This window comes from Carettochelys insculpta, chromosome 5 (genome assembly GCF_033958435.1).
Source record: "Carettochelys insculpta isolate YL-2023 chromosome 5, ASM3395843v1, whole genome shotgun sequence".
NCBI lineage: Eukaryota > Metazoa > Chordata > Testudines > Carettochelyidae > Carettochelys > Carettochelys insculpta.
In genome coordinates this window covers 91,693,620-91,837,798 of record NC_134141.1, presented here as the reverse complement: position 1 = coordinate 91,837,798, position 144,179 = coordinate 91,693,620, and the positions used below count along the sequence as shown (strand labels likewise).

The 144,179-nt window shown below is 43.0% G+C and overlaps 1 long non-coding RNA gene across 1 annotated transcript; it reads left to right on the top strand.

Moving 5' to 3' along the window:
* Nucleotides 1-51,284: 51,284 nt before the first annotated feature.
* Nucleotides 51,285-134,430, top strand: LOC142013186 (uncharacterized). Its single transcript, XR_012645577.1, has 4 exons — nucleotides 51,285-51,341; nucleotides 54,262-54,317; nucleotides 132,003-132,146; nucleotides 134,293-134,430. It is a non-coding gene; the product is annotated as an uncharacterized LOC142013186 (long non-coding RNA).
* Nucleotides 134,431-144,179: the final 9,749 nt, after the last annotated feature.

Here is a 144,179-nt window from a genome sequence, read left to right as displayed (position 1 = left end):
CATGTGTAGACGTAGCCTCTGCCTTTCATGTGAGAACAGGAGGATACCTAGCACTTGTATCTCTGGCTGCCGTGGAGTTTGAGAGTCTGTTTTGATCTCTATGGGTCTCTTGTCAACCTGCATTTCTTCCATGTCCTGCTGAGGAAGTCTCAGCAGAGGGCATACTTCATTGTCCTCTTCGTCCATGTTTGCCCATGTTCATAGTGGGTAAATGTATTTGCAGGTTTTATGATGGTAAGATCTTTTTGGTTCTTTGTTTATTGAGTGTGGGTCTATGCAAATGTGTTGATTGTCCAGCTTCTGAATAACCACCCATCATTAGTTATCCAATTTATGAGCTCTGACTTAAATAGTAATGTTGTTTTTTCCCAATTGCTTTATTGCAGACATTTTTTTAATCAAAGAATCAAAGCAAAGTAGGCCTGAAAGAGACCTTGAAAATACATCAAGTCCAGCCCCATGCTGGACTAAGTAAAATTCAACCATAAGTACTCTTGTAGTTTTTCTTAATATCTAACCTAAACCTCCCTGGCTGCTGATGAAGTCCATTATTTTTTGTCCTGTCTTCAGTGGATATGGAGAACATTTAATCATTATCCTCCATCTTAGTAAATTGTGTGTTTTGAGTGCTTGGCTGCACTTTGGTTAGTTATGAAATATATTAAAAAGACCAAAGAACCTATATCCATCATGTTCTCTTACAAAAAGCCAATAATAATAGAGTAAAGGGAAGATGGCCCAGTATGATACCAGTTTCTGGAAAGTTGCACCAGGCAGAGGTGTTGAATTTACTTTTGAAAGAAGACTTGCTTCTAAAATTGTATGCCTAATACTGTCCTCTTTATACCCACCCTGTCTACAAATAAAAGATACTGTGCATTTAATCTGAGGCTAGATTTTATCTATCATCGTTCTAATTTGTTTCCATTCTCTTTTGTTCTGTATACATACATTCTGGGCACCAAAGGTCGTGAAGGCTAGGTTTAGGGCAGAACTCTCATAGATATTTAATCTTTGGGACATTCCAGTACTAGTCTGTAAGAGTAACTCCCTTACCGTTATTATAGTAAAACACCCATATGCCCTGATCCAGACAAGTTTACTGCATTCTCAGGCCAAAGCTTATTTCAGCCAATACAAGGTACTTATCCATTACTTAACATGAGTGAACAGGATCATAGGGAAAACCATAGGCTGTTACTTTTAATATTGTGTCCTCCATGCATATTAATATATATAGTGTAAGCAATACATATAGATAATGTAACTATAAGCCCAGCGTATATTGGTCAACCACCCTTAACATATTTGAAGACTTACCAGGTCTGCCCTTAGTCATCTTTTCTCAAGGTCAAAGAAGCCCATTTTTTAAGCTTTCCTCAAATCAGGTCAGGTTTTTTAAACTTTTATTGGTTTTTTGCTGTACTTTGAACTCTCTCTAATTTGTCCACATATATGCTAATGTTCCTAAAGTGTGGCACCCAGTACTTGGGACAGTCATTATCCATATCTTATATTTGACAGTCCTTTGAATACATCCCAAAAAGATATTAGGTTTTTTTTGTTTGTGTTGCACCTGCATTACACTGTTGACACATAGTCAATCTATAATTCACTATGTCACTTGGCTCCTTTCAGCCACACTATCACCTATCCTGTTATTCTCTGTCTTGTATTTGAATTTTCCTTCCAAAGAGTAGCACTGTGCACTTGCCTTTATGGAATTTAATCTTGTTGATTTCAAACCCACTCTCTCATTTGTCAAGGTAGCTTTGAATTCTAAAGCTATCTTCCACAGCACTTGCAACCCCTTCACACTTGATGTCATCAGCAGATTTTATAAGCATATTTACCACTATAAAAACAACAAGAAGTCCCATGGCAGTTTATAGACTAACAGATTTATTGGAGCATAAGCTTTCATGGGCAAAGTCCCACTTTGTCAGTTACAGACTAACACGGCTATCCCTCTGATACTTACCACTGTGTTATCCAACACGTTAATTAAATTCTGCTTAATATTAGATCTGGGATAGACCGTGAGGTGCCCATTAGATATTTCCTCCAAGTCTGACAACAAGCCACTGCTAACTTTGCTTTGAGTGCAGTCTTTTAACCAATTATTCACTTGCTTTAGAGTAACTCCATACAGGCCACACTTCCCTAGTTTGCTTGTGAAACTGCCATATGAGAGTGTATCAGAAGCCTTATTAAAATCAAGCTATATCACATCTATTGCTTCTTCTTCAAGTAGTCCCTGTGAGTGGTCCCCGAGTGGTCCCCCATGGTGGTTGAGAGGAACTGGCGTAGACCGGATCGTGCATGTGACCAAAAGTGTGCAAAGGACGAGTGTGCTTCTATGCATGTGTGATCCGACAAGATACAGCTTGGAAATGTCTGATCTGCGGTGCCGGGGCGAGCCCAACACCTACTGTGGAGCACCCACAGGCACACATCTTGCAGAACCATCATTACCACACAAGTGAGTAACTTCTCTTTCCTATCTACACACTGGGCCAGCAGCCCTGTCAAAGAAGGAAAATGGGTTGGTTTAGCATTATTTCTTCTTGACATAGCCATGCTGGCTTTTCCCTATAGCCCGATTATCCTCTCAGTACTTACAACCTGAATGTTTAATAATTTTTTCCTGAGTATCCTTCCAGGTGTTAAAGTTATGCAGACTGCACTATAATTCCCTGAGTTCTCTTTGTCCTCTTCATTGAATAATGGGTATTCTGTGAGACAGATGCTCTACTGGCTAAATTGGTTCTTTTTCTAGGTGTAACATGCCTAAAAGACATCCAGTCCTTCAGAAATATCTGAGTAATCTTTTATGAGCGTTGCTGGAGGGATACCACTATACATTGTCTGCACAAGGTATGATTTTTGTTTTGCATTTATGTCTACTGTATGAACAGTTTGTTTCATGTTTAGTGTCACTAGGTTCTTGCACTCATTTGTTTTAACTGAAAGCAGTGGCTTCTGTGTTTGAACTACCTTAAATTTCTACCTGCATACTTTCCCTTGGCCTTCTGGTTGTAATGTCCATTGCCTTCCTGGTATTGTTCCATTGTAATTTTTCATTGCTTGCTTACAGTTGGTTACAATGCTGGGGAGGTCTTCATAGTATAGCATATTCGTTGGTGCTCGGTTGTCTGTTCGGCATTACTGTGCCTGTTTGTGTTGGTTGCTAGTCTGAGCTTTACAAGCCATTCATATATGCTGCTTTGTACTGCATTCATGTCATATACATACAAAATGTCATCCTTTGAGCCATTGTTTGCTTCCTCAATATAGTGCAGGTCTGACATAATGATTTCGTCCCTCCACAGTTATTGCATATGACCACATATGGGGAATATTTCCCATTAACATATTTTTCTCCTAAAATCTTCCTGTACATTATGTCTACAACTTTGTATTTTTGCATTTGTTTTCACACAAATGTTGGTGTATTTCCTTATATTTTTGTGTTTTATTGTGTTACTTGGTAGATTGTGTCTCTTCTGCATTTATGCAATGTGTTTGGATAGGTGCTTGCAAACTAGCTTTGTGCATGTCTAGAGGTCTTGGTAAAATTAATGCAGGCTCCTCTGACCATTCTCTTTTTAGATCCTGTAATTTTTGTCCCTGTTACTAAATTGCTAGCTAATCTTTTAAGACTTGGTAGCTATGTGAGTCAGCCATTTTAGTTTTGCAGTACACTGATCTGTTGTTTCTCCAGACCCTTGATTGCACTTGTGAAAAGATACCTTTTGCGTTTGGAGCTTTTGTTTTTGAGAGTTGAAAATGCATTTGGTGCACTTCTAGGATTTTATACGAGTCCTCCTGGTATGCTGCCAACATCTCCAGATGTTCTTGGAACTTGTGGCAGCCTTAGCCAAATACAGCTAATAGTGTGGCTGCTCTTATTTTGTTTTCTTTTTTACCCAGCATTGTTGTATTTTAATATTTTTTCCACTATAATCTAAAAATATTCCTTTGCTAAACACGTTCCCTTTCATGTCCATCGGCTTGGGAACAGGAATCTGGTATGCTGACATATTTATTCCTTTTTCTTTGGTGTCTGTTTTGTATGGTTTGATTTTGGTTTTGCTACATTCTTCTTTTCTGATTTCATGTATTTGCAGGAGCTACCTCATTTCTGGCCTCAAATTCAGTGCACAAACATAGAGGGAAACCTGTCATGGCAATACTGAGATTTTATTCATTCTTCCATGTATACTGTCCTTTCTCATTCAACAATTTCATAAAGTAGAGTTACTTAAGTTCCTAGATACTGCCCTATACATAAGCGTACTATCATACTAGACTGCTCCCTGTAGGGAACCTGTCTGAGGTGACTAGCCAGCTGCCCGTGGCTGCAAAAAGTTACGCCTAGTGCTGAGGGTTGCTAGAGCTTCTCTTCACTCTCCAAATTGCACCCTTTTTCTAGTCATTCCCTATACTGAGGTTTGGGTGGGTATTTAACCTGGAGTCATTGTGTTGAGCAGTTCACAGACTGGCAGTGAAAGGGCTCCCTTTCTGCTCCCTTTCACTGCCAGTCTCTGAACTGTTCTGAGGAGAAAGTACTGCGCAAGGTAGGCCTGGCACCTCACAGTACAAATTGTGCAAACCCACAAGGGAGAAGCAGAGGGCAGTCTGTTTGGTAAGAGGTTTTACTTTGGGAAGCTGAATGAAACCAGGTTAGGAAGAGGTCCAAGAGGGCAGAGGCTTAATCCCAAGGTGGTGGGCCCTGGATTGGTTCCCAGTGGTGAGATGAGCCTTGCCTCCTGACCCATTCCAAGAAGACAATATAACAAGATCTTTCTCCTCTGGAAAGAGGCCTGGTGGAAAAGATGGTGACTGTTCAATGGCCCAACTTCAAAGCCCCCATGCAAAAGGGAGGGACTGCAAACCACTGATGGGGAGAGTATGGGGAGTTAAAAATATGCTTCAGTGGGGAGACATCCTGCTAACCACTACCTGACCATGAGGCAGCACTGCTGGTGTTGGTGCAACTTCTACCTGTGCTTTTACACCTTTTGTGGATCTGGGCCTGAATGTACCCAAAAGTGGATGTAAACTGTAAAAGTGTACCTACTTAAAAATCCAGACCCCCATCCCCCCAGAAAATTGCATCAGCTACTGAGACTATGGAATGCTGCAAAGGCTGGCTATAATGAGGTTCTTCTAAGTAAAACAAGTTATGAAACTGACATTTGGAAATGAGAGAGTCAGTTCCTTATATCCCTCCTTGACATTATTAATATCAGGATGTATAAACTCTTCAGGACAGGAAAGTGTGTGGCAAAACAAGGGTGGAAAGAAACTAGTTTCCTTATCATCCTTGTTAGAGAAAATAGGAATAGGGTAGAGGTGACCCTTTTAATTAGCAGAGGAGAATTTTTTGAAAATGTCAAAAGCAGAACATTTAATGAAAGGCCAGTAAATGTTTATTCCCATAAGGGAGGTCTAAGAATGCATGATTACTGATGGTTTTAAAGCATCTGAACCTAACTGAAGTAATAAGTGTAACACCAACAGACCCAGGTTGTTGGCACCAGGGATAGAACCTGAGAGCATAGAGTCTGAAGCCCTGTGTTCTACCGTGTGAGCTAAAGGCCAGGTGCCTCTTAGCTTCATTCACCCCAGATGAGGTCTCAGTGCCTCTGGGTACTACATGCTTCCCTGGACTGAGGAAGTGCATCCCAAGCTTCTGAGACCTTCCAGCAGCTCTTCCCGGCCAATGCAGTAGTTGTAACACTGACAGACCCAGGTTGCTGGCACCAGGGATAGAACCTGCAATCTCAGTGCCTCTGGGTACTACATAAGGAACAAGGAATAGTAAGGAAATGGTGAAGGCTGAAGCTACGGTTACGCTGGGGTTTCTACTTCAGGGGTACATTTGTATCCCAAAATAGAAACCCTGCCACTAAACACCATGGATGTGTCTACACTAGCTGGCTACTTCGAAGTAGCTGGCACAACATCAAAATAGCATGCATCGCGTCTACACATGCCGTGCGCTATTTTGACATTGAAATTGACATTAGGTGGCATGACGTGGAAATCGCTATTCCTATCCGAAGATGGGAATAGCATCCTACTTAGACGTTCAGCATCGAAGTAGGGCGTATGTAGACGATCTGCCTCCCGCTACATCGAAATAGGGGGGTCCTCGATGGCGGCCATCAGCTGAGGGGTTGAGAGACGCTCTGTTGAGCCCCTGCGGAGCTCTATGGTTGCTGCATGCAGCAGCCCCTAGCCCAGGGCTTCTGGCTGCTGCTGCTGCTGCTGCAGCTCGGGGTTCACGCTGTGTGCATGGGGTCTGCAACTGGTTGCCAGCTCTGCAGACCTTGTGCTGTGCAGGCCAAGTGTGTCTGGGAGGGGCCCTTTGAGGGAGAGGCTTGCTGTTGCCCCAGAAGGGCTAGTCCAGCCTGTGGCTTTGCTGGCCCCTTATTTCGATGGGGAGCACTTGTGTGTGTGGACACTCTGCATTTCCTTCCAGAGTGGCTCCTTTCATCGTTCCCTGTCACTACTTCGATGTTGAAAGTCGATGGCACCAGCCTTGGAGGACGTGTAGACAATACGCATCGAAGTAGCTTATTTTGATGTTCTTACTTTGAAATAGGCTACTTTGACATAGTGTGCTAATGTAGATGTAGCCCATGTGTTATTTCATTCATGCTATCCTTTTTCAAGAGAGGGGTAGTGGGAAGTTTGAAATAGGAGCCTATTTTGAAACAACTTATGCAATTTGTGTTGCACAAATTACATAAGTTATTTCAGGTTACAGCTACAGGGTAGCCCTAGCCCACATGAATAGCTATACATTTAAGATTTGAAGCCAGCAACATCAGAGGTAGCCAGGACTTGGACCTTTAAAATAGACTGACGCGTGACTTAAAAATATTACATCATAATCTGATTGGAAGTTTTCAGTGAAGTAAGATATAGGAATGACACTATTGCTGAGTAAATTCTCCCCAATTTAGTTTTGGGAAACGTGCCTTTCCTTCTGGGTTTTCCAGTGTTTATAGCTGGGCTTCATGTTGATTTGGCTGTTCCATTTACAGCCTGGCTTTTCAATGTTTGTTATATAAGATTGCAAACAGGAGCAAGCTAAAGTCTGGCAGGCAACTTGTAAACTGGCAACAAGTTCTTGATGTTGATTAGAATGTGTTGGTGATTTGAAATGAAGTATGAAAGGTAGCTATTGATTATGCACAGCAAATATTTTCCTGAAATATTTTTGTAAAATTAATAATTCACCCTTCTCCTGAATGCAGTTTATCCTTGAGGTAATAAACTCGTGTAATGCTAATATAAGTCTTCAAGGACCATGCAGTCATGATATATTATTGAGAAATACCCAAATAACCATTATTCACTAGCTGTCTCCAGTAGTAGATGTGTCATTTGAAATATTTCACAACTATACACATATCAGAATAAATTAGAGACCTGGAGGCCAATGTTGTAAGTTTGACTCACTGAACTCTGGCCCAAATCCTCCTACTCAAGAACAAATCCCAATGGGAGAGTTGTCAGAGATTCTTTCTGATTAAAGGTTGTGGGATTGGGAGCCAGGTAATGATAGTAGTAAGAGGGATGGAAGGAAGCAGGGTAGAGTTTTCAGCATTGATTGTGATGATACATAAATCAGAAGTTATGCACCTAGGTGTGTTTATACTGCAAAAAATTGTGTCCTGAAAAATTTCATTGGGTAGTAATATGCTTAAAGTCTAGGAGGTGTGAGTTAAGGACAAGGCCACAGAGGGTTTATCAAAGTATGGGCACCTGTGGGGTTTTGTTCAGAATAAGAGCCAGACTCTGCATGGCCCCTGTGCAGCTGTAGGGAATGAATAAATGAGCAAGAAATCCCTCTGCTTCACACAGCCAGCAAGAGCCACCACAACAGAGTTGTTGCACTCCCTGTATTCTGGGAAACACAGGAGCTGCCTTCTTCTGTTGTTGCCTCATCATCCTTGTAGCTTGTCACTGGAAAACACTTAACTCCTCCCCCTCCCTGGAATTATCTGCCAAGGAACTGTTTGAGATAAGTGCCATTGTTGGCACAAGAACAAATGGATATAAACTGTCCATAAACAAACTCAGGATTGAAATTAGATGGTGGAGGAGTGGAGTTCTGGAACAACCTTCTGACCAGAGTAGTCAGCACAAAACCCTCACCGGCTTCGAGACTGAGCTTGAGAAGATAATGGAGGGAATGATATTAAGAGACTGCTTAATAATGGCATGTAGTCAATCTGCAACTGTAGCAAACATCTCCAGCCAGAGCCACTGACTTCCCCTCTAGCTGAGGGATGCTTGATTCACGCCCCCACTGACTGCCTTCCACCCCAACCCTGCCCCCAAACCTCTGCCTACACCCAGCCTCTTCCTGCCCCTGCTCTGCCTCCACCCTACTGCCCATTCCATTCCTTCCCGCAGTCCCCTTCTCCCTTCAGTATGCAGCATCTCTGTGGTTCCTCCTCCCTCCTGGAGTATATCAAATGCTGTTGTGGGGCAGGTGAGAGGCAAGGGGAGTGAAAGGGAAGAGCTGGCCCATCCATGGAGGTGCGGGGGAGAGGGCAACTCTCCCAGGACTCCCGGCTGCTACTGCTGCAGTGGCAGGGAGCACTGGCCCATTAAATCACTGCCTGAACCCTATGCAGTGTGCTTCAGCAGTGCTGAGGGTTGGGGTGCAGTGTGGTTTGGAGGACTGGCTGCCCTCAGCCCCGCCCCTTCCACCCAAGGCCCAACCCTTCTGAGAGCACAGAGCTGTCCCCTGCCTTGGGCCCAGCATGTCTGTCAGCTCCTTTGGGGAAGGGTTGGTCAGTGGAGCCAACAGAGGACGAGAGGGAGGTAGACAAGGAGGTTGGCTGCCAGTGGGCACTGAGCACCTGTTCTTTTTTTCCCATTGTGCTCCAGCATGTATGTCTCCAACAGCTGGTGATGAGACACCAGATGGGGAGGGCTCTAGGAATTTTTTTCCTGGTATCTGGCTGATTGGTCTTGCCCACTGCCATATTTGGAGTCAGGAAATATTTTCTCCCAGAGGTCAGATTGGTAAAGCATCTGGGTGGGTTGGCTATTTTTTATTCCTCTGCAGAAAGGGGCTTGGATCACTAGCAGTATAAAACTAGTGTAAATGGTGGACTTTATGTAACTGGAAGTCTTTAAATTGTGAGTTGAGAACTTCAGTAACTCAGAGGTTAGGGGTCTGTTATAAGCATAGCTAAGTGAGCTGCTGTAGACTGCAATGTGCAGGAAGTTGGACTAAATTATCATAATTGTTCCTTCTGACCTTAAAATCTGAGTTGGTGCTCTCCAAGCATGACCGGCTGGCTGACCTGAACAAAGAGCGCGTTGCTGGGGTAGAGAGAGCAAACCCTAAAGCTGAGTGTAAGAATGGTCTTGGAGGGGATCCTGAAAGAAATGACTAACAGCCCAAAAGGCACTGTGTGATGAGGACACTGGAGGAAGGGTGAGTGCAAGCAGGTTTTGGTTTTGCATGGTCTGCAAGTCTCTGTGCTTTCTCTATGGACAGAGAGAGATAGTGAGAGAGAGAGAGAGGACTCTGCGATGCCTCTGAGTTCCTTGCTGTATCACATGTTCCTGAAGGGTAATACTGTAGACCAGAGAACTGACACAGAGGAGGCTCTGGGAAATGGTGTGCTTAAGCTACTGGGAAGACTTTGTGGGTGGGGAGAAGTTCCATACTGCCCTGGGGCAGTTGGACTTGTGAGAAGGGGGTGCCAGAAAGGAAGGCTGCATGCTGGGAGTGCGCCTGACAGGATGTAGTAAACTCTGGATACAGTAAACCTTCAATTTAACGGACCCCGATATAATGGACTTCAGAAGTAAGAGAAGCTGTCTGCCAGCTCCCGTCCCCCCAACAAATAAATGCCAGAGATTCACCACAGCCACTGCCAGGGCTGGGGGAGCTGCCGGAGTGGCTGGAGCTGGAGGGGCAACTGCAGAGGCTGGGGCCACTGGAGCCAGAGGAATCGGAGGTGGGGGGGGCTCCCCCAGTCCCATGTGTGTGGAGCATGTCAGCCCATGGTCACTGCTGACTGCAGTGGCACTGAACAGCAGCCATGGTGTCGGGGGGTGGCCACGCTCTACCTTTGCGCACATGGCTCAGAGACGAGAGCTGGAGGAGCCACAGTGCTGAGAGCTGGAAGGCAGGGAAGGAGACAGGCCTGCATTCAGCTCCTCTCGTGGTAATTGGAAGAGGGGGATGAAGGTGTGAGGGGGAAGGGAAGGGAGCAGGCAGAGGACAGGAGTGAGTGATGGGCTGAGGAGGTGAGTGCATCATGATACACTATAACCATTCGGATATAACAGACTTTAATGCACAACCCCTTTCCCCTTATTAGCCTGTTAAATCAAGGGTTTACTGTACTTCTCAGACTTGGTTGGCCTAAACTGTAATGGATCATGGAAAGGCACTTTGAAGAGAATCCTTGAGTACGGCTAGACCTCCTCCAACTGAAATTCGGGGGTTTATTACTGACTTCCTTGGGAGTAGGAGTGGGACTTTAATGAGCATGTGTGCGGATAAGCCAAGTTAAAAATTGACCTCAAAATTGACCTAAAGCTGCTAGTGGAGAGCATAAAAGTGGTTCGGAAGGTGCCAGAGGACTGATGAAGAATAATTACATGACTAAATTACATGTTCTTCAAAGGGTTAAAAGGCAATGTTGGATATACTTATTGATCTTATTAAAGTGAAAATGTAGTATACTGTAAATTATATTTTAATATAAAAATTTCAGTAAGATGCATTGACTGAGAACTGTAAGTCTTTATTTTATAAACTCACTTCAATTTGATTAAAATATTAGACAGTAATAAATAGGCAGAACCCCAGTTTCCCCCTCACTCAAAGCAGTGAAAATGACAAGATAGGTTGTAGGTTTCTTTCCAGCTGTGGAACAACAGAGGTGATAGGCAATAAATTGGAAATGCAAAGAAGGTGCATGCAGCAGTTTCTTATAGAACAGAAAAATTAAGAGGAGGGTGTTTCAACAACAACAATTCAGATATGAAAAAGAAGCTTATTCTCTGCTCCATGAGTGTTAGCTTGTATCTCCTTACTTAACACTGATGATTTATTGCAAAGAGCTATCACCTAATTAGGAAACCCATTCCTTTCCTACAAACTGATAATGAAGATTTTAATCTTCCAATGGTCATCTGTTGTGTTGTTTTGTGGGTTTTCTAATCTGCAGGACTAGTATTCAACTAAGGCTCATCTTGACTTAAGCATGTGGGAAGTTGTTTTTTGGTTGTTTTAACTGTTTTTAATTTAATTTAGATTAATATAGTTCATTATACTATGTTATGAGACATGGATTATTCTAAAGTAGCAATACGTTAGACTTACACAAGGAGAAACAGAATGTAACAACTTGGCATTTGGCTGTGCTGGATGTACTGTGTGGTGCACATTGCATGCTGACAGGTAAATCTTTGCTAGTGTCATGAACACATGGGATTCTTGCTTTGACTGTTCGCCTGAGCTAAGGCTAGTTTCACTAATTACTGGTTAGTTCATGCTTTCATTTTGGATGAAGACAGATGAAGTTGCATATTTTGCATTAACTGCGTTATTGAAACCATTGTGCTTTGAAGATAATTGACATGACACTGATTGTTGTGCCCAGAACCGGAGGTGTTTGGACATACTTCATAGGTTGTGCATTTGGACCGTGTCAAATACCTTGTAGATTCACCATTGCACTTTGTGCTTCTTAGAAACAGTTGCCTTTTTCAAAGTAACTCTTTCTGCTTGACGGACGTAGGGCTTGCTGTAGAACAGATGTGGAGAAGAATAACCCTACTGCCAAGTTACAATCAGCTGACATATTCAATGTATCTGCTGGTGGAAGAAAATTCTTTGAGGACCCACAACTTTTGAACCTGCTAGCTTGTTAAGACCATTGTAGCCCCAGTGTAAGTTTTAGGGCATAGTACAAGATTTATTTATTTCAAGGCAGCTCATTGTGCTGCTTGCTGCTGCTACAGGGACAAAGGCAGCTGCAGCTCGGGCTGGGTGTGGGGAGTAGAGTTTGAGCAGGAGTTGTTGGCTGCAGCTGCCACCCACAGCATAATGAGCTGCAAATGGCTCTTAAAGAGCCACGTGCAGCTCAGACAGCACTGCCCAGCCTGCTAACTGTGACCCCTGAGGTGACCCTGCCTTGGCTGCAGCTGCTGCCCTCCTGCAATCTTGCCTGCTTGGGAACTTGCCAGCTGGGTTTGTGAGGGTGTCAGGGCACTTCCAAGTGAGGGGGGCTTGGGGGAGGAGCTGGGTTTGTAGGGGTGCTGGGGGGCTGCAGGGTGAGTGGAGTTCAGAGGAAAGCTGGGTTTGGAGGTGCTGAGGGGTTGCTGGGTGAGCGAGGCTCTGGGGAGAAGCCGGGTTTGGGGGCTGGGCTGGACATAGAGGGGGAGCAGGAGGCTGGGGTCATTCTGTCCCCTGCCATTCCCTCCTCTTTCTACCTGTTTTCCTGGCTACTTCTCCCTGCCCTTATCCATGGAGGGTGCAGCCTGTTCAGCCAGCCCTCCTGGCTGCAGCCCAGCTGCCTGGGTGCCAGTCTGCGCAGCAGTGTGAGCGGGAAGCAGGCATCAGTGTCACCTGAACTGCCTCCTGCTGGGTGTGGCTGATGCCTCTTCCTATGACTCGCTTTACCTCCCTGCCTCTTTCCTTGCCAGTACGACAGATCAGCTGGGACTCCTGCCTGTGAAAGAACAGCACTGGCACAGTGGAGTTCAAATAACTGCTTGCTTACTGTGTATCGCATGTAAAGCCTAGTCACACCCCCCCGCTGCTCTGGCTGGCTGTTAAACAGAGAGCACACTGAGCACCATTGGCATGCGAATGTACTATTTACAGAGCTACTACCTAATTTTTACATCTCAGGGCCTAATACTTATTGTCTGGGGCTGTGTCTACCCATGCCCCTTCTTCTGGAAGGGGCGTGGTATTGAGCAGCCTGAAAGATGCTAATGAGGCACGGATGTAAATTTCCTGTGCCTCATTAGCATATGGCCATGTGATTTGGAGTCCAGAAAAAGCTCTTCTGAGCTCCAAAATAGCTGTGTAGACGCGTGGCCCCTGGAGATCTCCCGGAAGGGAAACCGCCTCCTCCTTAAAGTTACTCATCAGACAAGGAGCCAAACACCCAGCCAGATTTATTGTAAATGAGGCGCAGTAATAGCTTCCCTCAATGAGGTAGGCTAAGAATTTATGCCCATGACAATGTGTGTGATTCGGTGACATAGGATCCATCAGTGCCCCCAGGTCCCAAGACAACTCTTTGGGGTACGCTTTTATACACAGGTACAAACAAGTTACAAATCACTCCTGATGTATCAGGTTGCCAGCCGCTGTTGCTTAGTTACCACCCCTTACCTTGTATATGTGGGTTTAATTACTATCTATCATGCTGTCAGTTTAGACCCTCTCCTGATCCTGGGTTGGTGTGTCTATGATTGGTGGGGAGTGTGTTGGTAGCCAAGATGTTTCTTCATGAGGTGCTCTGTTACGACCCTTTTGAATGTACTTTCCGCCGATGTCTAGCCTCAGTTAGGTGTTGGTGTTTCTGCAATATCAGTCTTGTTTGTGTCAAGTGCCTGTGAGCAGGGCCTTCCTCTTGCTCACAACTTCACTTTGATTTATATTAAAGTCCCTGGTGTCACAGTAGTCTGTTCTAATTCACACACAGTACTCCACATCCCTTTCCCCAGGCCACATCTCTTGTGGTGGCAGTGAGAATCCCTCCAGCATAGATTTTATCATATTGGATGCTTGGATCAGTCAGCGTAGAAGCCAACACCTATCCCTCTATTTCTGTCACGTGTTCTACATTTGTCACTGGAGTAGAAAGCTGATTAAGCACAGAATTGTTATGGCCATTACAAGCGGGGAGAAATCTGAAAGTACCAGAGAGAGGGAGAAACCCTCAGAGGTGTTTGCTTGTAACTGTTGCTAAGAAACACCTTTGGTACTTGTGTGGAGAGGTGAAAGTAAGCCGGTGCACCCTGGTGTGCCACTCAAACAAGAAGGAGCTGGCTGGCTGGGGTGCTGGGCTGCAGGAGGTGGTACTCTCCCAGCCTGGCCCATGAGGCTTTCTGCAGGCTGCTGCACAAAGCAACAGGCAGCCAGGCAGGTGCAAAGGACTGTCTGGGGGTGCACCACCCAACCAGACTGAGACTTCTCCAGACCCTCCCCCCAGTGCCATTTAGGGATGCAGGGGGGCTGCAGACTAAAGTGCCTGTAGCTCTGCTACTCTTCTTCCCCTTCCCCGATGGTCAGAGTGTAATGGAAAAGTACAAAGCTTGTGTGCATTCCTCTCCTTCCTGGCTGCCAAAGGGGGCAGAGGAGGCGTTCTTATAATGTGTGCACTTCTTGCTCCCTGGTAGTCAGGGAAAGGGAAGAAAAGCAGCAGCACGCACCCAACCCCTGCCCTCCTGAAATGGCATCCCTCCTACACTCATGCTACATGTATCCCAGTCCACTGCTGTGAGCCACCATACCCTCAGGCCCTTGCCCTGACTCTTAAATGCCCCATGCCTCCCAACCCTGAGTTCTGTACACCCACCGACACCCTGCAGCCTTCCCAGCAACCCTCTGCTGTGAGCCCTTCCTCACCCCCCAACCTTAACTCCTGCACACCTCTGCACATCCTCAGCTCCTGCCCCTACATTGCTAGCCTCATGCCCTTAGCCCCCCATGCTTAAATTTCTTACGGGTGTGTCACATTGCACCCTCCTGAGCATATCTTCCCCCTCCCCGAGTGTGATATGACATTACCTGTAAGAAACATTAGGTTAGTTTCACCCTTGACTGTGTGTGTGTGTCATCATTTCATTGTCCTGTCAGGAAGACAGATTCTGCTGTCACAAGAAAAAGATTAAAATGTAGTTTGTTGGTTTGTTGTATTTTCTACATCTTTCTTACAGGAAGTTGGAATTCCTTTCTTCTGACAGGTTTCCTCATCATTGGAGCTACAATAAGCAAGCTAGGTACCAGGGGAAGTCAGTGAAATAGAATACGTGATGCAGTCAATTCTCTTCCTATTCTCTCTAACCCCACCACACAATATCCAGATGTGACAATAAAGGCCTTAGCTGACAAATTATGGGGGGCGGGGTTTGGCATTGTTGTTAATCCTTCCTGTAAGCTGTAGCAAAACTGACCATTTTCACAGTAAAATGTATTTTTGCACATAAGCGTCTATTATTGCGAAAGCAAATATACTTTTACCTTGGAAACTATTATCTGTATATTATCTCATATAATACCTCAGATGCTGTTATAAAATTAGCAGTACTTTATTTTCCAGACCAAATACAAGGGAAAAAAAATCTTGTATTCCTGCATTGTTAGGGATGAGCATTCACCCACTAAAATTCCAATGAAGGTTTCTGAAACAACATGCATTTAGCCACACTGCATATTGCACCAGTACTACAGACAGGCATACAAATATTTTCCAACCATCACAAGATGTCCCTTGTGGTTGCTCCATCTCTGGGTATACAGGAGTTTTAAGAATATAAGAACGGCCATATTGGGTCACAGCAAAGGTCCATTTAGCCCAGTATCCTGTCTTCCAACTGCGGCCAGTATGAGATGCCCAGAGGGAGTGAACAAAACAGGTAATCTTTGAATTGATCCCTCTCCTATCATCCATTTCCTGCCTCGGACAGAGGCTAGGGACACCATTCCTACCCATCCTATGTAGTATGTATTGATGGACATAACTTCCATGAATTTATCTAGTTATTTTTTGAATCCTGATAAAGTCCTTATCTTCACAACGTCCTCTGGCAAGGAGTTCCTCAGATTGACTGTACGCCATGTGAAGAAAAAACTCCTTTTATTTTTAAACCTGCTATGTATTAATTTCATTTGGTGGCCCCTAGTTCTTATGTTATAGGAACGAGTAGATAACTTTTCCTTATTCACTTTCTCCTTACCTGTCAAGATTTTATAGACCTCTGTCATATCCCCCTTATTCTCCTCTGTTTTAAGCTGAAAATAACATCTTTTTAATCTTTCTTCATATGGTACCCACTCCAAATCCCTCATTGTTATTGTTGACCTTTTCTGCACCCTTTCAAATGCCAATATATCTTTTTTGAGATGAGGCAACCACACCTGTGTTCAGTATTCAAGATGAGGGCACACCATGGATTTATGTAGAGGCAATAAGATATTCTCTGTCTTATTCACTATCCATTTTATTTTATTCCTAACATTGTGGGTTTTTGTTTTGTTTTGTTTTGTTTTGTTTTTGACTGCTGCAGTACATTGAGTGGATGTTTTCGGAGAACTACACATGGCACTTCCCTCATCCAGCACCCTCAGGATTTAATTAGTCCCAAACAAGGGGATTTTCTGGATGAGGGAAAGTCCCTGGCCTCTGCCCCCCGACCCCCATCTGCTATCCCTCCCTGCTGCCAGCTTGGCTTCTCCTCACTGACCCTTCCTATCTCCAGTGCCAGGGCCTTTTTACCTCCTGCCTAGCCATAGTTCCTGCTGGGCAAACACTGGCCCCAGCCACGCCTGAGCTGCTGGACGTGGCCCTCTGGAGGCTGACTACAGCCCCAGCCTGGCAGCCAGATGGCCCTACAGGCATTGGCTCCAGTCCCTAGGGGGGCTGTCACCGCCAACGAGGGACTCAAGGCCACTGGTTCACCTTTCCCAGGGCCACCAGCCTCTCTATTACCAGGCTGCGCCTCATCCGCCCCTACTAGTCTCCCAACCCAGGCTGTCTGGTTCAGTAACATCCCTGGTCCTACTGGACCATGGATATTGCCAGACCAACAAATCCTGGTTTTGGGCGGTATAATCTGTATTCACAGTGACTCCAAGATCCTTCTTGAGCGCTTATGGCTAAATTAGTCCCCATCATTTATAGTCACCTGCTGATAGGAGCAGCTCCTTTTTAACCCTGCTTTTCATGTGGTGTAAAATAAGGAGGTGGGGCTACCTGAAGGGGCTCTACACTGCCCAGCAGGGGCTACTGGAGGTAATGTTCCTAAGCACAGCACATGCAGGGAGAGTGTGGTCACCCCATTATCCTTTGACAGCCAAGCTTTGCTGCCTGCGTAAACGGCAGGCTTATGAGGTGTCTAGCAGAAGCTATGGTGTTAGTCAGGTAGAAGGAGGTTTCAAAGGGACAGATGGGAATGAGTTGCCCAATGGGAGCTGATTGTCAAACTGCCCTTTGTGCCTCTGAAAATCTGTCATCCTGACACTTTGTCATGCAGTTCTGTCAGGCATAATAAATATGCTGCCCAAAATGTTGTCCCCCACCCCCAATACACAGGCACAGATGGGCACACATGCTATAACACTTATAAAACAATGCCCTTAGCAAGGAATAAAAAACCCCCACTTGTTTGTGTTTTACATCTCATCTTTTGTATCATCCCAATAGTGCCCTCTCTGCGTTCTTTTCTCCTTGTTTTTGTCCTTCCACTAGACTATTTTTAAACCACTACTCCATATAATGTAAGAAAAACAACCATTTTTAGTATCAATACAAAAAAGCAGTCAAGTTGCACTTTAAAGACTAACAAAATAATTTATTTGTTCATCTTTAAAGTGCTACTTGACTGCTTTTTTGTTTTGATAAAATATAGACTAGCATGGCTTTCTTTCTGTAACCATTTTTAGTATTCACTTTTTACCCCTTTGCCATAGATCTCACTTCTTCTTGCCTTTCTTTCTACTGGTAATCTTCGTTCCTGTTTTCCCTCCTCTCCAAATGTACAGTTTCAACATCCATTTCAAAATTTCCCCATTCTCATGGGTAGGAAACCTCAGCTCTTCTTTCCTAAGCTCTTTATTTTGTCTTTTATGTTCTCTGTTTAGTTTAAGCTATACACTTCTGGGAGCAGGGATCATTTCTTAGATCTCCACAAACATTCTAAAGAAGGGTGCAATATAAATGTGTATTATGCTAATATTGACTTGCCATACACCAGGCTTGCCATGCAAAGGCAAATATTCTTGGCGTCCTATCACCATATTTATTAACTAGAAGATAGGAGAAGAGGTTGCCTTTGATCTGCTGGCATGTACTAGGGGAGAAGATATCCATACTGAACCTTGTTAATCCCTTTCTAGTGGACAATTGCTCTACTGCTTCTGTATATTGGGTCACTGACCAAAGTAAAGTGTGATGTAAGCTAAAAAAAATCCTATTGTGTCTTCCTAAGAGATCCCAGATTGTTTGGGTTTAGATCCTTGTCCTCCATTTTGCCTGCTTTGTATCACTTGGCAGGGTAAGGTAGGTAGACAGCTGGCTCAGCTGTTTAACTGGGAAATTCCCCCAGGGCCTATACAAACCTCTAGGTGATTCAGAGCTAGTATAGCTGACACTAGGCCATTCCTCTTCCTGTCTTGAGCAAAGGCGCATGCTGAAGGAAAGGAGTGAGGCTGAAGAAAATCTCTTCTCTGGTGATTCGCAGTTGGTATAATGGCCCCTTTGGGGCTGCAAATAGCCTGTGTGGTTTGGAGATGCTCTGAAGCACTATGGGAGGTTCTTTTAGCTAATACTTCTGTGCTGCTCTGTCTCATCCTGCCCAAAGAAGTTGAGCATTAGTATTATGTAGAAAAGTGAGACAAGTGGGGGAGTTAGGAAATAAATTTCATTTCAGCCACAAGCTGGATTTGCTGTTCAGTCAATGCAACTAATATATTTAAGTACAGCTCTGATCAAGAGAGCAATAGATATACAGCACAATTCATTTCTGATAAGATTTCCAACTTGGCATACCTTAAAACAGAGGAAAACTATGTATTTTGAATCTGCTTATGGTTAAATAAATGTATACAAACATGAGCCTGAAAGTGAAGTGGTTTCCTATAGCTGACGTAGTCTAGTCCTGCTGTCAACATTTCTGTGACAACAATTGCTGATAGAAACAATGGCAGCAGCATATGAATACATGGACAAATTTATCTATGTTTATGCAACCACAGTTAAGGCATTAGGATTTTACAAGTATCTTGCTTGTGTCTTGCTGCTATCCTAAAGTTATACTAGCTGCACACAAGTTCCACTGTTCCACATCTCTGGTGTAACAACACCACACAACACAACACAGAAAATAGCAAGACACAGTAAGGGGCTGCCAGGATCCAAGATTTATGGTATCTATTTGTACATTGTCACCATTAGGTTTTTAGCGTAATAAACATCTTTACATAAAGTGCTGATCATAGCGTTAAAAGTGCTGTCACTGCAGGGTGCAGGATCTGGCAAATCTATGATTTTTGGGGTAGGATTCATGACATCTAGTTGTTGAGCAGGAGTCCTTTGGGAAAACATTCTCAATTGTTTTCAAGGGTTTTGCCCTGTGTCTCCAATATTAGGTTTTTCTTAAACTCCTTTCGCAGTAAGGAACATTAAACTTAATAATTGAAACTTATATTAGGCTTGAACTGTATTTTGTAGTGGAATCCCCATGAATTTTGTAAATGAAATTAGTGAAATGTGTTGCTCCCCTTCCTGCTCAAATCGATACAAGTTCTACACTTTCTCACAGATTCCAGATTCTGCCTTAGGTATATTCCCTACCACTGTGTGAATAACCCCCTTCTCACCAATATACTGTACAGGAGGTGCATCTCTTCTTTCTATACTTATTTATAAGCCAAAATACTACTATAACTGAGTAGCTGGGACTGCCAGACAACTCCCTGTTGCTTAGATTAGTATGTGCATCATTAACATGAGATTGTTCAAAAGATCTACTGGTGTAATTTAGGCAAAGGATATTCTGGACAAATGTTGGTGCCTAGATACTATGTTGATTAGATTCTTTATAATTGCCTATATAGGTAATTTCCTTTTAACATGGTAATTGCATTTTTTCAGTCCCAATGAATATCAAAAATTGAAATGTTCTTGGACTCTTGCTACTTCTACTGAGTATGTAGCTGGTCCTAAAAATCCACAGTTCTAAATATTATGCCAAACTGTACTGATTTTTGTTACACCAAGACATCTTGCACAATATCATATAAACAGCTGATAATAAAATGAACAGATACAGGTGCAAATAATGAAAGGAGGAGAAGAAATGGCATTCCTTTAATGGCAGAGTGTATTGCATCAAGACAAAGCCTTGAGCATATTTTTTTACTGTAAATTATGTTTCTTTCCAATCCATGTTGCTTGACTGGATTATTTAGCATTTACATTATGTTTTGAATCACAGATTTAGAGTATTCCATATCTCTGCTGTGCATGCTGCATTAGAACAACAGAAGACCACATGACAAGACTTCCCTTTCATAAAGGGGATTAAAAGATGAGACTAGCATTAAAAAAATACACCAAGCTCCTCAGAGAACCTTAAAAAAACTACTGAAGACCATAGAAATGAAATCCTTGCCAGGTGAAGCATATTTTGCGAGCATTTACTTCAGAAGTTAAATACTAAAAGAAGAAATAAACAATACATAAGTCACTCATATTAAATATTAAAAGGAGGATGAAGTGCACACATCACTTCACACATGATAAAGCTGGACAGTAAGGGGTAATACAGAAAATTCTTCAATGTATTACTAGCAAAAATGTCACAAATGTCGTCAACTTTTCTGAAGTCTTCTAAAATGTGTTATAGTTTACCAACTTTGTCATCTTATTTCACTGACACGACATTCATCTGCTTTCTGACTTAAAAGGCTTGTATTTTTGTCCGTTCTGGTATTCACAGATTGAGAACCATTGGAAAGTAGCAGGGTCTCCTGGGGCTAGAAGACATGGGTATCTCTCGAGTGTCCCATTGACATCCATATCAGTGGGTGTGTCACATACCACATATCTTCACTTTGGAACAGTGCTCACTATTACATATAAATAACTTCCACTTTTTATTCATAGCGTGTGTACAAGCAAAATCAAAAGACATATTCTATTTACTCCTTGCTTTTTTAAGTTGCTCTATCTGGCACACACTTCCATTTCCTAAGGATAAACATCCAAATGTTTGATGGCATAAAAACCTTTTCTAGGTCTATCCATGACTTCCCAGTTTTCCATTGAATCATTGGACTGGAAGGGACCTTGAGAAGTCATCTAGTCCAGTGTCCTGCACCCATGGGAGGACTAAGTATTATCTAACCATTCCTGTCAGGTATTTGTCTAACCTGCTCAAAAATCTTCATTTTTGCCAATTCTACAACCTCCCTAGGCAATTTATTCCACTGGTTAACCACATTAACTTTTAGGAACTTTTTTTCTAATGTCTGTCCAAGCAGCTGAAAATGAATAGACTGATACAGAGAATATGCATTTTACTAAGTCAAATAAGAAAGCTCTACACTTTTAATCCTGAACAATGTTCATTATCTTGTCCAGTTATAGGAAATTGCTAAAAATGATAGCAAAAATTAGAAGAATTCCATCAAATCTTTTCTTTACTGTAGATGTGCAGGTATTCAATAGTCAGTTTGGTCCAGATTCTCAAAGGTATTAAGGTGCCCAATTCACATGGGTTTATTCTCTACTTACTACGAAAAAGGAGCATCCAAAACTCCTGGTAGATGGCTGCTGATCCTGATTATCGTGGGATGGAAGATAACAGCCTCTAATGGCTGCATAAGTGTTAGACAAGAAAGCTCTTTCCTGGAGATGAAGCTGAAAATTCCTTTTAGTTTATTCCAATTGTGTGACCATGGAATATAAGAAAATGGTATGGGGATTCTAAAGTTCCATTGTAGCCTTAGGTTCTTGCTTGCCTACCTCACCATCAACCATGTAAGAGAGAATTTTAATACTGGAGTGTTATTCCTAATAAACATATAATTGTTTTCTACCTTAACCTTTAAACTATACCATATAGTATTGATAGGTGCAGAGGGAGGAATAGAAGACAGCTGATTTTCTATGAAGTAAATCTTAGATCTAACAGTTTTGCGCTAATCGTAGGGCTTTGACTGCGGGAAGTTGTTTTGTTGCAAGTGAGGTTTCTAGTAGGACTTGTACTACTTTCTCTTGGAGTGTGTATTCCTAGTGTCCTAGTGTGTGCAGAGTTTTCCTTGATCAAAGGATAAATCCTCCACTTTGAACTGCAGGTCATTAGAGATGCCAGATGAAGAAATCCACAAAGCCCTATATATCACCACTAAAGTGGCTATGGTACATGCTGCCACGTCAGCCATATCCAGGGGTACTTGTTGTCCCTCTGTGAGGACCTATTTGAAATCTGCTCTTCTGTCCTGAGGAATGGCAGAGGTAAATTCAAATAGTTTGTTATAATTATCATGGCAGTCAGGTATCATGTCCTCACTTCCTCTTACTCATAAGAAACAAACTTGAGTCTTGACAAAAAATATATCATGAATGTTCTGTGTCAACAGACAAGGGGGAGTACAATTGCACTGCCTATGCACAGAAACTATCAAACTGTGGAACTGTAACATACACCACCATGCAGGTGTCATGGTTTCCTATCTACCTGGTTCTCAGAGCACTACTACCAACACGTTCATCAGAGACTTCTCACAAGAACATGAGTGTGAGCTAAACCCTATAATCCTCCGACAACTCTTCTCCTGAGGGGGTTCCCCATCAATAGAGTTATTTGTCACAGTAAAGAGCTCCAAAAGCATTTTATTCTGCTCTAGGGTGGGACTTTGACCACAGCTGTAGGAAATGCATTGCAATCCCATAGGTCAAGAAACATGTATGCATTCTCACTGATTCCATTGATTGAGTCCTCCACAAGATTAGGGATGATAATGACAGGGTCATGGTCATACTTATTGCTCCAGCATGGCCCTGACAGACTTGGTATCCTTACCTGCTATGCATGATGATCCCCCCTCCAAGAATTCTCCCAACAGAGCCAGATCTCCTCTTATAGAATGATGGTTGCACCTTCCATTCAGGACTGGAGAAGCTCCACCTTAAAGTATGATTCCTCCCTGGTTCCAAGTACATGAGCTAACCTGTTTGGAGGAAATCAAAAACACCTTGTTACACAGTAGACAAGACTCTGCTCTCAATACTTACCTATACAAAGGGAAATGATTCTCTATGTTGTTCTTGCAGAAAAGCCTCGCCCCCTGCACCTCACTTTTTCCCTGTATCATAGACTACATTTTAGAACTAAAAATAATGAGGGATTATTGTTCAATCCCATAAGAGTACACCTTGCGTAAATCATCGCTCTCCATGACAAACTAGATGGTTTCTCAGTTTTTCTCTCACACTACAACAAAATGCTTCCTGACAAAAATCCAAAACCCCTACCAGGAGGTACAACACCCACATACCCACCTAGAATTTGAACTTAGTCCTCTGAGGAGTCATGAGACATCTCTTCAAACTGCTATCTCTCTCCTCCCTACTACACGTGAAGTTAGTATTTTTTTATTGCTATCACATCAGCAAAAAGGTTTGGGAAAATAAGTACACTAATGCCAACCCTCCTTATACCATTTTCGTTAAGGACAAGGTCAGGATGTGACCCCACCCTAAATTTCTTCCAAATGTGGCATTCATCTTCCATATCAACTGTGACAGGGTAAGGCTGGTGGGGGGTGAGTACAAGAGGGAAAAGCAGGGCTGGCAAATAAGCAGAGTGGGAGCAGCTGGGGAGGAAACTGCCCTGGGTCATTTGGGGCCAGATCAGATAAAGATACAAATCAACCAGCCAGATTTATTGTAAATGAAGCACAGTGACACCTTCCCTCGGATGAGGTAGGCTAAGAATTTGTGCCCAGGGCAATGGACGTCATTCAATGACATAGGATCCGTCAGTGCCTCCTTGGTCCTAAGACAACTTTTTGGGGTACACTTTTATACACAGGTACAAACAAGTTACAAATCACTCCTGATGTATCAGGTTGCCAGGCTCTGTTGTTTAGTTACCACACCTTACCTTGTATATGGGGGTTTAACTACTATATATCATGCTATCAGTTTAGACCCTCTCCTGATCCTGGGTTGCTGTGTCTGTTATTGCTGGGGAGGGTGTTGGCACTAAGATGTTTCTTCATGAGGTGTTCTGTTACAACCCCTTTTGAATGTACTTTCCACCAATGTTTAAGCCCCAGTTAGGCATTGGTGTTTCAGTCCCGTTCATGTCAGGTGCTGTGAGTAGGGCCTTCCTCTTGCTCACAACTTCACTCTGGTTTACATTAAAGTCCTGACTATTGCTGCCTAGGCCTCAGGCCTCACACCCCACATGGGCTTATATCTCAGACCTCATCTTATTACACTTTACGTTCACCTGGAGTGGAGCACCCACAGGGACAACACTCAAAGAAGGTTACTCACCTTGTGCAGTAACAAGTTCTTTGAGAGGTGTTCCCCTGTGGGGGTTCCACTAGCTAGTCTTCTTCCTTCTACTTTGGAGTTCTATTCAGAGGACTCTACTATAGAAAAAGATCTGAGGTAGCTGGGATGTGTGCACACAAAACGGATACCAACGATGCCGTGAGATGGCAACTACGCATGTGCATTCTAACTAGACACTGATACTGAAGATCTCTGATCAGTGGCACCATCACCTGAATTGGAGCACCCACAGGGACACACATTTTGAAGACCGTTATTTGCTGCACAAGGTAAGTTACCTTCTCCTTGGCTGCTTAACTGTTTTGCTCTGGAGAAGAACAAATTAGAATGGAGACAAAACTGTCACCATAAGATAGGAATCATGAGCACAACCACTATCCCCAGCACAATGTTTTGTTTTGTTTTGTTTTTAATTCTTGGCATATGGAGTAGATTGAGAGAATTTCTCATCCACATATAAGCCGGGGTAACTCAGCCCATAGCTCTTGTGCATTGGGTAACCCCTGGAGATATGGACAGATTGAAATTAGAAAGCAGAGAGCTCGTTTATGAGCTTTGCTGACCTGAGCAGATGCACAGCTCCCTGCTGCAGAGCTATTAAGAATATATGGAAAGCTGACCTTTCTTCTGGATAAGACAGCCCAGTGTGGAGCAAAAATCCATGACCTTCTGTGGCTCGAGCAGCTCAGACCATCCAACACATGCTGATCTACCTGACTAAGCATACTGTGATAAAAATGCCAAACCAATACTGGAAAACCAACTACCCGAGACAACCAGTTCCTTGCTGCTGGCCAGCATAGTGATCTGTAGGAAAATCATTAAAGCTAGGGTACTTTGAAGATGAAGTTTAAGATATCTTCAGTTTGCTCTTATTCATCTACTTTTCAAGAAGGCACAATTTGCTAGCTTTTTTCCCCCCTGTTTCACTAAAAGAACAAGTTAGTACGTGTCATCATGCAGTATGATATTTCAAAATGTAATTATTTCATGACACAATGTTATGATAATATCTTATCTGTCAAATTATTTTTCAAGAAAAACAGATCAGCCTGCATACAGATTCTGCAACATGGGTAACAGGTTGCAGTGTTAACACTGTTTTTTCAATCTCTGTTATGTCAGTTTCTTCTATTGCAAAAACATCTCCCTCAGCATGTGACATTTAAAATTTCATCATTCATTCAGATCATTATATGTTCAAAGGAAGAAAATGGTGCATGGTTCTCTTCTGTGTCTGTTTGCACTTTTTCTTACAGAAGGGGACAGCCTATGAAACTGAAAGGGAATACATTTAAAACTAATAAAAGCAAATGCTGTAAAGTCACATTTAATTTATATGTGGAACTCACTGCCATAAAATCTCATGAGACGAACAGTTGAGCAGGATTTATAAAGGAATTAAACCGTTATATAGGTCATGAAAACATGCACTGTCAATTATGATAGGATAAAAAGAATAAGGCATATAAACTCATCCATTTCCATCCCTGGCTAATGGACAAGAGTAGAGAGAAATTTCTCTTATTGGCATCACAAATAACAAGCAGTCATGTAGCACCTTAGATACTAACAAATGTATTAGCTTTTAAAATGATCCTTTAAAGGGATTCTTGCCCTTTCCTGTCAAATATCTAACTGACCACTTTTGGAAATGATACTGGATTGCCTTGATCAGTTGTTGCAGTTCCCATGATTCTGTCTTTAAACTGTACTGTATTTCCATAAGGACAAAAACAATATATTTATATTTACAGTTACAGTTATATTTAGTCTACAGAGTTTTTATATTTAGTTTATTAGAGTTTTTCATATTTCATATTTATATTTATATATATTTATATTTAGTCTACTGAGTTTTTATACTTAGTCTATTAGAGTTTTTCATGTTCTTGTACATTGATTGCATTGTACAGAATCTAGATTGTGTTTCTAATGACTAACTGGGGGCCTGGCTGTGGTTTAAAGCTAGAGTAAATGCTTTCATATCTGGCATTCTATCATCTGGAACTCTCAAATAACTGACATTTTAACCATAAGCCAATTTTAGGTATGTTTGTCCATAAGTACAGTATAGTGGAAGTACATACAAATAAGCACAACAAATACAATATAAGTTTACAGCATACAATGCTGTTGGTGGTGGTAAACAAAGTACTCTGTATGCATTTTGTTTTTGTTTAGTGTTATGCATTGCTAGATGCACCTCTCTATTATCCAGAATATTTGAATACCTGGTAACCTCCTGGTCCTGGGGCTGCCAGCTACGAAAGAGTTTACTGTACTACACATTAGGGTTAGACATGAGTTTAAAGCGTAATGGTTCTTCCTAAATAACCTCCACCTATAGACACTTGCTCTGGAATAAAAGCAGCTTGTTTGGCTTTAGTTTCATTGACGAGTTCTGACAGGGTGTCACTTGTAGACCAGACCTCAATGTGGTTAAGAAGATTCTTTGGTGTGCTATGTTGTGTCAGAGCTGTAGAAGATGAGTGACAAAACCTTGTATATTCTTTCATGGAAGAAATGGAAAAGATGAATCTACCAAAAGTGCAGAAACTTCTCCATGAGAATGTTCACAAGCTCTCATAACATTCCTTAAGCTGTACATCAGTGGTTTTCAACAGGTGTGCCGTGAGAACTGTTCAAGTTTGCCTGAAATTTTGCCAATTTCCCCTCACCACAGCTCTTTGCAGAGCCACCATATGTGTGGTGGGGAGGGGATGAGCAGGCAGGAGTGACAACCCCGCGCCAGCTGGGGCTCAAGCAGAAGGCTGCCTGGGTCCCCGCTGTCATGGGGTTTGTCTTTGCAGAGCTGCTGCAAGGGGAAATGTCAACCCCCAAAGGAGCCTATTTGCCCAGGGAGGCAGCTGAAATGCTGCTGCTTCCTGGACCAAATGGGCTGGCAGGGAGCTCGCCCTCTTCATCCCTGCTGTGACAAGGGGTGAGGAAGGGAAAGTGGGAGCTTATTGGAGCTGGGACAGGGTTTAAATGCTCATGCCTCCTCTCTCCTCTCGCCTCCCCCCCACGAGTAAAAAGTGGGCGTGCTGTGGATTTGTTGTCTCACTGAAGTGTGCAGTGTTGCAGAAAAGGCTGCAAACCAGTGGTGTGTGTGGATCATTGACAGCCAAGGATATAAGCTTTTGCTCATAGGATGCACATTTGTGTTGGCATTTTTAGAACAAAAAGGATCATCTCAGAAGCTTACACCGTTAACTTTTTCTGTTTGAATATGCATTTGCTTTAAAAGTGTTCAGAGTTAAAAATAACAATGGAAACCCATTGATTAAATGTGTGACAAGCGCATGATTGTTATGACTAGCATGGGGACTATAGCCGCGTCTACACGAGCCGGCTACTTCAAAGTAGCCGTGCCAACTTTGAAATAGACGTAAGGCGGCGAGACGTCGAAGTCACTATCCCCAACAGGAGATGGGAATAGCACCCTACTTCGACGTTGAACATCGAAGTAGGGTATGTGTAGACGATCTGCGTCCCGCAACATCGAAAGAGCAGGGTCCGCCATGGCGGCCATCAGCTGAGGGGTTGAGAGATGCTCTCTCCAGCCCCTGAGCTCTATGGTCGCTGCGTGCAGCAGCCCCTTAAAGCTCCCCGCCCCCTGCGTTCCTGTGCAGGAAGCTGAGAGCGTGTGCAGGCGGCAGCACTGCCACGCAGCCAGCCTGCACGCCCGCAGCAGCTGCAGCCCAACACCCCCGCACTGATGGCAGCCAGCCAGCCAGCCCCCCAGGCGCCCCCAGGGCAGCCCCCTAAGGGGAGCCAGGGCTCCCAGGCTGGCAGCCAGCCGGGGAAGAGGCAGCGGGGCCCCTCCTGGATGGAGGCCAAGATCCAGGACCTGCTGGGGCTCTGGGGCGAGGAGGAGGTGCTCCAGGTAACGAGGAGCAAGAGGCGGAACGCGGATGCGTTCGCTTGGCTGGCCGAGGGCCTGGCTGCCCAGGGTCACCCTGCCCACACTCCTGACCACATCAGGAGTAAGGTTAAGGAGCTGCAGCAGGGTTACGCCCGGGCCCGGGATGCGCCCAGCCGATCTGGGGCCGCCCCCACCACTTGTCTCTTTTACAGGGAGCTCAGGGCCATCCTGGGCCCCCGGTACACCTCCTCCCCCCCGGCCACCCTTGACACCTCGGCTGACAAGCCCCAGCAGGCCCTGGAGACGGAATCCGCCTCAGATGCAAACCCTGCACACGAGGGGCCCCCCCAGGAGCCCACCCTTGGGATGCTGGAGGAGGAGGAGGGGGACTCCTCCAGCGACAGGGGGCTCTGCCTCACCCTCCCGTCCCAGAGCTCCAGCAGGGCGTCCACCCAGTGGGTGTCCCCTGACTGTGGGAGTGGACCGTCAGGTATGTACCCCCCCGGTGCACACCCCCGGGGTTAAGGGGCGGGGACAAGAGACATGACCAGGGCCCTCTACATGCCCAGATGACCATGGCCCCAAGGACAGCAGTGGCATGTCCCTCAGAAGAGTGCATCAGCCCCTGCCCCCCAGCAGGACAGCTCCATGCCCCATCCCTGGGGATGGGGGGAGCGGAACCTAGGGTCACCCGGGGGGGGCGGGGGGACACCCATCATCAGCAGCAGCATCACCCGGGGATGGGGAACCAGCAGCAGAGGGGTGGGGGGACAAGGGCCCCGGGTCAGGGCCCACACTAACGGCTGTCTCTACTCTTCTTCCCTCCCTGTGTTCCGCAGCTGCACCATCGGAGGGCCCGGAGAGCGCCAGTGAGGTGTCCGTCGTCCCGGAGAGCCCACCGGGACCATCCCAGCAGGCCAGCCCCTCAGCAGAGCACCGGCCAGCCCCAGGACGAGGCCAACAGCAGAGCCACCCAAGGACGGCCACGGACCCCCAGCTGCTCACGACCCTCTGGCGTCAGCTGGAGGTGTCAGAGTGGCGCCTGCAGGTGGAGGAGCGGCAGCTGGAGCTCCAAGAGCGAGCGCTGGCCTGGCGCCAGGAGGCTTGGGGGGCCTTCATGCACACCTTTGAGTGCATAGCGCAACACCTGGCCCCCCGTGCAACCGAGGGGGACCAGGGACCTGGGGACACTGCCGCCTGGCCATATTTGCCGGTTCTCCCAGCCCCCACCCAGCCTCGCCCAGGGCTCCGGCCGAGGCGAGGGTCGCACCCTCCCACACCGGGCACTGGCCAATAGGGTGTGGGGCTGAGGACGTGACCCCCCCTTTGTATATATCCCCCATTTGTATATAGTTTTTGTTGGACCCCTGTTTTGTTAGCTGCCCCCCCTTGTAAATAGTTCCCCCCTTTTTTTCTAAGTTATTAATAAGAGGTTGCACTGTTTGGTTTGAAACAACATTTCCATTTATTTCAAAGAAAAGTGTGGGGCGGTGCTCTCGGGTGCTCTGTGGTGTGGGCGTGGGGGCAGGGAGTGTTGTGGAGGATGGCGGAGTGCAGTGGGTGGCTCACCCACCGCTGGCCCTGCCAGCATTCACCCCGCGGCCTCGTTGAAATGGGCCCGCAGGGCCTCCCGGACCCGGATCCCCTCAGGGTCGACGTGGCGACTGGGGCAGTGGGTGGCTGGACATTGGCCCTGCCAGCCTCCACAGCCCAGCCCTGGAAGAAGGCCTCTCCCTTGCTCTCCACCAGGTTGTGGAGCACGCTGCACGTGCCCACAACCTGGGGGATGTTGGTGAGGCCTGCATCCAATCGGGTGAGGAGACGCCTCCAGCACCCTTTGAGGTGGCCGAAAGTGTGCTCGACCACCTGGCGCGCATGGTTCAAGCGGGTGTTGAACTGCTCCTAGCTGGCTGTGACATGGCCCGTGTAAGGTTGCATGAGCCAGGCCCAGAGGGGGTACGCCGCGTCTGCGATGACGCAGAGGGGCATGGTGGTGCCCCCCACAGGGATCTCCCACTGGGGGATGTAGGTCCCAGCCTCCAGCTGGCAGCACAGGCCTGAATTTCTGAACACCCAGGCGTCGTGCATGCTGCCAGGCCAGCCGACATAAATGTCCAGGAAGTGGCCCCGGCTGTCCACCAAGGCCTGGAGGACCACGGAGTGGTATCCCTTCCTACTGAGGAGGCATTCTCCGCTGTGCTCCTGGGCACGGATGGGGATATGGGTCCCATCCAGAGCCCCAAAGCAATTTGGGAAGCCCAGGCTGGCAAACCCCGCGATGGCAGGATCCAGGTCCCCAAGCCTCACGAGCCTGTGGAGGAGCAGGGCATTGATTGCGTGGACGACCTGCAGGGGAAGGACATGAGAGAGCACCAGTGAGGGGTGTGCAGGGTGTGTCTGGCCCTCCACCCCAGGGCTCCCCACCCCCAGGGTTCCCCCCCCGGGTCCTCTTACCTCCATGAGGACAGCCCCGACAGTGGCCTTGCCCATGCCGAACTGCTGTCCAACGGATCGGTAGCTGTCTGGAGTGGCCAGCTTCCAGACAGCGATGCCGACCCGTTTCTCGACAGTGAGAGCACGTCGCATGGGGGTGTCCTCGTGCCGTAAGGCAGGGGTGAGCCACTGGCAGAGCTCCAGGAATGTCTGCTGGCTCATGTGGAAATTCTGGAGCCAGCGGTCATCGTCCCACTCACCGAGCACCAGCCGCTCCCACCAGTCCGTGCTCATGGGGTAGCTCCACAGCCGGTGGCATGTGCGGCAGGGCGGGGGGGGGGGTCGGAGGGCAGCAAGGTCTGGGGCTGCTTCCTCATCACCTGGGGGCAGCTCCTCTTCCACAAATAAAAGATGATCAGCTGCCTCCTGCATGGCACTGAGCAGGGCAAGCACTGCTCCTGCAGGGGCAGGTGTGTGGACCTCTGGCTGCTGCTGCTGCTGCTGCTGGGGGTCCATACTGCTTCCATGGGGTGTGCGTGCTTGTGGCTCTGCAGACCGCGTGCTGTGCAGGGTGAGTGTGTCTGGGAGGGGCCCTTTAAGGGAGCGGCTAGCTGTTGCCCCGGAACTGCTAATCCACCCCATGACCCTGTCTGCAGCTGTTCCTGGCACCCTTTTTTCGATGTGGGCCGCTGTGGTGTGTAGATGCTTGCCCGCAGCACCTACTTCGATGTAGTGCTGCCCAACGTCGACGTTGAACGTCGACTGCACCAGCCCTGGAGGACGTGTGGACGCTATTTATTGAAATAGCTTATTTCGATTTCACTACTTCAATGTAGAATACCCGTGTAGACATAGCTTATTTGACTCCTCTGCTGGAGTGCAGCCCCACAAGCAGGAAAGGGTCCCAGAACTCTTCCAGAAACCATCTCAAGTCTTTGACCTGGCATTCTGGACCTGGCAACTCCAAAGAATCCATGTGCTGGTTTTAGTCCCATGACTCTTCCAGCATGGATCCATGTTTTCTTGTTTAAGACATGGCTGTAAATAGCATCGTCTCCATGGCAGCTAATTAGGGAGTCAGGTTTTTGAAAAGTCCAGGATTGACTTCAGTAGGTAATGAGTGTATGGGAGGAGAGGGAAGGTGATACGCATCAGCTGATCAGATGGCCCCATCCCTCTTTGCAGAAGCCAAGCAGAAAAGAAAATGGTGGAAATTACGGGGGAGGGGGGAATGCTCTACTGTCCCTTGGCCCACCACAATACATATTGCTCCTCTCACATTCCTTGTATCCAGTGAAAGATTTTCCCCTACTGAAGCAGGTGAGAGGGTATTTTCATGGCTAATTTCCAGAACTGGCTCTGCTTTGCCAACTGTGGAAGCAGGAGTCTAGGCTGCAGTCATGCCAATGGGCTGCAGGCTATGTAATTAAAAACACCAAAACAGAAACGTGCTCACTTCAGAAGAAAAGAGGCCCAGGCTTTACTTGCCAAGATACCAGACTAGAGAGACAACTGTTACTGCCTACTGTGGAAATTTCTAATGCTGTTTGTTAGGGAAAAAAAATACATTGTAGGGTCAGACCTCATGTAGTGAAAAAAGAATCCTCTAAAGGGGTTATAAAGGAATAATTTGTGTGTGTCTTAATTTTTACTGTGTGGTGTGTACCTAAGGTTCTATGTCTATACTGTAATTCCATGCAAAAAATTATGTTAAAAGTATGTTATTTAGAAGGCAAAGTCAAGCACTTGAAAATTACAAAATCTCAAATTTACAGTTGTTCATGAGGCCTTAATTTGTTCTCCTTATTCATCCAGCTCATGCCATCAGAGAGCTCCTGTGGTAAAACGAGTATTTGGTCATGGAATTAAATACTTTATCATGAAGCATTTTGTACAGGGGGTAAATTACAATTTCACATACTATGAATAGCTGAAACAATCCTGTTTCATTTTGATATGTTGTCCTGTGAGATTTTTTGCACAAGATAAGTATTGTCTTAATGTCAGTTTTAATGTTAGGGTAGATTTGATTATATGCATACTTTGTTACTGATGTACCAATATTCATATCTTCTTTGAAATTTGATTAGATTGAGCTTCCCAGCACTCTGGCAGACAGGAACATGAACCCAGACTGTTAAAAAAAATATTGTGGTAGGTAAGATGGTCATGAGAGAAAATATTATTTGCCTGGAAAGAGGGGAGACTTCTAAAGATAAAGGAATACTTAATTTAAAAAAAAATCCCAAATCTAAAACCAGGTTAGGCTCCTATATCCTACACAGACATGGCCTGATCTCTAGAAGTGCTGAATACTGCTGCTCCAATTGAAAACATTATATTAAATACCTAAGTGTGGATTTAGAAACTTAATTGGGCTCCCAGTATTGACTTTTTTCTCCTGAATGCTTAATTATGATATTTCAGCCTCTGAGAGTCTTTTGAGTCCTTTGTTTAAAGTTATCTGAAAGCAAATTTATTGAAGGAAAGGACAAGCCATAAAAGAGCAGAATTACTACTTTTTTGCTCAAAAATTTTCAAGCTTTTTTTTTTTTAACATAAAAGTCTTAGCATGATATTAAATAATGTATAGGAGTGTGGTTTTGACTTCCTTTAACAGTATTCACCTGAAACAAAACAATGGCAAGAATTTATTATGTGATATTCTATTAAATAGTAGGCAGAGAAGGGAAATACTGTGCTACCTGGCACCAGACTAGATAGAGAAAATGAGACTTGTATTGGTTATATATGCAATAGTGATGGGTAGGTTGCCCTGTAATGGCAGGTCCGATTTCATAGAATCATAGAATTCTAGAGATGGAAGGGACCTCAGGAGGTCATCTAGTCCAGCCCCCGGTGCAAAGCAGGATCAACCCCCAACTAAATCATCCCAGCCAGGACCATGTCAAGATGGGACTTAAAAACCTCTATGGATGGACATTCTACCATCTCTCTTGATAACACGTTCCAGTGCTTCACCACCCTCCTGGTGAAATAGTTTTTCCTAATATCCAGCCTTCACCTCTTCCTCTGTAACTTCAGACTTGCTCCTTGTTCTGCCATCTGTCACCACTGTGAATAGTCTCTCTCCATCCTCTTTAGAGCCCCCTTTCAGGATGTTGAAAACTGCTATCAAATCATCCCTCAGTCTTCTCATCTGCAAACTAAATAAGCCCAAATCCCTCAACCTCTCCTCGCAGGTCATGTACTCCAGCATATGAATCATTTTTGTTGCCCTCCACTGAGCCCGCTCCAATGCATCCACATCCTTTCTATACTGGGGGGCCTAGAACTGGATGCAACACTCTAGATTTGGCTTCACCAGTGCCAAGTAGAGGGGAATAATAACTTCTCTAGATCTGCTGGAAATGCTTTTTTTAATGCACCCCAATATGCCATTAGCCTTCTTGGCTACAAGGCACACAGTTGACTCATATACAGTCTCTCATCCACTGTAATCCACAGGTCCTTTACGGCTGCACTGCTACTTAGCCAGTCATTCCCCAGACTGTAACAATGCTTGGGATTCTTCTGTTATAAAATTGTACTTGGTTATAAAACCTGAATATAAAAAAATACATGCATGAAACTGTTTAAAAATCACAAGGAAGACCACCATTGTAATTCTGCTCATTTTATCTTTCCATAATGATGCAGCATTAACAGCATATTGTTATACACATGTGAACTACATTTTGTCCAGGACGTGCTTCAGGATAATTTGCATACAAACGGTACTTACCTATAGAGGTTAACTAAACCTTGTTCACCAAATATTTGTAAGATTTTTGTTTTCTTTACAATAACTGAAAATAGCATGCAAGGATAAGGGGAAGATCAGGAAGATGCCCGTCTCTTAAGGACTACAAATCCCAATTAAATCTGGTAATAGATCAATCCAAAGAGCACGTGAGAAAAGCATTTAGTCTCTGTAGTTATCCATTATAGCCAAAGGACAAAATCTATCTTCAGCTGCATAAGACCTATAGTAGAAGATACGTTTCTAATCTGTCTTTTTCTGTCTTGTGTTAACAGATATCGTTCTGCTGACAGATCGCTTACAGGCATCTTTATAACATTGCTTTTACCTAAATAAGTTTATTTTCCATTAAAAATGAAATGCTGCCAATCTATCTTGAAGTTTAAAAATAGTGTAATCGGTTTTGCTTGTTACTGGAGATCAGCATAATAGCTCATTGATAATATTAAAGCACAAAATACTGTGGCAGAAATACAAAAAGAAACATTACAATGTTTGGGAGATGACCCTTACATCTTCATAGAAATGTAGTTATCTTGGATTGTGGCTATTCAGACAGAAGGCACGTATGTATTATGCAGACCACATCTTACTTGCTATGAGCAATGCTGTTTCTTTTTCCTTTTCATTTCCTATTCAGAGGCAGAAATTCCTCACCGTTGGTAACGTTATGGAATCAGAAAGGCTGGCTATGTGGCACAGAAGCATTACTGCAAAGAAGCACAAAGGCTGTGTGCTTCAGGAAATATTATAGTGTAGTAGTACTTTAAAAACTAACAAAATGATTTATTTGGTGATGAGCTTTCGTGGGACAGAGATTTAGATGAACAGCTTCCATTTAAAATTTACCCCTCACCCCAAATTCAGTGGACAGTAAGTGATTAGCACCCTTTGAACTCTCCAGGCACTATTTGTACACACACACACACACACACACGTCAGATGTCGTCTTAATATTGTATCTCAGATATTTAAAATTATATTTGTACTTTGACCACATGGTCATATTGCAAAAGAAGCTAATACTTACCAGGGCACAGCCTGGGTGAGCGGTTTGTGGGACTTAGATATAAGGCTCTTGTTAAAATGAAAGACTCTGTGTGTCTAAACCTCTTTAACTGTTTGAAAAATCTTAAACTCTGGGTTTATTTTGGGTATTATAGTGTGATAATTTTACACATGACATTAAATGTTTACTTTTTAAATTGTACCCAATGAAGTTATGCATGAAATTCCTCTCCTCAGATTATTATTATTATTGATTGTTAATTTGTGGGAGAACCCAAAGTGCTCAGCACTTTCAAAACACTGAAGTGGGAGCTCCAAGGAGCTAGCAATCTTAGGAAAAACCAGACAGCAATCAGGGCAGGAGAATAATAATAGGCTCTTGATACTCAAGTCTGCTTGATTCCCCAGAAGCAATATGGTGGAAATTGGGCCTTTTGGATGAGCTTAGGAAGTGTGTATTGTGCAGAGGGGGCAGCAGGACATAAGGTATAGAGGTGATTGTTTGGGAATTGGGCAGCAGTGTGGGCAAGGTTGGGAGCAATGGTGGAGAAACTGGAGATGGGAGCAGGGGAGAATACCAAGCAAGGGTCAGTGACTTGGAGATTTGGAGGCAGTAACAAAGGTCTTAAATTTTATATGATTGTGGATGGGAAGCCAGTGGAGGGATTCAGAGAACAGATGCTGCCATCAAATGGACAAGCCAGCAAAGTGAGTTTAGCAGTAGTGTTCTGTATGAGCAGAGAAGGGTCAGTGTACGTGTGCTTGGAAGAACAATGTAATAATCTAGGTAGGATAAAATGAGATCCCAAATTAGAGATTTGGATATTTGTAGCAAGCCGCTGTGGCCCTCTGCAGACTCAGAGGTGGAGGAGGCTGCTCAGAGGCCCTGGAGGGTGGGCCCTGAGCCGGAACACCAGGGCCCCGCCCCTCAGAGGGCAGGGCCTGAAGCCAGGAGGGCCAAGGGAGAAGCTCGGGGCCCATTAAATGTTGGGCCGCTGTGCTGGGAGGGAGCTCCTACTCGTGCTCCTGGGCACCAGGGGCAGAGAGCCCACCACCGCCCAGCCTGTCGGCAGGAGCTATCCCCCAGCTGCCCAGACCAGCCTGGGCAGCTACAGATATGGATGCCCCAGGGGACCTACCTGGACTTCCCGGATCTACCAGGGCCCTCATGCCGGTGGAGAGCCCCCTCCCTGGAGCGCCTCCAGGCCCAAACAGACGACCTGGGCCTAGCTGCCCAGGGGCCCCGGGAGCGGCTGACCCTGGAGTTCCACCGGACCCCTGCAGTGCAGAAGCCCCCGACGTCCTTGGACCCACCGTGCTGCCGCCGCCAGACTACTCCAATGACGTAGAGATGTCGGACTGGTCGGAGCCCCCGAAGGCAGACGACCTGGAGGGGACCTACCCGCTGGGACCTGCCAACCAGGCTGACTGGGACCCTACCCAGATGGAGGTGGAGGTAGGAAGTGGCCCAGGGAACGCTTCACCGGAACCCATGGCGGTGTGTTGCGGCCTGGATCCCCACCGCCACGAGCAGGTGTGAGCGATCCACAGGGCCCCAGGCCGGGTCGCAGTGGAGTGGGAGGGCATGCAACCCCCTACCCCCTCCCTGGTGGGGTCAACCCTCGCCGGGCTAAAGCCAACCCCGCATAGGGGAGAACCAAACGCTGTATTTGCTGCCTCGCCCTGAACTGAGGGCTGGGCTTTTGCCCCAAACCCTGCAGCCTTCCCTGTCACCCCGCCCTGCCGCAAGGGCCGGGGCCACCTGAACTAATTGCGGGCTGCCTGCTGCCTTGCCTTGAGGGAAGGGTGAGCCTTCAGGGCCACCCCCCCTGCCCCCCGGGCTAGAGGCAGCCTCCCCAGCTGGGCCAACTGCCAGCCAGTTCCATAAAGGAGCCAGAGCCCCGGGTCTGTTAGGACTCGGGACAAGCTGGGGTAGCCTGTGCCACCCAGCAAGGGGAACTATCATAGCACGGGCGTCTACAATATTGATGAAGGAAAAAAGGCTGATCTTGGAGATGCTCAGAAGTGTCTTATTTTAGATACAAATATTTCATTAATGACTGAGTGAAAGCGTTTCAGGACAATGGAAATGTCAAACCCACATTGGAAAAGACAGAAGATGGAAACAGAGGAGAACAAATCAGAAGACTGGTTGTAAACTGCTGCACAGTTTAGGGTTTTGGAGATCAAAGAGAGAGATGAGGCAGCATCTAGGAAAGGAGGTAGGAGGCAGGAATTATTTTTCAAGGGAGGGGGAAGCCAGAGCATGCTTGCTTATGCTCAACAGGGGAGGAACAGTAGGACAATGAGAGATTGACAAGCAAGATGTATGTGTGTGCAGGGGAAGGGATGAGTACTGGAGTAATGAAGGTAAAAGTGTGGGTGTGGAAGAGGTCCTTGGGGCAAACAGAGGGTTAGAGATGTAAAGGAGACAGGAGCCTGCAAAATGGGCGGTGAGGGATAAGGAGGAGAATGGGTTGGGAAAACAAGCTGATGAGAAGGAAGAGAGGCAATATCAACAGATTTCATCAAAATTGATGACAGAAGTATAACTACAGAAACAGCCATTTCTTGATCTCTGACCTGCAATAGAATTTCTCCTACCTTCACCTACCTCTGGGTATGAAAATATTTTCTGTCAGGCACCAGTTTTGTAGTAGCCACTCATGGATACTTAGTACCTTACGGTTCAGTGATTCTATTGATGTACATCTTATGAATCCTGATTTATTTTATGAACTATGTATAAATCTAGCCTGCTGTGCAGTTAGGTGCATCCCCTTCATCTCATCTGTCTCAGCATTTCTCCATTGGTTTACTTGAGTGTGCTCAAACCATCTAATCTGATGCCAGAGGGTTCTCTCTGCAGTCTGGTTTCATTTTTCCTTATTTCCACAGTGGGCCTTGGGATGGACCCAAGATGTTTTCTAAATTAAAATAAGAATTCCTCACCTCAAATTTGCAGCCTAAAGAAAGAGACTTTTCCCAGCCCCTTCTCTGGGGCAGTTTCTTACCCCTGTCTTGGTTGCCAGTCTTCCCCCAAACAGCTGTTAATTTAGTTTCTTTTGGGGTGGGGAAGAAGGGAATTTAGTCTTCTACCCAGCAGAGAAGCCTGTCCTTCCTGCTGCAGCTTGTCTGATCTCTTTCTGCTTCTCTTTCACCAAAAGAGGTGTTTTAAAGGACTCTGGCAGTGCTTAACTGGCCTCAGGTGTCCCTTGTTAACCCATGCTAACCACTTTTTTCAACTCATAGGGAATAGGGCTGAGATATCTGCCATCTGCCCTCCTTTATATCTGTCAAAACTGATTTCATCACAGTATTGAGTCAAACATTTGCTGAGGGACCACGTCCCATATCCTACACCATGTGGGAGCCGCTATCAGGCATCCAAATGGTAGCTAACATGAATGACTTTGTCTTAGGATAACTATGAATATGCTGACAAAATAAAGCAGCAGAAATGCAGCACTTTAAAGACTAACAAAATGATTTATTCGGTGATGAGCTTTTGAAAGCTCATCACCGAATAAATCATTTTGTTAGTCTTTAAAGTGCTGCATTTCTGCTGCTTTGTTTTGTTGGAGTACAGACTAACACAGCTACCTCTCTGTTACTAATGAATATGCTAAACAGACTGGCCAAGCTGGAGGAAACTGGTTTCTCCGGAGGAGGTCAATGGGAAGGGGGTGGTTTGGAGAACAAAGAATTGCTTGTTAGAAGCTGCTGATTTTAAGAGAAGCATGTTGTCTGAGCTGGGAGGGATCTGTTGGTCACTGGCCATGAACAAAGGAGAACATTTTATAGAGGCAAAGAGAGCAAACCTGAAGGCTGAACAGGATGAAAGGAGGGCCTTGAGGCCTGAAAAAGACTCACCCAAACCCAAAGGATCCTAAATGATAGGGCTGGCAGATGTCTCACAATGCACTGGACAGTTCCGAATTCATGCTACAAATTCTGTGTCCCACATTTAGCCAAAAACATCCTGCTGGGCATTTTTGCATCAATGGGAGACATGCAAATTGTCATGTCCCCACATCTGGGGCTGCCAGCTGACTAGGTGCCCCAGCCTGTTCCCAGCCATGGGGCAGTGGGGGGACCCCCTCCAGCCACAGTTTCCATGGCTAAGGCTGCCAGCTGGGCTTGGTGCCCCAGCCCGTTCCCAGCCACAGGGTGGCAGGGTGACCCCTGACACCCCCACCAGTCACAGGTCCCACAGCTGAGGCTGCCAGTTGGGCTCAGTGCCTCAGCCAGCTCCCAGCCACAGGAACCCCAGAGGGTGGGGGTAGAGACACCCTGGCAGCCCCATAGCTGGGGTGCAAAGCCCTACAGGAACCCCAGCCATGGGGTTGGGGAAACCCCAGCAGTCCTGCAGCTAGGAGCTGGCTGGTGTGCAGGGTGCCTGATCCTGGCAGTAGCCTCCCAGCTGTGGGGTTGCTGATCCCCCCCCCCACCTCCCCGCTGGGGACCCTGCGGCTGGGGCTGCCTGTCCCCCAAACCCTCCCCAAAAATCTGGCAACCCTACAAACTGATGAGGTCAGCAGAGAAGGGTTTTGTTGTTATTGTTGCATGAATGTATGAGTCTGTGTGCTCTCTCTAGGAGTAGAATGTGGATATCATTTTAAAATGTCACTTTGCAAAGCCTCCAAGTTCCTCTCTGAATTTGTCACATGTCTCTGCAGGGTTAAACTGTAAGCCAGTGTACCCCTGAGCATGGCACTTTGGGAAGGAATGTGCTTAGCCTGTGTGGAAGAGTTCAGCAAGTTAGACATAGTCTTGACCCTTGCCCAGAAGTGTTCCTGAGAGGCCAGAGACAGTGCCTGGATGCTTATCAAACGCAGTGGGAATGTCTTCACTATAGCTGGGAGCAACCCCCCTTGCCCAGATAGGCAGATTGGTGCTGGGGGGCTAATGTGCTAAAAATATCCAATCTGGAAGCACAGACTCTCAAGACCACCCAAACCCCCCACCCCAGTGTCTATACTGCTTCTTTTAACATGCCGGCTCAATCCCCACTAGTTTACCCACATTGGGAGGCTTGTTCCCAGCTTCAGTGTAGACATCCTGCATGGTAGGAGCATTCATATACAGCAGTCTGGTGGGAGAGGGAGAGCTCAATGAATTAGTCCTGTGACAGATGCATTTTGATTCTGTCCTTTTTCTGCCCGAGTTCTTGTGTAGGTTTGAATCATCATCTTTTCAAACTGCCAGGGTATAGATTTAAAAAAAAACCCAAACCATGGATTTTTGGTTGTCTCAATACATTGTTATATACACAGCCTGTGTCTGAGGACAAGGGCTGTAAGCCTTGTTGTAGCAGAATTAAACTTCAAGTCAGAGAATAATGCACACTCTGTGTGCTCTGGAAACAGCCAGGCTATCATTTCTGATGATCTACTCTGGCTGTGAATAACCAGCTGTCTGATTCCATCAACTGACTAGCAAGAAAGCAACCACAGATCAATATCTGTTGTACTGTATCTGGATACGGTGTCTCATACTCTAGAGAGAATCAACACAAGAAACAGGCTGATACAATTGGACAGAACATCATTTTAAAATGCTTATTCAGAAATTAGATCAATATCTCTTTTAAATGAAATGCATTATTCAAGTAACATTAGTCTAGACAGAGACACATTTCAAACCAGGCCAGAAGCAGGAATTGCTATACGGGACTGGTCAGAGGAAGGTGCAAGAAACCCTACTGTAGGCAATGATGGAACAGCCTGCTCCTCAGAGAGGTGTCCTCTTAGTCTCCATCAGAGGTTGCCCCAGAGAATGAAGTTTTATCGATATACTGTCATAAAAGGAGAGCTGCCTGTCTGTCTGTCCATCCGTCCCACTGCAGTCATGAACGCTCCCTGGGCTGTTGTGGTGCACGTGAGGATGTGGAGGGGTTGGCACAGGACAGCTCCATTTCTGTGCACACCGGCCAGGCGCAGAGCCAGGATGGGGTTTGAGTGGGGGCAGCTCCCTCCCCACCTCTCTGAGTCCTGGGAGGGAGGTTACTGAGAAAAGGAAGGAAGAAATCGGGGGGCCAAGGTGGCAGCTCTTGGAAAGGAACCATCCCCCATCCTGCACCTCCCTCCTGTAACCCCCATTCTGCACCAATCCAAGACAAATAGGACCCCCTCTCACAGCCTCCCTGCCCCTCCTCCCCTTTATAACCTCGCCCATCCAGCCACTTCCTCTGCCCCACAGCCCCTCCACCTTTCCCCTTTTCCTGCTACACCTCTTTGCTCCCTCCCACTGCTCCACCATCTGCAGCCCTCACCCCGGCTCACCATCAGCCCATCTCCTCGAGCACCCATGTGCCAGGAGCTGCACTGTGCTCCCCACCAACAGGGAGGCACAACCCTCCAGCATCTCCCTTTGCCAGCTGCAGCACCCGAAACTCCTTCCCCACCCACCCATGAGCCAACTGTCCAGTCCGGCTTTGCCCTCATGACTTCTCAGCGAGCCGGTGGCTGGCAACTCACCTCAGACCCCACTTTCAGTTCCCTCCCAAGTACACTGTGGGGCAATGCAGCAAGGAGCCTGGGGCACCCCCCCATGCATGCTCTGACTACTGCTCGCTGATGGCACCAAGGAAGTGGCTGCTGGAAGTAGGTTCTTCCTACTGGGGAAAGAGCAGCCTCATCTGCTGTCGTGGCCTGAGGACACCCCCTTTCCCCTGAGTGGGAGTTATACTACTTTGTCACTGGCCTCTCTCCTGCTCATTGTCTCTGGCTGGCTGATCGCAGGATGTGGAGACAATATTCTAGAATATTCCTGTTTGTCATGTGGCACTGACAGTTTCCCATCAGGCCAGTGTTTGCAATGACTATAACAAAGTCGGGGCAGAGTCTAGAGAAATGTGGAATATGTTTACCTGAACCAGTTTTTCCTCATGGCCAGTTACATATGGCTATGAGGTAGGTAGACAACCCTGGAAACCTCAAAATATACACGATCAGCAAACTTTCCATAGGACACCAAGGCAGAACATACTAGTTAGGTCTAAGAATGTGCTTAACCAAAATGTTGTGTATACAGAAATGATATAGATGTAATGAGTGCTTGTAGGAAACATTCTAGTGTTTGTATATGGGATGAAATAAAATTTGATTGAAAAACCAACAGGATATGCATTGGCTTACATATTACAATTCTACCTGTGCAAACAAGTACTTTGGCTGTAGCCACCACAAAGGGATGGACCCACTAGTATCTATAACAAAACTTCTTAGTTTTGGTTTGTTTTCCCCTGGTCTTTGCTATTGTAATTTACAATATTCTTGGTACCAAAATAAATATTCGTTATGCACACAGCTTCTGCAATGGGTGTTTAATAATCACATTTTTACTATTATTGCCTGTTAGCTCTATTAGGGCTAGTAAATAGTTAAATAACCCTAATATGTTAATATCTGTGCTAAAAAAAGCAACATGTTGGGTTTGCCATGAGTCATGAAGCCATGGTTTTGGTTATTTGAGAGTATTCAGACAACTGGTTGGTATTCATGAACATATTCTTAAATTCCCAAAGCTACAATAATTTTACCAGAAATATTATTTTTCAAAACAAGCATTAATTACTGTTCATTATATTCCTTTTAAAAACCAGTCATTCGATCAAGTAGTCTAAAAAACATCCAAAAACTCAGGTGACAATAACACTACTCCCAAGAAAGATTTTTGGAAAGGATTTAAAATCCTGATGCATTACTTGTAAACCGATTTTTATTAGGAACTAATATCCTGCATCTGCCTATTTAAGATATTTTGACCTTCAGGTGAAGTGTCTGATGCTGGCCACTGCCAGAGAACAAGATACTGGAGAAGGTGGAATGACCATTTCTAATTTCTATCAGCCTGATTTACAGATTGGCAATTCAGTTAAAAATTATGTGTAATAGGTTGGTTTTCCTATATGCTTAGGAATCTCTGAGTCCTTGAAATACTTTATCAGTTCAGAGAACAAGTCTTGTGGCACCTTATAGACTAACAGATATTTTGGACCATAAGCTTTCATGGGCAAAGACCCGCTTCATTCTCAAAGCTACAGACTAACATGGCTACCTCTCTGATATTTATCTGTTCAGGTAATATTTGTTTTTATTTGCTGAAGCATGAAGCCTAAGAGAAAGGAGTTGCTCTTTCAGGTAGTTCCGCAGAAACCTGCAATTGCTGAACCAACTGTTCAGAGCATGTAAATTGCTGCTGATTCTTCCTCATGAACGTAATTTGTTGGACCTCATCCGAAGTCCATTGAAGTCAATAGACTCCCATTGCCGCTTGGCTGGCAACTGTGCTGCCCCTTTTTTTTTTTTTAAACATAAGCATGAATTGCCATCTCATGCTCACATTTTCTGCAGAAGATTGGGGAGTAGTGGAGAGAGAGAGAAGAGCCCATTAAGTTTATAGAAATGCAGTCTAATTCACATAATATGCCACCAAGGTTATCTCACATAGTAATCAAACAAGACCAATCAAAGCTACACGGGCATCAGCAGATATATTTTCAAACACCGTTAGTCTCTGCAAACATACAAATGTGTCATTAGCAACTAAAGAAATCCTCATCAGCAATTTAGTTTAAAAAAAATGTAAAAAACCTCAGAACACCTGCTAAGCTATTTGCAATCATTAGCACCCAAGTTTCATTTCGATGGGGCGGGGCACCTGGGGAATTCAGTTTACAGGAAGGATCAAATCAGCCACCTTAGACTTTTCTGTTCAAGTTTTGCTGATTTTGCTGAATAATTTTAACTTCACTGTCATTTTTAATTTTTCTTATCTTTCAAAAAAATGAGGGTAAGGGAAGCTCATATGAAAGACCCAAATTAATGTGTTAGGAAATAATGAGTTTGGTAAAATTTAATCCCAGCTTTCTTTATATATTACTGGTGATGTGAAGATAAGGGAGCAAAATGAGAAGCAAATATAGTGTTTTTTTACATGTCCCTTCCCTTATGCATTCAGAGCTGTGAAGAGTATTTACAGTGTCTGATATATCAAGTTCACAGAAATATTATTCGAGATGAGCTTTCTCCCTGGTAACACAAAAATTCCAGTATTCAGTTACTTTTCAGCTTAATAGGATTCAGTAGAGACATTAGCAGCAAACACTTTATTTTTGGTTTAATTCATTACTTGGAGAAATAAAATGGAGGTGAGTGTTAAGAGACAAAGTACCACTATGAATGAATCCTAATAGTGGATTCAGAGATTCCTAGCAATGGGATGTGATGCTCTATCTCCTGGGAAATCATACAAGAGTCTGCCAGATGTTATGATTTATACTCTGATTCCATGGCAATATTTGCAGTATAAATGCACAGAGAGAGAGGTACTTTCCCAATTTTTGAAATTAATTTCTGTACATGCTTAATTTTTTTCTGGCTACTCTGTTTCACTGAGCTCAAGACAGATTTCAGGATTACTGCCATTAATCCTATCCGTCTGATCTAGTAGCTTCTCAAAGGCAGCTCAGTCATGAAGACCGAGTGCTGTTGTAGATGTCCCATTTGAAAGTGACATGAACAGGAGCAATATTCCTGAAGTCTTGGGACAAAGCATGTGATGTGAAAAATATAAAGCTTGGATTTTATTTTTTGATGTACAAGGAAAGGTCAATCCATTCCTGCCTCCTTTGGCCTGAAGAGCAACAGATGGTTTAGGACAGACACTTATTTGTCAACCTAGATTACTATTTTTGGTTCTCTGTGCCTTAAATATTGAGTCTGTTCTGGTATGGCTATGGTCTGAAGAAGTGGGTCTGTCCCATGAAAGCTCACCTAATAAATTATTTTGTTACTTTTTAAAGTGCAACTTGACTGCTTTTTTGTTTTGTTATGTAGTGGTATTTCATGGTCCACAATTCTGGACTGCCAACTTCTTCAGTGTTAGTCTTGTGAAATTTGGTATTTTTCTTATTGTCCCAGCTCCCTCAGTCATGAGGTCATAGGAAAGCTTTCATGACAACAACAGCAAGAGTAAGTTTGTAGTTGTCACAGTTGTAATGAAAAGCTTGAAAACATGGATCTTCCTCGCAAGAGAGAAGGTAAATAAAAGTCATCCAAAAAAAAAAACCAAAAAAAAAACCCAACCCACCATGATTTTAAGCCAGTCTTGTGATTTTCTGGGGGGTGGGATGGGGCTCATGATTTGTGAATATGCACTAATTTGTGAATGTGCACTGCTGCAGCCTATTTTAACAATTATAACCCTAACAATTATAACCCTAATCCTGCAAAGATTTATGTACATTAAAACATGTCTAAATGAAGAGTTAGTTTGTATAAATATACACTAAACATTAGTGTGGATCCTCTGCTGTGCACTGAAACATCCCTCCTGTGCTCTGATCTACTCTGCTTTCAAATGGGAGTAGGTCAATAGGCATTGGGAGCTTTGAATGAGGGGATCCATTTGCAAAGTTGGCCCATTTCCACACTACAGCAGAAGATCGACCCACTCAGGGTCAATCTTCTGTGATTTTGTTTTGTGCATGCATGAAACGATGCTTTTGGAGGTCCACGGTGAACTCCTCATGAGTTGTGAGGATTAAGGAAGGTTGACGGGAGAAATGCTCCCACTGACCTCCTTCCGTGAGGACAGCTCTAGCAGTCAACCACTGATAAGCCAATTTTAGCTACACAATTGATGTACCTAAAATTGCATATCAGTTGTCAACTGCTATGTCTAGCATAGACATAGCCTTAATGAGTAGCAGTCCAGTGTGCTATGGATTTATGCCCCAGCTTGCCCTGCATTGCTGGTTGCTCTGGGCAAGCCCTCCCTTTATACACTATAATTAGTCGCACTGAACTCAAAACCAATCTCAAACCTATATGTGATATAGAGAAACAAAAATTTAAAGGATCTTGTCACTGACCGGGTGCTCGTGTACTGCATATATAGTTGGCATCTTTTTCTTGAATTGACTAGATTCCCATAATGTCTGCTGAGAGGTTTCTTCCTTACCATGAAAGCCAACAATGACTCGTTTAAAAAAAAAACAAATGCAGCTACTATGGGTTGAGGTGCCTGTTGGATTCTGGTTATCAGAATCAAAACATGCACCAGACTGGAAAATAGCACTTACACTCAAGCACTGTCATGGGAAAGTAACTTTGTTTAGATTTTTGACTAAGTCTCTCAGGCCTCACTTGTGCCAATCGGTAATTAATTGTGCTGTTGCTCACACAACTCAGGAAAAACAGCCCAAAACCTAGCTTTCCCCAGGAATGGCATTAGCCTAACCTACTAGTGACCATCACTCCTAAATATCTGACAAACTCCTACATTTATTGTATACACACTGAGTGCAGTTGAAGATGCTTTCACACTTTGTCTCGTTTTACATCTGTGTACATAAGAGCCAGAAAGGCAGTAAGAAACCATTAGCTGTGGGAGACAGATTTACAGTGTTCTGTAATACTAGTTCACAGTAACACTCAATTTATGTACTACTTTATAGCAATCTTGATTGAAACCTGTTACAAAACAAAGACGTACATTGTACAGGGGCATCATTTCAGGTTTTGGTGGTAGGGATGCAGTGGGGCTGAGAGCCGTGCTGGCCCCAGGGCAAAGTGAAGGAGCCCCAGATCCATGCCCCGCAAAGGGTGGGTCTCTGGGCAGTCATCCTTCAGGCCCCCTCCTAAGCTAGTGGAGTATGAGTATGTGCATGTGTCAGTCTGGGCTGGGGCACCTGCTTCTCTTGGGGCAGGGGGTGGGGTGGCTGGGCTGTCACCCCATCCCTCTGGGTTTGTGTGTGCATACTTGTATGCCTGCTTTAAAAACAAATCCATAAGTAAGTGATGGGTGCGGTGCCGTCATGGCACATATCTGAATAACCACACATGATCTTAGTATTGGTGCACAAGACAAAATTCACTCTACTCATGGATGAAAAATCTTATAGCCCCATACCTCAGCCCCTGCCTCCTGAACCTGTCCACCCCATCCCTCTTCCCTGACCCCACTACACTCCACCCAATACTTACATTTTTATGTGCACTGTTTTATTGCAGTGGTGGTCGTGATAGACCACCACCTGTAAGAAATGTGTTACTTTCAACCCCTGTTATGAATAGATATGAAGGATTGGAAGAAAGTTCCAGTCCTAGTGTTTCTCTAAGGATTTGAGAGACTAAACTTCACCTCCATGACTTGCACTGAAGGTACTTAAGTTTGAGAGACTCTTTTACCCTCAGAAATACTAAAAACTAAGCAGGAGTTAAGATTACTTACCATTTGGAAGAGAAGAATAGTGTAAGAGACACAGAGCTATAAGACGGCTGGCTGTTGAAAGCAAGCGCAGTAACCAGTAGCAAAGGTGATCTGGGGAAAAAAGTCCTTAGAATTCAAAAATTCATTTGCTGTCTTGCCAAGGAATCAACATTTGCACGTAACAGTGTTAGCCGGTGTCCGGGTAATGTGCGGTGAGGTACTCCCCTGGGTCCTAAGCAACCCAGTGTTTTACTGTTAGAGCAGGCAGCTCCTAGCACTTTCACCCACGGCCAGGCTGTAGTAACCAAACGGTTAAAGTTCTTTTTGTTGTGCCGGCTGTGTTGCAGTGACAAAAGGGTTAACAGGGTCAGGATCAGAGCTTAACTAGTTACAAGTTTATTTAAGCTACAGTTATAAGTGTGCGGTTACAAAAGGCTATTGTTTACTTCTTATATGCTAGCAAAGTACAGGTGTTAACAAGTTACGTTACAATCCAATACAAAGATATCTGTTACCATCTAACACAATATCTTGATACAATGACATCTAGTTACAGAGCTCTAATTCTTTAGCTGTGCACAAAAAAGTCGGAGACCTAGCATGGGTGTATCTTACCCTCTCTGTGTCTCTCGATACCAGCGTAGCCAAGCTGGATCGGTCACTCAATTCCACGGAAAGATGAATATGAGGTTGGGCGTCCCCAGTTGTGGACCTCGGGAGGCAATCACCTGACCCGACCAGCAGGTAGTTGGTGGAACGCACTCAAAGTTAGAGTTCTGCTGGACCCACCTTTTATACCCCTTTTGGGTTACGTATTGTCTTTCTTATCTATGGTGCCAGATCATACTGGTCTGTCTTTGTGACGCTAGTTTGTTACAAGGGCATTTCTTACTTAGTTTGCACTTGTAAGACAAGAGATAAGCAATTTAGGAGTACAGGACATTCTTTCTGTGCGGGCGGGGCACTTCCCCTTCTGGGATGGTTGTGTGTGTGTGCATCATATCGATCAATGCCAGCTGGGGTGATTTCTTGAGGGTCCCCCCCTCATGTTGACAGTCTGGCCTGTTAGCCTTCTAGCTGTACTTTCTGCTTCTCAGGGTCATGATAAGCTAGCATATCTGGGCCTCAATGAGGGCATCAAAGACTGTGCTGTCAGCAGCCATTTCCGTGCCCTGTGTGCTCCTCGGTGGGGGGGGCAGCGAGCAAGCTGGCTTGTAAGGGGGAGACTTTGTCTGGCTACAAACAGTCTGAGCCCTACCCAGTAATCTGACTCAGCCCACTGTAAAGGATGGTGTTTCTCAGACAAGTGTGAAGTGGAACTAAATGGAAGAATAGATGCCCCAAACTGCAGTATTGTCACCCCTCCCAAAATTGGAGGGTTCGAAAAAATAAGAAAGTTTTAAGTGAACTTTAAGCTATGTGTGTGGTGTGACAGCTTGTTTGTTTCTTGGCAGCAGGGAAAGATCCCAGCAGGTGATCATTCTTTAGCTCTGTGGTTCTTACACTGAAGCATTCATCAGTGATAGAGCAATGAATAGCTAGCCCTTGCTGGATGGGGGTGGAGAGAGAGGAGTGAAGTAGCTTTTCAAAGAGGGAGGGAGCCTCAGAGAAACATCGAAGCCAGAGATTTATAAATAGTGTCCTGCATTCCTCAGTGTCCTGAAGAAAGGGGAGGCAGGAGCTAATGTCCAGCAGTGGCAAAGTGTTTTGGAGGGTGAGCTAGTACCCGCCTACTCCTCCGATGACACTCCTGATACTGTAATTTTGTGACAATCTTGAAACTACATGCAGAAGCATGTACACTTCTTTACTAAGCAGATATTCAGTTTCAGGAAGTAGTCAATTGACTAGGGTCATGACCCACGTGTATGTTTTTGTGTTACTTATTACCACATCTTTGCTCCGCCATCAGCTTTCCCAGTATCCATGAGCCTCTTGTGTTGTATCCCTAGCTCTGTGTTGCAGATATATTTGCTCAAGTTACAACACTCTGTTAGCTGCTGAAATTCCAGTTTAAAGTATATATAATTTATAAAGTCTATCCATATTCTTTGATGCTCTTTAAACTTGATTTACCAGTCAATTGTACAATGCAAAGTCACTTCAAAAACTGTTGTCTCCAGCAGGCCAGAACAGCTGTATAAATCTTCCATCCCTGTTCTTCTGGCTTTAAAAAACATGGTGGGATTTTGGTATGTTTGTCTGAACTGAGTCTGTCAATTCTTAACCAAGGCCATTTCTCCAAAAGTGGCATGTTAATAAATGGCCTGAAATATGCTAATGAGATGTGGATGTAAAGGACCCTACAAACATTGGAATCCCCTTATTCCTATCAATTCCTATAGAATAAGGGGATTTTAGTGTTTGCAGGGTCCTTTCGAAAGGGACCCCCCATGTAGATGAGCCGCACGTGAGCAAAACGTGGCACTTTTGAAGTGCCACAGCTGGCAGCATGCTAATGAGGTGCTGAATATTCATATCAGTGCCTCAGTAGTATTCTTTGATTTGGCCATTAGCATGGCCATTTTGAAGTTTTTCTAAAGAGTAGACACAGCTAATATGAAGTATCACACTCTTCTGGGAAGCTACTGATAAATCACCTACAGTGGAATGTGTGTATGCGCAATCATTCAAAGGAGAAAAAGTGGTTACTTACCTGTAAAGTAACTTGCTCTTTGAGATGTGTGCTGTACATACGCATTCCACAACCCTCTCAAACACTTCACTACTTTGAATACTTGCTAGCTGGCCATGTGAAGTTGTAGAGAAGCAGGTGGTGGCCAAGCCCCTTTATACACACAAGGCTAGAAGGGGCACATTTGCCACATAGTAGTACCATTGGAAATGGTCTCTAACTCGAGTGCATTGGTCTTGCATACACCTGCAGTGAAATATATATATGTGCACAACACATCTTGAAGAATACGAGAGGGATAGCTCAGTGGTTTGAGCATTGGCCTGCTAAACACGGGGTTGTGAACCCAGTCCTTGTGTAGTAACAGAGGAAGCCTCTGGTCTGGCTATGGTCTGAAGAAGTGGGTCTGTCCCACGAAAGCTCACCTAATAAACCATTTTGCTAGTCTTTAAAGTGCTACTTGACTGCTTTTTGTTCCAATCCTTGTGTGTGTGGGGGGGGTGTTATTTAGGGATCTAGGGCAAATAGATTTAAAAAAGGGGCGGGATGCTTGGTCCTGCTAAGAGGACAGGGCACTGGATTCGATAATCTCCCAAGGTCTCTTCCAGCTGTATGAGAGGTATATGGACAAATAATTATTTTCCATTCACATGTTGTTTTTGATGAACTTTAAAACATACCATAATATTCTTGAGTTTGCCCTGAAATTGATCAATAACTCAGTTCTTCAAATCCACTCACATATTTTGGATGTTCTCGCTATTTGGGCCCGTTTCAAAAACAAACTTACTCTGATTTCTGGTGGGCATTCCAGAATATTATGCTGTCTTTGGTGCTTGCCTTCATCCACCATTTAGCTTGCTAACCTTATGGGCTCAGAGAACAAGTGGGTCAGATGCATGTTGGCAAGCAGCCAGTTGAGAAAGTTTGTTGTCAAGGAAACTCCACTTCTGACCCTGAGAAAGCCATATAAGCTGTGATTTAAGCTCATTCATGCTATTTGATCTCTGACAGCGAAGTGGTCAGCTGGGGGCTTTAGAAGAGGAGCCCATCTCATACTTAAATCACTGCAGTGCCTAAACGGACAGCAAGGTACGTGCACTATACCTGAAAAGTATGAACACAGTAAGTGGTGATTCTTAACAAATAGACTTGTAGTTAATTTTCTCCTGCTCTTTCTCATTTACCTCATGGGGGAATGGAAGAAAACCCTGCTATACTGACTAAATAAGCAATTGGTGAGGTAGTGTGAACCTAACAGATCAGCAAGAAGACGGCATCCCCAGATTCACAGATACACAAACTTTTCTGAACAAATTCAACCTTTTACTAATCAAAAGCAAATAGTCAACTTCAGTCCACAGAGGACTTTAAATTAACTCTGAAATGAGATTTACCTGTTAAATAGTGGACATCCAGCTTTGGGCAGCAATGCTATTATAAAAGCTATATTGCCATTTGATTTATCAAGCATTCTTTGGTTTGTCTGCCACTGCAAACCCATATTCAAAAACATTTGACATTGGTTCCTGTAAGTCCCTTAAGCTCTTGTTCTCAGGAGGTTGACATTTTAATATGTCATCTGGCAGCAACATGAAATATAATGCTGTGCAATTTCACTGTTGAATGAAACTCAGGAACGTCTAGTCAAAATGTTGTGCATACATAAAACTTCATTTGAGAACCAGTGAGGATTGCTCAGCGACAACTGTGCAGTTCTCTGTCATTTATAAAACTCAAGCACTTAACCATGAGGAAATGAACATTCAGGGAAATCATAAATCGTATACTGCTGAGATAAGCAAATAAATTGGGCCTGATTCTCAGGTCTCCTAGTCCAATTTTGCAGCAGTATGTCTACACTGAAGCATAAAAATAGTGTAACCATGCAGACTCAAGCCCGATTTTATCACAATGCATATTAGAATCATACGGCTGGAAGGGACCTCAGGAGGTCTTCTAGTCCAGCCCCCTGCTTCAAGCAGGATCAGCCCTCACTAAGTCATTCCAGCCAGGACCTTGTCAAGCTGGGACTTAAAAACCTTGAGGAATGGAGAATTCACCACCTGTCTAGGCAACGCATTCCAATGCTTCACCACCCTCCTGGTTGAAGGAGTTTTGCCTAATATCTAATCTACAACTCTCCCTCTTTAACTTCAGGCCATTATTCCTTGTTCTGCCATCTGACACCACTGAGAACAGTTTCTCACCCTCCTCTTTAGAGCTCCCCTTCAGGAAGCTGAAGGCTGCTATTAAATCACCTCTAAGTCTTCTCTTCTGTAAACTAAACAAGCCCAAATCCCTCAGCCTATCCTCACAGGCTTGTGCTCCAGCTGAATATTCTTATCAGGAATATGGGGATTTCGATGTTTGCAGGGTCCTTTTGAAAAGAACCCCCATTTAGATGAGCTGCACATAAACAAAATGTGGCACTTTTGAAGTGCTGCAGCTTGCAGCATGCTAATGAGGCACTGAATATTCATTTCAGTGCCTCATAAGTATTCTCCAATTTGGCCATTAGCATGGCCATTTCAAAGGTTTGGCCAAGTGTAGACATGTCCATAATGTGCTACCTAAGTCCATCCCTACTCCACCTTCTCTCCCTTTAAGGACTAGTATTTTGGGATGTATAGTGCCCAGGTTAGGTGACTGTAGGCTGGTTCAAGGCATGGTAGACGTGGTACCAAATAAAAAATGTAGTCCTTACACTATGGAAGAAGAGACTTTAGAACTGTTGTGAAGCTCTCTACCAAGAAGTTAAAGAAGCAAGGGTGATGGAAAAAGTCTTTGAAGAAAGCTATAGAGGCATCTCTTATTTTACTTTAGTACTGTATTGTTGAGGGATCTAGCATTGATTAATTGCAGGGAAGAGGAAAGGTAATTAATGTGATCATGCTTTCTGGACAGTGAAGCTGGGTGTGATCAAAGGAAAGCAAGTCAGAATGATGAACATCTTGGGAATGGAGGTTGTTTGTAACTCTGAAATGTTCATAGCTCTGAACAAAATTTAGAGGTCATTCTTTCAAAAGTTTACAAGTGAATATTGACTTAATGCAGCTCTGAAACATTTATATGAAAAAGAAAAAAGGCTGCTTTTAGCCATCTCAATATAAATGTAACAAGCACAGAAAGATTTAGTTTGTCCAATCTTTTTTTAAACTTCCCTTTTTTAGTAGTTTAACACAGTAATTTAACACAGTATTCTATTGTATTTACTTTTATTTTCTTTTTCATTTTTTCTTTTTTGTTAATGTCTGCTGCTGCCTGAGTGCATACTTCTTGGTCCAAATAATGTATGTGGTTCACCAGTCTGGTCATAACACAGTGTTCATAATGTTGGGGTGTTCTGCTGTAGCTAGGTCACTGAGAAAGCGGATTCCAAGTTCACAGGCTCCCTAACATGAGCTTCTCACAACATTTTCAGATTCTTTAAATTTTTGGTACAGAACTAGGGAAAGTGGGGGGTGGGAGGCAGTGTAGGGGACGTGGAGTTAGGGAGGCAGAGAGAGAGGAGTGGGGAGTAGAAGGTAGGAATTAGGGTAAATAAGAGGGTTTTTGGGCTGTGTTGTTAGGTGAATCACTGCTGAGGGAAGTGGCTAAAGGGAAGGGAGAGAGGTGGGAGATGCTTTGGGTCAAATGGAAGAGTTTGTGGGAGTTTGGGTGAGAGGCAGGGCGGGATGACCAAAGGGATGGGTTGTAAGGGAAGCAGGGGTGGGATTAGGTACAGGTGGATCTTTTGTCCCCACATTCTTGCCTCCATTTTGAGGTGGATGCTGCCTTCCTTGTCCATTTGTCCTGGCGAGGCCAGGCTGTGGGGGAAGGTGACTCCCAGCCCCAACTCTCAGGGCAACAGCCTGATGCTGAAGAGAAGCAGGCCTCCCATAAAGGGTTGAGGGAAGGAATGGGATAGCAATGGCCCTTAGTTTTATGGAGGGCCAGGATCATGTCACAGGAGAACTGGGGGGAGTGGAGGAGCTGAACCCTTCTTCCTGGATATTTGTGTATTTACCAGGATGGATGAACTGACCTGAGGCAGGCCGAATATTTGAACCCAGACAGAGTGACAAGGTAAGCACTGAATTAGCATTGGCTGTCATACCTTAGCTTCACTTTTTCTTGCCTAGTGTAGATAGTAGTAGCTCCCGTGGCCTCTCATCCCATCAGACTAGGAATGTTGAGCACCTTATTCTGGCTGACATTTTACAACCATGAGGCCTGTATTTTTGGCTATGCCAACAGAAGCCAAAACAAGGTAAGGCCAAAGAAAGCCTTCTCTCTCTCTCTCTCTCTTTAAATCTATTATAAACATGAGATCAAGCTAAAGAAAATCTGCAATACAGTCGAAATAAGAACAAAAATGTGACCTAAACCCACAGCAGCAAAAAAATAAATAGGTGTTGTTGGCCATATATTCTTAAATCAACAGATTATTGCCCATTATTGTGTGGGCTTTGGACAAAGGAAAAGAGGATTTAGGACCACTTAGGTCATTGAATCCAGTCCCCTGGCATCATAGGCATTCACATCATATAGTCCTGTCCATGAAATTTATCAAGCTCTGTATCATAACCAGTTAAATTGTTTGCCACGTGAGTCCTACTCGGAGCCTGTTCCAGAACCTCACTCCACACATGGTTAGAAGTAATCTTTTAATTACTTCTAATGTCAGATCAGTTTTTCAGTACCCAGGTTCAGTGAGGTGAGTTAAAAATCTGTAGCTATCTTGTAGCAAAGATCATATCATACATACACAGTAATGCATGCCATATTCTTCTAGTGTATTATCAACGTTTTCCAAACATTTGCATTTTTAGCGAGAAATTTAGCTCTGTAATACCAACTAATGTTAAAATAGTGGAGCTCAGGAGTCAAGGTGCAGATGAGAGCTCTTTAATGTCTTTTTTTTTTTTGGTGGGGGGAGGCGCTAAGAAATATGCCTTATGTGATCCTGAAAATTCCCATTAAAAATTACAGCATTATTCATTTTGTCTTTCCATCATTTGAAAACATTCAGCTGCGGTAGTCCTCCAAAGCCTGCATGATCATGGAATGATGACCTTTACTGTTGGCATATTCCCTGATTTGAAGCGGTGGACACAGAGTTGGCGCTCCATATTCCCAGCTTTGTACATGAAATCCAAGTCTTTAAATGCCTCAAATGGTGTTGGACACATCTGTTAGGTGGATTGCATGCATCCTGTCTTGTCATTTATACTCTCTGCACAAAAGCAACCATTATGTGGACTGCAATATCACAAACGTGTGCCCGGCTGACCAAAAGTTCTGGAAGACATCCATTTTCCACCGTGTGCTTGATCCTCTCACACTGAATTGAGCTTATATTTAGGTTTTCTGGAGCTGCAGTGCTTGGGTTAGCTCCTTCCAGATGTAAAGTCTCTGGCTATGCCTACACTTAGAGAAAACTTCAAAACGGCCATGCTAATGGCCAAATTGAAGAATACTAATAAGGTGCAGAAATACATATTCAGCACCTCATTAGCATGCCGCCAGCCACGGCACTTCAAAATTGCCGTTTTTTGCTCCTGCACGCCTTGTCCAGATGGTGGTCCTTTTTGAAGGGACCCCGCCAACTTTGAAATCTCCTTATTCCTTTCGGCAGGATAGGAAGGCTGCTGATAGGAATAAGGGGATTTCGAAGTTGGCAGGGTCCTTTCAAAAAGGACCCCCATCTGGACGAGCCATGCAGGAGCGAAAAGCAGCAATTTTGAAGGCTGTGGTCAGCAGCATGCTAATGAGGCACTGAATATGCATTTCAGTGCCTCATTAGTATTCTTCAATTTGGCTATTAGCATAGCCATTTTGAAGTCTTCTCTAAGTGTAGACACGGCCCCTGTAAGCTAGAAAGAGGGTATCTCACCAACCCAGGAAAGAACTAAGGCTAGGCGTAAGTCTGGTTCTGGACTAGGGCAGGCTGCATTACCCAGGGACCATTCCCCTTACCTCTTTTACCCTCAAAAGAGGACATTCCTCTTCCATCTATCCCCCTGAATCATATGGCAGGTGGTCGTCCAGCATTTAATATTCTGCTGTTTCACTCTCTGAATGGCTCCTCCTTCATCTTATTACTTTAGCCAATTATTTGTCCCATGTCTCGGGAGTAATAGTTATGGCAGACTGCTGACCAAACATCACTCTAACCACTCAGTTCCCTTCATGTAATCTGTGTCAGTTTGTTGCCAGGATGTGGAGCTATGGAGCTGCATCACAGAGTTGTAGCATGAATTCCTTTAATAGCTAGGATTTGTCTAACTAGTCCTCTGCAAGCTGGGGTGTGAATCCACTCTGCACTAGCCTGCCACAGACCAACAGTCCATATGGACTCTGCTGACGTGCATCAACAGTTCTTAAAATGAACTTTAGTCTTTGAAATGGGATGAACTGCGAATGCACATTTTGCAGTTTCAACTGGGCAATTAATCCATAGCAAGTAATAAAGTGATTCACACCCCAGTTTGCTGTGAACTAAATGTTTGTGTAGACAAACCTTTAATCTCACACTGTGGCTCACCATATATTTTTTTCCAGAATATACTCAGCTGTCACCTGAATGTTTTGAGATGCTTGGTGACAAAGTTGCAGGACTGAGTCAGAAAATTGTAAACTAAGAATGAGTTTTTAATTATTCAGCCTGGCCTCCATTTTGTACCGATGTTTCAGAGATGACTACATTTTCCAGGAGATTATGGGGATTTGACTCTTTATCTCAATTATCTCAGGAGTCAAAAAAGTCATCCAAAATGTTCATAATTTATGAATTTTCACACACTTACCATGTAGCTTGTGACTTCTGATACTCTACAGTCGTACAACTTTTCCTCCTTATGACTGACGAAGAAACATTCCAGTCCTGCAATGCAATCTGCTACTGTGGTTCCTTGCCCACTTGTGAAAACACATGGATTTGTGTAGCACTTCATGTGGGCACAGCAGTCTTTGCAAATAGATCACAGTGCAGGTAAAGCAGAACCTTTTAAAAAAAAACCTTTATTTTCTTGGAAAATTTTGGTTTGTGGAAACAAACTTTTTCAGGAAACTTAACATATCAAGACTGGAATTTCTGGTCAGTGAAGGAGAGGAAGAGAGAGAGCGTGACCCCAGCAGAGCCAATATTCAAGTAGCTGGGGTATTCAGGTGGTTTGTGGTAGATTCAGCTTTATTTCTGTGCCTTGCTTGCTTCAAATCATGGACTTGTTTGAGAGACATAATGAAACTTGTAAATAATGAGCAACAATAGTCAATTGGTATTCGAAGTGAAGCTTGTTAGGCATAATGCAATCTGGTAGTGAATGCTTAGTTCAAAAAATACTTTTGTAGTTGTATTCTTTTGAAGCAGTCACTAAATCCAGGAAGAGGTTTGGTTTGTGGCAGGTTTGCATTCTCTAAAGCTGTTCCAAAGGCTCCTCATAATTAGTTTTTCCAGTAAAGTGTCAGTTTGTATTTGCATAGGTGTCAGTATACCTTATGTATGGAGATACCATAAATTTTGAGAAAATGGCTGAGAAATTATGAGGGACAGTGAGGAGGAATTATGAAAAGCTGGTCTTGGAGAAATGAAGTTTCTTTTTAGTGCTTTTAGGCTCATTAAGTATATACAGAAAGTAAATTGATCTACGTTTAAAGTAGACTAGATTTTTTCTAAGTTCCCTAACCAATTGTTAATCACTTTTATTTGATAGGCTGGTGATGTCATAATGTGAGACATAATATGGTGATAAGTAAGTGTACAGAGAAACATGTCAGTAACTTTCTTGGCAACAAGATGCAATGGTGAAAACACTGGGTTATGACCATAGCATTATGCAATTACATGACTACTGCAGAAACAGTAACCAAATACTGTCAGTGTGAAATTCCCTTGTTTTACAATAAAGGAAATAGCAAAAGTGAAGTCTCCATGTGTGCCCTTAATTTTAGCCATTCATGATTTTGCAAACGTGTCTGCTTAAGGTAGCTTTTAGTATGGAAAGCACTACTTTAGTAATAGTTTACACAGTGCTTACTTTGTTTAAAAAAAAAATAGAGGCACTGGTACTCCACCAACTCCCTGCCTGGCTCCCTCCCAGCAAATCCCATGGCTGGGGCTTCCAAGGTGCCAGTACTCAGTACTGACACAAAAAAGCACTGGTTTTACATTAGATTTTTAAATTCTTGATCCAGATGGTAAACCAACACAGCTCTAACAGTTTCAAGAGAATCATGTCAACAAAGCACTGCTGAGAATCTCACCCTATGTTGTCTTCTAGTAGTGTGAAGCATGCTATTAACATTCAAATATCATAATGCCCACCACATTTTCTAGCTATTAAAACAACCTCTGGCCTTAGTGGTTGCTCAGCATAATGTACAAGAAAACCAAATATGTGCATTTGCATTTATTACTTGAATTAAGGTCAAGATTATGTAATTGTCCTCTGTTGAACATGCTGGCCCTGCTGCCATTAGAAAATGAAAAAATAATGATAATCAATTATTTGTATCAGTGATTCCATACACACACTTGGATATTTTGTTAAGATATAGAACTTCATTTCCCATTACATAGTTCTACAATGTAGAATTAAAATAAGCAGTTAATTTAATTCCTTTAGTTATCAGCCATTGTTTGCTTCAGTATTTACTCAGATTTCTCATTTATACTCAGTTGAAAGAGATTTTGACTCTTGCTTGGAAGACACATCTTTCCCAGTTTACAAGAACTCTGGACCCTCGTATCTGTCCATTGATTAAGGCCCTCCTAGATATACAGTGTATTTTGGGTCAATTTCATAGTCATAGGATTTTCAAAATAATATATTTAATTATTTCAGCTATTTAAACCTGACATTTCATGGTGTTTTAATTGTAAGAGTCCTGCCCCCCCAACACACACACACACACACACACGGAATTGTAGAGGAGTCTTAAGGTTATTGTAGAGTTGCTGGTGTTGATGGTGATGGTGACGTGGGAAGGTGGTGAATGTGGCTGAGAACTAACTGTGCAAAGTAATCAGGCACCCAGAATGACAGGTATGGGAGGAAAAAATGCACATAAAATAAGCAGTAAGAACTGAGATTAATTTTCATGTTGTATTTGAGCTAATCCCCTTCCCCCCCCCACCTTTTTTTTAAGAAGTTTTGAGAACATGGTCTGTGAGGTTTTTAAGAATTATTTGTTTCTATTTCCCATTTCCAAGTGGCTTTTTACTAGCTGGTGATGACAAAATTCTACAGCCCAAACATGAACTCACTTGGGTCAAAAAATCTTCCTTTTGATTAGTCCAGAAGTGATTAATTCGTAGAATCTGACTGCAGGTGCTTTGTAGTTTCCCTTCTAACAGAATCCATTCCGCTAACTGCACCAAATGTAAATTATAAAAGAGCAACCCATGTGTATAAGTTTGACTACATGATAACTGGGAAATGTTTATTTTATTGATGCACATGTGAATACTTAATTTTTGTGCTTATTAAAACACAAACAAGCAACCATATGGTACAGAAAATATCTACTACCCCTCACTTAACATTAATTTATTGCAGACACAATAACACAATAACTGTTGCTGTGTTGAATTTTGAGGTGGGTAATTAAATATTAACAAACTGCACAGTTCGACATTTTTATGAGTTCATATTGCATCTAATACGTTTTTTGTGGTTTCATGTGTATTTTAACTGAATGAAGTTAGAAATGTGTTCCCATAGTCAGCCCAAATGATTCAAGAGTAGATATTTTAAAGTTAAATACTGAATATAATTAACAGCTAAATTCAAGTCTGTCGTTCTGAGGTAGTGGTAACTTCTTGAGTAGATCATTACAACTGTCATGGATCATCAGACTCAGAAATCTGTAATAATCTGCGTTGATTTTAATGTTGATCCTTTCAGTTCTGCTTTTACAAGAAAATTTTGCTTAATGCTGTTTCTGATTTTGTATTTCTTCAGTGTGTTTTGACTGAATATGGAAGCACTGAATACTAGCACTGGGACTGGCAAAAATTCAGGAGTGTTTCAAACAGACTTCCCAAAGAGGAGTACCAAAATTTAGTTCTTAGCCTTTTAACATTATTATTCATAGAATGAGTTCCCTGGTAGCAGTTTCTTATAGAATATCTAGGTATTTCAGGGACAGAAGGTACATATTCAGAGGATTTACATGGCATACTAAATAATACAAAAACTAATTAGAGGCAACCCTGTACACGTTAAACATACATTCATTGATTAGTCAGCCACGTTTCTATATTCACTACTAGAAAGCAGTATAACTTGCAGTGTATACTTATAGAATCATAGGCTAATAGATCTGGAAAGGATCTCCAGAAGTCCCCAATTCCGGTCCTCTGCACACGTGGCAGGACCAATTCCCACCAACCACCCACCAGATAAATATTCTAGTTTATTTATAAGAAAGTCATGTGAGGCAGTATCATTGCTTTACTGAAGTCTAGGTATTCCAAATCTACCAATTCCCACTTATCCAGAAGGTTTGTTACACTATCAAATCAATGAGACATAATTTGTTCTTTATAAATCCATGCTGCCTGTTACCAATCACCTTATTCTGTTCCAGATGGTTGCAGATGAATTCCTTAATTGTTTGCTCCGTTATCTTTCCTGGCACAAAAACTGACTGGTCTGTAGTTCCTGGGTTGTCCTTATTTCCCTTTTTATAGATGGGCATTATATGTGCCCTTTTGCAGTCTTCCATAATCTCTCCTGTCTTCTATGACTTTTCAGAGATGATAGCTAATGGTTCAAGTATCTCTTCAATCAGCTCCTTTCATATTCTAGGATGAATTTCATCCAGCCATGGTGAGCTGAAGACAGCTAACTCTTCTAAGTAATTTTTAACTTGTTTTTTCCCTTGTTTTAATTTCTGAACCTACCTCATTTTCTCCAGCATTTGCTGTGCTAGGTGTCCAATCACCTACTTGCACATCTGGAGCACCGTACACACAGTAGCTACGTCTACAGTACATTCCCCTTTCAGTAGAGGAATGCAAATGAGGGAAATTGAAAATGCAAATGAAGTGCTGATTTAAAAATCTTGCACCTCAGTTGCATAATCTCATGCGATCGTGTTTCCAGAAGAGGCTTTTTCAAAAAAAAAAAAAAAAGCCTGGAGTGTAGAGAGGTTTTTTTGGGGGCAAAAAAATTTTTTTGAAAGCACCCTTCTGCCTACTTTGTTTCAGGAAGAAGGGTTTTTTCAAAAATTGGGAGGGGCAGTCAAAAGAACCCTATCTACACTGCTGGGTTTCTTTTGAAAAATTCTCTTCCAGAAACACCATTATGCAAATGAGGCACGAAATTCATAAATCAACACTTCATTTGCATTTTTGATTTCCCTCATTTGCAGTCCTCTCTGAAAGGGAAATGTCGCGTAGACATAGCCAAAATGACTACCTCAGTCTTGCCTTCTTGAAGGTAGCTGGTATACTTTAAATTCAAAGACAAGCTGTTCATCATCATGACTAAGATTGCTCAGTCTGACATTTTTACATTCTGTGCATTTGTGCATTTTTACAGTTTGTGCATTTCACATTTAGCAGAATCTTCAGCTATGGCTATTGCTGTACAATGGAATTGTACCACTGTACAGTGGAATTATACCAAGGTGTGGCACAATTAAACCAAGGCATGACACAACTGCTGGACCCCATGTTCTGGACAATTATTCAAGCAAAGCATAGCACTTGCCTCAATGAAAATGCATCAACCAAGTTTATGAACCATCATCTGCTATTATTAGTGTTTAAATGTTTGTATTTTATTTCTTGTTTAAAATTAATTGACTAGATGTCATTGCCTTCCAAACGGAATTGTTCAAATATTTACAGCAGAATTCTGTTTCAGTACTCACCCTTTTTCTGAATATGTTTATAGTATTTATCTTTACTGGAAGTATGTCCATAGCTCCATAATTTTGTATGGCTTTTCTAATTTCTAGAAGTCAGCATTGCACAGGATTGGCAGGATTCATTACCAACCTTCAGTGCTGCTGTGCTTTTTATCTAGGTATGAGAGAATTAGAAGCTTTGTTGTATCTGATCCCCACATCCCACAGTTACTATAGCAGAACCAGAGCCTGCTCTGGTTGATGTTACTCATTTGATCTGCTCCTTAAGACTCTTCTCCACTTCGTTGCCACTCGCATTAAATTCAGTAGGCGCTTTCCCATCAATTCCAATGGTATCAAAATCATGCCAGTAACATGGTGGGATTAGGAAAGTGGATGATATTTTTATTGACCCTCTTGCCAAAATTAATTGACTAGATGGCTCTGAGCATTTGATGATAGTGTGCAGCCACAATTGTTCACTGAAGCAGTGTGGAAGTGTGCTGACTAGTGGATGCTCCAGTAGGCATTGTATATGTCATGAGCGTAGTACCTCTTGGACCTACTATGCTGAGAATACAAAAAGACATGTGTCAACTTGCTGTATCATTAAGAAGATGGAGTATCTATTCCTCTGTTCTCTTCTGAGAAGGGGAGAGGGCCACAGCCCAACATCTTGTCCTCTCTACTTTGTAAAATCTAAAGCTGACAGCTTCACTATCTATCTGTGCACTTCAGTGCCCCATTTCTTCTCCCTTTGTTACACAAATATGCAGGGGCCAAGAACAATAGGTCCCTTAACTTCTGTGTTGAATCATAACAAAAAAGCAGTCCAGTAGCACTTAAACAAAATAATTTTTAGGTGACAAGCTTTCGTGGGACAGACCCACTTCTTCAGACCATAAGAAGTGGGTCTGTCCCACGAAAGCTCATCATGTAATAAATTATTTTGTTAGTCTTTAAAGTGCTACTGGACTTCTTCTTTGTTTTGGTAGTATATAGACTAGCATGGCTATCTCTCTGTTACTATTCAACATGTGTTGAATCATGTATCTGGTACCTTAAAATTCATGTCTCCAGCAATACCAGACTTACCTTGCTATGTGCTGCTACTTAATTTATTTGGGCAGCTGCTGAGATATATGTTCATGTTAGCAGCTGTAGAACAACTAATACCCTTGCCCCCTGTGATTTATCTATGCTATATTAACTTTTACTGATGCCTTCTAGCTTTACCATCTCTAAACAGACTTGTAGTGTTTGTTTTCTGTCCTTTAATAAACTCAAAACCATATGTGACATGTTGAAACGCTTTGTGTTGTAGCATAAGTTATAAAATAGTCTGTTGAATCAGAAAGGCACTTTCCATTGTATTCTGAATAATCCTGAAACATGGGTATAGGGGAACATTTCAAACTATTCAATTGAACTGCTTTTCTAATGTAGAGCTCTCAGTGTGTGACAATAATAGAGCATTCTGAAGAGATGCAGATCCCTGTAAAAGCTAGGTCTAGGATTTTCAAAAGAGCCATCAGTATGAATTGTGTGCTGAGCTCCCTGAAGTTCTTCGGAAATCTTAGCTTTTTGTTCTTTTCTCTTATGGTAGTGGAGTCAGATAGCTGAGTATCAGATGAAGTGAAAAATAAGGCAGACACTCACCTTCCAGACAGAGAGTTAATAGCTTTGGACAGTCTAGAAGGAGTTCATAGGGTTTTGTCATACCTTCCTTTCATCCTGGGCTAATATTCCTCTCATATGGGTTGCGGTGGCTGAATTATCTACTTTCCTGTTTGGGGTTATATCTTAATGATTCAGCATTTTTGAGGTGCGTAGGTAGTCATAAGAATCTCACGGTATTGAGAGTAATCTTGGGCATCTGTGTTATTGCTTTTCAAATAATCACGGATGGATGGATGGATGGATATTGAAAGGATAGTATGATAAACCTATAGTCCTTCGTGTTGGTTGATTTTGGGACATAAACTTATGTTGGACAGGAAAGTGTGTGTCAGATCATCAGTGTTAGCAGCAAAGAACATTCCAGAGCTTCCTAGGATTAGACAAACACAGTAAAAGCTTTTGTGGATGGCATTGTAAAATATACCTAATTAATAGGGCTGCTGAGTATAGATTTTGCATGAAAGAAAGAGATAGAATACCCCCCGTAGCAGGGTTGGCACCCACCCCCCGGTGAGTACCACCTGGTTGGGTGTGCCCACAGTCTTTAAGCCAGTCCCAACCATGACACTGGGCCCTCCCCCACCCTGCGAGTCTTCCTCTATTTTAGTGGGTCTTCAGTTGGCCCTGCTCCACCCCATCACACTCCCCAGTTAAAAATGAATTTGGTGTTTATCCAATACAGTTACTTGTATCTTGTACCACAAGAGGTGATGGGATCGTTACCCACATTCTCCATGCCCCACTGCCTTGTGGGTTATCCTGGGAAGGAGTAAGGCTAAGGGAGTAAACCCTGACAGAAAATCCGGAGGGGAGTCCTAAGGCGGTTCTGTGCCAACTTCTGGCATTGACCTGGCAACTCCTGAAGCTGAGCTGGTGCCAGATGTAGAGGTTATCCTTTCCTTTGGACTATATCAGTAAAGCCGAGAGGGGAACACTGGCATCCGGGCAGCCCAAGGTCCCAAAAAATTTCCCAGGCTTGCACCTGGAGAGGTACTCCAGCATTGCTTAACAGCGTTGAACCAACATGGGAGGTAACAGATACCGGTTATAAGCTCTTGCTCAATTGGTGAAGAGAACGAGCACCAGGGGTTGCCTTCGATGGTGGGAGAGATCGTCGCATCTCACTGGACAGTCACTGCCAGCCCCAAGCTGGGCAGCCCCCAGCCAGAAGGGTACTGTCCCGCCACAGTTCACCTGCCTCACTGGGTGCATGAGGCTTAAGGTTCCCAAACCTGACAAGTGACTGAAATTTGAGCACCAGGCAAACCAATAAGAAAATCAACAAGAAAAGGAAACCATCAAAGTTTTGACCTTGCTTTCTGGAATGTGAGGACTGTGCTGACCGGTTTGACTGAAGATCTTCAGGACATCAGCGACACCTGAAAGACCGCTGTCATCAGTGAGGAACTGAAGAGGCTCCAAGTTGACATTGCTGCTCTGCAAGAGATGTGACTCGCAGATTCGGGATCTCTAAAGGAAAAGAACTACACCTTTTTCTGGCAGGGTAAACCCCAAAAAGAACCTAGGGAGCATGGTGTTGGCTTCGCCATCAGAAACACCCTTCTACAAATGGTGGAATTAGTCATGGGCAGATCAGAAAGACTCCTTCAGGTCGTACTTCAAACTTGCGCCGGTCCTGTCCACCTGATCAGCGCTTATGCTCCAACCCTGTATGCCGCACTGGAAGTAAAAGACAAGTTCTATGATGTGCTTAGTGCTGCCATAGCGCAAATACCTGCTCGCGAACAACTGTACATTTTGGGTGACTTCAATGCGAGAGTTGGAGCTGATCGTGACTCATGGCCTTCCTGCTTAGGCCACTTCGGTGTGGGAAAAATGAATGAAAACGGACAGCATCTTCTCGAACTTTGCACGTACCACAATCTGTGCATCACAAACACATTTTTCCAAACCAAGCCACAGCACAGAGTGTCATGGAGACACCCACGCTCGAAACACTAGCATCAACTAGACGTGATAACCTCAAAAATGTCCTTCTGACATGCAGCTATCATAGTGACAACTGCAATACAGATCACTTGCTAGTTTGCTCCAAACTCAAGGTGATTCCCAAGAAGCTGTACCACTCTAAACCAACTGGAAGGCCCCACATTGATGCCAGAAAGACGGCAAACTCAGAGAGACCCCTGAAAAGTTCAGAGAGACCCTCGAGGAGAATCTGCGGAGCAGCCCTGGGGGTGCCGATGAGACAACCAGATGGCAGCATCTGAGGGATACAATTTACAACATGGCCTTGACGGTGTTTGGAAGAAGAGCCAGAAACACAAATGACTGGTTTGAAGCTAACTCCGATGAGATGATTCCAGCCATCGAAATGAAGCGCGCTGCACTCCTGGAGTACAAACACTTGCCGAGCCAGAGTACCCTGCAAGCACTCAGAGCAGCCAGAAAAACAGTACAGCAGACGGCCAGGCGCTGTGCCAACAACTACTGGCTCGAGCTATGCAGCAGCATCCGGACCAGTGCTGACTTTGGTAATCTCAGGGGAATGTACGAGGGCATCAAGAAGGCATTAGGACCCACCCAGAACAAGATGGCACCTCTGAAATCCAAATCTGGTGAAGTCATTGCTGACAAAGCCAAACAGATGGAGCACTGGGTCGAGCACTACTCCGAGCTGTACTCACACGAGAACATTGTAGCTGATACAGCCCTCAATGCCATCGATCTCCTTCCAGTAATGGACGAACTGGACCAGGAACAAACTGTGGATGAACTGAAGAAAGCCATCGACAGTATTGTAGTAGGAAAGGCCCCGGGCCAGGATGATATACCACCAGAGGTAATCAAGTATGCCACAGACACTCTCCTGGAACTCCTACATGAGCTACTGTGCCTGTGCTGGAGAGAGAGGTTCCACAGGATATGCGCAATGCTAACATTGTAACCTTGTATAAGAACAAAGGAGACAGAAGTGACTGCAACAATTACCTTGGAATCTCCCTCCGAAGCATCACTGGTAAACTGTTTGCTCGTGTCATCCTCGGCAGACTCCAGAAGATTGCTGAGAGGTTGTATCCCAAATCACAGTGCAGATTCCGCACAGAGAGATCTACCATTGACATGGTCTTCTCTCTGAGGCAGCTGCAGGAGAAATGCAGGGAGCAGAGGAAGCCACTCTATATTGCCTTCATCAACCTGACCGAGGCCTTTGACTTGGTCAGCAGGGATAGACTGTTCAAACTGCTCCACAAGATAGGCTGTCTGCCACGGTTACTCAAGATGATCTAGTCTTTCCACGAAGACATGAGAGGAACCATCCAATATAACGGCACATAATTGGATGTTTTCAGCATCAGGAGCGGCGTCAAACAAGGATGCATCCTTGCTCCGACATTGTTCGAGATCTTCTTCGCACTCCTCCTGAAGCACGCCTTTGGATCTTCAACAGAGGGCATCTTTTTGCACACAAGATCTGATGGGAAACTGTTTAATCTTGCAAGGCTGAAAGCTAAATCCAAGGTGCGGGAAGTCCTCATCAGAGATTTGCTGTTCGCAGATGATGCTGCTGTAGTGTCACACGCAGAAGACCAGCTTCAGAAACTGCTGGATCGTTTCTCCAAAGCATGCAAGGACTTTGAGCTTTCCATCAGCCTAAAGAAGACAAATATACTTGCTCAGGACGTTGCTGAACCTCCGTCAATCAGCATTGACAACTATTCATTAGAGGTCATCCACGAGTTCGTTTACCTTGGGTCCACCATCACTGATACCCTGTCATTGGAGTCTAAGCTAAATAGGAGGATCGGAAAAGCAGCCACAACTCTGTCCAGACTCAGCAAGAGAGTGTGGAATAACATCAAGTTGTTCACCCACACCAAAATGCAAGTCTACAGCGCCTGCATCCTCAGCACCCTCCTTTACAGCAGCGAGTCTTGGACTTTGTATGCCCGCCAGGAAAAGAGGCTGAACATCTTCCACTTGCGCTGCCTCAGGCGCATCCTTGGAATATCATGGAAGGACAGGGTGTCCAACACCTCCGTCCTTGAGCAAGCTGGAATCCCAACCATACACACCCTCCTCAGTCAGCGGCGGCTCCGCTGGCTTGGCCACATCCACAGGATGAATGATGGAAGGATCCCAAAAGACATCCTGTATGGTGAGCTAGCCTCTGGCAAAAGACCTCCCGGACGCCCCCAGTTGTGCTACAAAGATGTTTGCAAGAGGGACCTCAGGGAGGCAGACATCGAGCCTGACGGTTGGGAGGAGCTGGCAGACGATTGCAGCAGATGGAGGCAGGAACTACACAAGGGCCTTCAGAAGGGTGAGATGAGTATCAGACAGCTAGCAGAGGAGAAGCGAGCCCACAGAAAGCACAGTAAGGACCTGCCAGACACCCATTACACATGCGACAGATGCAGCAAGGACTGTCACTCTCGTGTGGGCCTTCACAGTCACAGTTGATGCTGCAAATGATGATCCCAAATGCAACTGCAAAGGGCGCGATCCATAGTCTACGTAGACTGAAGGATGCTACTACTTGTATCAAAGGTCTTAGCTCTCCAGAGCAGTAAGGTAGAGAGATGTGATTTCCAGAGGTCACTAATGGGTTGCCTATTAACTGGTTCATGTAGGCCATGCTGGTGATCACCAGAAGTTATCTAGTGGGATTTATTGTGGTGTTTTAAAAGGTACTATCTGAAAGTACACTTGGGAACATAACAAAGAGATTACTCCTAACAGTATAGGTTATTGTAATGAGAAATGCATATTTTATGTATTGTACAAAGAGAGAGTTCCTGCAAACTCTAATTTTTGGACATTTATAGAAAAATCAATAATGGCTAAAAATACTGAAAATTGAAATTAATAATCCCCCATACTAGAAGCCCCGCTGATTACACGCTGGGATCTGTGAGGGAGGAGATTTTTCTATAAGGAAGAAGTTCAGTGTGAGGCAGAGGATTGACACAATGTATGCCCCCCAATAAACTCTGAGAAAGAATTAGAAGTTCATTACTTGTTTTCCTCATTCACTGTTTGGAATAAAAGGTTCATTAAAATGAGCAAGAGTTGCCCAGGCTCAGAAAGGGAGAAAGAGGGTGCCTTCCCTGAATAAATAACCTATCAAAATCATCAGTAAAAAACTCCAATACCAAAATAGCATGTTACATTTTAAATATCATTGTCTTGTGGGCATTTAACCTGATACTAACCTTTTCTTTCTATCCTGTCCCCCCATCCTTCTCCTCAACTCTCTAACCTCTGACTAGATCCTTGGTTTTGATCCAATTCATTTACTTATCTTGTCTTCCCCGTGATCTAGACCCCTCAATGCCACAAGTTGGCTGTCATTCTAAGAATAGTTAGGCTTATGTGCCAGATAAGCTCCTCCCACCCTCCCGTAGGTCTGATCAGCTGAGTAATTTCTTTAAAAGAGCAGATGAAGCTCTGTTTGAAAGGAAGCAGAGGGAGAAAGCTGGGCTCTTATTGGAGCAGGGAAACTTGCAGGTAGTCCGGAAGGGGCTGGCAACTCCATTGGAAGGCTGAACCACGTGAACCCCCTATCTGAGACATAAAACCCTAAGGAGAAGGAAACAGGAAGGGCATGTGTGGAGTGCTACTGGTGACTATTGGGGGTGACAGAGCATGCATGTTCTGTGACACTCAACTGGAGCATAAAACCAACATTTTGAACATATTAGCAAAACCAAATGGCCTTTCTTTCCCCTTCCACCCACACCTAGCTAAGCTATGAATAAGCTATCCACATTATCCATGAATATGAAGATTTGTCCTCTTTTACAGATACTTTCATTAAAATAAACCTGCTTAATTTTTCTATCCCTAAATAAAGTCTGAAGAATTTTGTCAACTTTTTAACCTCAGATTACATTTTCTTTTGTAGCACTGTAGAAAAGTGTCTCTAGCCACCAAGATGTTTCTGATATTCTTCCTCTTCATTTCTAAATAAATAAATAGCCTAGTACATCTGAGAAATTAACTTTGGATCACTGTCTTTCTGTCTTGCACGTCTGGATCAAAGAGTATTGAGAAGCAATTAGAAATTTAGACACCACAGATGAAACAGTTTATGGCAATCTAACTACAAATTCCCTAGCAAGTGTAACTGTTTAGGTAGTGACTGCTTTCGCTGGAATTTAACAGATTGTGGTAACTGATTGCATTCCTCCCAAAAGGAACTTTGTTTTCTTCTTTTATATTAGAGAGGGAAAGACAATGATGCTCAAGAATCGGTCAGTGACCTAATCACCAGCTGCCAGGTGTGCTATGTACAGTGGCAGACCAATTTGTAGTATACTGTGCCAACTTATTTCCTCTGTGGTTTACTTTCATGCTGTAAACTCCGATATTAAAGAGTAATGTGGTGGAAAAGCTTAACTGGTTTTGAAGAATAAAGATCAACTCAGGTGTGTTTTTGTTTGTCTGGAAGTGGGAAGATGGTGTGTGTGGTTTTTTTTTTTCTTTTTTTTTCTTTTAATCTTTTGCAGTACTCTACAATAAAATATTTTGATTTTAAAACATTAGAAACAGTAGACTCTAGTTGAAATCAGTGAATGGAAACAAACTTTTCCAAAACATTAAAAGTAACATCAAGGGATTAGGAAATCAAAACTCTCTTCTTACGCCTGTTCGGATTGTTAGAAAAGAACAACAGCTGTCCTTATGTCCATAGGTAAAGGGAATGTATAGACTCACTGGTGATTGGAGAGCAAAGTGTGGCTAGTAAGTGGAATTGGCTGATAAAGGGCATTAAAGGGATAGCATTGTGTGCAACCATGCATTCTGGAGGAGTCATGTACTGCCAACTTTCAAACCCCCTTTTTGGAAGGATTCAAAACTGAAGAGAATGGTGTCCATCCCTAATAATAATTGTATATTTAATTTATTACTATGTAGTGCACTCACAGAAGCCTTCAGGATGAAGGCTTGTTATGCAAAATATCATTAAAAGCATCAAGCTCTAAGTACTTCACATTACCCCTCGACTTTCATTCACAAAGAATTTGTTTTGATGTATCTGCTTCTCACAAACTTTTCCTGGCTACTGCTCCACCTACACTGTATAACCAAGAAGCTAAGTGGTTCATTTAGAATAAGTGGTTCTAAAATCTCCTGTGACACAGATGCTCAATTTACAAGACCTACAGTATTCTGCAGAACATCTGTTTTTCCTTAGTGAAACTGGCACAGCCTTGGCCTTCTTGGATGATCCTAGTATGCAGTGCCAATTCTTGACATATTTTGCTTAGTTTTCTAGGGATGTGTCCCATGTGGTCATGCTAATTTCTTTTCAACCTAAATTAAATCTCTCTTAAAATGCTATACAGCCAAAGACAGAAATGAAGCAAATCTTTTCTAGACAAACATGTCTAGTGAATTCAGTTATTCTCTGAAGGCATATTGCTTTAAATGAACATTCAGATATGCAAATCTCTCATTTTTATCAGGCAACCACTATAGAGGTTGAGTCTGATTTCATCCTTCAGCATATGAACCACCGGAAATTGAAATAGTCTTTGCATTGGCAAAATGAGTTGCAAATTCCATGCAAAATATTTTCCACTAGGATACTGTAGATCTTCAAAAGCTTTCAGATGGATATATCTGGAATTCCCAGTGCTGTTAGAGACCCAGAAGATGGTATGAGGCACAAGCAACATTTTTAGCCCTACAAAATCAGTCTTTGTAATAATAATTTCTGAACTATTTTATTTCATGCATATTTAAAAACACAATGGGCCCAATTCTGAAGTTAGTAAAACTATGTCAGTTTTCTCAAGCTAAGGACGTGAATGAATATTTTTCATACCCTTGCTACAATAAACAAGACATACCAGTCTGTTAAATTGCTTAGTTCAAATTGCAGCTAAACACTGTCTGCCTACATGTACAATGTGCCCCCTAATCATTCAGATATTCAAGTACAAAAATCCTTCTCTTACAAAAATGTCACATAGATTTCACACTTTTGGAGTTGGTAACTAAAGGTCTGTAAAGTAGTAATTGGATTCATAGAATCACAGAACACTAGAACTGTAAGGGACCTTGAGAGGTCCTTGAGTCTAGTTCCCTGTCCTCATGGCAGGACTACGCACTGTCTGCCATCCCTGATAGGTGTCTGTCTAACCGGCTCTTAAATATCTCTCATGATGGCAATTCCTCAACTTCCCTAGGCAATTTATTGAATCGAGCTAGGGCCCTAGCTTCAAATAACTTTATGCAATTTGTGGAGCACAAATTGTGTAAGTTATTTCTAGCTCCCTTATTTCAAACCCAGTGCAGGTTACACTGCACCTACGTTCAAAATAAGGCGCTATTTCAAACTTCCCAGTAATCGTCGTACAACGAGGGTTACCAGGAATGAAATGACAGTTCTTGAAATAGCCCCACTGTTTCAAATGAATTACAAATGTATTCTGAAATAGCAGCTATAATGTAGCCTTCACCTCAATGTTTAATCACCCTGATAGGAGGCTTTTCCTTATCTCTAATCTTACCCTCCAGTTTAAGATGCAGTTTAAGTCGGTTACTTTTTGTCCTATTGTCCGAGGCCAAGGAAAACAAATTTTCTTCCTCCTTCTAATAACACTCCTCTAGGTACTTACAAACCTCTATCATGTCCTCTCTGTCTTCTTATACCAGTCCATGTGTAGTTTTCTCACCTTGTCAAATACTTTGTTTTTATAAAACTTTTTTTTTAAAAAAAAGCACAAGTTACTAATAACATTTTAAATCTTTTTCTTCAGCTGTTTTAGAACACTCTGTATCAGAGTATACCCAAAGGAAGATTGCTTATAGAGGAAGTAACACAGGCCTGCTGCATTTTGTGGCCTCCTTCCCAGTAAAGGGAAAGATGTCACATTGTATTCTGTTTTGACTGAGTCATGCTAGCATTTAGTGACATATCAGAGCCAAAAAGCCATTTTGTGAGGTGATTTTTATTTCACAAAGAGGCATGCCACAAAATCTTATAACTCTAAGGGCAGAATGCAGCAGCTCACACTTCAGGAATACATAATTCTGGGATACAGATCCCTTGTGTTTGTAATAATCATGAATAGGACATAAGATACCGAGAATACAGTACATTTGTTCTTTGTATGTATGAATTACAGATTTACTGAACTGGAACACAAGCAGATCTGGAACAAAAATTGTTTTAAGAGATGCTCAAACATAGAATAGCAAACAGTAAACAAGATCCATTGTGAGGTACTCATAATATAAACATGTCTGTTTAAGGCCCGGGGCTCAAATTCTGTCCTCATTTGACCAAGTCTACAGAGCCTGCATCCTCAGCACCCTCCTTTATGGCAGCGAGACTTGGACCCTGTATGCCCGCCAGGAAAAGAGGCTGAACGTCTTCCACTTGCGCTGCCTCAGGCGCATCCTTGGAATATCATGGAAGGACAGAGTTACCAACACAGCCATCCTCGAGCAAGCTGGAATCCCAACCATGCACACCCTCCTCAGGCAGCGTCGGCTCCACTGGCTTGGCCACGTCCACAGGATGAACAATGGAAGGATTCCAAAAGACATCCTGTATGGTGAGCTAGCCTCTGGCAAAAGACCCCCTGGACGCCCCCAGTTGTGTTACAAAGATGTCTTCAAGAGGGACCTCAGAGAGGTAGACATCGAGCTGGACAACTGGGAAGAACTAGCAGACGACCGCAGAAGATGTAGGCAGGGGTTACACAAGGGCCTTCAGAAGGGCGAGTTGAAGATCAGACAGCTAGCAGAGGAGAAGCGAGCGCACAGAAAGCACAATAAGGACTTGCCAGACACCCACGACATCTGCAAGAGATGCAGCAAGGACTGTCACTCTCATGTGGGTCTTTATAGTCACAATAGACGCTGTAAATGAAGTCTTCAATTGAAACTTTTAAGGGCGCGATCCATAGTCCATGCAGACTGAAGGATGCCTACTATTTGACGCAGCTGAAGTAATGAGATTGCACATGTGTAACTGAGGGTAGAAGTTGGCTTAGGGGTTCCATTAACCACTTGGATAACTATAATTAATGGCCCAAAGCAACAGAAATCCAGAGTTATTTGCTGGAGTAGTAAATGGGCCTATCTGAACCCACTTTCATCATTTCACTCATCAAACTTCTAAACCATCTTGGCATTCAGTATTTCAATAGAGCACCACTGTCACAACCCCAGATATTCCTATGCCCTGGGCTCCAGTAACTGCAGCCACCACCCAGCTTTTCACTTGGAAATTTTATGTCATCTCACCCTTCGCTCTGCGTCCTTAGTCCAATTACCACGTCCCCTGGAGCAGGCTGCTTGCTTAGAAATACACTGGTAACTTTTCAAAGGCTGCTGCAGGAAAACCCAGACACCCATGCTGCACTCCAAACTTCCTCACAAACCCTTACTTTACCACTTACAAGAAAACCTATGAATGACCTCAGCTAATGTTCATCTAGACCAGGGTTTCCCAAACTTTATATAGCTGGAACCCGTTTTTTTCAGTACCTTTTTTTGTGGCCCAACAATATAAACACACATAAAAAATGAAAAATGAATAAATTTTCACAGTTTATTATTTATTCACTCTAATAATAGCAGATAATAATATAAATCTTGATACAAATACTTAAGTGCCTAACTTATTGTTATTACCTTAATTACAATTTAACAAGTAGAATTTTAACAGTTTTATTTAACAGTTGTATTTTCTAAGGACTGTTTGTTTGGTTTTTTTTTTCCCCAAGGACTGGTACTGGGCCATGGACCACACTTTGGGAAACACAGATCTAGACCCTCAGTGTTACCTTATCAACCCCAGGAAAACCTTGATACAGATTCTGGCTCAGACTTCTTTTTCAGTAGGTGCTGAGTCCTGTAACTTCTGAACGTGGTCTCAATGCACTTTCCTAATAGCTCAGAGTTCGACAGATCCTAATGATCTAGTCTCTGTGTCCTGGCACCTTTCACCCACATGCCTGAAAAGTCTGCCTCCAGCTGGCAAACTTCAATTTCATCAGTCCTCACCTAGCTGCCAGCATTTGAATAAACATTCTATGGCAGCTCCAGGAAACAAATGGGCCTTGGTAAAGCTCTCACAAATCAAATCACCACCACAAAGCTTTACTCACGACATCCCCTAACATTATCGATGACCACCACTACTTGTTAGCCAGCACCACCACCACCCCTGCGCCCTCCAAACAGGCTTACAAATGGACTTTCAGAAAAGGAGGCCTGAGAGTACAGTAGTGTCCAACTCTTCCAGTTGTGCACTAGAATGGAGCCACAATCCTGTATTTATCTTGCGTACAAAAAAGACTTCTGAAGCGAGCAGTAACAGAGAGGAAGCCGTGCTAGTCTATACATTATCAAAACAAAAAGCAGTCAAGTAGCACTTTAAAGACTAGCAAAATGGTTTATTAGGTGAGCTTTCGTGGGACAGACCCACTTCTTCAGACCATAGCCAGACCAGAACAGACTCAATATTCTCTATGCCTTAAATATTGAGTCTGTTCTGGTCTGGCTATGGTCTGAAGAAGTGGGTCTGTCCCACGAAAGCTCACCTAATAAACTATTTTGCTAGTCTTTAAAGTGCTACTTGACTGCATTTTGTTTTGAAGCAAGTAGGTAAATCTGAAAGACATCCCAGAGTTCACACCTTCCTCATGCTATTAACATTACAGTACTTAATTAGCAATCTCTGCTGTCTCATATGCTGTAGGGCAGTTTGTTATGGCATAATATATTTGCTATAATAGTTCCCCTCATCCACTCTGCTGTTTCTGTCCCAGATTAATTGTTTATTTCTGAATTGGTTTATACTTGCTGAGGAGACCAGGAGAAAACTAAGGCATTGCAGGCAGTGGACACTCAATATTGTCAGTGTCCTCTGAATTTATATTGAACTAACTTCCCATCATAGCAGTACAGGGTCACTGTACTGTTGGGTGTGGTACCTTTTGGCTCCAAGGTCTCTGTGGAGAGGCAATCAGAATCTCCTAGCATTTTTTCCCAGCATTGTTACCCTTGGTCCAGGCAAAACTTCTACATTTCAATCTGCAGGATTTAGTGTAATCTACTGGCCAGCTCCCTTGCTCCAATTTTGTGATCCTTGAGTCTTGCTGTTTGATGCTGGGAGCTAAATAAATGCTGCTTCAATTGTAAATCCCTTCTTTCCTCTTGCCTTTTTCTCCCTACCTTCTTGAATCACCTGTCAGGGTAGTAGCTTGGACAGCCAATGAGAAAGCAACTGCACTGACCAATACCTCCTTGAAGCTGCCTAGTGCTGGAGACTGATAGCTATTTAGAGGTTCGCAGCAGCTGCAGCAACGCCGTGTGCCTGGCGTAAGCTCAGAATGTCAAAGAAGGCCAATATAATGACATTATTTTCAGGCCACTTAAAGCTCTTTGTTTTCAGTCCTTCAACTGGCACAAGAAGGTGCCTGACAAAAATGTATATTTGAACCTCCTTAATTTGGGTGTCTATGGTCCAGGAACACCCCTGTTTCACATCCCCGCATTGCCGGAGCACCATAATGAAACAAAAACAAAAGTTTAAATACAGTGCAACAAAACAAAAAAGTATATACATACATTTATATACTGTACTGTCTAGTACATATGTAACTCCTAAACATAAGAAGGGCAGAGCCATGTACTGTACAATTAGTGGTTTTCTGCTTAATTACCTACATATAGTAAAACAACCAAAATAACAGGTTAAACTTTATTATTATTATTACTGTTATTATTATTACATTAAGGATTTATCTTAAGACATACGATACACACTGTACTGTGTTTTATAATGGTTTGTACATACAAAGACTTTAGTAATCAACTTTGTTTACCTTTCATTATGGTGAATACCTATGACTTGGAAATTCCATTATCCAGCATGACCTGTTTCCCAAGGTTGCTGGATTAAAGAGGGTCAACTCTATGGCTGTGGCTCTTCTTTCAGAGGGAGCATGGTAATAACGGATTTTGGCAGATGCTAATGAGCCACTTCCATGAATATGCAGCACTTCATTAGCATAATAGCGACTGTGTGTGCTTTGAAAGTGCCGCTTTCAAAACACACGCTGCCATGTAGCTGGGGCTTTTTGAAATGAACCTGTAATTTTGAAGGCCCCTTCTTCCCAAAACCAAAAGTGGAGAAGGGGCTTTCGAAATCAGGGGGTCATTTTGAAAGGCTCCCAGCTACACAGGTGGTATGTGTTTTGAAAGTGGCACTTTTGAAGTGCGTGCAGCTACCATTATGCTAATGAGGTGCTGTATATTCATGGTGGTGCCTCATTAGCATCTGCTGAAATCCCTCATTACCATGTCCCCTCCAAAAGGAGGGCTAGTGTGGCCATAGCCTATAAATATATATTTCTATCTGGGCATATATTGACCACATTTACTAAAAGCACAGGTCTTAAAACTTCTCCAGACAAGTCTACCACAGAAATATATCAAAATGGAAGATGTTTAACAGAAGCCAGGAAAAAATTGCTAATAATTTGAGGATTGTATTCAAAGAAGATTCAAAATTGAGTCCTAAGTGATACCATTAGTTATGTAGACATTATTTATAGAGTATGAGTGGTTAAGTACCCATTACCAAAAAGGTTAACCAATTTAATAAGCTTTTACCTTGCCTTTGGTCACAATATACATCATGCTGCCCAAAGGATAAGACCGTAACTTTTTGACTCTGCTAAAATTATAGTCCTTCAAAAAGCTGTGCTGCTTGAATGTTGGCAAGTGCATTCACATCAAACTAACTGACATGAACCTGGCAACTAGTTTTGATTCACTGCCTGTTTTCTCTGAAGAATGTAGTTTTAAAAGCATTATTTGTTAGAAAAGAAAATTGGACCTTCTGTTTAAAGTAACTTGTGAGGCAGTGGGAAAGAGGCAAGGCCATGCTTTTGTTTTTGGTTTTTTTTTCTTTTTCTTTCCCTCAGCAATCTGCAGTTGCTGGAGGACAGTGTTCGAAAAGCCATACCACTTTATAAAAGGCACAGAAGGTGACAGAATTGCCAGGCCTCTGGGCAAGGTCAGGGGAGGAGCTCGGCACTCCCAGAAGGGGCAGGGCCTCAGATGGAATGGGTGTGGTGGGGGCCAACCAATGTCAGTACTGCCCAGACTGTGCTGCACTGTACCACCCCTGCCAGCCCTTAGCATTGCCTGGAGTGTGCACTGGCCATGGCTCTGGAGGTTTTAAAGGCCTGGAGGCAGAAGTTTGTCTGTGCATCCAACTACTAATTTTCCCAAAAGCTCAAAGTACCTGGTTGACATTACTTCCACTGATTAGATGTACTGCAACCAGGAACCCACTGTAATTTCAAGAGGGTTTGAAACTACAGTTGCATTGTTTGTATCTTTGAGCTGAAATATAAAGCCACAGATTTATATGCAAAATACTTCCCTCTTGTAATGCCCTCAGCCATGCAGATTATCACATGTAATAATTAATGAGTATTAATCAGCATTAATGAGCATGTGTTTTGGTAGAAATAAATTTGAGGCATCCAGGAGATCATTAATAGTAGACTTGAAGAACACAGTGCACATATCCATAAGATGTAACCATAAATTTAGTGCAGAAGTCTGGTGTCAGATCATCATCTAAATTTATAAATAAATGAGCATCCATGGTCAGCAAAGCAGAATGTTTTCATAACTCTTTTTCAGTTGTCTTGTTCTATAAGTGAATGACCACTGGTGGTGATGGTGTTTGTCATTAAGGGCATATCTACACTACAGAGTTCTTCGGAAGAAGCTTATTCTGGAAGCTTATTCTTATTCGTAATCCTAGGAAGGAAGGTCAAGGAATACGGTGCACAAGTGATGTTCTTGTCTATCCTCTCTGTGGGAGAAAGGAGTCCATGTAGGGATCATTCAATCGCAGAAGTAAATGTGTGGTTGCGTAGGTGGTGTAGCAGGGAAGGATTTGGTTTCTTTGACCATGGGATTCTTTTTCATGAACAGGAATTGCTGGGAAGAGATGGGATCTACCTCACAAAGAGAGGAAAGAGCATCTTTGTGGGCAGGCTTGCAAACCTGGTGAGGACTTTAAACTAGGTTCATCGCAGGAAGGTGACACAAGCCCTGAGGTAAGTGGGGAAGGAGGAGGGAACAATCAAGTGGGTTTCCTGGGTGAAGAGGAGAAAGTGGGCCAATTGGCCCCTTCTCTAAGATGCTTGTACACTAATGCCAGAAGCCTGGGGAACAAACAGGAAGAATTAGAGGCCCTGGCACACTCAAAGAAGTATGAGGTGGTTGGAATAACAGAGACTTGGTGGGACGATTCGCATAACTGGAGTGCAGTCATGGAAGGTTATAAACTGTTTAGGAAGGACAGATGGGGAGAAAAGGAGGAGGAGTTGCGCTCTATGAGAGGGAGCAATATGTTTGCTCAGAGCTCCAGTATGAGGAAGGAGAAAATCCAGTTGAGTGTATTTGGGTTAAACTTAGAGGCGGAAGTAACAGAGGTGATGTTGTAGTTGGTGTCTGCTATAGACCGCCAGATCAGGGCGATGAGATAGAGGAGGCTTTCTTCAGACAGCTAAATGAAGCTTCCAAATCACAGGCCCTGGTTCTCATGGGAGACTTTAATCATCCGGACATTTGTTGGGAGGCCAATACATCAGCACACAGACAATCCAGGAAGTTTTTGGAGAATGTTGGGGATAACTTCTTGGTACAAGTGCTGAAGGAACTGACCAGGGACCATGCACAACTTGACCTCCTGCTCACAAACAGGGAAGAACTAATGGAAGAAATAGAACTGGGAGGAAACCTGGGCTGCAGCAACCATGAGATCGTAGATTTCACGATCCAGACAAAAGGAAGAAAGGTGAGCAGTAACATACAGACCCTTGATTTACGGAGAGCAGACTTTGACTCCCTGAGTGAACAGATGAGCAGGATCCCTTGGGAAACAAAGATGAAGGGGAAAAGAGTTCAAGAGAACTGGCAGTATTTTAAAGAAGTCTTACTGAAGGCACAGGAACAAACCATCCCACTGCATAGTAAGAAATAAACATGGTAGGCAATCAGCTTGGCTTAACGGGGAAATCCTCAGTCAGCTTAAACTCAAAAAGGATGCATACAAGAAATGGAAACGAGGACAGTTGACTAAGGAGGAGTATGAACATACGGCCAGAGAATGCTGGGCAGTAATCAGGAAAGTGAAAGCACAATTGGAACTGCAGCTGGCAAGGGATGTGAAGAGTAACAAGAAGGGTTTCTACAGGCATGTTAACAATAAATGGGTTATCAGAGAAGATGTGGAGCAGTTACTGGAAGAGGGAGGTGACCTAGTGACAGATGATGTAGAAAGAGCTGAAGTACTCAATGTTTTTTTCACCTCAGTCTTCACGGACAAAGTCAACTTCCACATGACGGTCCTTGACAATGCAGTATGGGAAGATGGAGGGCAGCCATCTGTGGGGAAGGAACAAGTTCTGAGCTACCTAGAAAAACTAGATGTGCACAAGTCCATGGGTCTGGATTTAATGCACCCCAGGGTACTGAGGGAATTGGCAGAGGTCATTGCTAAACCTTTAGCCATTATCCTTGAAGACTCTTGGAGATTGGGGGAGATACCAGATGATTGGAAGAAGGCAAACTTAGTGCCCATCTTTAAAAAAGGAAAGAAGGACAATCGAGGGAACCATAAACCCGTCAGCCTTACCTCAATCCCTGGGAAAATAATGAAGGGAATCCTCAAGGAATCCATTTTGAAGCACTTGGAAGAGGGGAAAGTGATCAAAAGTAGCCAACATGGATTCACCAGGGGCAACTCCTGCCTGACCAATCTGATTAGCTTCTATGATGAGGTAACAAGCTCTGTGGACATGGGGAATTCAGTGAATGTAATATACCTTGACTTCAGCAAAGCTGTTGATACAGTCTCCCACAACATTCTTGTCCATAAGTTAAGGAAATATGGATTGGATCCTTGGACTATAAGATGACCAGAAAGCTGGCTTGATGGTCGGGCCCAACGGATAGTGGTCAATGGCTCGATTTCTGGATGGTGGTTGGTTTCAAGCAGAGTGCCTCAAACTCAGTTCTGGGGCCGGTGTTATTCAACATCTTTATTAATGACCTGGATGAGGGACTGGCTTGCACCCTCAGCAAGTTTGCGGATGACACAAAACTAGGGGGAGAGGTAGATACATTGGAGTGGCCTGGATAAATCGGAGGACTGGGCAAAAGAAATCTGATGCAGTTCAACAAGGAGAAGTGTAGAGTCCTGCATCTGGGGCAGAAGAATCCCAAGCATTGTTACAGCCTGGGGACCGACTGGCTCAGCAGCAGTACGATGGAAAGGGACCTAGGGGTTATGGTGGATGAAAGGCTGGATATGAGTAAACAGTGTGCCCTTGTAGCCAAGAAGGCTAACAGCATACTTGGGGGCATTAGGAGGAGCATTTTGAGCCAATTTAGAGAAATAGTTATTCCCCTCTATTCAGCATCGGTGAGGCCACATCTTGAATATAGTGTCCAGTTTTGGGCCCCCCAGTATAAAAAGGATGTGGATTTGCTGGAGCAGGTTCAGCGGCGAGCAACAAAAATGATTAAGGGTCTGGAGCACAAGACCTATGAGGATAGGCTGAGGGATTTGGGCTTGTTTAGTTTACAGAAGAGAAGACATAGGGGTGATTTAATAGCAGCCTTCAACTTCCTTAAGGGGAGCGCTAAAGAGGAGGGTGAGAAACTGTTCTCAGTGGTGTCAGATGGCAGAACAAGGAGTAATGGTCTGAAGTTGAAGAGGGAGAGATGCAGGTTAGGTATTAGGAAAAACTACTTCACCAGGAGGGTAGTGAAGCACTGGGATGCGTTGCCTAGAGAGGTGGTGGATTCTCCATCCCTCGAGGTTTTTAAGTCACAGCTGGACAAGGTCCTGGCTGGGATGACTTTGTGGGGGTTGATCCTGTTGAAGCAGGGGGCTGGACTAGATGACCTCCCAAGGTCCCTTCCAGCCCTATGATTCTGTGATACTGTGAGTTGTTGCTCCGAAATAAGCTATTCTGGAATAATGTGTCCACACTATAGGGAAGCCCCACCATAAGCAAAACTTAATCTAAAAATTGCGCCCTCCACACACAATAGAGCCTATTTTGAATTAGAGCCCCGAAAACACTCTGGAGAGGGCATCAGTGTGTGTACTTCCCGTGGCCGCTTGGTTGGGGAAGCTTCTCTGAACAGCTGTCTGACAAGTCACTCCCCCATTCTGGGACACAAAGGGGACACAATAGGCACATGCCACCTTGTGTCTTGTTCCCTTGATGACACACTTCCTCCAAGCTTTCCTGCATGTTGCTTTATTAGGATGACAAGGACCAGATGGACCCCCGCCCTCACCCAAGGACCACCCTGGTGGTCCTCCCACTGCACAGTACCTGCAATCCCCTTGCACACCATGGAGGGCTGCTTCTGGCAGACTGACACCAGCGCTGACTGGTGGGACCATGTCGCCCTGCAGGGATGGAATGATTAGCAGTGGCTATGGAACTTTGGCATGATGAGGCCACCTTTCAGGAGCTCTGCGAGTGGCTTGCCCCTGCCCTCAGGTGACAGGACAGCACATGAGACCCACCATCCCCTGTTGAAAAAAATGTCTCTAAAGCTGCTCTTCCTATCTATCAGATGACCACAAGTAAAGTGCTATGGTATTTTATGAGGTATTAGTGTATGTATATATTGTTCTTCAGTTATATTTTGGGTAAAATTTTCAGTGATTGGATAGGAAATAATATTAAAGAATTAAAAGCAAATTATCATAAATGTATATAGATGGATTATTTGTCCAGTTCACCCGTAAATTTAATAGGTGAATTAAAATATTGCTTACTTTAATGCCTTGATATAATAGCTTTGTTGCCATTTGCTCAATTGATGATATATGTAATGTATTATCTGGACTCTGTTCGGAAGAGTAAAACATCTAATTGTACTCCCGTTATTGATATAGGGCCATTAAATATTTTCATATTGATTTTTCCTCTCTGATCTTGCTAATGCTTCTTGGCATACTTGTGTGATGAAAGTCAGCAGTTTTAGAAAAAGTTCTGAATTCCTGACCATATGTAGTCATCCTGTTCTCACCAGAACAGATTGTTAAATTTCCATGGGTTCCAAGGAGAAACTAATAAAGACCAACAGGATTTGCTCAGTGTCTGGCTTACACTGAAGTTAGATATTAAAAGTGTGGGTTTAAGAGTGAATATGGGCTAATGTATAAGCTCAGATCTGAGTTCCCAAAACAAAGTGGGAAGAAGGGTGTTTTCGAAAATGGGGTTTCCTTTTGAAGGACCCCCATCTACATGGCTAGTTTTTAATTTGAAAGCAGCACTTTTGACACTCCGGTTTGCTGTAATTGTGCAAATGAGGCACTGAATATTCATATCAGCACCTCTTTAGCATTTCCAATCCACAGCATTTATATAACCCTTCCAAAAGGTGAGGGTAGTGTAGACGTGGCCATATAGTATAGTGATGGGGATCCAAATAGACTAATAGAAAATAAATCATGTTTGGACAAAAATCATAACTATCCACTTTTATTGTCTCCTTTTGACCATGGCAATGGTCTGCACTTACAAACTCTCTCAATATAACAAGGCATGCATGTTTTTTTCTTTTGTAATTCCATCATGAATTGCACACTGTGCATGCTGGCTTAGGATACTGAATCTGCAGATGACACAAAGACTGTGAGAGTGGTAAATAGTGGAGAAGACAGATCACTGAATCAGAGTGATTTGATGTCTTGGTAAATTGAGCAAACAATATGCATTTTAAGACCGCTAAATTGAAGTGTGTACATCTGGGAACAAAGAACATAGGCTGTGTTTACAGGATGTGGGACTCTGTCCTGGAAAGCAGCACTTCTGAAAAAGATTTGGGAGTCATGGCACATAATCAGCTAAATGTGAACTCCCAGTGTGAAACTGTGGCCAAAAAATATAATGCTATTTATGGCATGATGGGTGACACAGAGGCACAGTGTTACATCTTTCTGTTAACAAACAGGATGGGTCTCCACAGAGCATTTGGAGGGCTGAATGGAACCCTTGACCAAATTCTCCTCCAGGTAATTCCGTGGAAACTTGAGCTCTGGTTATGGTATGACTGCTGCTCGTTAGAGTACAGTGTCCTGTTCTGGGACCCATGATTCAGAAAGGATGTTGAAAAACTGGAGCACATTCAGAGAAGAGTCATTAGAATTCTGAAATTATTACAAAAATATGTCAGGTATGTGACACCTTTTTAGGGGACCAAGCTCCGTTGGTGGAAGGTACAAAGGTTCAAACTGTGCAGTTTTCTTTTGTTCTGTGGAAAGAAATAAGAGCATGTGAGGCAAACAGAAGTTGAGACAGACAGTTAAGCATAAGCAGGGGGTGGGGGAGGCATGCGTTATGGTCATTTGAGAAAGAATGAGTAATAAGAATTAGCTAGTTATGCACAAGGGATTTGAAATGGGTCATTAAGGGATAGCAGATAGGTACGTGTTACAGGTTGTTGTAATGAGCCATGAAACCAGTGTCCCTGTTAAATCCATGATCCTTACTGTCTAGCAGCATTATGAATTTAAATTTCCAGGTCTGCCTTTTTGAAGATGAATATTGAAAGGTCAGAGATGTAGTGATCACTTCCTGAAAAATATTTGCCCAAGACAGATGATGTTTCAGTCATATTATTTTTCTGTGAGAGTTAATTTGGGGCTAAGAAAACATGACTTATCAAGCTGGAGCTCGATTTTTTAGCCACAGAAGATTAAAGGGTTACTTGACCAGAGTCAATAAGAATCTATAGAGTCTAAGCAGGGAATAAATACTTGGCAGTGCACCTCAATCTACAGAGAAAGGTCTAACATGATTCAATTACTGGAAAATTAAAGCTGGACAAATTCAGACTGGATAAAAGGCGTACACTTTTAATAGAGCCATTGGAACAATTTACCAAGGGTTGTTATGGATTCTCTGTCATGTACAGTGTTTAAAGTAAGATCAGATGTTTTTCTAAAAAACTGCTTTAGGAATTATTTTGGGGACAGTTCTGTCACCTGTATAATACAGGCTATTGGACTTAGTCATGATGATCATTCTCACTGTGGAATCTATGAATATTTTAGTAAAATATTGTAAACAGTAAAACTGTTTACATAGAAATCCTCATTTCTTTATTCTTTGAGAAAATCAGAGTTTATTTTATTTCTGTATCGAAAATAAAGTTACTTCAGCAGAAGTCATGTCTTCTGGAAAGGTGGATGAAGCATGAAGGGATATATGAATATTTAGCATAGCTGTCTTGTAAACACCTTGCAAAGCCAGCTACAAAAGTGCCGTGTGAATGCCTATTCTTACTTTCGGGTGATATTGTAAATAAGAAGTGCAGCTGAGCTGAGCCGCACACTTTCAAAAGTGCAGCTGGAAGTGTCCTAATGCTAATGTGGTGCTGAATATTCAATTCAGCACCTCATTAGTAATCTTCGAAAAGGCCATTAGCATGGCTATTTCAAAGATTTGTGCCCATGTAGACACACCCTTTGTGTTCCATGTTGTAACTGAAATTAATATATTGATAATGTAAAAGACAGATTTCATGCAGCATTGTGGCTCAGATAGCAGCCTGGACATGCTACAGTACTATAATTTAGGCTTGATTTACACTACAGCATTTGCTTTACATAAACCAACTTACAGCAACCTAATTGTGTCAGTTTGCACACTACAGCTTTGATCCAGCTGCTAAGTCTCTACTACATTGACATAACTCCGCCTCTATGAGAGGTATAGGGCTTAAGTCAGTGAAGTTAGAATGGTGCAATGTCTATGTAGACACGGTGTTACCTCCATTTATTGACTGTAATTTCTGTCAATTTCACAGTTCCACTGAAGTCTGGTCAGCTGCTGTGCACCTGGCAAGAAGCAGGGATCTGAGAAAGTGAACCAAGAATTGGAAGCCCAGACTCTCAGGCCCCCTTTCCTCCCACTGCCATTGTTAAATTGGTGGAAGTGTTCCTGGATAAGACATTACACCACTGACAGAAGGACAGTGTGCCCATGAACCATGCAGTAATGACAGTGGTGGCTGTTGTGTAGACTTTCCCTTAGACAGATCACCAGGGCTCTCTTTGTTACGCTGGAGGCCTCTCCTGATGCCCCATGAACAGGGTCAGGAGGGTGCAAAGCTGGCATAAAGCCTCTGTAGCCCCCCACCTCTGCTTGGGCTGCTGTGTTGTGCTGAGCTTCTTAGTGGTGCAGCATGGACTTTCAGCCCATGTTTTTCTGCTCAGATGTGTTCTAAACATAGTCCGTCCTATGGTAAAGGGTGCCACACAGCTTGACATTTTGGTGTTTTTATCCTTTTATACAAATACTCTGAAATGTCAGTCAGGACAAGGAATGATGCTTGAGCTTAGCAGAATCAGAGAGGTAGCCGTGTTAGTCTGCATCTTCAAGAACAACAAGAAGTCCTGTGGCACCTTATAGACGAACAGATATTTTGGAGCATAAGCTTTCGTGGGCAAAGACCCATTTTGTCAGATGCATGAGGCCCAGATGCATGAGACCCTCCACCTCCCAAGATCCAAGTTTGAAAATGGAACCTCCCCGTCCAAAACAGGATGTGTGTTCCCTGACCATGGAGCAACTGAGGGGTGATCATTGGTGGCTGACTCTTCTAAGGTCCACAAGACGTCCTGTGGCATCTTATAGATGGTTGCTCCATGGTCAGGGAACACACATCCTATTTTGGATGGGACAGGTCCATTTTTAAACTGAGAGCTTGGGAGTTGGAGGGTGAGATTCAGTCCTGAACATTGTGTGTTGGCGGGGAGTGCTGCTGGCAAACCCTGAAGGTGGAGTTTGGGGTGGAAGTGGAGTGGCCCCCAGCTGTCCCATTTTTATTTTAGGAAATATGCTCACTGATCTCCATGGGTTGGGCACATGTACACTCTGCTCACATGTAGGAGCTGAGATTTGGTGGCACTTTGGTCAGCCTTAGGAGTTCTGTGGCACGGGATCATGCTTAATGAGTACATAATATGTCAGGATTTTAGGTGTTAAATTCAAAGATTCTGACATGTGCAAAGGTTTATAGATGGACCAGCCTATGGAGGGATTTTTACAGGGATGACAAAAGGCCATTGTGATGATTCCTGGCATACCCAGGACTTAGTCACTGTGTTATCACCTCTCACTAGTCAAAATGAGTCTTGCCAGGATCCAATTTTTGCATGAAATGCTCCCACTCAACAAGAGTTCTGCTGTGAATGGATCTAGAGTACTTTCCCCATTCTGTTACACTGAAACAATCTCTTTGTCTTTATTCATAAAGAGGATGATCCCCATCTGATATAATGTCTAGGGTTTTTTTCCACCTCCAAGTCGGTTTGATTGTTTGCGGTTGTCTTTCAGAGTTTTCCACTGTCTGTTATGTGACAGGGTAGTGAAAGATAATTGAGCCTTGTGTTACATCACCAGCTAATGGGGGAATGATGGCAACTATTCTCTGGTGGCTCTTTTGACCCTAAAGGCCATATGGGCATACATCTACGAATACTTACATTATTCCTTCAGTATTACCTGTGCACACATCATGCCATAATTATCAACATTATAAGCTAAAATCTTTCAGTATATTGCCCTTTATGGACAAATATTGTGTATGCAATGTATTGATATAGTGAGTTTGTCAGTTTTGAGATGAGTTATGTGCAAAGAACAGGGCCCCAGTTGCCAAGGGGAAAATAGCTATTGGTCACAGCCATCCTCCACACAAAATTCAGATCTTTGCTCTAATGCATGAGGAATGCTAGTGCTTCTCAAGACCTTTGAAATTATATTTTTCCAGACTCCTTGGAAATAGCACAAAAATTGTAGCTGAAACTTTCCAAAAATATTCGGCCTGAGGCAGATGATGTTCATAGAAACTTTCAGCCCAAATAGTAGGAGACTGGCAAATTAAGCAGCTTCTCCTCAGCATATAGTTCAGTGGTTTGAGCATTGGTCTGCCAAACCCAAGGTTATGCGCTCAATCCTTGAGGGGGCCACTTAGGGACCTGGGACAAATAGATTAAAAAATAAATCTGTCAGGGATGGTGATAGTCTCCTGTCCTCACAGAAGGACCTGGACTTGATGACCTCTGAAGGGCCCTTACAGCTCTATGAGATATGTATATCTCCATATATACAGTGTGCCTCAGGTGGCATGTGACCAGAATTCATCACTGAATTTGGTCCACTAGTTGCATCAACTGACTTCCTAAACTTGGGCCGGAGCTGACAGGAACACAGTGTGAACACAGATGCATGCCCCCCACCCCAAGCCTTATTATTAAGATTGAGCAACACTTCCCATTAAATATCCTTTTCAGTTAAGTTGCTTAACTGAAAAGAGGTTTTCTGTGACAAGCGTTGGGGCTAAGTGGTGTACCAGGCTTTCACCTATACAGGGCAATTGAGAATGACAGTTTCAATCTGGCTGCTTTGTGCTGCTTCAGTGATGCCAAGCAGCCATAAACTCATTTTAACCATCTACTTAGGCTGATTTATAGTGGCCACAGCATACAAACATACAAGAATTCTTGCAGGAAATATCATAGATCCTGTTTTGATAGTCATTATATGAATGCTAACAAAAACTCAGTAGGATGGACATGATGCAGCTACATTACAGCATAAGACATGAAGGTCTGAAGAAGTGGGTCTGTCACATGAAAGCTCACCACCAAATAAATCATTTTCTTGCTCTTTAAAGTGTGACATTCATAGAATCATAGAATCACAGAGCTGGAGGGGACCTCAAGATTTTATCAAGTCCAGCCCCCTGCTCCAGGCAGGATCAACCCCAACTAACTCATCCCAGCCATGACTAGATCAAGCCAAGACTTAAAAACCTCTAAGGATGGAGATTCCACCAACTCCCTAGGCAACGCACTCCAGTGCTTCACCACCCTCCTGGAGAAGTAGTTTTTCCTAATATCTAACCCACTCCTCTCCTTCTGTAACTTCAGACCATTACCCCTTGTTCTGCTGTCTGTCACCACTGAGAACAGTTTCTCTCCATCCCTTGTAGAGCTCCCCTTCAGGAAGTTGAAGGCTGCTCTTAAATCACCCCTCAGTCTTCTCTTCTGCAAACTAAATAAGCCCAAATCCCTCAGCCTCTTCTCATAGGTTATGTGCTCCAGCCCCTTAATCATTTTTGTTGCCCTCTGCTGAACCTGCTTCAGCACACCCACATCCTTTTCTATACTGAGGGACCCAAAACTGGACACCATACTCCAGATGTGGCCTCACCAGTTCCAAATAGAGGGGAGAAACAATCTCTAAATTTCTGCAGCTTTGTTTTGTTGGAGTACAGACTAACATGGCTACCTCTCTGTTACTGTTCATCATAAGATGTTCATCAGGAGATAAGTTTTCATCAGTTGTGGTGCTGGTTGAACACTGTGACAGGAAACAAATCATAGCAAAAGAGTGTCCTAATGAAAACCTTCAACCTGCCAGGACATAGTTTAACATAAAATAGGACATAACAAAAAAAAATTGATCTGTAGTGTAGATCCCAGGCAGATGAGGATATCAGTGTGGCTGAAGCCTAACAACTGAAACAGCTGTTTTTGCTGCAATGAAGACTTAGGGCTGTCAGGTGAGCTGACAGCCTTGCTGAGCCCCTAGGCAGTGTGGGCAGGGATGAATCCAAACTCCTGGAAGAGTTGGGTCCCTCAGTGCTGCCTGGACCACCTTCACCCCTTCCCACATCATTTGGAGCATGCCACCTGGCATGCTGCAGTATTCCAGCAATGATGTAAAGAGCCTGGAGTTGTGGGTGCCGCTGCTGTCACAGAAATCGTGGCTGAGAGCCCCAGGCCCCTTTGAATTGGCAGGCACCAGGCAGCTGCCACCCCAACAACCTCTACCCCCATACCCAGATTGGTTGGCTTGTCAACATAGCCCTGCATTGTGAACTGCAACACGTGCTAGCATGGAATGTTGTAACTCTCCTTTGTGGACATTGCAGGCATAAACTAAAAGTTTGCATTAAAATTGTCCTATTTAAAGAGGACTGTGAAAATATGAACACGGGGAAGTTACAACACAGCAGAACTGCGCTTTGAAGTTCACCCCCTTGTAGTCCAAATGTCAGAGTTGTGTAGACGTGGCCTATGTTTCAGAGCAGCTGTTCTAATAAGTTTCATGGACAAACTCTGTCTGCCTATACCAGACAGGGTTATTTGTACAAAGATGCATACAAAGTGAGTCATGGTGTAGTGGTAACATACAGAGGGTTAGCAAATATCAAAATGGTTATCATTTGCCACTAATGTTACATTTGGACATGATCGTGGATAACCTATATTTGAAGAATAAAAGATATTGATTTCAGGAGAGAAACGTAGAAATGCTGACAATTAGAATCTTCATTTGGATGAATTTGTGTACTTACTGACTGCAGGGTTCCAGGGCCCCATCTACACTTTCATTAACATAATTACATTTTTGCTCAAATAAAATACTCAGAATCAAATTAATTCCTAGTGTAATTCCACAAATGTATTTTGTATCTAATATGGCCATTGTTATACATTATCTGCATTTCTAGTATTCATTCTTCATCTCATTTATAAATACCTATGTGCAATAACAACAGAAAAAATTACAATATTTTTGAGGCCCCAAAGAGGTTGAATAGTTAAAATACAACCTTTTTTTCTCAAAAGCAGTTTTGTTCATTGTTGTCCATGAGATCGTCTATTGTGCTTGCAAGAATCTGAATTACTTCTTGGTGTTCTTAAAAATGTTTACAAATCTCCAAGGTCTCACACTTTTCTCCATGATTACTGTTTACTGTTTAGTTAAACAAAAATCCATTGAGAGCACCAATGCTTCATGACTCCACTGAGCACAAACAAAACATAAATAATGAAGAGTTATTTGTTGAAGCCAGGTTCTCAAACAATTCAGTCTGAGATTTGTCCAGATTATTTAGCAAATACTTAAACTGTTTATATACAAGTTTTCCTCATCTCAGCTTGCAAACTATTTGCTAGCTAAAATGGCTAAATTATCTAATATGTATGTAGTAAGAAGGACCTGAAAGAACACATCCCTTACAGCTAGCTGGAAGTGACAGGAGGCTGTGAGTATCTCCATGTAAATACAGTTTGGTCCTGCTTGCTTAGATTTGTTAAATATTCAGCTGATGTAGTGGCATTGTTTTCATTGTAATCAATTTGGCTGATGTTGGGTCACAAATTATGTTAATACTAATCACAATGTCTGTAATTATTATTTTGGGAATACCGGAAAGATTGTGCTTACCCTGGCTGAAATGAGGGAAACACTCTCAGTTTAAAGAACAAAACTGCAGTTTGCTCCTGTTTGCTTGCATTTGCTTAATAATCAAATGATAGAGTGGTGGTTTGCTCATTGTAATCAATTGGTTTGTCTTGGGGTCACAAATTATGTTAATGCTAAATGCAGGAATTGTAAAATATGATCCCCAATGCTTGCCATTATTTTGGGACTACACAAAGGCTGGGCTATGCTTAACTTCTCGCAAAGAAGGGAGACGCTGTCAGTGTAAAGAACCTTCAATGGACAAGAATTGTATTGTCAGACTTCTATGAAGTTAAGAAGGGAGGGCAGGGTTTTCAGTCAGAAAACTGCATGCCCTACAAGCATTGGCTGTGAGACTGACTCAACCTGTTTCTTCTCACTATCTCAAGAGCAGTGCTAAGAAAGGGCTTCCTAAGGCGTGTCTTTTATTATTTCAAATTTACTGCAGTGAATGTTGAAATTTATGGGACTGGACTGTGTTTTGGACCAAGAGTTGAAATCACTGAGCGCTAAAATGATTCAGGTTTTGCCCAGAGTCAAACCACAAAAGCAGGCAGGCTGTGAGAGCGATGAGTGAGCAGTGGTGGCAGAGAGGTGAGATGAATTGCCAGCAGGATGGCAGCAGTGAGCAGGCGGATGGAGAGAGAGTAGTGGAATGAGTAAGATGCCTCTTTACCTCCCCACACTCAGGGTGGGAGGTCAACTCTGTGTATGTACCTCTGAACTCTGGATCTGTTCTCACCAAGGGCAGTGGCTTGAAGAAACACTCATATTGCTAGACTTGAGAACCTGAGAATGAAAGGACATTGCACAACCTATTTGGGGTGGGACTTTTACTGATGAGTTTTGTTTATCAACTGTTTTATGGTATTTTCCCAAATTAATGCCAAGTTACTTTCCTCCATTTTATTACAAGTTTCTTTTACATGCTCAGACTCTGTGCTTGTAAGCGGGGAAGCACAGCATCTCAGAGGCACCCAAGGGGGGGTATGTGAATTTCCTGGGTGAGGTCTCAAACGAGTTCTGTGTTGGGTGGATGGAAAGAAATATCCAGATATTGACTCCAGCCCTAGCTGCTGCTGACTCCACCTGACAGGCCCAATTCCACATTCTCCATTTTTAAAAATTGGTCATGTATGTGGTTACCTCCAAGTTCTGTAGAAATTATTCCTTCTCAAGAGCTTCCTCTGAACCTTTACAAGAGTGCATAGTCTCTCTCCAGTTGAGTTGCTGTGTGTTGTAATATTTAAATCTTTGAGTTATTTATTGTTTACCTGATGAACTTAGACTCCTGCAGCTGTCCTCTGCCAAGAACTGTCAACTCTTTCTTGTACACAAGCAGTTTTCTTGCTTTCCTGCCAGGGCTTTACTCCTGAACTGAAATTGGAGATACATCCCTGCAGTATCTTTGGAGCTGGGCTTCATTTTATCTGATCTGTTTATAGGCTTTTGGGAAGAAGCTTTAGATTGTGAACAAGACGTGAGAAGTCATTCTTCCGCTCTACTCTGCGCTGGTTAGGCCTCAGCTGAAGTATTGTGTCCAGTTCTGGGCACCGCAATTCAAACAAGATGTGGAGAAACTGGAGAGGGTCCAGAAAAGAGCGACAAGAATGATTAAAGGTCTAGAGAACATGACCTATGAAAAAAGGTTGAAAGAAATGGGCTTGTTTAGTTTGGAAAAGAGAAGATTGAGGGGAGACATGATAGTGATTTTCAGGTATCTAAAAGGGAGTCATAAGGAGGAAGGAGAAAACTTGTTCTTCTTGGCCTCTGAGGATACAACAAGAGGCAATGGGCTTAAACTGCAGCAAGGGAGGTTTAGGTTGAACATTAGGAAAAAGTTCCTAACTGTCAGGGCGGTCAAACAGTGGAATAAATTGCCAAGGGAGGTTGTGGAATCTCCATCACTGGAGATATTTAACAACAGGTTAGATAGATGTCTATCAGGGATGGTTTAGATAGTACTTGGTCCTGCCATTGGGGCAGGGAGCTGGACTCGATGGCCTCTCGAGGTCTCTTCCAGTCCTAGTGTTCTATGATTCTATGATTGGGTTTTGGACCATGTTGCTCTTCTTACAGTTGTCTCTCTCTGGGAGATATCTTTTCCCCAGTTTACCGCAAACTCAGTAACAAGGAGAGGTGAGCCAAGCTTTTGTGTAACTAGAGGGAGGGGAATTCATGGGCTGCTGGTAATGATCTTCAGAGTCCTAGTTGTTTACCACAGAACCATTCAACTTCTCTATCTGAACTGCATAGTTTTTTCAAAACAAAATCCTGAGAATATGAGACCTGGATTTCATAGATTCCAAGCCTGAAGGGACCACTGTGATAATCTAATCTATCTCCTGTACAGCACAGGGAATAGAACTTCTCAAATATATCTCCTAAACCACATTTTTTGAGAAAAAATCCCATCATGATTTAAAAATTGGGAGAACTAACCATGACCCTTGGTACTTCAGAGAAGTCTCAGTATATTAGGTCAACCCTTTACCAAACAAATTAATAATCCTATCATAAAATATTATGTTATCTTGGCAGAATCTATTTTTCACAAACACACATTGATTGGAATTGGTTGCATTGTCTTTCTTTAATACTTTATTAATCAAGTCCTGTGTGAGCCACTCAGTTCTCTTGACCAGGATCAATGTCAGGCTGACGGGTCATCCTGGTTGATCAGTTTATTCTTTTTTAAATATTAGCAAGCCATTAGCTGTCTTCCAGCCTTTTGTCATTTCCCTTTTCTCTAAGCCTTATCCAAAATTACCGATGATGGTCCAACCAGCTCATGAACCCACCCTTATAAATCTCTTAGACGCAAATTACAGTTAAGTCTATTTTACCCAGTATTCAAACAACTGAAATTCTCAATTAACCGGCATTCAATCCGATGTGCGTGTGGCCAGCAGCTCCTCCGCTCTCCTGCCTAGTGCTCGCCACCCAGAGCACCATCCCCATGTGACGTGGCCATGCACGAGCCACCCAGGGCAGCACCCCACCCGGAGCGGCTCATGGTATGGCAACGCACAAGCCGCCCAGAGGAGCCCCCTGCTTGGCACAGCCATGTGTGAGCCACCCAGAGCAGCTCCCCACCAGAGTGTCTCGTGGTGCAGCAATGCACAAACCACCCAGAGTAGCTCCCCACCCCACATGCCACCCAGCCCAGAGCATATTGGAGCCTCCTGCATAACTGGCATATTGGAATATCAGGCAACCTCCTTGTCCCAGGGTTGCCAGATATGAAAGAGTTTACTGGACCTTTTAATTTTAAAATATCTAACTTGAGTAGATTCTGTTTAACATCCTCCAGAGTTATCAGTAGGCTGCAAACAGTATTATCATCACTTTACCTTCTAATTTTCCTCAACTATATCACTGAAATATTTATTGAACACTGTATTATTTATCCACTACTAATGAGAAATCTACAATTTCCTTCTTGTAGTGGACCAATACAATTGTCAGGATTCTTTGCTAAATATACAGGAACAAAATCTCTTGGGCTATGTCTAAACCGTGGGTGCTATTTAGGGATGAAAAGGTAGCCCTAAAGAGCTGCCCATGCCTAAGAAATATGTCCATTGTCTCAAAACAGTTTTCCAGATAGTGGGCACGCTAGTCCGGTATTCCTGTACTCCTCATTGCATGAGGAGTACACAGGATGTCTTGAAATAGGGCTTTATTTCGGCATGAGGTGCCATTTAGACTGCACTGCATGCCAAAATAGCCTATTTTGAAATCTCCTTGAAATAAGCTATGCAATTTGCATAGCACAAATTGTGTAGCTTATTTTGAGTTTACAGCACCATATAGACGTAGCCTTATTGTCCTTCATGCTGCTGGCCATAGATTTCTCCTTGGCTATATCTACACTACAGTGATCCTTTGAAAGAAGTTCTTCTGGAAGATCTCTTCCAAAAAAAGACTTCTTTCAAAAGAGCATGTGCATATACAAAAAAGCAGATCGAAAGAATTAATCTGCTCTTTTGATAGAGAATGACCACATACCCTCTATTCTTTCAAAAGAACGGGCCAGGGATCAAAAAATCCAGTGCCATCAGGACTGCTCTTTCAAAAAAGACCCCCCAGCACATCTATGCACATTTTTTTGCAAAAGAATATTTCTGAAAAAGACACTGTTCCTCACCTGGGAGAGAAAGAGGGCCAGCAGAAAAAGTGCTGCATTCTTTCAATTTAATAATTAATTTAATAATTAATTCAAGTGGGTTTCCTGGGTGAAGAGGAGAAAGTGGGCCAATCGGCCCCTTCTCTAAGATGCTTGTACGCTAATGCCAGAAGCCTGGGGAACAAACAGGAAGAATTAGAGGCCCTGGCACAGCCACACAAGTATGAGGCGGTTGGAATAACGGAGACTTGGTGGGACGATTTGCATAAGTGGAGCACGGTCATGGAAGGTTATAAATTGTTTAGGAAGGACAGATGGGGAGAAAAGGAGGAGGAGTTGTGCTCTATGTGAGGGAGCAGTATGATTGCTCAGAGCTCCAGTATGAGGAAGGAGAAAATCCAGTTGAGTGTATTTGGGTTAAACTTAGAGGCGGAAGTAACAGAGGTGATGTTGTAGTTGGTGTCTGTTATAGGCCGCCAGATCAGGGAGATGAGATAGATGAGGCTTTCTTCAGGCAGCTTAGTGCAGCTTCCAAATCACAGACCCTGGTTCTCATGGGAGACTTTAATCATCCAGACATTTGTTGGGAGACCAATACATCAGCACACAGACAATCCAGGAAGTTTTTGGAGACTACTGGGGATAACTTCTTGGTACAAGTGCTGAAGGAACCGACCAGGGGCCATGCGCAACTTGACCTGTTGCTCACAAACAGGGAAGAACTAGTAGAAGAAATAGAAGCGGGAGGGGACCTGGGCTGCAGCGACCATGAGATCGTAGATTTCAGGATCCGGACGAAAGGAAGAAGGGTGAGCAGTAACATACAGACCCTTGATTTCAGAAGAGCAGACTCTGACTCCCTAAGAGACTGGATGAGCAGGATCCCTTGGGAAATGAAGATGAAGGGGGAAAGAGTTGAAGAGAACTGGAAGTATTTTAAAGAAGTCTTACTGAAGGCACAGGAACAAACAATCCCGCTGTGTAGTAAGAAATGCAAACATGGTAGGCGACCAGCTTGGCTTAACAGGGAAATCCTTAGTCAGCTTAAATTCAAAAAGGATGCATACAAGAAATGGAAATGAGGACAGTTGACTAAGGAGGAGTATAAACATACGGCTGGAGAATACCAGGCAGTAATCAGGAAAGCGAAAGCACAATTGGAACTGCAGCTGGCAAGGGATGTGAAGAGTAACAAGAAGGGTTTCTACAGGCATGTGAGCAATAAACGGGTTATCAGAGAAGGTGTGGGGCCATTACTGGATGAGGGAGGTAACCTAGTGACAGATGGTGAAGGAAAAGCTGAAGTACTCAATGCTTTTTTTGCCTCAGTCTTCACGGACAAAGTCAACTTCCCAATGACAGTCCTAGATGATGCAGTATGGGAAGGTGGAGGGCAGCCATCTGTGGGGAAGGAAAACGTTCTGAGCTATCTAGAAAAACTAGATGTGCACAAGTCCATGGGTCTGGATTTAATGCACCCCAGGGTACTGAGGGAATTGGCAGAGGTCATTGCTAAACCTTTAGCCATTATCCTTGAAGACTCTTGGAGATTGGGGGAGATACCAGATGATTGGAAGAAGGCAAACTTAGTGCCCATCTTTAAAAACGAAAGAAGGACAATCCAGGGAGCTATAGACCCATCAGCCTTACCTCAATCCCTGGGAAAATAATGGAGGGAATCCTCAAGGAATCCATTTTGAAGCACTTGGAAGAGGGGAAAGTGATCAAAAGTAGCCAACATGGATTCACCAGGGGCAACTCCTGCCTCATGAATCTGATCATCTTCTATGACAAGGTAACAAGCTCTGTGGACATGAGGAAGTCAGTGGATGTGATATACCTTGACTTCAGCAAGGCTTTTGATACAGTCTCCCACAACATTCTTGTCCATAAGTTAAGGAAATATGGATTGGATCCTTGGACTATAAGATGGATAGAAAGCTGGCTTGATGGTCAGGCCCAACGGGTAGTGGTCAGTGGCTCAAATATCTGGATGGTGGTCTGTTTCAAGTGGAGTGCCGCAAGGCTCGGTTCTGGGGCCGGTGTTATTCAACATCTTTATTAATGACCTGGATGAGGGACTGGGTTGCACCCTCAGCAAGTTTGCGGATGACACAAAACTAGGGGGAGAGGTAGATATGTTGGAGGGTAGAGAGAGAATCCAGAGGGACCTGGATAAATTGGAGGACTGGGCCAAAAGAAATCTGATGCGGTTCAATAAGGAGAAGTGTAGAGTCCTGCACCTGGGACGGAAGAATCCCAAACATTGTTACAGCCTGGGGACCAACTGGCTCAGCAGCGGTACAATAGAAAGGGACCTAGGGGTTATGGTGGATGAAAGGCTGGATATGAGTAAACAGTGTGCCCTTTTAGCCAAGAAAGCTAACGGCATACTGGGGTTCATTAGGAGGAGCATTTCGAGCAGCTCTACAGAAGTAGTTATTCCTCTTTATTCAGCACTGGTGAGGCCACATCTGGAATATTGTGTCCAGTTTTGGGCCCCCAGTATAAAAAGGATGTGGATTTGCTAGAGCAGGTTCAGCAAAGGGCAACAAAAATAATTAAGGGGCTGGAGCAGAAGACCTATGAGGATAGGCTGAGAGATTTGGACTTGTTTAGTGTACAGAAGAGAAGACTTAGAGGTGATTTAACAGCAGCCTTCAACTTCCTGAAGGGGAGCTCTAAAGAGGAGGGTGAGAAACTGTTCTCAGTGGTGTCAGATGGCAGAACAAGGAGTAATGGTCTGAAGTTGAAGAGGCAGAGGTGTAGGTTAGATATTAGGAAAAACTTCTTCACCAGGCGGGTGGTGAAGCATTGGAATGCGTTGCCTAGAGAGGTGGTGGATTCTCCATCCCTTGAGGTTTTTAAGTCCCGGCTGGACAAGGTCCTGGCTGGGATGACTGAGTAGGGGTTGATCCTGCTTGAAGCAGGGGGCTGGACTAGATGACCTCCTGAGGTCCCTTCCAGCCCTGTGATTCTGTGATTCTGTGAATAGTGAAAGAATGTGTTTTGCATGTAGATGCTCCCTGGGATTTTTCAAAAGAGCTCCAGCTTTTAGAAAAAAACCTCACTTGCGTAAATGTAGCCCTTGTGTCCTTTGCTTTCCTTATCAAATTATTCGTAATTTCTCATTTATATTCATTACTATCAACTTCCTCTTTCTTCAATTTCTGATATAATTTTTTTAAATTGCACATTAGCTAGCCTGTCCTCAAACCATAGAGCTCACTTTCCTATAGAATGTGGACCTATATTGAACAAAACAAAAAAATAAAACCAACCCCTACATCACTTCCCGTGCCAGCAGTTTACTTCTAGAACTTTCTGCCTTGCGGTATCAGAAACATCTCAGAGCTGATCGTTTGGACATTCTTCTCCAACATGCTTCCAAGTTCCATGAGGTCCTGCAGAGTCATATTCAGCCTCTGTCCCTGGCAGCCAGAAGAAGTGCAGAGTGGGAGAGAGCTGCTTCTCATGTGGCTCTAGCTTGCCACTTTGTGCAGCACACAGCTGCCTGAGAGAGAGCTTGGCTAGGGAGATGGCAGGGCCCATTCCCCACCTGGGCCTGGCTGTCAGGGCAAGCATGGCAGGCGACAGGTGCAGTGGGAGAACTACAGTGCTCCTATAAGCCTGTTCCCCTGGCAGACTGAGCACTGGATGGCATTTGACCTCACATATTGCCTGCGCATTTTGCTTATGTTCACACTTTTTTCTGGTCTTTCTATGAGACAGCTGGGGAGCAGAACTGCAGTGACTGTACCAGGATAAAATTCCAGGGGAAAAAGGGGGACTGTGATATAAACCTCAGGTTTTAACAGTCCTGTTCCCCAGTGCTGAGGAGGGTGTGCGTGTGTGTGGGGCGGGGCTTTTCTGCTTCTTTCAGTTTTTTGAATGAGTATTTTTTCCAACAGCACCTGTGTGCTTCTTGGGAAAATGGACACAAAAAAGAAGAGAGAATGTGCGTGCGCAGGGTAGGAGAGAACTAGAAAATTAAACACTTGTAAGAAATAACAGATTTATTTCCAAAATAAGGACATGTCACTTGCTGCTTCAGTGACAGCAAAAATATAGCATCACCTACCTGGGTAAGTAGGAAATAAACTTTAACAAGAAGGAGCAAGACATAGCTTTACTTATTCGTAGAATCATAAACTCATAGGGCTGGAAGAGACCTCAGGAGGTCTTCAAGTCCAGGGCCCTACTAAAAACAGGAGCAATCCCAACTAAAGCATCTGAACCAGGGCCAGTATTGTACTAAAGAAGTCCCTAAGGAAGGAGGTTCTACCACCTCCCTAGGTAACCCGTTCCAGTGCTTCACCACCCTCCTAGGCTACGTCTACACGTGCAGCCAACATCGAAATAGGCTATTTCGATGAATAACGTCTACACGTCCTCCAGGGCCGGCAACGTCGATGTTCAACTTCGACGTTGCTCAGCCCAACATCGAAATAGGCGCAGCGAGGGAACGTCTACACGTCAAAGTAGCACACATTGAAATAGGGATGCCAGGCACAGCTGCAGACAGGGTCACAGGGCGGACTCAACAGCAAGCCGCTCCCTTAAAGGGCCCCTCCCAGACACAGTTGCACTAAACAACACAAGATACACAGAGCTGACAACTGGTTGCAGACCCTGTGCCTGCAGCATAGATCCCCAGCTGCCGCAGAAGCAGCCAGAAGCCCTGGGCTAAGGGCTGCTGCCCACGGTGACCATAGAGCCCCGCGGAGGCTGGAGAGAGAGCATCTCTCAACCCCCCAGCTGATGGCCGCCATGGAGGACCCAGCAATTTCGACGTTGCGGGACGCAGATCGTCTACACGGTCCCTACTTCGACGTTGAACGTCAAAGTAGGGCGCTATTCCTATCTCCTCATGAGGTTAGCAACTTCGACGTCTCGCCGCCTAACGTCGAAGTTAACTTCGAAATAGCGCCCGACGCGTGTAGACGCGACGGGCGCTATTTCGAAGTTGGTGCCGCTACTTCGAAGTAGCGTGCACGTGTAGACGCAGCTCTAGTGAAATATTTTTTCCTAATATCCAACCTACACCTCCCCCACTGTAACTTGAGACCATTGCTCCTCATTCTGCCATCTGTCACTATTGAAACCAGCCTCTCTTCATCCTTTTTGGACCCTATTCAAGCATGCCTAGTTCACTTTCTTCTTCCCTTCTACTTGCATTGAGCAGAACAGCGAGGAAGACTTAGGCTGGTGTGGGAGGACAGACCAAGGCATGAGTGGGGCAGGCTGTGAATTATCCCACTTTCTCAGTCATTCTCAGCTGCACACATGCTGAGGAGAACAGCCTCCAGATAGTTTTATTTAAAAATAGCAGGAAGACACGAATGCCTAAGTATTTTTCTGCATACTGATGGCACTCTCATTTGCCCATACAATTCAGGCTACTGTTCACAGTGAATCTCAGCTTGCCATCTATTTCATTGGTGGTGGGAGAGGGAGAGGTTTCCAACTCTTTTCTCTGTGAACATTGGACACACCCACAGGAGTAGTATGTGTATGGGGAGAATGTAGGCTAGGGAATGAGCAACAGAATGTTTCCAGGTCCCCTATGCCAGGGCTACAGAAAACTCTCCAATCTATTCTGCCACTCCCTGACTGGCCCAGCTCTGGGACTCCTGGTGCTGTGCTGATGTTGAAGCAATTCGGCTAATGGGTACCAAAACAGGAGAGGGGTGGGTATCACTTTTTAAAAGTTGTAGGGTGTAATCAGGTCAGCACTTACCTCTGAAGAGTGCCCCCTCTAGTTGGGTGTGACCATGGTCTTTAATCCAGTGTCAGCCCTCCCATCAGGCAGTAGCCCTAGGGCCTCCTCCCTGGAGACAGTGGTTTTGCCCTCTGAAATTGTTTTGGTTCAGTTCTTCAGCAGGGTCTCCTGACAGGTCAGTCCCCTTCAGAAGCTACTGATGTCCAGTTGTAGGCCACTCCCCAGTGACATATGGAGGCAGGCCCAGACCCACCCAGTGCTCCAGGCCACAGTCTTCACCATTGCCTAAACCTTAATCGAGGCCCTTCTAAGCTCAGGCCCAATAGTCAGCCATGAGCATTTTCTTGCTCTTATGGTCCCTACTAGCATTGGGTTGTCCATAAGTAACCGTGCAGCTGCACTCTGAGAGAGCATAAAGTCAGCACACATATAGCTCTTATTAGCCGTGTCTACACGTGCACGCTACTTCGAAGTAGCGGCACTACCTTCGAAATAGTGCCCGTCACGGCTACACGCACCGGGCGCTATTTCGAAGTTAACTTCGACGTTAGGCGGCGAGACGTCGAAGTCACTAACCCCATGAGGGGATAGGAATAGCGCCCTACTTCGACGTTCAACGTCGAAGTAGGGACCGTGTAGTCGTTGCGCGTCCCGCAACTTCGAAATAGTGGGGTCCACCATGGCAGCCATCAGCTGAGGGGTTGAGAGACGCTCTCTCTCCAGCCCCTGCAGGGCTCTATGGTCACCGTGGGCAGCAGCCCTTAGCCCAGGGCTTCTGGCTGCTGCTGCGGCAGCTGGGGATCCATGCTGCAGGCACAGGGTTTGCAACCAGTTGTCAGCTCTGTGTATTTTGTGTTGTTTAGTGCAACTGTGTCTGGGAGGGGCCCTTTAAGGGAGCGGCTTGCTGTTGAGTCCGCCCTGTGACCCTGTCTGCAGCTGTGCCTGGCACCCTTATTTCGATGTGTGCTACTTTGGCGTGTAGACGTTCCCTCGCAGCGCCTATTTCGGTGTGGTGCCGCGCAACGTCGAAGTTGAACATCGACGTTGCCAGCCCTGGAGGACGTGTAGACGTTATTCATCGAAATAGCCTATTTCGATGTAGGCTTCACGTGTAGACATAGCCATTGTGCTGTATCTGCATGAGGAAGACAGATTAGGGAAGTAGAAATGGCAGGATATGAGAAGCGAAACTGCAAACCTTACACTTGTTCTGGTGCATATGGACTCAGAAGGTACCAGAACCAGCTTCCTCTAAGCTTTCTATATGGTTTGCTTCTTGCATATTTCCAGTTATATCACAATCAGTGGAACTGAAGTCAAAAGGCCCAGGATAGACTGTTGTGCACTGGATGCTGGGGGAAAAGGGAATGCAGGCATTTAGTCTGAAAGCAGTTCAGCCACATGGGCGAGGTGGTGTAAGAGGGTTAATAAAATTCGACTAGTGAATTTGGGTTCACTCTTTGCGAATGTTCCCTTCAGTTGTTTTTTACAGGTCCAGAAAGTGTTCCAATAATTGAAGACAATCCAAATAAATATCAAGCCTTCCGTGTATTAACTGAACAATTCTGCCCTCTTTGAGACTCATCCATTATTAATATGTGGATGTTCTTTGTAAATGGTGTTCTGCCATTCTAAGTAACAAAACACTTAGCTGTAGTAATACTTGGCCAAATCTTTCCATTTGTATTCACACGAAATGATTGACTTGAATGTGAGCCTTCCCTGAAGAGAACTGAAGGATTTGCCCAACAATACACTTTCAAATTATAAATTCAAGGTAATGGAATTAAAAACACATCATTTTTACTCTTTTCAAATGTTGGTGGGGAAACTGGCACCGTATTTAAATAAGACTTGTTGGCTTATCATACAATATTGGGGAAATGTTTTATTCTTGAATTCTTAATTTCTGTCTGAATCTATCACTAGAATGCTTTCAAATTAAAACTACAGGGAGTCAGTCTGTTTGGAAAGTCATTTAATAATCCCAGTGTTTGTCTTCAGTTAAAGTATTGTACTTGAAAAGAATTCTTTGACAATCAGATATCTCTCTGATATAGGTAATAGATATTCTGTGTGGGAGGGACTCCTGTCTCTCTTGATATTCTGCTTTATTTAGCTTTTTATGCACAGCTGAAAGTTAATGGAGTTGTGTGGAAATAATTAAATGTTATAGTAGTAGTAAATGTATTCACTCTATCCAGAAGGACTCAGAGCTGAAATATCAATTCCCTTTTATATTTAATGTAGAAGGGCTTATCAGTCCTTACAGTCATAAGGGTTTGACGTACAACATGTAAACAATGTTTTGAAAGGTAGCGCATATCACATCATTAATAAAGCATATAACTCGAGGTTTGGGACTCAAGTAAATGATATCCTAGGATTTTGCTAAAAATGAATTCCATTTAGTCTCAGAGGGTGTTGTGCAGTTAAATCTCCCTCCCACACACACTTTGAAGATGTATTGCAAACGATTAAAGAGCTCAAAATCTAATGCTTTCTTTTGAGGTTAGGATGTGAGTAGGGGAAGTGATTGAAGAGTCACATCTGGCTTCATTCAAAGCCCCAAGAAACCAATGGGAATCTCTCCGATTTCCATAGGCTTTGGATCAGGCCAAGGGTAAGCAAGGAAAACTGATGATCAGACTCTGAATTCAATCCTTGTCTAGGTTGATCATCCATCCCATTTTGGCCAGGATAGTCCTGTATTTCAGTCACCCAGAAGGCATCACGACTTATGTTAATAAAGAGGCTAATTGTCCTGTATTTATGGCCCTGTGGGGCTGCCCTTTCCCCGTGTCAGTGCAGCCGCAGCTGCTGGTAGGAGAACACATACTCACTGGCCACATGCGCAAGCAGCAGCAGGAGGGGAGCCAGAAGGGGCTGTGCCATAGATTAGTAAGGCGGAATATATTGGGGCAGGAGGGTAGTGTGTGTCCCTGCAGTCCTTTTTCCCATTTTAATGGGACCTGGTGCTCTGGGCAGCCAGCCATCAGCCAGGGAGACCCTCCACATACACTAAGGTGGGGCTGCAGCCCTGTTCCAGCTCCCTGAGGCTTGGGAAGAAGCTGACAGCAGCCCTGTTCCACCCACCACCCCATCGTATGGGGTAGCCAGGGAGCTGCATTTGCTTGGCAGCTGCAGCTGGGGAGCCACCCACCCTGCCAGGGTGTCCCGTATTTGTCCTAGGAAAATATGGTCACCCTATCCTTGTCCTATCTTAGACAGTAGCCTTATTCCTACTAACTTCCTGGGTGCAGGAGTAGGCCAAATATTCATGGGTAAGTAGAATTCCTGAATGCCAATAGAAATATTATGTATTTAGGACTGTTAGACACACCAAAATCCCATGTGTCCTAAATGTCTTAGCATCATCAAAAATAATTGGATAAATGAGGCTTCATATTAATTTCCACCCACCTGTATTTCTTTCTCTCTCTCATTCTGTCTGCTACTGCTTCTCTTTTCATTGCCTTTTTTTGACTCGACTTTATAGTATTGCAGTAAGTACTGAGAAAAAGGATTTAAGAATAAACACCATTACAGAAGCACTAACAAATAAACATAAGTTTTTCCATGAAAATAGAACTTATGTATTTATAAGTAAATGTGCAAGTACTGTCAACTCCTATATTTCCTGCAGTTCTGTGGTCAATACATGAACACTTACCTAAATGTTATAAGCACATAGTTGAAGGAGTTTTGCCTTCTCCCTCCTACATGTTTCCCAGGCCTGGCTGGGCTCTTGGCATCTAGACGGAACACCTGCTCTCGTGTAGGCAAGCCGCCGGGAGATGTGTTGTTTTGATTAGGTGTTTTTGAGAGTCCATGTTCAAGGACTGGGAGGATTGATGTGGCTTTTTTAGAGATAGAAGTGCTGAGCCAGTTATATTGTAGCTGACTGCTTTTCTCATAATAATGTGCTCTCACTTGGTTATAAAAGCTGTGAGAATAATAAACTCAGGGCCTTCAGACTATAGAACTGTTGGCCCCCTGCTGTCTATGTTCGTCTTTGTCTTTCATCCTTCGCAGTATCGCACCTCTGGGACCTGTCACTAAAAAGAAATACAACACATAGTAGAAAAGAAACAAAAACACAACAATGAAACATTATTCCTATACACAAATTAGTATGGAAAAGCAATGAAAATGTTGCCTGTAAATGTAAATAAATGTTTAAATTTTCTTTCCTCTCTTTCTAAATATATATGTTATTATGTGTGTGTGTGAAGATGATATTAGACAATCTAGATAATACTTAGTCCTGCCATGAGTACAGGGGACTGAACTAGATGACCTCTCAAGGTCCGTTCCACTCCTACGATGCTATGAGTATGTACAGACAGAGCATCATTCCACTGAAATGGACATTTTCCTTCAGGATACGTTCAAAGCTATTATTATACTGTTGTTGAAGATGGTTCATTCTTATGCTGAGCAAATCCTGTTGCCCACTGAACAGTATTTCCGCTGGAGCAGAGTTTGGCAGTTGGGTATTAAATTTGGTAGAAAGCTTAGCAACCAGTGATTCAGTTCCTGTGCTGGGTTTGTTATGATTAAGCAATTACATCCTAAAGCCAGATGCTGATGCCCCCTAACATAAAAAGTCAGAAATATTAGTGGCAGCTTTGGGCATTTGGTCTATAACCTTTAGTAGGATCTCACAAGAAATCAGATCTTTAAATAAAAAGTTCCCTGTCCAGTTTTTCTCTGATCCTGATTTTGCAGCCAATGCACCTTAAAAAAGGGTTGTCGCAAAAGTAACAACAAATGACTTTGCATATTTGCTATTTACAACTGTATTTAATATCAAAATATACTTGAAACATTTTCTAAGTCCCTCCTTCAAATTAGCTACTAAAACAGAAGCATATGCTGGAGAAAATGAGTCAAGTCTGAATTTTAGCACCAGCACAATAGTAGAATCACACCACAGAAACATTTTATTTTTCTTCTCTTCCTGAAATATATCAAGCGCCATGCCAGCTGGGACATAGAAAGTCCAGGTCTGAGTTAGAGAATTTTGGCATCTTGGACATGTCATCACACTTTTGATTCTATCCTGTGTGTTGTAAATGAGGCAAAAGAAACTGAACTCTGACTTGCATCTCATAGGGGTAGGTTCAGGAATTGTTTTTCCAAGTGCATCATTCACCATCTCAGCACTATTTCACCTTTTTTGTGCAGTGTTGCTTAGGGAAGGCAGACGACTTAGCTACCACACTTTTGAAAATACACATCTATAGATAGCTGTTGGCAAGAGCCATAGCAGAAACCAGTTGTTGCTCCCAGGTTCAGCATGTGTGAAAAACAAGTTATATGTAGTGCCAAGTAAAATATACCCAGCAGTGTCACTTGAGACCATTTCAACAATATTCATATAGTTCCATATATCTGAATCTGGGATACCACTTGCTTACCAGCATCAACCTTTAGCACTACAGTTCCTGAAAACAGCTTGAAGTCTTTAACAAATTTATTGCTATTGTCTATAATCGTGTTATTTTTGTCAAATCCAATCAAACTGTGGAATAGTAGAGAGAAAGCCGTGCTAGTCTATATACTATCAAAACAAAAAATCAGTCAAGTAGCACTTTAAAGACTAACATAATAATTTATTAGGTGAGTGTTTGTGGGACAGACCCACGTCTTGAGACCATAGCCAGACCAGACCAGACTCAATATTTAAGGCACAGAGAACCAAAAATAGTAATCAAGGTGGACAAATCAGAAAAAAAAATACCAAGGTGAGCAAATCAGAGAGTAGAGGGCAGAAGGTGGGGGAGGAAGTCAAACTGTGGTTGTAGCTCAGTCAATACAGAAGCAATCTTGTTATATTTGCATGTATTCCAAAAATGCACCAGAAGCCTAAGACTGCTGACTCTTCTGTTAGATTATCTGAGTCAGTTCACTGATAGTTAATCCACATGCAGCTTCTTGCTTGATGTATTCACACATCTACAGTTGGTTAAACATGAGGCACAGATGCATGATGAATAATTCTGGTGGGTAAAATGTGAAAGCCACTCCCTACAATAGTCCACAGAGGCAGCTTGTCCCTAACAGCAAAAACTGAGCATTAGCTTATCTATTTTTAATATGAAAATGCTTCGTCCGAATCATTGCTACAGAAAAGAGTCCAACCAGAGGGCCTCATAATTTTGAATAACCCCAGATGCTGTGAACAAGTCATCTCCAGCTTATTCGCATTCAGAATCCTTTGTTCCACAAATAACCTTTACATGTTTTTTCTCCATTGCTTTTCTTTAAAAAAAATAAAAAGCCTATTTGATTCAGAATTATATGTTGTGGAAGGGTCAGGGCAGAAGGCACCCTCAGAGGGAGTCCAAACAAGCAGAAGGGCTTGCAGAGCACCAGCAGGACAATCACAGGCAGCTGGATAGGAGATGGCTCAGCCTAACTGGAGACAGCTGACTCCATGACTGGTCTAATCAGGGGTCTTTAAAAGCCCTTCACAGGAGGATGTGGTGGGAGAGAGATGGAGATGAGGATGAGGATGAGGATGAGGATGAGGATGAGGATGAGGATGAGGATGAGGATGAGGATGAGGATGAGGAATGCCAGAAACCACAGAGGGAGATTGAGGAGCTTCAGCAGATCAAGAGTGGGGGGGCTTGCTACTGCTGCAGCCTGGAGAAGGTACCAGGGGGAATTGTCTGGGGAAGTGGCCCAGGGAGGAGAGCTGCTGCACCAAAGGCTAAAGGAGTCTCCCTTCCCACTAGCAGCTGCATAGGATGCCTGAGCTGGAACCTGGCATGAGTGGGTGGGGGGCAGGTTCCCCCCACAGAGCACCCCTCATCCCAGTGAAGGCAACTGGGCTCTTAAGTGGGACCAGTGCACTGAACAGGGGCCAGAAGCCCAATAACAAGACTGACTTTGTCACAATGTACATGTTTATTTTAATTGTTATGAGAAAATTTAAAAGAAAAATGCTAAAAGCCATGTATCAAACATTCCTTAATACATGTTTTACCTGTGTTTATACAAACTGAATGACAGTAAATGTAGCTTTTTTGGCTTTTTCTATCCTAGTAGACCACAATTTCAGGATCTATATCAAAACAATATTTGAAGACAACAAAAATGCCCTACTGAGTAGGGGCAAATGGCTTGCAAAACTGAATGAACCATATTTAATAAATGATACATAATTACACCTTCATGTACTTGGTGAAATATGGTGGCACCTTATGCTGGCTGTGAATTGTCTCTTTTTATTTGTACAAGCTACAAATTTGTTCAGTAAAGTTACAGTCCTCAACAATATCTGAGAAATATGGTCCTGCTATAATTGGCAACACTTTATTTTCAGAGTCCATTATTGACAGAAGTGATATTCCAGGATTACCGAAATCCAAGAAGTGATTTACCACTCTATTAGAAATGAAACAGGAAGTACAATCAGTGATCTAAGGACTGGCAGGGGTGGCAGTAGGAAGATGCTGACTAAGCAAGTGTTCAGGCTCACATTTCCCAAGAGCCCCTTCAGCACTGGCACGTGTCCAGTGGCTGGTAGATGTTTCCTACCCTGCCCTACAGGTGATGTCCTAACAGACTCATTTCCCTCAATGCAGTAGGGCCATTCAGAAATTGAGTGTGGGACCACCACCCTAGCTGGTTGGCCCAACAAGGGGGTGGGGCGGGGGGGGAGGGAAACTATGGCAGTTTGCAGTCAGGTACTGAATCTCCCAGGCTGGGAGAGTGGGTGCTGTAGTCCAGCCAGAATCCAGGAAAGTTAGGAGCAATGTAACTGTTTCTTAAAAGTATTTTGAAAAAAGTACTTGCAGTTACCTAGCTCTTCAAGTACCTTTAAAATGTACTTAAATTCATGTTTTAAGTACAGAATATTTAAGGCACTTGGTACAAGCACCTAGAGTACTTCAAAATATTTCAACATGTACTTGAGTCCGCTACTTTGTGTCCTTATTCATGCTTGCCATGTTTGAACAATGCAGACCTGGACAGACCTCCGTGAGCGACAAATATATAACAGGTTACGAAGAGTTGCTTTCTACTAACACAATCATAAGAAGCAAACCACAGTCAGCCAAATGAACATCAGGTAATTAAAAAAAAAAAAAAAAAGCTGTGCTGTCCAAAAAGATTCAAATCAAAGCTGTAATCAGAGTTAAATTAAAGAGATCTCTTCAGACTTCATAATAACTGCTAATTTGGACTGCTGTGACATTGTGCATGATTTTGAAGAAGACTCCAAGTTTTGACAGGCTACATTTTCTGTAAAATATAGGAAAAATACAGCAAAGATGACTGCCTAAAGTTTGTGGTGTTTTCTTACACACTTGTGTAATAAATAATCTCCAGAAGCTGAGTATACACTCTCCAGCCAATGTGCCATTTTTCTCCTGATTTTTTTTTTATTATTCCTTTACAGTGTCAAATTAATTAACTGTGTCAGAGGAAGTCCTTTATCTACAGAGCAAGTACAATCAGTCTGTGCCAGAATGAATTCCCTATACTTCCCCACCATTTGTCTTCAGTTAAGCTTTACTGGAAGAGCAGAGAAAAATGTAGGCTCCAAGCCCATATGCTTCTTGGCCTCTCTGCTGAGAATACCAATCAGAATGACTGTAAAGCCAAATGTGATGGCTGGTGGTAATTAAGCAACCAATATATTGCTGCTCAGAGCTGTAGTAGGTCTGAGACTGAGTCCTTTGTCCCATTACCAATTATTTTACCCATCCAGTTTCCCAAATCATTGTCAGTATTTGTAATGTCAAGCAAAAGGAATGACTGAGAAATCTTTTAGGTACAACTCTCATCCCTCTTACGTTCTAGCCTGTCCCATCCTCTTTCTCCAGCTTTCTTCCCGTACCTCTTTCTCAGGTGTTTTGTTTGTTTTGAAAAAAGAAGAGCCAGTACTTAGCTGGCTCCCTGCCCTCACCAGCACCACCACCACCGGGGTTCCCATGGCTGGGTGTGGCAGTAGAGATCTTTTCCACAATCACTTCCCACCCAGGGGGCTACCGGGATCCCCTTGCCACCCAACCAGGGATCTGGCGGTTGTGGTTGTTGAGGTGCCGGTACTGAGTACCGGAACAACAAAAGCACTGCTTTTGCTTAATGCTTTCACTGGATCAGTTTCAAAACAGATCCACCTTATGTCCCTGGAAATAACTGAACGTGGGAAATTGCAACTTGGTGTGTTGAGTAACTATAGAGTTTGGGACATGTGGGATATTGTAGCTATACTAAGAATTTATACAAAACTCGGTATAGTAAACTCTGTCTTAACCAGCATTCAATCATCCAGAACTCTCAAATAACCTGAATTTTAACCATAAGTAAATTTTAGTTATGTTTTCCATACATACAGCGTAGTGAACCTAAATAAAAATACAGTGTAAATTTAGTGTTCAATACTATTGTTGGTAAATAAAGTACTCTGCATATATTTTTGTTTTCAAAACAAAAATCAGTCAAGTAGCACTTTAAAGACTAGCAAAATAGTTTATTAGGTGAGCTTTCGTGGGACAGACCCACTTCTTCAGACCATAGCCAGACCAGAACAGACTCAATATTTAAGGCACAGAGAACCAAAAACAGTAAGCAAGGAGGACAAATCAGAAAAAGATAATCAAGGTGAGCAAATCAGAGAATGGAGGGGTGGGGGGAAAGTCAAGAATTAGATTGAGCCAAGTATGCAGACGAGCCCCCATAGTGACTCAGAAAGTTCCCATCACGATTTAAACCATGTGTTAATGTGCCGAATTTGAATATAAAAGCCAGCTCAGCTGCTTCTCTTTCCAGAACGGTGTGATAATTCTTCTTCAGTAAAACATAGTATAGTATATGTGTTACTGAAGAAGAATTATCACACCGTTCTGGAAAGAGAAGCAGCTGAGCTGGCTTTTATATTCAAATTCGGCACATTAACACATGGTTTAAATCGTGATGGGAACTTTCTGAGTCACTATGGGGGCTTGTCTGCATACTTGGCTCAATCTAATTCTTGACTTTCCCCCCACCCCTCCATTCTCTGATTTGCTCACCTTGATTATCTTTTTCTGATTTTGTCCTCCTTGCTTACTGTTTTTGGTTCTCTGTGCCTTAAATATTGAGTCTGTTCTGGTCTGGCTATGGTCTGAAGAAGTGGGTCTGTCCCATGAAAGCTCACCTAATAAACTATTTTGCTAGTCTTTAAAGTGCTACTTGACTGATTTTTGTTTTGATAGTGTGTAGACTAGCACGGCTTCCTCTCTGCTAATATTTTTGTTTTGTTTCTGAACATCTAATATTGTTTTTCTTTAGTGTTATGCCTTGCTAGATATACATATATATTATCCAGAATGCTTGAATATCCAGCAACCTCCTGAGGCTTCTGGATTTGAAAGAGTTTACTCCATGTTTCTGGCAAATACTCTGTTTAAACTGTGGCTTTGAAGTTGGATATATGAAGTACAGAAGGGCTGAAATCCTAGACCTACAAGAGTCCATGCCAAAGCTCTGCCTAACTTTGTGAAGCTAGGACTTCATCCAAGACACACTTACATTTGCAGATTAATGATATGCTGTCAAAATTAGGTATTAAAATACATGAGAGTGAACATCCAAAGTGCAACTCTAGTTTAGAAAATCATCCAAAATTTCAGATGCTTTATTCAAATTTCAGCCATTGCATAGTTGAACTGGAGTTCTCATGGGAACAGCCTTTTGTAGAACCCTAAACTTTATAAATCTGTTAATATAACCCCTAACACTGCAGTATCTGAATTACTCCCATGTATTTATCTGCAGAATAACCATTTGAGGTAGGAAGCTATCTCTATTCCCTTTTGGGAAACACAACAACAGAGACTTGTCCAGTGCTAAATGGGATGATTGACAGACCTAGGAACAGAACCCAACTCTGAGTCCCACTCAATCTTTTGGCTACAAGAATACCTCTCTCCTTTTACTTTTATGCTCTCGCTCTCTCTCTCTCTCTTTCTCTCTCTGATGAAAACCTCCTTTCCTGTAGGACTTCAGAACAATTGATTAGCAGTCCCTATGGAATCTGGGGTGCCAAAATATTTTAAAATATGTCGAGCGAAAGAGTACATCTCAACCTTAAAGTTTTGGTTATATTTTGATCCTAGAAATGGAAAAAAAATGCTAAGAACTTCTTTAATCAACTGTCTCCTCATTAATTTTCATATCTAGCCACTTCTTAGCTAAACAGCTACACTGCTTCAGTTAATAGGATAAAAACAATTTTCTCTGTCAGAAAATCTGTTTGGATTTAGTAGGAAACCTTGAAGACCTCAGTTGGTGACAATTGTATTGCCAGCAGCTAAATTCCGCTTAATGATTTTTTTTCTGGCATAAACAGCTAAAGTTCTTCCTCATTTTGATCTGGAGATTTCTTTTTTCATTGTTATGAAGACAGAAACACATTCTGTATAATAAATAGACTGAAAGGCAAGACTCAGTTTCAGAAACTTATTGGACTTAAAGTAGAGCTAAAACAAATTAATAATATAAAGAACCAGAACACCCTGTCCCAATCTAGTCGCCCGTTCTTTCCTCAGATTTTTCAAATAAAGTAACAGCAAAAAGAGTAACTGCTTACGAAAAATCTGGTGTGAGAGCAATAGGCTTAAATATACAGAAATAAAGATGTAAGAAAACAATATTTGAGGACTTATTACCTAAACAATTATGCATATGCAGGCTGTTATAGGTCTATTTATAGATGGCAACTGAATATTTAAGTGTGCACAATATATCCGTTCAGAGGAAGGTCAACTTTTCTGTAGTTATGTACCAGACATTTACAAAATAAAGCCAAATATTAAAATGTTATTTACAAAATAAAACCCAAATGTTAAGTCTTTCATGAGCTGTGGTATTAAGCTAGACAAACATTTTGGGAGTAGTCCTGTTCTTATAATAGACTGGACAAAAATGCCAGTATATAAAATAGCTAACTATCTGATTGCATGTGCAGATTACATAAAGAGATGCAAACTGATAACTTTTGCCCCCAAACAACTGAGTGCAAAATGTTGCTAGTTAAGGCCTCTTTTCAGCTTTGGCTTTATACTTGCATCCACATATCTTTTGAGGAGTAAAGGCAGTTGGAAGTAGCATGGGTACTTCGAAGTGCCTGCAGCTCCACAGCATGCCAGCACTTCAAAGATTTACACTTGGAAGTTGCCACGGGAGAGAATTTGCATTGCATTTCTTCATTACTAATCTCCCATCACCCTGATTACCATGCCCCCTTCGAAGTTGGGGACAAGTGTAGACGTAGCCTAAGTGTATTAGGCTTAGCTGCTCTGATTTATTTTGCTTACTAGTTTACTTTGATCTGTCTGTATGTGCTATAACTTACAACCACTTAAATCCTGCTTTTTATATGCAAGAAAAATCATTTTATTAAAACCAGTGTAAATAATTATTACCTGGGTGGAGGGACAACTGCTGTGCACACGTCTCTTTCATTGACCAAAGGGGCAAACAACTTTACGCACAGGGAGACAGATTATCTGGGATTTTTGTCCCAATGGGCTGTGCAGCTGGGTTCTGTGTCAAGCCCCTTTCACTGAGCCTCCCCAGAGCTGAGTGGATCTCCATGCTTGTGTTGCTCTGCTGTGACCCCAGTTCTGTGCCATCAAGGGAGAAGACCAGAAGTTCTTTGCCAACCTTAATAATTTTTCTGATTTGTCAACCCTGATAAGAATTTTTGGACCTCTGTGCTTTATATATTGAATCCGTTCAGGTAAGGCTATAGATCGGAAGAAGTAGGTCTGTCCCACAAAATCTCATCACCTAATAAATTGTTTTTTTAGTCTTTAAAGTGCTATGTGACTGCTTTTTTGTTTTGACAGAATACAGACTAACACGGCGCTATCTCTGTTACTTATCAAGCTAATATGCTAATCTGAAACAGCTTCCCACTTCTCCCCAGATATCCCTTACTACTATCTCCCCAGCAGTCAGAATTGACAGCCACTTCCCAACAGCCTCTATGATGTAATTAGCCATTGTCTGTACAAAAATCTACAGGTTCACTGAAAGCTGAAATGGTGGGGAAAGCATGAAATGAATTGAATGAAAATTTTTATAAATAGCAGGACTACGGTATGGATATTAGTTAGGTAAGACCTGTTACACCCACTGGCGTGTAGGGCAGCTAAAAAAGTCTTCCACGTCTGTCTGTTTTTGGCCATTTTCTCTAGCATGTCCCAGTTCTAGTTCATTCTCTTTGTCTGCCTCAACAGGACACTGCCATGTTGTCTTGGGCAACCCACATTTCCATCATCCTTCAGGTGTTATTATGCATTGATATTTAAGTACATGGAAAAAATGGTGTATTTTTAGCTGTCAAAGTTTCCACCAGAGTGCTGCAAAATGTAGTGACCTTACTGCAGAGTTAAGAGTCTAAACTAAAGTAGTCCATATGGTAAGATCATTGGATTCTGCAGTTTGTCATTGTGCACCAGGGCCTTGCATTGAGTATACCATACCAATGGCTGAAGCCTACAAAGAAAGATGATTTTCAGATGAGGAATGAACTGATTTAAAGAAAAAATTTGCCTCTTGCTGCTGTACTTGTTTAGCATTACAGAAAACAAGGTGCACCTGCTTTATTTTAACCAATTAATTTCTGTGTGTTGCTGTGGATGTATACAAACCCAGCAGCCAGAATGTGGAATAAATGCATTTTAATTCAATGCATGAATGAATAAATAGCCACACTCTTTCAGTGTAACAACTGTTAAACAATCATACTAAACTGGTTCTAAACCATGCAGTGTGTGTGCATTTATTTATCACAAGTTGGAGAGTGACCCTGAAACATAATTTCTTTTCACTTCAGAATTATGTGTACTTACAAATTTGTAAGTGCAATTCCATATCTTAGATATGAAATATTATGTCTTGAATAAAAAGCTCTATAACCAGACACTCATTTGGATTGGTTTCCATAGAAACAAGGAGGGTAGAACTTTAGTTTTATCCTCATCTATTCTTTCATTTGTGCTGAAGAGAGACTACCCACTATGATAGTCACTCTGTGGTTGGTTAAACTTTTTTCCCTCTATATGCTTAACTTATCAACCCACATCTGTAAAGGTGAAATTCATCCTTGTGCATATTGTCAGATTTACGTTCCACCTAATGTCAAAAAATACAGCCAATGGAGTTAGTTAACACACAATCCATGTGCTAGCTGGTTACACAAGGATACATTTCAACCTATTGGAGTATATGTACAGATTTACATTGTTTGTATAATGCATGTGAGTTAAAAATTGTATTGTAACTTGAAAGTGCTTTCTCCCTATTTGCCTACCAAGATATGAGGTCAGGTTTCAGTATTTCTCCTGCCACAGTTGATTTCATTGTCATGGTTACAGGCTTTGCTGCACCTCTGCAGCTGTCCCTTTTCTAGTCTGAGATTTTCTACTCCCGTTAAACACCTGTGATTTGCCCATGTCAGATGGCTTAGGCTACAGGGTTGGGACCACATGAAGAGGGAGGATTCCAAAGCCTGGCCTCCAGCTGGCACCTAAACATTTACATGCCATTTTTTTGCCCCACTGCCTGAGCCTCAGGAGCCTGAGTGAGGTAACCCAGGCCAGCCACAGCTGTGTCACAAATCTTTTATTACAGTATACCCTAATACCCTCAGATATTAGGGCCCATGGTCTTACCTATCTCTCACTCTTAGAGTTGGCTCTGGGTCAAAATCATTAATGTGTCATGTGTTCTTAATCTGTAGATCCAGCCAAGTTTCAGCATCTGGGTTCTTCCATTTGGGTGATCAAGCAGCCTTCTTAAAATCACTGCATCGCTTATTTTAGCAGTAGGAACAAAATATTGGGAGGAGGGTTTTAAATCCCACCCCTCCACAAGCACATCTGAAAAGCTTACCATCTCCTGATGGTGATCAAAGCAGGCCCAATTTCTTCAGTTCTGCCCCCACACTATCTGTCTGTATCCCCCAGATAACTAGCCCCCCTCTCTTGAGAGAATGTTCCTCTTTTTAAGCCTCTCACAGTTCTTCTGATTTCTTGCCTTCCCAGGTCTTTCTGGGTCCTGGCATTGTCTGTTAATGACTCAAGTTTTAACTGAGAAGTGACTTCTCTTGAGCCATGCCTTTTCCTTCCTGCTTGTGTGTGCCTACCAGCCCCCTGTTAAAATGAATCGATGTTGTTTCCATTTTACAGGGTTTGCAATTGCCATTTTTTAAAAACTCTTTATTTACTGGAAAACCTTTAGTAAATAAGATGTCAAATATTAATTCAAAATATGCTGAGAAATACAAAAATGTTAAGTTTTATATTTTTTTATAAAAGAGGCTATTTTAAAAGAAACTGATTTTAAAAAAAGCCACCCAGTTCTTAAAAAATGCCATTTCTTAAAGCACGTAGAGTTTTCTTGCAGGTCTTACATAACTACTGATCAAGACTGTAAAGTTAATATGGCTGCAAGCACCTGCTACTACTTTTCGAAGATGGTTTCATGCCCATTCTAGTCTTGAAAGAGCTAATGAGGCTGATTAAGAGGCCAGTTAACTTAATAGGTCACACCCAATGGGAACTAGCTGCCTAAGTGACCACTAATTGGGAATAGAGCCCACCTGAGAAGGAACAGGTGGGGCTGTGACAAAGCCAGCGTGTTGGCCTCAGAAAGGGGACTCTAGTCTGATCTGCAGTTACTCTCTATCTTGAATGTATGGGTGGAACCTGGGGGAGTGGGGACTGAAACTGTAGGGGCCTACTGGTGAGGTCTACCCAAAAGAAGGTGTAGAAAGAGCCTGCTAAAGGTGGAGTAGGAGCAGCCCATGAAAACACTAGTAAGGCTGGGACTGTGTATACTTTGGCTGTAGTGTCCTTGGGCTAGAACCGTGTAGGCAGTTGCTTCTCGGTATGAAGCTACCCTGTGTCCAGTTTGACCTTGCAGACATGGTAATGGCCTCTGCATTAAGGCTATTGGGATAAAGACTGGCTCATATTGCTCCACCAATCTCTCTCTTTCTTTCTCTTTTTTTTCTTTAAATCAGTCTTCAATACACTCAAGAACTTTTTTTAACCTCAGCATGATCCAATGTTTAATTTCAGTGGACGAGTCTAATTTTGATTTTCTAACATATTGAAGTTACAGCATAATTGCAAAAGGGACAAGTATCCTGCTGAGTCTAATTAATGAAAATGTATCCCGAAGTAGGGTGTTTTGGTTTTCATTTTCCATGCACTAACCCACTCTTCCTCTCTTCTTTCCAGTCCCCTATTTAAAACCCTTTGTTTTGCAAGCCTTTTTACATTCATCTCACCACTATGTAGCTGCACCTTCTTGGGATGGAATCAATGTTCTGTGTATTCTATTTGTCTGAATTACATTCAGCTCCTCTAGGGCAGGCACTGCTCCTTCATGTATAGTTCTGTAAATATTATGCACATTTGTGGCACTTAGTCAATAATGGTAATTCTGATACTATAAAAATGAAGAGCTAACACTAGACTAATTCTCACTGATACAAAGGGGGGAGGGGGGGGAATCTACAAATGAGTGCTTTTCCCAACCATGTTGTCCCAGTTTCTCTGTGTATTGAAAATATTAAAACATCTTGTAACTTTTTTCCAAATGTCAGAAATGTCCCACAACCTTCTCTTTGTTTCCCTTTACAGAAGAAAAGACCTAAGCCATAGAACTAATTTTTTTAAAAATATATTTAGGCAACTTCCCTGTTTTGAATGTGGCTATGTCTACATGGCAGAGCTATTTCAGGATATCTCAGTATCCCAAAATAGCTACTCTGTGTCTTTGAAATGTGAGCATTATTTCAAACTATTTTTCCGAAGTAACAGGTATGCTATTTTGGCAGCCCTGTAGTCCTTGTTGCAGGAGAGGTAAGGGATGCCTTGAAATAGGACTTTATTTCCACATTTGGTGCTGTTTAGACAATGCCAAATGTCAAAATAGCCTATTTCAAAATAAACTACACACTTTGCATAACACAAATTGTGTAGCTTATTTCAAGTTTAAGTTGTGTGAATAGTCACTCGGGGCCTTAACCTGTAGCCACTGACAACAAAGGCAACAATCAGAACTCAGAATATTGTTAAATATTTTTATTAAGTAGTTAAGTAGTGGATTTCATCCTAAGAAGAAATGACTTGTCAAATGAGTTATTTTAAAAATGACTCCTGATAGCATTTGAGAATTGCAAGCAAAAGACTTATGTAGGAAATTGTGTATTTTTTTTTGTTAACTCATTACATCTGTAATGAAACAAAAAACTTATAGCATGTGAGTAGCCCCTTTGGTTTAAGGGGAGACAGCTCATGCTGAAATTAAGCATGTGCTCAAGTGTTCTGCTTGAAAAGCAACTGTATGTGTGAAGTGACAAAGTACATTCAAAATTCTGAAAACTTTCCATTTTGTTTTGAGGGGTTTTCGTTAAAATGCAGAGCACAAAGAAATTGCAGATGCAGCTTCTTGGAACTGGCAAACACATTTCATAGCTAAATCTCATCATTGTTTATAGTAGGCTCACAAAGTGCACAACCAATTAATTTGTTTTCAAAAAATCACATCCTCCAGAACACTGACATGAAAGCATTAAGCATATCTGTGAAAATCCCAGGCTACAGTACATAGACCAAATATTAGAGATCAGCAAATATATTAATTTGACAAGAGTCTAGGGGACAAGTTGAGAATAGTATCGGAGGGGTAGCCGTGTTAGTCTGGACCTATAACAGCAACAAAGGCTCCTGTGGCACCGTATAGACTAAGAAAAGTTTTGAGCATGAGCTTTCGTGAGCACAGACTCACTTCGTCAGATGCTGGTCTTGGAAATCTGCAGGGCCAGGTATAAATAAGCCCCACCCTGGCTCTGGCTTATTTATACCTGGCCCTGCAGATTTCCAAGACCAGCATCTGATGAAGTGAGTCTGTGCTCACGAAAGCTCATGCTCAAAACTTTTCTGTTAGTCTATAAGTTGAGAATAGAAATCTTTGGCAGCAGCAGCAGCAATCATATTCCTGTTAGCTCTTTTCTGCTTTTTTTTTTTTTTTTGACCCTGGAAATGTAAATCAGGGTTAAGCTTAGTGAAGTCAATGAGGCAGATAATCCTCTTTCTTATAACACCAATGAACTCTGTGAATGCATTCATGATTTACATTTGGATAAACTAACAGAATCAGGCCTTTTACAAGTCAGTGAAATACAGGAAGAGACATCTGTCAGTTACACAATGGGCAACACCAGGACTTGGGATGACAGGAATTTCTGTAGTTTTGTTCTGTTTACAGGATCACTTTAGTATTCAATGTTGACAAGCCAAGCAAAGGAAAAATTATGTAAGTGGCCATGATTGTACAGTGGTATAATGAAACTTCTGACACCAAGTATAACTGCAGTGGTTTTTTTGAGTCTAGACATTAAATCCAATCAGAGGATGAAGCTAATGAAGAATGCAATGACTCACCTGCTAAACAGAGCATCTTGCTTCAAGCAGCATTGCAGCATTATTTAGGGGTGAGCTTTTTCCAAAGCATTCTGCGGTGTCCTGATTCTGTTCCCATTGTGGATCAGAATTTTCTGCTGCATAGACTTCAAAGATCTTACCTTCTAAATAGAAAAGACAGAAAACGTACTTGAGTTTTCCCATGTCCAGTCACTCCAGGTGTAGTTCAAAGAGTCATTAACTTAGAGAGGCTTAAATGATCTGAGACCTAGTTAACTGGGAAACTGCCTTTCACCAGGCTATTCTGCCACAGCTAAGGTTGGATAATGTGCCCAACTTGATGCCATTTTTCTGTAAGATTGAGGGAGCTGGCAACTATTAACTCTGAAGACATTTGGTCTTAAGAATTCACAACCTGGTCCAACCTAATCTGTACATGACTTTCCCTTTATGCCACAAACCCATTTTAGTGACCATGTGGTGATGGTGAACTTTGGTATGTGTGATTTTACTTTAATGTGAGGAGTGGGAGATTTAAGTTGGACAGCATGTGCTAAACTTGCTTAAGTATGAGAAATTTAATAACTGCTTTGGATTTGTAATTAATGAAAACACAATATTAAAAGACTGAGCATCCAGTGTCAAACAGAGGTTCTTGTGTTGTGTTTAAAACCAAATGAAATGTACTTTAAATCAAGGAATGAATTACCATTTATCCATATGGAGGACTCTGCTCTACATACTGGTAAAAATATTTTACAAGTGTTTGCTCATTTAGAGCTGCCATGAAAAATGCAGAGCAGGGAAGGCACCAAAATTGACTACATTTGTTTTATTTTTTTTTGTTTTTCATGTTCCTTACTTTTCTTGTATCTTTCCATCTGCTTTTAGTACACCATATGTTGCAACAAATGTTTCATGAGCAAATATGGTTATATTAAAAATGCATGTATTGCACTAATATGTATTGCCAGTATACAAACAGCCAATGAAATGGGGTGGATAAAGCTGCACTATGGGTAGCGTATGGGCAAGCTGATGTGGGATGACTAAAAACATGGTACTTTGAAAGGCCTAGAGAAATGTAGGTCTTAAAGGAATAGGAAGGCATGGATGGGAAGGGATTATGTTGTGGGGGGGTTCAGAATTAGAATAGGTAGCACTAGTAGAAAACTATTCTAACGAGTTTTTCTAACAAAACTTCTCACAAAACTGAAGTTTTTCATGCAGAAATCTTTGTATTATTTTTACATTGATTGAAATAGCTCTTTGCTGCCTGCCTGCCCGGGAGACTTTTGTAACTTTCACTTTCTACCACTGAAATTGATTAAAAAAAAGTTTTCCCAGGGATTGTTGAGGTCAGGTGCCCTGAGTTGCTGCCTCTTGGCCATCTCTGAGACCAGAACGATAGCGAAATCAGAAGCTTAGTCTCCCTATCTTCCCTCTCCAGATCCTGGAGTTAGAGAGGAGGCAGGATGACTGGGATCTCTGCCTTTCCAGTAGGCTTTTGTCCAGCTACCTTTTATGAGGAGAGATTTTCATTGTCTAGTCCACTCTAGAACATAGCGGATTGCTGTTAGGCATCATTAAGAAAGTTGTACAGTCTGTGGGTAGTTCAGCTGCTCCTTAATTGATTTTCATAAAGGTTCTGTGTGTAATGTGTTTTCCTGTATTGTGCAAATGTTAAAAATTTACTCACTTGATTCCTCCATTGAGGTCATTTCCTAAGGACAGATCGCCAATCAACCTAAATATCCACATCAGAGCAAAATGGGGAGTTAGACTCATCCAGGGACATAAGCAGGAGATGTTGCCTATCTGTATGTTTTGTACAGGCCTGGTGGGACATTCAAGAGTAAGAAATCAGAGGTTAGGCATGTGGGAGAGGTGAGCGTGGCATGTTGAGGAATGAGTGGAGACTTCGCTGACTCAGCTGTTCTGGCCAGTGTGAAAAGGGGAATTTACAGTTACTACTGTGTGGGTTCAAGAGGACAGATTTACTGTGCCCTGGGGCAATGTAGCAACGACACCCTTCACTAATATCTGAGCTAAAGAAAAAAGACGAATCGTGCTCTAGTTTCCAATTGCGGCACTGAAGGGGGAAAGGTATTTGAGCAATAGTACCTGTAAATTAATGTTCGGTTTATAGGTGTAAATCTTGCTGTCTTTCTAGTAGGCCAAGTTCTGGGGCTAGTCAACTTGGGTGGGGGGAGGAGGTGCTAAATCAAGTTAACTTCAGTTAATCCCATTTGAAATTCTTGCCTGTATCTGGTGCAATTCATTTTTGTGCAATAACTCTGGAATTCTGTAAGTGTGGTACAAATTGAATTAGTTTGGCCTCTTGTTCCTCTGCTTACCATGCAGCTGTATGTTACTTTGGCAGCCCTCCAACAGATATCCAATATTGCTTTGCAGTGTCCACTACTCACCTGTGAGCCCTCCATTGCTCTGGTGTCAACTTGCCCATATGTTCCCATTTCTCCTCCCTGCTTTAGAAATCAGTGAGGGGCCTGGATTTGAGTATTTCCTCATTGCTATGATGTTCCTCCAGATGACTTACACCACGCCTCAAGCAGCAGCTTGGAGATCTAGATAGCCTTTCCAGCTGCTGAGGTGTCAGTGAAGCAAGATCTTTCTGTGGACACAAAGCAGATGCCTCAAAGGGTCAAACTGGACTGCTGACTGGTGATGGCTGGAGAAGCTCAGGGGACTTATGTAAAAAGAAGGATACCAGGAAGAAGTCCAGCAGTATAATTTTTGAGGCATTGGACAGACTTTTGAGCAAATGCACCACAAACAAAACTAAGGAAGTTGTGGAACCTGTTGACCCCACTCCTGTGCACCTTGTCCAACTCCCAGAGACAAGCAGATGGAGTCTAAGGAGGTCAGTGAAGAGCTGTGTTCAGGAAGCCAGGCTCTCTTCTGGACTCAGGACCCTGATGCTAGCCAGGAAGCAAGCCCAATGCCTGCTGTCTAGGAACAGAGCCTGATTACAGCTGGGTTTCTGACTGCCAAAGCAGAAGGGATGGAGCTTCAGCATGTTTCTATCTTTACTATGCATTGTGCTAGCTTCTGTTCTGGCTGCACCATGGCTGCAGGCCCTTGATAGATGTGAGCCTTTCCAGCCCCTGCCGCCTCAGCCCACAGTTTGAGAGACCCTCTTGTATGTGTTTACCCATCTGGAGCAACCACCATTTTGGAATCTGCTTCTATTTCATACTAAAACCCTCAAGCCCCCATAATGGAGAGCACACATCCATCCACCTATTTTTGGTTTTCTTTCCTGACGCTGACTTGCTGCTGAAAACCACCCTCCAAACCCTGGTTGCCAGCTCAAAATGGCAGCCAGCATCATGGGATAGGCACCGCCTCTGCCCTACTTTCTACATCATGGCATATTCATAGAATGAAAATCTTCAATTGTGCAAATTCTTCCACTTGTGACAGTGGCTAAAGGAAAGGGAAATTGGTTAGTAGTCTTAGTTTACATGAAGGGAGCATTGCATGCCTGTGAGAAGTACAAAGACTATAGCTTCCTGCTGATATAAATGCTCTAACAGTCACTCCTACTGGAAAGTGCTTCATCTTAGGGCTAGAATAGCTCTGCATGTTTTTTCATAAGTTTACGTACAGAGATGTTGGGACCAATGAATGCTTCAGACAATGCAGAACCGTCATCTTTGCTTTTTCACCATGTCTGCAGCAGAACAAAGCAGCATGGAAGGCTGAATAATTACTGTGGTCTGGACATGCTGCATGATCATTCCAACCCACTTCTCTAGGTTGGCTAACAACTGCCTTCTGCTCCTGTTTCACATCTGAGGGGTGCGCCACCTTGGTTAACAATTTCACAGTGTGTCTTGCTGGTCTGCCCTTTGCCTTTTTGAAAGGCTTTTTTTGTATCTCTTTTCTGCAGCTGCTGCAATGTGATGAAAACTTCCTGCCTTCTGACCCAGTGGCCTGTGAATAGTTTCAGTAACCAAGGCACCAAAGAATAAGCTGGGTCTCCCACCATTAATAGTCCAATGCCTATCATGTACTTGTTGCAGCTAGGGAAGGCCAAGGCCACCTGGCTTCTAAAGCTCTAACACAGCTCAGGCAGCCTCTGCTTTTTCACGGCTGCCAGCATAGAAAGCCAAGCATTGGAACCATGGTAGCTGACAGCAGTTTGAAAATGGTGCTGGCCTGCTAAAAAGGAAGCATGAAACAGAGAAAAATTGTGGAATTTATTTTTTTTTTTTTAATGGACTTCACCTGCCTTTTGGTAGGCATTCCTGTCACAGGGAGCAATCAATGCTCGGGCACCCCCTCTTGGCAGTTCCGGTTATTAGCACCTTCCAGGAGCTGTGCCCTTCTCTGACTGACTGTCTCTTCACCTGTCAGCCTCTCTCACATTGTGGCCCCACTTGCTCCAAGAGCTATAGCTTCCTTTTCGTGAATTAACCTCCAACCAAGTCACTGGGTTCCTCTCCTCAGTTTGGGGAAAACTGTCTCAGGAAATCTGCTCTCCATTGCCTGGTCTGTCCTAGGTATGCAGTGACTGGAAAGGAAACTTAAACCCAACCTCTGCTTGAGGTTCTGGCTCAGGAGGACTCTCTTCAGGAGCCAAGGTCCTCACTATCCTGTGTGCTCTTCCCCTGAGCCCTTCTAGCTCTCGCCGCTTTCCGGGTTTGCCAGCTGCAAATCTGCCTTCTCCTAGAGAGTGACTGCATACTACTTCCTGCAGTCCCCAACTGCTGTCAGATCCTGGGCTTTATACAAGCCCCACCTGCTCCTGTCCAGCTGAATCTTATGTAATTAACCCTGCACCTTGGCTGCTCTAGGTGCATCCTGGGGAATTAATTGGCCCCATCTAGCCACCTAAGCCCCTGCTGGGCTTCTGTGGAATGTACATCCCACCCCCAACCCAATCTCACAATGCACAGTGATTACAAATCCCCTGAAAGCACAAAGAACCATGGGACTCCTTGTGAGAATGCTATGTGTGTAGTGCACAGCAGCCCCAGTTGCATCCAGGTGTGCAATAATGTGAATTGAAAGAGGGCACTGCTGTCCCATGTGCATGATATTAAGTGAGACTTGCTCATCATGTCAACTCAGTGAAGATTATGATTAAACCTGGTGTATAAACCAGTTCCAGGGGCTGTACTGAATGATGCAGAATTTTTTCTTTTTATTATATCAAAACAAAACATAGATAATTTAATAACTATACGTAGCTGGCTGAAGTTACAAAAGGGGTGTGTGTATGCATGATAGAAATTCTCACTTTTTTCCAGTGCTACTTGTAAATTAGGATTTCATTGTCTGCGATTCCTGGGACTCTTACTATAAACCTTCATTGCTGCCAGATGGGGTGAACTCTACTTTGACAATCTGTATACACTGTAATGTACCAAGAGACATGAATTATGTCTTGAACGGGCCCTTAGTAAAACTCTCCCAACTCAGTGATTTTTGCCCCCCCTCCTCCCACCACACACACAATGACTGGCTCGTCTGCTCCTTTCTGGACCTGTTCGTTCTTGGCATTCCTCCAGCCTGTAGCCATAGTGAGTCTCCCACTGCTCCTTTTCTGGAAATGAGCTGCCTCTGGCTCTTGTAGACCCTTCCCATGCCCAGCAGTCTCTGAGAAGGGTGGATAATTGGAGTTAACCGCTTGGGGTAGCGTTCTGCACCACACTATGACAGCAAAGGACTTTTGTGACCCAGCTATAAAAAGTTCATTTCCAGGTTCTATAGGGTGTGTGCTCTACCATTAACGTATTTTTCTGTGCCACCACCTCAGCTTCTTCTCTGATACCTGAGTTTACTCTTTCCTCCTCGCCTCTTGTCCCCAGTCTCGCACTGAGAATGCAGAAGTGACAGTCTTCCTGCTTCTAGTGCCTGTGCCCAGCACCACAGTGGATCCTTAGAACCGAGAGGAGCGACTACAGGCAAAATCCTACTCAAACCTGGAAGCCTGAGATGGAGCCCGCTCAGTCGCACAATGATGTGTGTGCAGCCCAGGCAGCTCATAGGAGCTGTGAAGGGATGGAGAATGCAGATGGAATCTTCAGATACTTACGATGCCAAATTCTAACAAGTCTTTATTCAGCGTGTACAAGCTGAAGTTTTCAGACATATAACTTGACCGTTTTAGGAAGAACTCTGACAATAGGGCACAAAGGACATGCCTGATATCAAGGTGATCAGCTTGCCAAATCTCAAGTCCCTGCCCCAAAGCACTGAGAAGCTAGATATTCTCAATAAAATGCTTGTGAGTGTTTTTTACATGGGCAAAACAATGTACTTTTCCCTAATCCTGTTCTCAGAATCTTTCCCAGTTGATTCATTGTGTGGCAAACATTGGCATGAAAAACCTGCAGACTAGATGGTTTGTCTGGAAAATCTCAAACAACTGGGAAAGTGTCAGACAGCCTTAGCTATAAACACCACCATCTGTGCCACCTATAGTTAGTATTTCAACTAAATAGAGGGCATGGGAGTTTTATTCCACATCTGCATGTATAGAATACTAAGTTTTAAGGGTACTTATGCTGGATTGAATATGATTTTGCATTTTAAGTTGTTCCTGCTGCAGTGAGGGTTCACTTTTGTGCACTGACAGCTTCAAGGAAATATTGGAATATTCAGAGCATTACCTTCTCGCCTACTGTACCAATGAATGAAGCTATCAATAATAGATACTAAAAGTCATTTGAAGTGGAAGCTGTGGTACTGAAAGATCAGAGTGGTGAAGGAAAGTGACATGGGACATACATCCTGAACATCATCATGTAAGAGAGCAAAAGCACATCTCCATGGGATATGGCCTAGTGCCTCTATAAAACACCGTTGGCAATGGAAGAGGATTTGACTGCAATACACTCTTGGAATTTTTCAATTGACTTCCTGTCCTTTACTGAATCATATGCAAGTTCATCATTAAATTTACTTCATCTTGCCCCAATTTACATCCCTAATCTCATTTCCCACATCCTCCTATGTAGCCTTTCTACAGCTTTCACCTTACTCTGTTGCTTTTTCTGAGCTCTTGGCTTTATCGCTTCTGTCATGCCACCTACTGCAGCCAAAAAAGACACTCTCTTCTACCAAGCATGCAGTCTGTGTTCAAACCTCTTCATTAAACCTAGTCTTTCAAGCAATAATTTAAATTTGGGTGTTTTTAAATTCTTAATCTACCAAGAAAAGGAATCAAACAGATGAGTTGCAGGCAAATCTGCTTCCCCCTAGAACCCTCATTTGACTATTTTGTATTTTATTAAGTACAAAGAATATAAGATGAACTTACAGATCTTGGGCTGTTGTCACTATCTTGTCATTATTCTTCACCAGGGTCGTCAGCACAGTTCTTAATTCGCTACTGGAAGATTCTTAAGATACTGAGAATATACATCTGTTGTGGTGGGTTCAAGAATAAAAATTATTTAGCAATTTCTTTTAACAATAAAGGCATTTTAAAATATAGACTATTTTATATGAATGATCATGTATTTAGCCCGTGGAACAGTAATTAGAGCCTTGATCAATGTACTTCTTTATCAGTGTTTTGACTTGTTAAAAGTAAATACTAATCTCTAAGGAACGGGGGGTAGAGTTTTCTTTTCTAATTAATAGCATATGGAAATAAATTCTCATAAGGAAAGCACCCTTGAACATCCATATGAAGTGTGACAAAAAATTTTCCATAGAAATGGAATGAGTAAAAGTAAAATAAGGTAGTAGCTGGAGTCCAAGTAGTATTAGGAGGTGGAAAACAATAATTTAGAGTCCCTTTTTCTCAAGCTAGAGTGCACCTCTTTCTGTGAGTGAAACCAACAGGAGTGAAGGACAAATGTCTGGACCACAGAAAGCGGGCACTAACTCATATTTATTAAGAGGATTAAAAAAGAACTTGACCATTATTACAATGTGTTTCTATTAGTCTCATAATAACATTGCAAGTCACAACTAGTTTGAAAGAGTGGAAAGATTATTGAAACTTGTGAAACAATTTCATTTTGAGGGCTTGCAATTTGCAGCAGTTAACTAAGCCTGACAATATCCTTTATATGATAGGGTAGTAATATAACCCATATTTTAGAGCAGGGAAAACTGAGACCAGGAGTACCTGAGTGATACATTCGTACACGGCAAATTGGAAATAACAATTTAAGGTACAAGACAACACTGCTCACCATAAAAAATGGCACATACTACACAGGAGCAGATCATTCAACATACACTACTTTTTCCTAGGCTAGGCTGACAGTTTTGTATTTGTGCCTAAATCAGTGAGAAGTGTACAAGTCTGTTACAACTGGATTTGCCCTTCCATGTTGGCTAAACTGCACACAGGGATCTGGTTGAGTGTGGTTTTCCTTTAGGTAATTAACTGCTAACTTTCTTTTTTTAGAATAAAAATAACATTTAAAATTATAATAATGCAAATATTGATCTTCAAAATCTCTTCTCTAACTGGAGGAGTAGAAAATTGTTGCAGTCCAAAAACATTTTCAGGTCTGAGAATAACAAGATGGCAGATGGAATTCAACATGGGTAACCTTGTTTTTACTGTGGGGAGAACAATTAAATCCATAATGGTGCAGGCATCTCTGGTATAATACAGTTATGACCCAGCATTCCCTCAAGCTTCCCTTTCACAAATAAACATATCACTGGTACAGTACATGGCTTCCTTTTCTGTGCAAAAATGTCACTAGTTAGGCCTCAGAAGGGAGAAACCCAGTATACCCTCAGCAGTCTAATAGAAATGTTGGTGCTAACAGAGAAAAGGAAGGAAGGATAAATGACTCATTTGCATTTTTGTAAAAACAAGGACTGAGTCCGCATAAAAATGAAGACAACACCTTTCACAGCTAAGTTCTCAGCATGGCAGTGTTATAGAGAATTTATATGAAATTTATTAAAACTTGTTCAGAAGTCATGACAATCTGTGACTGTAGAATCAAAAGTAGTCATTATGTAGTTAAAAAGTAAAATTACTTCCATGCCTGTCTGCCATTCAAAAAGAAAGAATTGGCACAAAGTGCCTGAATTATTGGTATTTGTCCTTTTATTCCACTAAAAATGAAACTATACATTGCTAGAATACCGTATTACCTACTTAATATGCAAAGCAGTAAATGGTCCTGAGAGAGGTCTAGCCCATTTCATGCATGGAGCTGATGAAAAGCATTTTTCTTCCTGATTGTAAGTAGCCTGGGTGAACTTCTGGTTAAATTTTTTGTAAAACTGGCACTTCATGTTCAAATTTCTGCCACTTCAACATTGATTAAAGTCACACATGTGATCCTACGAAAGATTTGCACAAGAGCAAAGGAGCAAGCATGGGCTAGTGTGCTGAAAGACAAAGGGTTCCCTAATAATCCATGACTCATGTTCTCAAATGTTTGGCAAGAATTTCTGAACAAAGTTCTGCAGAAACAAGACCAGAGGTGTTCTAAACATACACTTTTATTTGTGTTCAGATACTGTTTATCTTCTGAATTTAAAATGGAAAATGGTAAAATGTGACATGAATGTAAATCAAATCAGTTCAGGAATCCATTGTTTAACAAATCATTTAAAGTCCTTTCATATTTATCCCTACGAAAATGTGTCATTTTCTAGCTATTACACCAGCATTGTTACAAGAGTGCCAAATTCAAATGAACAATTGAAGATATTGTCAGACAGTAAATATAATATTTTACATTCTCCATTCCTAAACCATACTGAATTGAATGATATTGTTTGGTCATTCTTATTACAGAGGGCAATTGTGCTTGGGTAATCTAGAAACTAATTTGCTCTTTTGGGTAGTTTGTCAGCAAACTGAAGAAAGAAAGTGGTTCTTCAAAGATATAGGAAACTTAGAAGGGGCAATTCAATAAAAGAGTGAGCTTCCACAAACCTATATCTGATCTTACCCCAGTTGTCAAACCTGAAATTCAATTAACTTTATAAATGGAATTAACTTTATTTAGTGTGTATAAAAAGGAAATAGGTAACAAACATGGCACTTCTGGAAAGCAAATCTTGGTGTAGCTAGTAGCACTGCAGTCTACTTTTGTTGCCATCTCCTCACACCAGCAGCATCCCAAATATTGTCAACATGGATAACAGAGGTAGTGACAGCAACTGGGTCCTTCTCCACCTGACTAGGACTTCTGTTAGCCACTTCAGCACATGAAAGAAGGGGTTCGTTGAGAAGGGTTTTCCTCACACTTTCATTTTATAGACCTCCTGTTACTCGGTCCCTTGTAGACCACCTGCTCTCCCATTTGCAACAGTGACCGTCATCCTGTGTTTTGCTGCCTCCCCCTGACTTCCTCTATGTGTAACAGTATGGAACTTGCCAAATTTCTCCAAAATGTTGGAATCATGGCTCCCTGGAGGCCTTTACACTTTTCTGGTGGTCACTAATTGAACTTCCAAATCTGATAGCTGCCTTCCTTTGAAGGCCATGTGTGTGATGGCCAAGAAGGGATCTCTGCATAGGTGCATGAGATGAATATGAAACTTCATCTTTCAGCTTGTGTCACAGTAAATACCAGGTAACAGGCATGATGAGAACAGTATTTGGTCTGCCGTATTGATTTAGTGGGATTCAAAGTAGTAAACATAAGCTTGTATACAAGGGTTTACAGGGATGGGATCTAAAACTTCAATGTGATCAGAGTAAGGAAGTTACTGGGTGCTGTTGAAATCACACCCTCTGCCTCTCGTCACAAGAGAAAACAGCTGTAAATCCTGTAAATTGTTCTATTGAACACCATATTAAAGTGTGTCATAAAAAGGAAAGGTAGAGTTGTTTAATGAAAGAGAAATTCAAAAATTGCAAAGATAATATTGCTACATAAGCATAGAAAAAAAGAAGGCAATACCATGTAGAAAATATACAATCAAAGATACAGTACTCTGAAATGTGACTGTAATAGTCACTAGATATTCAGGCATGTTATCACCTGTAAGCCCAAGAAACCACTCCTGCTTTTCAGATGTCTGAGTAGGACTCTTGGAAGACAAATGGAGTTAACCCACTGATCTCCTAAATCATTTAAAACATCTTCCTAACTAATCCAAAGGGAAAAGTAGTTAACTCATTTTAGAAACACTTCCCAAGACATTCTTTCATTATCCTTCACTCTTGAATTTAAGGATACTCTGAATAAAGGCCTGGATTTAATGACTGATTCTCCACTGAAACATATTTTAACTACAATTGATGACTGACAATGAAACACTCTACTTACTTGGGAGCCAGCTGCTACCAAAATTATCCCACACAATCAGGTTAGCAGACCTACTGAGATCTAGAAAAAATGAGTCAGTATATCCAAAAATAAGTGCCTGTGTTTAGACCCGGCATGAGTAAGTGTTGTATGTCCCAGAGTTCTAGAAACATGATTTGTTATACAAATTATTACAAATATAGTGTAATAAATTACAAACGATTGAGGGAAAGCCTGGTGCTTTACTAATCTAAACTCAATGTTTAATCAGTGAAATCAGAGTGCTCATACATTTTTGAGGCCAGAAGGGACCATGCTGTGATTATCTAGTCTGATCTCCTGCATCATGAAATAGACTTGAAGCAGAAATTAATCCAGGGAAGTCCTAATAATTGAAGTTAAACTAGAGCAAGACAAAAATATCCATTCTTGACTTAAAGAGATGCAGTTCCAGAAAACAACCCATAATAAATTGCTCTACTGGTTAATTATCCTCAGTGTTAAAGTGCCTTAATTCTTCTCTGACTTTGTCTATCTTGAACTTCCAGCTACTGAATCATGTTACTATATTTGTCTGCAAGAATAAATAGACCTCTGCCCCATTTTCCCAGGTAACTGCACCTCTGGTTTGACCTTCTTAAAGACCACCCCATTTAGGTCTCAGGCCTGAAGCCATCACTGCTTTGGGGTAGACTCCTACCACCCTCTCCCTGGTGTCCAGGGCCATAGGCTACAGAATTTCAGCTCTTATTGTGATTATTCTGTAGGTCTGACTCCAGTTCAGCAGCTGCAGTCCAATTTTTTTGCAGAGTCTATGTCAGGACTGACTAGTGATCACACACATTAGTAAAGCAAGTTACTTTTTAATTACAGAGAAAATGTACCTTTTAAAAACCATAAATATCTGAAGTTCTAGCTTACCTGTCGCTCACAGGGGAATGTTGCTTTATATAGTTTTGCAGAGCTTTGTTTGCCAGGCCTATTGAACCAGGTCAGACCAGAATATTCTACTTTCCCTAGGTGTGAAACTTCCACAGACATGTTACCTGCATTAGGTATTTGCATTAACTTCCCCTCAACAATGCTGGTTCCTATAGAAAGCATCTTTTAGATTCCCTATTGAACCAGGGATACAGACACTTGTTTCCTATAAAGATACACGTAATGCTCATAATGTTGATTTGTTAGTGTTAGGATGTTCCATGTACCTATAGAATTTGATATAGTTGTTTTTGAATATTCTGTAAGTTCATAGTAGTGGGTGAGATAGATGAAATGATATCAAATTTCTGTTCCTCATATGGGTTAATATATATTGTGATCAGGTCCTGCCCTTTAACCATCTTGTTGATTTTTTTTTCCCTGAAGTCTCTCTAATTATTCTCATCTGCTTTTTCTACAGCTTCTAAATAGTTGGGGAAAACTCTTGGTGCAGCGGGTCTATGTTATTGACAGGAACCATTGTGATGTTTACAAGATCAAGTTTTCCAGAACCATGTCGAGGATAAGTCTGCACTGCAGCTGGGACATGTAATTCCAAGCCCAAGTAGGCATATACACAATCTAGTGTGCTAAAAATAAGTGTAGGAGCCTGGACAAGAGCTCAGACTAGCTGCCCAAGTATGTACTTAGGACCTTGGGTGGCGCTGGACCCAAGATGCCACATTGCTCCTATTGCTGTGCTAACTGTACCAAAGCTAGCACCTATATATCTAACCTAATCTGAGAATTATACCTCAGATCTGAAATGTAGATATACCCATGGATAAGAAGGCATTATCATCTGTGTCTTTCAGATGTTGAAATAATGATGATTTAAATGATTTACCTGAGAGTTACTTAATGTGATGGCTTGATCATGGTCCTTGACATCAGGAGATCTGAGCTCTAGTCCTGTTTTTGGGACTGTCAGCTGAACTAAGTTTCATGACATTATTGTTTGCTTTCCTAACTTGGAAAAAAGTGTCTCATACAGGAGTGACTGAGCCAAGCTAAATGATGGTTGTGAAATGTATGTTCATTGTGTGGAAATGTAATTAAGAATATGTTTGAAATTGAACTATAGGTCCAAAATGTTTCAGAGGCTCTAGTTTCCAGCCATAGTCATTTGAATAATCAAATACCAAGTTGACTGAGAGACTCTCAGAAAGTTGAATGCTTGCCTGAATTGAGTATTTTATGTTAATACAACTAAAGATATTTTCACTGAAAAGCCAATCATTGCTGACTGTGGACACAAGCAACCTCATTAGCTATTCCAATATCAAAGAGAGCCTGTTTGACTTGACTGCTAAAGGTTAAACCTATCAATAGCAGAGAGCAAAGTAAATTAATGCTTTACAAATTTGACTTCCTGCTCCATGTAGCCTGCAAGAAATTACAAGTAAACCCTTCATTAATAATGTATGCAGTTACCAGGGTGCCTCTCCTCCATGTCAGGATGTTTAATCTAAAACTGTGAGAGAAATTCTTCCGGGTTCAGAGATGTGTATTTTGCCCACCTTTTTTCTCTTGTGTTAGACATGGTATTTTTTTTTCCCAGGTAAAAAGGCTGTCTTCCATCAATAATATATGATGCTTTAGCCCAGTAGGTGCAAGCCAGCAGAAAACACACCAAATCACTGATTTAACTGGCATTCTACCTTTATCAGCGGGCTCTTATACTAGTATGAGTCTTCTAGCTAGTGGACTGCACTATATATAGTGGGCTTTTTCTGAACTATATCGCTTAATAGATTAGATGAAGTTTTAATTGGCATTCAGACAAGAATTTTATCTCCTTTTTCTCATTTTTAAAACAATTTGGGGGCGGGGGGTGAGTCTGGTCTGGATCATCCTCCTGGAGGTTTTTTTTTTTTTTAAATGTAACCAGAAAAGTTCAGAGACTTGATTTTGGGAATGTTAAAATACAGTTTTACCTGACTGTTCATTATCACCCTGGCTACGTCTACACGTGCCCCAAACTTCGAAATGGCCATGCAAATGGCCATTTTGAAGTTTACTAATGAAGCGCTGAAATGCATATTCAGCGCTTCATTAGCATGCGGGCGGCAGCGGCGCTTCGAAATTGACGCGCCTTGCCGCCGCGCGGCGCATCCAGACGGGGCTACTTTTCGAAAGGACGCCACCTTCTTCGAAGTCCCCTTATTCCCATGAGCTCATGGGAATAAGGGGACTTCGAAGTAGGCGGGGCCCTTTCTAAAAGTAGCCCCGTCTGGACGCGCTGCGCGGCGGCAAGGCGCGTCAATTTCGAAGCGCCGCTGCCGCCCACATGCTAATGAAGTGCTGAATATGCATTTCAGCACTTCATTAGTAAACTTCGAAATGGCCATTTGCATGGCCATTTCGAAGTTTGGGGCACGTGTAGACACGGCCCCTGTGTCACATTTAATAGTATTGTTGCTCCTTTTTCGACTTGTGTGGCTGATAAATGTGGGAGCTCTGGGCCTGTTGAAGTTGGGAGTAAAAATATTATGGCATTTGGGCATTTCTTTGTTGGAAATGTATGTATTAACTAAGGAAGCATGGAGTCCTGTGTCAAGTGCAGAAGGAATAAAATAGGGACAAACAGCGTCTTTTGCTTACAGTGCTAAGAAAACTCTCTTCTGCCTTCACCCAAAGACTTTTCTCCACGGGTTTTTCCAAGGTCAAATACCAAACTTCCAACTGCTGTTTCTGTCTGTCTCTCCTAGGCTACGTCTACACGTGAAGCCTACATCGAAATAGCTTATTTCGATGAATAACGTCTACACGTCCTCCAGGGCTGGCAACGTCGATGTTCAACTTTGACGTTGCGCGGCACCACATCGAAATAGGCGCTGCGAGGGAACGTCTACACGCCAAAGTAGCACACACCGAAATAAGGGTGCCAGGCACAGCTGCAGCCAGGGTCACAGGGCGGACTCAACAGCAAACCGCTCCCTTAAAGGGCCCCTCCCAGACACAGTTGCACTAAACAACACAAGATACACAGAGCCTACAACTGGTTGCAGACCCTGTGCCTGCAGCATGGATCCCCAGCTGCCGCAGCAGCAGCCAGAAGCCCTGGGCTAAGGGCTGCTGCCCACGGTGACCATAGAGCCCCGCAGGGGCTGGAGAGAGAGCATCTCTCAACCCCCCAGCTGATGGCCACCATGGAGGACCCGGCAATTTAGACGTTGCGGGACGCGGATCGTCTACACGGTCCCTACTTCGACGTTGAACGTCGAAGTAGGGCGCTATTCCGATCCCCTCATGAGGTTAGCGACTTCGACGTCTCGCCGCCTAACGTCGAAGTTAACTTCGAAATAGCACCCGACGCGTGTAGACGCGACGGGCGCTATTTCGAAGTTGGTGCCGCTACTTTGAAGTAGCGTGCACGTGTAGACACAGCTCTAGTTTGTTTATTATGTTTTCCCCCTCATACCCACTCAGGAAAAAATATTTAGCAAAACCTCTCTGCTCAAAGTCCTGGGTGGGTTCAAAACTCTTTTTGATTTTAGGTGTGAGGTTTTTTTCTGTTTAACTCATCCTGGCAGTTATATTAATTAACTGGCGCATTCACACCCAGCCTCGTAGAGGTTTGTGATCCAAGCAGTCACTAGTACCTTTCAATGTAACATTAGTATTTATATTACTCTATTTGTATCAGGAAGGAAATAAACTCTCTGACCATCTTGTAACCCATCAAGCAGTGCATTTTGTATGTGAACATGCGCAATCATGAGACACTAAACCTTATTGTTATCTTCAGAGACTTTCCAAGTCTTTCTAAATCAATTTTAAGTTGATTGTTTTAAAACCGCTGTGCAAAATCCTAGCTTACATTGCCAGTTCTAAAGTAAATGAAATTTAGGAAGCAAAAAGGTTCAGACTCATTAAATGATTAGTGCTTTTTTTTGTCCTGGACATAATAGAAGCAACAAATACACAATTACAGAATAAACATTAAAATAACACCTGTAAGTATGATGGACAACATAACTAGACTTGCCCATTTCTAGGAAGTTTATTTCTTGGATGTAATACAGAAACTACAAACATGTAATTACAGTACAAATGTTAAAATAACACCTATACGTAGGGCTTACCAAATTATCCACTACTAATATATCCTCTGAATCAAAAGTCTTCTTCATTTGGAGTTTGCCTATTACTATCAGATATAGATCTCATTGCAACAATACAACTTTCGGTAGATCGAAATAATCATGGTTGATAGGCTCAGTCAAAACAAAACAGTAGTCCTGTAGCACTTTAAAGATTAACAAAATGATTTATTAGTTGAAGAGCTTTCGTGGGACAGACCCACGTCTTCAGTCAAGCAGTTATTTCCCTGGCCACGTACTCCATGGGTATTGTATTGGTGTTTGGTTGGCTGGTTGGTTTGTTTAATGATGCATATTAAAACAACTGGATCCTTCACTCCACAAGCAAGCCATAATCTCTGACATCAATGCACCTCTCATAAAATTCAGGAATGAGGACAAGAAAGAACAAATAAGAGTAATCTTGAGAAACAGCTACAAGGTCAACTAATTAAATCTAATATGCTAGACATAGCTCAGTGTATATTCAGGCCAGGATGTGGGGTGGAAACAGCTTCAGTGACATTGATAGATGAGCTCCTGCTGTCTGTAGCTGGTGGGCAGACATCCATTTTTTCATCGTCTTGCCCTTCCATGCAGCATTTGATATGTCAACCATTAGATGATGATAATACATACATCTTCCATAGCGCTTCTTCATCCATCAAATTGTTTTGCAAAGATGACCAATGACATTAATCCCCTTTACAGCCAGTGGTTTGAGCATTTGTATTGTAAAGCCGAGGTTGAAAGCTCAATCCTTGAGGAGTCGATTTTGGGATCTGGGGCAAACAGATTTAAAAAAAAAAAAAACTGTCAGGGATGGTGCTTTGTCCTTCCAGGAGGGCATGGAATTGGACTCAGTGACCTCTCAAGGTCCCTTAGAGTTCTATGAGATATGTATGTAATGGAAGGAAGTGAGGCAGGTAGAGAAAAATTGATGTGCTCTGTGTTCTAATGGCAGAGCTAGGAACAGAAGCCAACTCTTCTGAGTCCCTCTCCATAGCTCTAGCCAATAAGTCCACACTATCTCAAATGATAGCATATTGCCCTGGGCCATACTTCTAAAAAGAATTAAGTCTTTCTTGATGAGATTAACAAGTTTACAGCCTCCTTTGGTTGAAGGTACAGACTCCTAATTGATCAATCAGTCCATGGGGGTGACTTCTTGGGTGGCAGCAGCCCCTCTGCAGAGGGAAGTGTGGGAGCAGAAGCTGTGGGGCACAGGTGCACTGCAGTTCAGGGAGGCTCCCTTGTAGCCTCAGGGGAGTGGGTGGGAGGTGCAGGTGATGGTAAGTGGCATGAGCCTGCAGGCTGGATGACTCAGAAGTATTGGGTTGAAGAGGAAAGGGCCACTTTTCTCCAGCCAGCAGCACACCTGCTGCCCCTCAGGTTCACAGGCTCATGCTGCTTGCTGCTGCCTGGGCAGAGCTGAGCATGCAGGTGGGGGGCCAACTGGGGAATGGGGCTGGCCAATGGAGCCAATATGCATCTGCTAGGCCATCATGCAATTTGGTGCCCACACGGCAGCATAGTTTGCATTTCAGTAGGGACAGCCCTGAGGATTGCACCAGGAATACCTGTTACCCTTATCAATTTCCTCTCTTAGTGGAAACCACCCACAGGGACCTGAACTTTGATAATGTGTAGTTCAAAAAGAGTTAACACATTAGTATGGTCCTGTCTGTTTCCCAGAACTTTATGGGGTAATATTCACATCATCCATATCCTTTAGTAGAAAACAGTAATTATAGTCATCACAGGCTACATGGATGAAGCTCTCAACCACTGTCAAGTGAGCTTTGTGGTTACATTTGTTTGCTGTGCCTAAACCCCTGAGCATGCAGACAGAATTTCAGATGGCATGAGGTAGGGCAAGACTCTTATTTGCAATAGGAGCATGTCACTAATAAATGGACACTGTGTGGGTAAGTCATTCACATTTTTTTAATAAGAGTTAAATGCTCCTGAGATGTTAATATGGTAGATGTTGACCTAGCATATGTCAGTCAAGTTACATCACTTTCTCTTTTAATTGTACCAGAAGAAGCTGTGTGTGGCTAACCTGCTTATGGAATTATAAATTAGCTTCTTTCCTGAAAAGGACAAATTGGCTATTAACTGAGGTCTCAGAAAAGGGATTAAACACTGTATCAAGAATAGATGATAATTTTCACTCTTGTCCCTCCTGTGATTTGATGCAGTGCTCAAAGACTGAAAGCAGCATATGCTGCCTATCAGTCACTGGAGTTTTCCCCAGCTTTGGGAAGAAATAGTTGCACTTTAATCACCATATTTCCTTCTCCCTCCCGCCAAGGACTTTCCTAAATGTTTCATATTGGAGTGGTGGACCAGCCATAAACTTTTCAATACAAAGAATCCCCATATTACATACTGGCCCTCCTTACTGAGTTCATTAGGACTTAAACTGGAAAAGAGTGAGAGCTTAGTTCCTCAAGTAATTAGTTTAATAGATGTAAGGATCAATCAAGAGGTGAAGAATTTTCTTTTTCAATTTCCATTTGTTTCCAAATACAGGTGATAAGCTGGGGTAGCCAACTTTCTAACTGCACAAAAGTGAACCACCTCATCCTGTTCCCTTCTCCGCCCCTGCTTTGGCCCCACCTCCTGCCCACCATTCCTCCAAGGCTCTGACCCCACTTGCTCTCCTGCAGCCTTGCTCACTCATTTGCAATGAGCCAGGGGACAGGTGGGGGGATGGGTGCTGGGGATGAGGCGCTTGGGATACAGGAGGAGGCTCCGTGATGGAGCGGAGGAGTTTAGAGCATGGGAGGAGGCTCCAGCTGAGGCAGGAGTTGTGGCACAGGAGGGGGATCAGAGTGCAGGCTCTGTGAGGGAGTTTGGCTGCTGCAAGGGGTTCTGGGCTGGGGTTGGGTTGAGGGAGAGAGTTCAGGGCATGAGCTCTAGAAGGGAGTTTGTGAGGGGTGGACCTCAGGGCATGGGAGTGGGTGTAGGCCCCAGGAGGGAGTTTGTGTGCAGGAGCAGGCTCAGGGATGGGTGAAGAGTGGGGTATGGGTGGGGTTATATTTGTGAAGTGTGCACTCTAGGCAGCACTCATCTTTGGTGACACCCCACCGGCAGTGATGGTCCTCAGCTCCTAGGTGGAGGGATCCTGCTCTGCACATGAGAGAACAAACTATCTTGTGCTTCCCGGTGGGGCATGGACCATTCTGCCCACCTTCAGTCCTGCCTAATTCCAGCAGGTGGGAGTTTTTTTCAGCCCTCCACCACAGGCTTTGCTGCTGGAGGGGCCACTCTGATCACAGGTTCGTAATGAAAAATAGCAAAATACTCCATTTCCCATTTGACTCATGCAAAAAAATTCTTGGTGTGAAGATGGGCCCCCAATTTGCAGAAGTAATATCCCATGTGGCTCTATATGCTGCCTCTGGTGGTCAGGGCAGGTGTATCGCAAGGAGTCCCCCAGCTGTCTTTCTTCCTAGGAGCTGGAGGAATATATTACTTGCAAGAAGCTTCACAGAGTTGTGTAGGAAGCCTGCCAGCCCTGCACCAACTGAATTTTTAATGACCCAGTCAGCATTGTTGATCAGAGCCAGCAGGGTCCCTCTTCAACCTGGCCACCCTATAATAAACTGAAAAACAGTGTGTCTTTGTTGTTAAATACCAGGGGTTTTAGAGCCATATCGGCAGGTCAGGAATATTTTTGAGCAATCCTGAGACTTTGTTTCTTAAATGAACTGCTTGAAATATGTTTTTATACCCATTTGTGCTGACTGATACCTGTCCCCCACAAACACCCATTACTCTGACCGATTGAGAAACCAATCTGTATTCAGCGAGCTGCACACCAATGAGAGGTAGAAATTGAACTCCAGGCACATAAGAAATAGTGCATGTTTTACACCCTGTTGCTTCCAGCCACTCTGCAAAAATCCCCATGCTTCCCTTCCCCCCCGAATCCAACATTTCTCCAGGTGTGATTCCTTCTGCAGGCTTATGAATCTCCTTGGCAATAGCAACAGGAGTCTAGGAGGTGATCAGAGGACTAAAGCAGACAATGCACACAGCTGTGGCTGCTTCACCCCTCAAGTTCACTTTGTGGTGAATCAGAGAGCAGGAGTGATAGTCCATGCCTTCTCTTCCTCTGAATGAGTTCTCTGTGGCAGTCAGAAGATTGCAGGGGGAAGGGGAAATGGAGTGGAACTCTGGAGAGCAATCACTAAACCTGAGATCACAGAGGCCTGGGGAATCAGCAATCCTCTCCAAGTCTGATAAGTGTATCAACCCTGAGAAAAAGTAGATATTAAAATCCACTGTGATTTAAAAACATATTTAGCTTGCTTGACTTTGACCTTAAATGTACACCATTGTACATATGCATTGTGATACAATCTTTAATTCCACAGTTGCACACTATTTTTTTAAATTTTTTTACCATTTGACCCCAGCCTCATTCAAGGAAGTCTGCACCATGGCAAAGTGGAAATAAAAAGCTACTCCCAGTGTAAATGCAGAATTCTGATACAACGGTATTACACTCTAGATTTGCACACAAATAAATATAGATGCAAAACAGTGACGAATCTGGACCATTGTTTTGAAAACTCCCATGTTTCTACTAAAAGGGAAAATAACAAAGCACCTGTCCAATTGGGATCAGGCCCAAAGGAAAAATAACTAATGCACAAAATGTTCTGTTGTCATCTTCAACGACTTGTTACAGGGGACTATTGTTCTATTCCTTTTGAAAAATGGAGCTGTCCTCTATAGCAAAGTGAAGCAAGTCTCTCACTTTGGGATTATTAGGAGGAAATCAAACCCAGACTCAACTCAAAGGTTTTTTTTCCTTATCTTTTGCAGTAATTAACAGTAGTTTACATTAATTGCTGGGATTTCCTTGCTTCAAAGGTAACAATAACCTATATCACCTGGGAACCACTGTTATTGTCCTCTATAAGAGATCATTAAAGAAATCAGTGTTGTTTTCATTTTAATTCTATGTGACTTTAAACACTTATAATATCTATTGTAGTTGAGCTGTGGTGAAACAGACCAGGAGCAAATTTATTATTTGACAATTTCCTAGGAAGAAATTTATCTCCTGTAAAGAACTCTCAGCACAGGGGTCTGTCCACATGCTGGTAGATCAGGCTATTATGATGTTAAGTATTATGTATCAATATTTTTAAGATCCTTGATAGATGAGTGGGAATAATACTTGAGGTCTGTATTCAACAAGGTGGGAAGCTGTAACTAATAATGTCTATTTTTTTTTCAGTTCAAATAAGGAAGCAGACTACTTGTTTATGCTCTCAAATAAAAAGAAAAAAGTTCCCAATCCGTCTAGTTGTTTACCTGCAAAATTCCCGCAAAGCCTGTGGTGGAGGGCTGAAAAAATCTCCCACGGGCTGGCATTAGAGCAGAATTCCCTTCTGAGAGAAGTGCTGGGCCCAAGGACTGTGATTTGTTTCCAACTGTATAGAAACAAATTAGATCTCAAAAGGGAACATTATGAGAACTCTGGTCTGGTGATGTTCATTTAAGGAGGCCTGAAGAAGTGAAACTAAAACGGAGGGTTCTGCCGAGTCACCCCGCATCATGAGGGCGGGCTTGGGTAGTAACTGCTCTGTTAGAAATCTTCATGAAGCCCATTAGTGTCCTGATGGTTGGATGGAAATCCTGATGGTGGTTTGTGGCTCCATATTCTTCCACCTTGTCCTTAATTCAAGATCTGTGAAGGGGCAGAAGAGGCTACCCTAAAGTGCTAGAAGAAGAACTGTGCTGGGGAGATGCCACTTGTTAACCAGAGGGATTGATTATGGGATTATAATTTGGGTGGACATGCCAATCCAGTTTAAAGATTAAAGGTTTGCACATTTTCCCTCAGTCAAATCTAGTCCAGAGTGATATATGCTGTGGGTTTGAGGTGGTTCCCTGAGATTCCCCATGACGACAGGGCCACACGCTGTTTAGCCACATTTATGGTTTGTTTATTTTTGGTAGCATGATGTTACTGAACAAGTAAACACACAGATACAAACTGAATGGCGTTAAGTTACAGAGTTAGTACCTGGTTACAAATAAGATTAGCCTGATTAACTAATACACCTGCTTAACTAAGTGCATTTGTGGTTTATACTTGTGCTAAGAGAGAAAATAAAATACTAAGTACTTCCTCAGCATCCTTGGAAACAAGACCCACTCTGCTCCACAGCAGGTAAGGGGAGAGATGACTAGTGAGTATCAGTAGAGTCTTTAAAGGCTGAGATAGAGATAAAAGAGAGCGCAAGAGCTCATGAGCCCTTTAGGGCTGTGGCCAAAATTTCAAAATGGCCATGCTAATGGCCAAATTGGAGAATACTAATGAGGCACTGAAATGAATATTAGCATGCTGCCGGCCACGGTTCTTGAAAAGTGCCGCGTTTCACTTGCACGCAGCTTATCTACAGGGGGACCCTGCAAAGATCAAAATCCCCTCATTCCTATCAACTGACTGGGGATATTGACATTTGCAGGGTCCTTTCAAGAAGGACCCCCGTGTAGCTGAGCTGCGAGCGAGCAATAAGCAGTATTTTCGAAGTGCTGTGGCCGGCAGCATGCTAATGAGGCATTGAATATTGCTACATGTGAGTTGTTTATATAGGTCATGTTGTGTAACTGTGATTACACTTCCTTAGTACCAAATTAGGCATGTCTTTCTTCAGAATTTCTCAAGTACCCAGAACTAGTTGGTGTAATTAATTTTGGGTCTCTCTCTTTTTGGCCATGCACGTATGCATGAGGTATGATGCCAGTCCTCATGGGCAGCTTTTGAACAGAGGTCAGGAAAGCACCCCAGAATGACATCATATGACCTTTGGCCATATCTTTTGAGTCACCAGGGTGATGACCATTACACTTTCCTGGCAATAGCCATGGGAACATTGCCAGGAGTGTGGGGGGCAGGGGGGTTGAGCACAAAATAAGATGGGAATTTGATGCAAACATCAATGCATTCTAATTTGACCTTACATTTAGCATAAACAGGGAAACTGGGGAGACAAAAAGGAAAAATGAGAAAAATCTCTTTGCAAAAAGCCACTTCTTGCAGACTCCTCTGCAGGTCACTTGCAATTACTGCTAAAGTGAACAGATAAAAATAGGCCTAACTTTGGCCTACATTGACTAACTACAATTCATGCATAAGATTTATGGGATTAATAAGTATATAAAGGTATAAGCTTTAATTAAATGAATATGCTCTATAAGCTAGCAGGCTACACTCCCTCTTCTCCGAGTATGTCCTTTTCTTTGAGCCTAGGGGAATTTCACCTGAGCATCCTCACCCAGACAGAGGAGATGGTTGAAGCTTGCCTGTTCATCGTAAATGCCTGTTTATGAAGATGGGCAGAAAATGTTAGTGAGTTGAAATCCAGAAGTAGTGGGTGCAAATGAGCTTGTACTGAAGGCCTGGGAGTGCATGGGTGGACTCTTTCACCCATTTGTATGAACACACTGTAAATAAAATGGCAATATAAAATAGTCAGACTACAAGAGAAAAATGACGGCTTTTAACTGTGTAGAGATGTATGGGTAGAAATACAGATTCAAAGATCCTCACTTTTTTATTCCTTGAATCTTGGGTAATCATTTATACCTGTGCAAAGGGGATATAAAATGCAACCACCGTATTAAAGCAGCAGAGAACTTGTTTAGGAAAGTTTATTGCCCTGTTTACACCTGTATTAATGACTATACAAGCTGCAAGGCACTGGAGACTCAGGCCCTAATTGCTTGCCTTGAGTGACTTCGGAAGTGGCTTACAGTGCTAGAAAGGGAACCTAAAGTACAAAAAAAGGGACATTCTTTCTTCCTGCTGGCCTCCTTTTATTTGCTCCTGTCCATTGTTCTGCTACCTTCTGTTCAACAATTTCATTGGCTTTAATGAAGCTCTGTTTGAAACAAAAGCCTGAAACATTTAATTTTGGCATGGTGCGGGCAAAACCCTCAGATTTCACAGTCCCCACCCAATTCTTCATTTAACTGCCCCTGTGACTGAATGCCTAAAATGCACTGATGGCTCAGATGAGACTGCATGGAGCTGCTTCTCAAAAGAAATGTCTCAGTCATGTGGACCCTTTAAGTCAAGGACCAAAGAGAGAGATCCTGTGGGACTGCCTCACTGAAAAGAATAATCTCAGAGGAGATTTGCTCACTTGGTATGTTTTTTGCGAAGCTGTCTCAGCTTTGCTACATGCATAACAGCTATGCTGGAAGTGTGTGCTGTTTACACTGATGCCATTCGCCCAATTTATATTGCCTACACAAATCCCAAGACCTTAGAAACAATAGGATTTCTCCCAAGAAACTTCTGCTAACAAGTAAAAATGCCACAAGGCCTTTGTTGTTAGTTCAATAAAGACAAATGAGTGAAGATCTGCTCACTTTTAACTAAAAAGCAGAAAATTAATTTGATTGACACGGGGACATTATCCATACAATGTGAAATGGGATTTTAAAGTTCTCCAGAAAAAAACGCTGTGTACAATACC